Source organism: Lepidochelys kempii, chromosome 2 (assembly GCF_965140265.1).
Source record: "Lepidochelys kempii isolate rLepKem1 chromosome 2, rLepKem1.hap2, whole genome shotgun sequence".
Lineage (NCBI taxonomy): Eukaryota > Metazoa > Chordata > Testudines > Cheloniidae > Lepidochelys > Lepidochelys kempii.
The window spans coordinates 148315665-148437560 of record NC_133257.1 but is presented as its reverse complement, the minus strand read 5'-3'; the positions used below and the strand labels follow the sequence as shown (position 1 = coordinate 148437560).

General features: G+C 43.4%; 2 protein-coding genes across 3 annotated transcripts; both read right to left on the bottom strand.

Moving 5' to 3' along the window:
- Positions 1-5608: 5608 nt before the first annotated feature.
- SLC6A19 (solute carrier family 6 member 19) lies at positions 5609-88292 on the bottom strand. Its single transcript, XM_073332433.1, has 12 exons — positions 88002-88292; positions 62477-62617; positions 56405-56542; positions 43651-43832; positions 42667-42777; positions 41237-41349; positions 31908-32036; positions 26233-26389; positions 24360-24564; positions 24044-24203; positions 9382-9544; positions 5609-6162 (listed from the first exon to the last, which is right to left on the bottom strand). The coding sequence occupies exons 1-12, from the start codon at positions 88201-88203 to the stop codon at positions 5953-5955; spliced, it is 1911 nt and encodes a 636-aa protein (XP_073188534.1). The 5' UTR covers positions 88204-88292; the 3' UTR covers positions 5609-5952.
- On the bottom strand, positions 36495-38198 carry LOC140907148 (uncharacterized). 2 transcript variants are annotated; one of them, XM_073332435.1, is made up of 3 exons: positions 38119-38193; positions 37614-38022; positions 36495-37025 (listed from the first exon to the last, which is right to left on the bottom strand). In XM_073332435.1, the coding sequence occupies exons 1-3, from the start codon at positions 38167-38169 to the stop codon at positions 36511-36513; spliced, it is 975 nt and encodes a 324-aa protein (XP_073188536.1). In that variant the 5' UTR covers positions 38170-38193; the 3' UTR covers positions 36495-36510. The 2 variants fall into 2 exon arrangements, with proteins under 2 accessions (XP_073188536.1, XP_073188535.1); XM_073332434.1 differs by having other exon boundaries at positions 37614-38198.
- Positions 88293-121896: the final 33604 nt, after the last annotated feature.

The window sequence follows — 121896 nt, the reverse complement described above, 5'->3', positions numbered from 1 at the left end:
ACTTGCTGGAGGATTCTCTGCTCCTTGAAGTCTTTAAACTACGATTTGAGGACTTCAATAGCACAGGTGTGAGGTTTTTTTTGTAGGAGTGGTGGGTGAAATTCTGTGGCCTGCGTTGTGCAGGATGTCAGACTAGATGATCATAATGGTCCCTTCTGACCTAAATATCTATGAATCTATGAATCTATGTTCACAATGGTCTCTTCTGGCTGTGGAATATATGAAACGACAGAGGGGGTCCTCTCTATTCAGGAATGCCAACTGAAAAAAAATCTGTTTTCCTTTAAATAAGAAAATTAACCCCCACATTTTAATGTCTATCTTACAAGTCCCTTTACTGTCTATCTTACAAATGAGGACTTGTGAGGATTTAGTAATTCAAGTACCTACATTTCTCCATACACTAACTCACTGCCTTAAAGCATAGCTATACTTTTTTGCAACGGGCTATCTTTGTTATGTTGGAAAGTCAGGATGGATTGGCTAAGACTTGATCTTTTCTTTAAAAAAATGTGCAAAGTGATACATGTGGACAAAGGGGATAGCTGGATAAAAGAGGCTTACAGTGAGGGCCTTAAATGCTCTGGTGCTTAATACTTTAATGATTACTGTAGATGGCACCTCCATCAATAAATGGTGCAGTATCTGTAAGGTGGATAGAAAGCTGGCTAGATCATTGGGCTCAACGGGTAATGATCAACAGCTCGATGTCTAGTTGGCAGCCAGTATCAACTGGAGTGCCCCAAGGGTCGGTCCTGGGGCTGGTTTTGTTCAATCTTTTCATTAACTATCTGGAGGATGGCATGGATTGCACCCTCGGAAAGTTTGCACATGACACTAAACTGGGAGGAGTGTTAGATATGCTGGAAGGTAGGGATAGGATACAGAGGGACCTAGACAAAAGACAAGATTGAGGCAAAACAAATCTGATGAGGTTCAACAAGGACAAGTGCAGAGTCCTGCACTTAGGAAGGAAGAATCCCATGCACTGTGACAGACTAGGGACCGAGCAGCTAGGCAGCAGTTTTGCAGAAAAGGACCTAGGGGTTACAGTGGACAAGAAGCTGGATATGAATCGACAGTGTGCCCTTGTAGCCAAGAAGGCTAACGGCATTTTGGGCTGTAAAAGTAGAAGCATTGCCAGCAGATGGAGGGCCATGATCGTTCCCCTCTATTTGGCATTGGTGAGGCCTCATCTGGAGTACTGTGTCCAGTTTTGGGCACCACAATACAAGACGGATGTGGAAAAATTGGAAAGAGTCCAGCAGAGGGCAATAAAAACGATTAGGGGGCTGGAGCACATGACTTATGAGGAGAGGCTGAGGGAACTGGGATTGTTTAGTCTGCGGAAGAGAAGAATGAGGGGGGATTTGATAGCTGCTTTCAACTACCCGAAAGGGCTTTCCAAAAAGGATGGCTCTAGACTGTTCTCAGTGTTACCAGATGACAGAACGAGGAGTAATGGTCTCAAGTTGCAGTGTGGGAGGTTTAGGTTGGATATTAGGAAAACCTTTTTCAGTAAGAGGGTGGTGAAGCACTGGAATGGGTTACCTAGGGAGGTGGTGGAATCTTCTTCCTTAGAGGTTTTTAAGGTCAGGCTTGACAAAGCCCTGGCTGGGATGATTTAGTTGGGGATTGGTCCTGCTTTGAGCAGGGGGTTGGACTAGATGACCTCCTGATAGTCTATGATTCTATGATCAATATCTTAGTGTTAAGTCTTGTATAGTTATGTTGTTGTATTTGACCTGGGGTGGTAGGGTAGGTAGAGGTTAGCAGGAAGCTGCGTCCTGACTCTGTGTGCTGGAGTTAATGCTTGCTGTGTCCCAATACATCCCTGTGAGTCTATCAGTGAGTATTACAACTCGTAGCAGTAATTTCAAAATGGCAAAAGGACTTTTGCCTGAGAAGTAGTTTATGGTCACGCAGATGAGATTGGAATCTGTGAGTAGCTGACAGACTGAGCTGTTGCTCTCTGTGAATGAGTTGGTAGATGAGAAAGCAGTACAATACCTAGTAGTGGTTTTGGATAGTGATTCCAAAGCCTTTTACTAGCAGCTTGCCTGTGCGGATTGTGGTTCCTATAGACAGTTATGCAAGCATTTACACAACTGCTATGAGGGGGGATTGGCCTTTTTGAAATAGGAGAAAGAATGGCAAGTAGACTGTCTTCTGAGAGTGGCCAATGCTAGGTGCTTCAGAGGGAATGAACAGAACAGGTAATCATCAAGTGATCCATCCCCTGTTGCCCATTCCCAGAAGGACACCTGTGGAAAAGGATTTGCAAGCTGTCTGAATATACATTCGCAATTCACCATAAACCTAGAAAGCAAAATGTGGTTGTGGATGCTCTCAGCTAGGTAAGGAGCAGTGAGACTAAATTCACCCTGGTCTTCATCTAGCAAGAACAGTCTAAGGACCCTAAGTTATGTTCAGTGCACCAACAGATCTATCAAAGGAGACCCAGGCTGGGCAGGTCCAGCACAGTACCAGGAATGATTATCCTGTGATCTGGCTACCAAATTGCTGGTGCATGAAGGTAAAAGGATTGTCTCTTCCAGCCAGTTTACAGAAAACAGTACTAGAGTGCCTTCATGATCATGAAATGGCAGGCCATCTGGGGTATAACTGAGCAGTGTATTTTTGGCAGATTTTTTTAGACTGGGCATGGCTGCAGATGTTAAAGACTTGGTACTTTCCTGTCTTGCCTGTCCAGAAAGGAAAGCTGCAGCAAGGAGAGGCAGGACTCCCTTAGGGGAAATGCCCCAACCTACTAAGCACAGGGAGTTCACACACACTGACCACTACCAGAAACACCAGGTGGCAATTGATAGCTGCTGGTAATGTATGTGATGGCACAGTCACTGAAAGATAGAAGGAATGATACAGTTACAAATACATTAATGAAACATGTAACATAGCAGTTTGGCCCTCCAACTTTTATCTATAGTGATCAGGGGAAGGCATTTGAATCACAATTACTACAGGAGGTTTTCCAACAATGCCAGGTAACTATGTGAGGACCAGCATTGCCCACCTGCAAGTAATGGGGAAGTGGAGAGGGTAAACTGCACCATTGGTTCCATGCTTTGAGTCCAACAAAACTGGGATCCAAAGACATGTTTTCATAGAATCTCAGGGTTGGAAGGGACCTCAGGAGGTCATCTAGTCCAACCCCCTGCTCAAAGCAGGACCAATACCCAATTTTTGCCCCAGATCCCTAAATGGCCCCCTCAAAGATTGAGCTCACAACCCTGGGTTTAGCAGGCCAATGCTCAAACCACTGAGCTATCCCTCCCCCACAAACTTGTTTTGTCGTCTTTGTCTAGAAAACTAGATAGCACTCAGCTAGCTATTACTCTCCCTATGAGATTATTCTTGGACTCTGCAAACCATGCTTCCCTGTAACAATGTTCAGGCAACAGGGCCTTGCTTGTTCCTGCACCTACACGTGTGTGACGCGGCAGATTGTTATATCAGTGATCTAAGAACAGCATTCCAGAAGGTAGCAGTGGAACAGATGAGCCAGAGGTGAGCATGCCCACAAAAGATGTCAGGAAAGAGGAACATTACATTCCCATCCCGGAAGGCGAGAAGATGTGGTTACACAACTGGAAAAGGCAGTCTGGAAAAAATCCCAGACTTACTCCTTTTTAGAGGGGCTCGTATACAGTAATTCAGAAACTAAACAACTTATTCTTGCTGATAGAAAAAGGAAGAGGTAGCCTTGCTGCAGAGGCTGATTAAGGTTTCCTGCCCTGGGCCAAAGCAAGTGGGGAGAGCCTCCCCACCCCTTCTGACTTTGGTCCCACCCCCCATTCCACCCCTTCCACCTGTGGCCCCGCCCACAACACCATCCCTTTCTGGCCCTTCTCCCGTGGCCCCATCCTGTTCCACCCACAGTCCAGCCCCATTCCTCCGCCCTCCGCCCACTGTAGCCCTGCAACCCTTTTGCTCCTTTCTGCCATCCCGCACTGCAGCCCCAAGACGGGAGAAGCTCTGTCCTTCTGCCATGACCCCGGGGCCACAGCAGGAAGTGAGAGCTCCTGCAGTCCTGGGGCCACAGCCGGGGTCAGGGCGCTGGGGCTTCCCCTGCCACCTGGAACTTCTGAAGGGAACCAGGGTTGGGGCGCTGGCAGTTCTCTTGCTCCACCCACCAGTCCAGCACTTGTGCCGGGGACCAGGGTCAGGGCACTGGAGCTTCTCCAGCCCCACCTGCCTGCCCAGCACTTCTGCCAGAGACTGGGGTTGGGACACTGGGGCTTCTCCCACCCCACCTGGCACTTCTGCCAGGGACCAGGGTTGGGGATCTGTGGTTTCCTCTGCCCTGCCCCACCCATGGCTTCTGCCAGGGCTCCAGGCTTCCACTGCCCCATGGCAGATTTCTTCTGGGAGCCCATTTTTCTGGGGCCCCCAATTGACTGGTACTTCTGGGCATGGGCCTCATGGGCCCATTGGCAGATTTGCCACTGCCTTTCTATAGTCCACTGAAACCTGATGAACAGATTTATTGAAAGAAAAGGGAGAGTAAACACTGAGGATGCTCCTCAACTGTCCCAGAGGGATGCAGAACAGGATTTGAAGGTACCCTAGCAGATTTTTGTTCCTTAGAGTGGGAGACAAGTTTGCAGGCAGAATTGCCAGAGTATTTTCGGGACCTCAGCACACCGCAGTCTTCAATGCACAGTCTGGCCACAACAGCTATGCCTAACCTGGAGGATGTAAACCCTCCAACTTGCTAATAATCTAAATCCAACTATGAACAATAGCTCCATTGTTAAATATGGGACTTGAGCAGGCAGACTTACACCGAAGCTTGTGTGGATGGCAGACTACCTGGATTCCTAGGAGTTACTGTTTTAAATCCTTATTTTACTGGAGGGGATAAGTTGTAATGATTAGTGTAGACAGCACCTCCACCAATAGATGGTGCTATAACTTTATCTTAGTATTAAGTTGTGGTCTTGTTTGTTGTAGCTGGCCTGGTAGAGAGTTAACAGGAAGTTCAGTGCTGTTTGTGTGTGCTGAAGTTAGTACTTGCGTGGTCCAATAAATTCTATGATTCTATAAGCAAGTATTACAATACTGTATTAAAGTGAAGTGAAGGGGTGAAGATCTTATCCCAGCTTGCCCTAGGGTTGCCAACTGTCTAATCACACAAACCCAAACACCCTCACCCTGCCCCTTCCCTGAGGCCATGCCCACTCAATCCCTCCTCCCTACATCGCTTACTATCCCCCAAGGAGGGAGCATGCCTTAGCCCCACTGCACCGCCGGACTTTCAGTGCCTGTAATCTCCCAGTTTGGCTTCAGTAGCCTCCGGGAGATTCCAGGAGACTCCCGGCAAAACCAGGAGGATTGGCAGCTCTAACTTGTCCCCTGTCAGCTCCCTCTGCCATCAAGGACATTGTGGACAAGAGGTGTGTCTGAGACCACTCCTCCTTCCACTGTTTGTTAAATAGGAGCTAAAGAAGGTAGATTGTGCCATTCCCTGAGCTGCTGCTGCTACTCTCCTATATTGTCAGCAGGGGAAAGAACTATCTGCTGGCAATTAGAAAGTAAAGGGGAAGTTAGTGAACTATCCAGAGGGTATAAATAAATCAAGATATGATTTTCATACTTAGAAATGTTTTAATATTTAAATATTTAAAACTTTCACTTGAGGAAAGTATTTGTGATTCTGTGCAACACAATGATATCTGTGGTTAAAAACAATTGAGTGTGCAAGGCAGAGGTCAGCATAAAATTAGTGTTCACATTAGTTCTCCTGCCTGAACAGTCAGACACTGAAATCAGTTACTGTAGGATTCACTTAGTTTCATTGTTCCCCTAGGAACCTCACATCATTGCCCCTTTATGACAATGGAACTAACTATGGATTTCATTTACATTTTTTGGTTTGTTTTTCCTTCCCTCACTAACTAGGTTTTTTTTCCATCTCTTTGAAATATGTTCTCATGCACGATTCTTCAGGTCTCCATTCACAGAGGGCTCAGAAACTGAGATGACAAGGCCCTGATGTCCATCTTGTTCTTGACAGCAATTTCTGATGCCTTTGTAGATGGCGAGGACAGGGATGACCAAACAAGGCACTCCAGCCAAGATTACAATGATGGCATACACCCAGTCAGGATATCCAACTTTCTCTGATTTGGGGAACTGATCCTGTGAGAATAAACAATCAACTTTCAAGGACTTGTGGTGGGCAAAATATATAAGAACATTCAACTCAGGAATATAGTCCTGGAAGGGACTCTCTTTGGTTACTGAGTCCAGTCCCCTGATAATACAAGCAACCCTGTTATATCCCGTTCATAAATGTATCAAGATTCATCCTAAAACTAGTTAGGTTGTTTGCCCCTCTAACCCCATTAATAGATATAATAAACAGTAATACAGAGAAAACCCAGAACCATAACATTAATTCCTCCATAACATTATTTTAACTCTGAAAGGATAAGGGAGTATTTGTAGTTTATGCATTAAAAGATATAAAACAAGATTTTTTAAAAATAGCTTTTATAATTTGAGTTCCACAATAATACCATTTAGCATTTAACATCTTAAAAGCACTGATGAGGTTCAACAAGGACAAGTGCAGAGTCCTGCACTTAGGAAGGAAGAATCCCATGCACTGCTACAGACTAGGGACCGAGCGGCTAGGCAAGCAGTTCTGCAGAAAAGGACCTAGGGGTTACAGTGGACAAGAAGCTGGATATGAGTTGACAGTGTGCCTTTGTTGCCAAGAAGGCTAATGGCATTTTGGGCTGTATAAGTAGAGGCATTGCCAGCAGATGGAGGGCCATGATCGTTCCCCTCTATTTGGCATTGGTGAGGCCTCATCTGGAGTACTGTGTCCAGTTTTCGGCACTACACTACAAGAAGGATGTGGAAAAATTGGATAGAGTCCAGCAGAGGGCAACAAAAATTATTAGGGGGCTGGAGCACATGACTTATGAGGAGAGGCTGAGGGAACTGGGATTGTTTAGTCTGCGGAAGAGAAGAATGAGGGGGGAATTGATAGCTGCTTTCAACTACCCGAAAGGGCTTTCCAAAAAGGAAGGATCTAGACTGTTCTCAGTGGTACCAGATGACAGAACAAGGCATAATGGTCTCAGGTTGCAGTGGGGGAGGTTTAGGTTGGATATTAGGAAAACCTTTTTCAGTAGGAGGGTGGTGAAGCACTGGAATGGGTTACCTAGGGAGGTGGTGGAATCTTCTTCCTTAGAGGTTTTTAAGGTCAGGCTTGACAAAGCCCTGGCTGGGATGATTTAGTTGGGGATTGGTCCTGCTTTGAGCAGGGGGTTGGACTAGATGACCTCCTGAGGTCCCTTCCAACCTTGATATTCTATGATTCTATGGTACACACATTGACTAAGTAGTCCTCACAACATCACTGTAAGATAAGTACAGTAAGTTTTTGTTTCAGATAATTAAAATGAGAAAAAGGAGAGGTTGAGTGATTTGTCCAAATTCACAGATTAAGTCATTGTGGCATAGCTGGGGCTAGACCACAGGAGTTCTCTGGTGGTGTCACCTGGTCTATGCTCTAGACTACAGTGACTTCTTTGTTACTGCAAATTCTATCAACCTATTTTTTTTCTGCAGTAGATGGGGCTAGATTTTCTGAGCCTAGAGGGTTTTGTGTATGTTCTGAGTCTACCTTGTCAGGTTTCAGAAGTTTCATACCTGAGGGTGGCAGCTCTGAGAGGTGGCTCAGTTGGTTAGGAAGAAACAAGGAGCTCAGGGGTGGAGTTGAAGACCTGCCAAAGTATCTCCCCAAAAAGTGGCTTTTGTGCAAGCCTTCCCTCTTTCAGCTCCCTGACACCCCCAAATGTCTTCTGTAGCACTGCAAGCTCATGAGTCCCATGATACTAAGTATTTGTCTTAAAGCCTCAATTCCTGGATTCATGTGATTAAGTGAGAATTTCCATTTTCTTCTTTTCTTTTTTAAAAGTAAATTTCTAGCCATAGAAAAGCTTGAAAATTTGTATCAAATCCACACTGAAGGCTTAAAAATCAAAAGATAAATAAAAAGAACCCCAAACTTCCCATTTTTAAAAAATCAAAAGTTTTTGGGACTAACTCATGAATTTTGAATGATGGGGAGTTTGCAATAAAATTTTTGCCCAGACTTTCCTCTGACGTCCCCTCCCAAAGTGGCTTCTCCTTTAGGAGATCACAAATAAGAGACTCTTTGGATAGGGCTCAAGGTAGACAAACCCCACCTGTGGCAGCAGAACTACTGGCTGCAATGTCATTCAGTCTTCCTATAGGGCCAGGAGGCTGTGTCCTGTCCCTGAATATTTTAGTGCTCTTTGCAGATGCAAGGAAGAGGAGGCTGTGGCCCCTCTTGGCAGAACCCTTGAAAACAAGATGGAGGGTAGCATTTGGTGCCCCTGGGGAAAGCAGGAAAAGAGGTGATGGAGCTTCCCCAGAAGTCTGCTGAGGTAAGAGGTGAGACCTGTGTCCCAGGGGCTAACTGTAGGGGTTTGGGGAGCTGGCATACACTGTGAAAGAGGGTAAAAGAGATGGAAAGACCCTGGGCATGATTCACTTAGGGCGGGGAGGGAGGTAGAGTTTCAGGGCATTATCAAGTTGTGAAAAATCTTAAGTGGGGAGTTGGACCAGTATCTTTATCCTCTTCTTGGCCTGAGGGTGGTGAGGCTTCTGACCAGGGCCAGATGGTACAGCTCAGCGGTGCAAGGCTGGGGAGCTGTGAGGAATTGGCTGAGGCCTCCCTATTGTTAGTTCATGAGTGGCTGGAAAAAGCATTCATGGAACTCAGCTGTGTGTGTCCTTGCCTGTGGCTGTCTGTGTAAGTGCAGTACCTGGAGAGGTTTGCAACTTGTCATAATATCACAGTGGGAGAGGGAGCCCAGGTTAGTAAGCCAGTTAGAAAGCTCAGCGGTACCCCAATTCCAGGTTGCACCCTGGGAAAACCGATCACAACCTCACTGCAGCTCTTATGGATTTTCATGAATATAAATGGCTTCAGAATCTGACCCACTTGTCTTTTGTTAACAGTGACAGCTCTCTACATTTCAAACTGTTATGCAATCCCTACTTTATAAATGATTAAGTTCACAGGGTCCTGCCTTGATCCTGTCTCACAGTAGGACTCTCGTTTCCTTCTCTTGAGTAAAATTACTAAGACATCATCATCTAGCAATTCCCATTCATTTGTGGCTGAATTTAGAATAGCAAGTTCATTTGTCTAACATTTAATTTTTTATATTCCATTTTATGCACTGTAGCAGAGTATTCATGAGAACACTGTTGAATGGGCAACATGGGGAAGATGGATGTAATTAGTACACACACAGAAAGAAGGAGGCATACATAAAAAAATTGAAGATATGTGTTTTGACCTTATGTACTTACATAATTAGGATCCCAAACGATATAGAGCAGTTCTTGGTTGACTTTCACCACAAAGTAAAAGAAGAAGATAACTATCATAATGAGAGGACTGACAACTCTCCATGTGACCTGCCAGAAAATGTTGGGTTTGTGTCCAATCATGAACTCTATATCCTTGTTAAACCTAAAAGCAAAGGTAGCAAGTTCAGGAAATTCACTCCACAGTAGTGGTTTAACAAAGCACATTCAGAGACTGTCCAATCATATGCACAAATGACAAAGTAAAATGCCCTAATTGTACTTTTCAGAACTTTCCAATGCCACAGTAAAATATAAATGGTAAAAACAAGATTTAGAAATATTTTTCTAATTGAGCCAAATATCAATATAATTATCCTATAAGTTTGAATCAAATTTCCCAAAAGCAAGCCAGGAAAAATACTCTTAAAAACATGCATTATTTCAATAATTGTGTGACTGCTTCTGATTTCACACTGCTTATAATTATCAAGAAAAGCAAAAAGATCAAAGCTATCAACTTATGGCATGGTATCTTCAAAAAGTAAGAACAGGTGTGAATTGGATGACTGAGTGTAAGTTGAGTTTCCCTCTGATGTAAAGTAAAACTTCTCAAGGTTTTTCTGTTTGCACCTCAGAACTGTTTCTTTTAAAAAGTGTAACATCATTTATTACTGAAAGGAGAGAAGGCAAATTGAAGGCATTTTTAAATGTGGCTTTTATGTATAAGGTCCACTTAGATAGTCATAGCAACTGTATTTCAGAGTGTTAAGTAGAGGACTGTGACTTTTCTTAACCAGACACATGCTACTTAATTATAGCCATTTTTGAAACTGTCCTTCAGTCCTCTTTTGTGACTGTCCAGTAGATCGCTTGGGCGTGTATCTGATTGAGCTATTGAGTTGCCTTAACAGCTGTGAATGGTGCACAGAATCAGGATCACAGATGCCCACACTCAGCTTTCCCCAGAGATGCTCCACCTCCACTCCACCCCTTCCCCCAAGGCCCCACCCTTGCTCTGCCTCTTCCCGCCCCCACTCTGCCCCCTCCTCAAAGCTCTGCCCCTGTCCCGCCTCTTCCTGCCCCCATTCCACCCCCTCCCCAAACATACCCTGCCCTCATTCTTCTTCCTCCTGATCAGCAGCAGGCGGGAGGCACTAGGGGGAGGGGAGGAGCTGATCGTCAAGGCCCATGGAACAGATGATCGGTGGGGAGGCTGGTGGGTGCTGAGCACCCACTATTTTTTCTGTGGATGCTCCAGCCTCAGAGTCGGTGCCTATGATCAGGCTGAAAATAAACTATCATATATATTTTATTTTTTCCTTTTATGTGAGTGGGACAGAGCCCCAGCTGCCATTGTAAAGCTGCTAAAAACATGTGGTACCAAGGCTGGGGGCATGCCTAAATGGGAGAACAGACACTTCCCGGGTTATGCAAAACCCGACTTACGCAAATCTGCACTTACAGAAAAAGTTCCATAAGCTAGAAATAGGAAGTGGGTTGTTTTGGGTTTTTTTGCGTGACAGTCGGGAATACATTTCGACTCATGCAAAATTCAACTTACTCATGGCGTTCCAGAATGGAATGATTGCATAAGTCGGGAAGCATCTGTAAAGTTTTCTATTTGCAGACACTTTCCGTTTTGATGAGATATATTATTTTTTCTCTTAAAATCCATAATAATATTTGAGGCATTCTGGGACTCCTTAAGCCTCTGTGCTGAATACTTACAGCACACATTGAGTTCAATTGGATTTTTGTGGGTGATTAGCACTTCTGAAAATCCAGCTCAGTGGGTCTCAGTTTAGCAGTCAAAATCAGAAGCCACTTTTGAAAATTTTGGCCTTTACCTCTCTATGACCCAGTTTCCAAATCTGAAAAACAGGGAATAAGGGATGAAAGGACCCTGACACAAAGTTGCTGGAAGGATTGCACAGTCTGTTACCCACAAGAGTAGAAGCTTCCATATCACATTAAGCTTGTGCTGTTTGTTTTTAATATTTAGAACTGTCCAGATCAGTACAATGTCACCTAAGCACTGCACAGCAGGCACTGGCAGATTCTGAAAAACATGCAGGAATAAACCGTACACTGTTCAGGAATGGCTACTGTGTAGAAATCTTTTTTAAAAACTTAAAGATTCTACTACTGTCTTTCCCAGTTAGGAACATAGGAATTGCCACACTGGGTCAGACCTGAGGTCCATCTAGTCCAGTATCATGTCTCCAGCTGTAGCCAGCACTTTATGCCTCAGAGGATGGTGTAAGAACCCTATAGGAGGTAGATGTGGGATAAACTGCCCCAACATTAGGTCTCATCCTGATTTTTAGTAGTTAGAGATTGGCTTATGCCCTAAAGCATGACATTTTTATGTCCTTTCCAAAAATTTTATCATTAACTATAATTTTGCTTATTCTTGTTACTCATGTAAATGTCCAATCCCTTTTTGAATATTGCTAAATTCTTAGCCTGAATAACTTCCTGTGGAAATGAATTCCACAGTTTAATTACACATCATTTGAAAAGTATTTCCTTTAATCAGTTTTTAATTTGTCACCTTTAACTGCATCAAATGTTCCTTTGTTCATGTGTTGTGAGAAAGGGAGAATAGAAGCTCTTGATCTCACTTCTCTATAACATTCATTATTTCATATACTTTATCATGTCCCCACATGCTACTCCTAAATCCTTATCTCCTTTCTATTTTCCTCACTAGGAGTTAACTTCCACTTTTTAAAGGATGCCTTTTTGCCACACGCTGCTTCTTTTACTTTGTTGTTTAGCCACAGTGGCACTTTTTTGGTTCTCTTATTATGTTTTTAAATTTGGGTATACATTTAAGTTAAGCCTCTATTATGGTGTCTTTAAAAAGTTTCCATGCCACTTGCAGGGATTTCAGTTTTGGCACTGTACCTTTTGATTAATGTTTCACTAACCTACTCATTTTTGTGTAGTTCCCCTTTCTGAAATTAAATGCTACAGTGCTGGGCTGCTGTGGTGTTTTTTTTATTTTAATAGCCTCTCTAATCTCCCTGAGCATTTCACAGTTACTATCACCATCCTGTTCTGGTGGTCAGTAATATATCCCTACTGTTATATTCTTATTATTAGAGCATGGAATTACTATCCATAGAGATTCTCTGGTACAGTTTGGTTCATTTAAGATTTTTACTTCATTTAATTTTACGCTTTCTTTCACATATAGCGCCACTCCCCCACCAGCACAGTATTTTGTACCCTGGTATTACTGTATCCCATTGATTATCATCATTCCACCAAGTTTCTGTGATGCCTATTATATCAATATCCTCATTTAATATGAGACACTCTAGTTCACCCATCTTATTATTTAGACTTCTACCCCTGGTATATAAGCACTTTAAAAACTTGTCACTTTTTAGCTGTCTGAAATTACATAATGTAATTGAATGGGACTATTTTTTTTCATTTGACTCTTCCTCATCAGATCCTACCTGTATTTTATCATCTTCCAGCCTCTCCTCCTTATTAGGACATAGAGAATCTCCATGAATAGATTCTCCCCTAAGGTATATCTCTGTTCAAACTACGTGTTCCTCTGCACCTGTCGGTTTTTCCCCAGCCCATAGTTTAAAAACTGCTCTATAACCTTTTTAATTTTAAGTACCAGCAATCTGGTTCCATTTTGGTTTAGGTGGAGTCCCTCCTTCCTGTATAGGCTCCTCTTTCTCAAAATTTTCCCCAGTTCCTAATAAATCTAAACTCCTCCTCCCTACACCATCCTCTCATCCACGCATTGAGACTCTGCAGTTCTGCCTGCCTACCTGGCCCTGCGCATGGAACTGGAAGCATTTCAGAGAATGCTACCATGGAGTTTTGGACTTCAGTCTCTTACCTAGCAGCCTAAATTTGGCCTCTAGGACCTCTCTCATATCCTTCCCTATATCACTGGTACCTACATGTACCACGGCCACTAGCTCCTCCCCAGCACTACACATAAGTCTATCTAGATGTCTCAGGAGAGCCGCAAACTTTGCACCAGGCAGGCAAGATACCATGTGGTTCTCCCGGTCATTGCAAACCCACCTATCTATGTTTCTAATGATTGAATCGCCCATTGCTAATACCTGTCTCTTCCTAATAACTGGAGTTCCCTCTCCCAGAGAGGTATCCTCACTGTGAGAGGATACCACATCATCATCTGGAAGGAGGGTCCCAACTATGGGATTGTTTCCTTCTGCTACGGTTGGATGTTCTCCTTCCCTGAGACTTTCATCCTCCTCAACAGCACAGAAGCTGTCAGACTCGGGGTGAGACCATTCTACTGTGTCCCAGAAAGTCTCAACTATGTACCACTCTGTCTCCTTTAGCTACTCCAGTTCAGCCACTCTGGTCTCCAAAGCCCGTACATGGTCTCTGAAGGCCAGGAGCTCCTTGCACTGAATGCACATATACACCACCTGCCCATAGCATACATGCTGCATTGGGTGCAATAAACTGATAGCCCCACTATGTTGCTGGACTTCTGCCTGCATTATCTTTTTACTCCTGAAATTAAATCCTTTGTTGAGGTTTTGTTTTTATCAGGCGTTTTTTTTGGCTTTAAGTTTAAAGAATGAATCTAGCCCCCCTCACACGCTCCCTCTCGCAATTCCCTTGCAAAATTCCCCTGTTAGCCACTCCTGTTAACTCTCTCTAGTTCCTCACAAGTCCCCTCTGGGCATCACTCACCTAAATAACTTTGTATCATGTGCAAATGTTGCTACTTCGTTATTCATTCCCTTTTCAGATAATTAATACATATATTAAACAACACTGGACCTAGTACTAAACCTCAAGGCACCTTTGCTATGAAGAAAATTGAGCATTTAATCCTTCTCTTTGTTTTCTCTCCTAGTCAGTTCTTGATCCATGAAAATACTTTGCTTCAGACGCCATGACTCTTTAGCTTCTTAGTGGCTTTTGTGCTAGACCTTGTCAAAGGCCTTTTTGTAAGTCTAAAATTATGTCAACCAGTTCTCATAGATTCATAGATTCCAAACCCAGAATGAACCATTGTAGTCATCTAGTCTGACCTCCTGCATAATGCAGACCATAGAACTTCCCTGAATTCATTCCTGTTTGAACTAGAGTATATCTTTTAGAAAAATTTCCAATCTTGATTTTAAAAACTGCCAGTGATAGAGAATCCACTACAATCATAGAACTGTAGAAGATTAGGGTTGGAAGAGACCTCCGGAGGTCATCCAGTCCAACCCCCTGCTCAAAGCAGGACTAACCCCAACTAAATCATCCCAGCCAGGGCTTTGTCAAGTCAGGCCTTAAAAACCTCTAAGGATGGAGATTCCATCACCTCCTAGGTAACCCATTCCAGTGCTTCACCACTCTCCTAGTGAAATAAGTTTTCCTAATATCCAACCTAGACCTCCCCCACTGCAACTTGAGACCATTGCTTCTTGTTCTGCCATCTGCCACCACTGAGAACAGCCTAGCTCCATCCTCTTTGGAACCCCCCTTTAGATAGTTGAAGGCTGCTATCAAGTCCCCCCTCACTCTTCTCTTCTGCAGACTAAATAAGCCCAGTTCCCTCAGCCTCTCCTCATAAGTCATGTTCCCCAGCCCTCTAATAATTTTCATTGCCCTCCACTGGACTCTCTCCAATTTGTCCACATTCTTTCTGTAGCGGGGGGGCCCAAAACTGGACGCAATACTCTAGATGTGGCCTCACCAGTGCCGAATAGAGGGGAATAATCACTTCCCTCGATCTGCTGGCAATGCTCCTACTAATGCAGGCCAATATGTTGTTAGCCTTCTTGGCAACAAGGGCGCACTCTTGACTCTTGCTAGCTGCAATTCCAGTTGTGTTTTGGCCTTTCTGATTACACCCCTGCATGCTGGAGCAATATTTTTATACTTCTCTCTAGTCATCTGTCCAAGTTTCCACTTCTTGGAAACTTCCTTGTTGTGTTTAAGCTCACCGAAGATTTCTCTGTTAAGCCAAACTGGTCGCCTGCCATATTTGCTATTCTTTCTGGACATTGAGATGGTTTGTTCCTGTGCCCTCAATAAGGCTTCTTTAATATACAGCCAGCTCTCCTGGACTCCTTTTCCCCTCATATTAGCCTCGCATGGGATCCTGCCCATCAGTTCCCTCAGGGAGTCAAAGTCTGCTTTTCTAAAGAACAGGGTCCATATTCTGTTACTCTCCTTTCTTCCTTTTTTTCAGGATCCTGAACTTGACCATCTCATGGTCACCGCTGCCCAGGCTGCCACCCACTTTTACTTCCCCTACCAATTCTTCCCTATTTGTGATCAGAGGTCAAGAGGAGCATGGCCCCTATTTGGTTCCTCCAGCACTTGCACCAGGAAGTTGTCCCCAACACTCTCCAAAAACTTCCTGGATTGTCTGTGCACTGCTGTATTGCTCTCCCAGCAGATGTCAGGATGATTGAAGTCCTCCATGAGAACCAGGGCCTGTGATCTGGAAACTTCTGTTAGTTGTCTGAAGAAAGCCTTGTCTACCTCATCCTCCTGGTCTGGTGGTCAAAAGCAGACACCCACCACGACATCACCTTCGTTGCTCTCAACAAACTCTAAACTTAACTCAAAGACACTCAACAGGCTTTTCTCCAGTTTCATACTGGAGCTCTGACCAATCATGCTGCTTGTTGCACATACAATACAACAATTCTGGGTAAATTCTTCCAGTGGTCAGTTACTCTAACAATCTATGCTTATTTTCAGTCTAAATGTGTCTAACTTCAACTATCAGTCATTATCTATTATCAGATTTCTATTCCCCATGTAAGTATTTTTAGACAGTGATCAAGACCTTTTTACTACTACTTTACTGGCACATTCAAATATTTCTAAGAGAATAGCAAGACACAACTTACCTTTGCAGAAACTGTGCTGGTTAGATGTGTTTATATCACAATCTTCCAAAAATTGTTGTTGTTCTGTTTCAACCAATTTGACTAATAAGCCTTACATATGTACCTGGCTATATTTCCTCAGATCATCCCCAGAGCCTTTAAAACATGAGTGGCTAACAGGGGAATTTTTCAAGGGAATTGCGAGAGGGAGCGTGTGAGGGGGGCTAGATTCATTCTTTAAAACATAATTACAGCATTTACTACCCTCAAATATTCTATAACAGTGGTTCTTTTTAATGAGAGTGCATATTTTTGTTAGAGGCTCAGCCACTTCATATTTAAGCTTCTTCAGAAGAAGATGTGTGTCCCTATGAGTGCTCCACTGTAGATGTATCTGCGCCTCTGTACCGCTAATCAGAGATTTTAGGTAGCAGTGTCCATTCAGCCTGCACAGGTGCTCTCCCTCCCTCGTGGTTTGCCTGAAGACTATCTAATGCTGTGCGGGCAAACTACCCCCCATTCCTTCTCTACCGCAAAGCCCCATATTGGGAACTCTGAAGTAGAGGGGAGGAGGGTAGGTTGTGGAGCACCCATAGGGACACACATCTCGAAGAACCATCGTTTCTGCACAGGATGAGTAACGTCCACTTCTTCTTCGAGTAGTGTCCCTCTGGGTGCTCCACTGTAGGCGACTTTGCAGCAGTATCCCCAATGAAGGGCTGAGACTTCGAGTGGAGTCTGTTATTAAAGAGAGTAGTGCAGAGCCAAAGATGGCATCAGAGGCTGAGTCTCCAGTGATCACATAGTGCTCTGCAAAAGTATGGGTTGAGGCCCAAGTTGCAGCTCTGCAAGTTTCCGTTATGGGGAGATCCTTAAGGAATGAGACCGAGGTAGAAACTGGCCTCGTGGAGTGCGTGCAGAGTCCGGATGAAGGCAAGAGGTTGAGCCCCTGGTACAGTGAGTAATGCAACCAGAGACCCATTTGGATAATCTTTGAGCCGATATTGCAGAACCTTTGGATCTTTCTGTAGCCAATGATTTTAGTTTCTTATCCATTTATTGTGTGATGTTAAGATTAGTCAATATGTTTTATTACATATATTCATTGTATGTTAATTAGAGTTAATTTGTAGGATTATAAAAGTATATGATTGATCAGTATTTATCAGAACCAAGCTAAGTTCCCTCTAAGCTGTGTGACCGCACAGCAGCCTATTAAGTGCCACGCAGGCACGCAGGGCTGCGCTGGGGAGAGATGCCCCCCCATAGCACCATACTCACTGCAGTGCCCCTCCCCAAGCCTCGACAGTACCAGGTACATAATGGCACCAGGCTCACACTCAGCAGGGGCCCTGCGGCCTGGCCCGGCACTCCACTTCACTAGGCTCCTCTCTGGACCCTTCCCCATGCTCCTATGGGCCCGCCGGCCCAGGGCTCCTCTCTCTGACCCCGCCCTCCATCATGGGGTGGGAGGGTGGAAAGGAGCCCATCATTCCTCTGGGCCACTGGTGAGGGATGGTCTACGGTGGACCATCATTGGCAGCCCGGACTGTGGATGGACCTGCTGCGGCCAAGGGGGAGAGGCTCCCCAACCCCGGCCCTAACCCAGCGCTCCTCTTGGACCTGCCACAGATGAGGGGAGTGGCCCTCCAGCCCAGCCCCCTGGAGCTGCTGAGGACAGGGAAGAGGTGCCAAAACCAAGCCTAGCCCAGGAGCTGCCGGGGCAGCCTGCACCCCACCCCCTCACCCCAGCTTGCACCCCCCAGGAGGAGGCTCTCACCCCCTTCTGCACCTCAACCCTCTGCCTCAGTCCTGAGCCCCTCATCCTTGGCCCACCCCACACCCCCAGCCAGAGTCATTAGCCCCCTGCACCCCAACCCTCTGCCCCAGCCCTGAGCCCCCTCCCACACTCCGAACCCCTCGGCCCCACCCCATCACATGAATTTTGTTATGTGCACCAGTATGGAGGTGATGTGTCACCTCCATATTTGTGCACATAACAAAATTCTTTCAGCACATGTATGGGAAAAATTAGAGGAACACTGGAACCAAGTATTAGATGTGAGTAAGACAACCTGTAGGCTGAGGCCTGCAAGACTTTAGCTTAGCTATTTTAGGCCTTGGAGACAAGAAACCATGACTTAAATCAGTGACTGAGAAATAACCCTAAGATTATGGGAAAAGAGGAACTAAGTGGTAATATTGCACAAAATTATCCAGAAGATTAATATTAGATCATAAAAATACTGTAAAGGCCCATCTGTCTCAGATGTGTGTCTTAATCACAGGATACAGGTTGTGCATCAGTACTAGCGAGAATAAAGGCAAATTACACAGCCTATAGAAAAGTCGGGTTCCTTAAGTTTCCAATAAGACCAATAAGAGAAAAGAAGGTTGACACTTTTATGGACATGCACAGAATGCAGGTATAGACAGAATCACATTATAAAAAGGGGATGCCCAGAATGGGAAATAACCCTAAGATTATGGGAAAAGAGGAACTAAGTGGTAATATTGCACAAAATTATCCAGAAGATTAATATTAGATCATAAAAATACTGTAAAGGCCCATCTGTCTCAGATGTGTGTCTTAATCACAGGATACAGGTTGTGCATCAGTACTAGCGAGAATAAAGGCAAATTACACAGCCTATAGAAAAGTCGGGTTCCTTAAGTTTCCAATAAGACCAATAAGAGAAAAGAAGGTTGACACTTTTATGGACATGCACAGAATGCAGGTATAGACAGAATCACATTATAAAAAGGGGATGCCCAGAATGGGAAAATTGAGCTCCCTATGGGAGATTCCAGCAGGAATCATTCCTCTACTGATGATCGAGCCTTGAGGGACCCATCAGACCCTAACACTATTGTTAAGGATGTGAGTATAATTATATTTGTAATTTTTGCATAGGTCTGTATAAAATTTCTATATGCTTGGTAATCATAACTTTAATTGTAACTTTAATAAAACTTGTAAAATAGACTAGACTTTGTACTGGTGAATGTATGTGTGGTCACACTACCCTTAGTCTTTATGTGTTCCTAGGGACCCTAACTCTGAAGCAAGTAGCAGAGGTGACTTTCATAGAATCAAATCATAGAATATCAGGTTTGGAAGGGACCTCAGGAGGTCATCTAGTCCAACACCCTGCTCAAAGCAGGACCAATCCTCAATTTTTGCCCCAGATTCCTAAATGGCCCCCTCAAGGATTGAACTCACAACCCTGGGTTTAGCAGGCCAATGCTCAAACCACTGAGCTATCTCTCCCCACACTCTGTTAAGCCTGAAACTGTATCCTCCAGAGCTGAACCTACGGTGGTGTAATACCACATTACAAAATGCACTTTGAATAAAATAAAAGGCTACATTTCCACGAACGAAAGAGTTTAGGAGACTTCCTATAGTCCTTAGTCCTGTCCAAGTAGAATGCTAGCATTTTTCTAACATCTAGCATAGGCAGAATCGCTTCCCTGTTATCATGATGTGGTTTTGGGAAAAAACAGGAAGATGGATTTGTTGATTCATATGAAAAGCAGAAGCTACTTTTTAGGGAGAAACTTGTGATGCAGCCTCAATGTTACTTTGTCTTTAAAAAAGAGTGTGAATGGCAGGTGTGCCATCAGGGCTGCTATTTCTCCTATGTGCCTAGCTGAGGTGATGGGAACCAGAAATGCTGTCTTCATAGAATCATAAAATATCAGGGTTAGAAGAGACCTCAGGAGGTCATCTAGTCCAACCCCCTGCTCAAAGCAGGACCAATCCCCAATTTTTGCCCCAGATCCCAAATGGCCCCCTCAAGGATTGAACTCACAACCCTGGGTTTAGCAGGCCAATGCTCAAACCACTGAGCTATCCCTCCCCCCCATGGACAGGTATGAAAGAGAGTAAGTCATTATGGGCTCAAAGGGAGGCTAGTTAAGGCTCTGAGAACTAGATTAAGATTCAAGGTTTGAGTGAAAAGAAAAAGAGGACTTGTGGCACCTTAGAGACTAACAAATTTATCTGAGCATAAGCTTTCGTGAGCTACAGCTCACTTCATCAGATGCATTCGGCTTGAGTGGGTGGTCTCACATGCAGGAACAGGTTTCCAATACTCTTATAGGAATCTATGTGTCAGTGGGTGAGCGAACACTGAGTATCCATCTACTTGACAGTGGAAGGCCATTATGAGTGCTAGATGTACTTTAAGGGAGCTGAGAGAGAGTTCTGATTTTTTGAGGTCTAAAACACAGTCTAAAATCAGAGGGAGGGAGAATGACACCAAATTTGGAATTGTTTCCATTTTTGCAGGTAAGTATGCTGAGTGGTCGATTTTGGCTGTGTAGAAACACCTTGTCAGACCATTCTACCACTAAGTATTGGAACCAAGAAGGAGTCAAGCCTAGAGATGAAAGATCCACAAGTTGGGGTAAAGGATGAGTCTGTAGTTTTAAGAAAGTCATTTTGAGAATGGGCCAAAGACAGACCAGAGGACATACTGCCATCTGTGCCAGGTAAGGGAACCAACCTTACCTTGGCCAGGAGGGGGCAATCAAAATAACCCTTGTCATTGTATTGTCAACAGGATCTTGGATAGTAAAGGAAATGGGGGAAAGGAGTATAAAAGGTCCCTGACCCATGAGAGAATGAGAGCATCTCCCAGAGACTGTTTCCACAGGCCTCTCTTGGAGCAATAGTGAGGACATTTCTTGTTCCAGTAAGTAGTGAAGAGCTCTATAGTCAGGGTTCCCCAAAAGGCAAATATGTCGTGAAACACCTCTGAGTTCAGTTCCCATTCGTGGTTTTGTGAAAAGTTCTGACTGAGACTGTTGGCTGTCATGTTCTGTATCTCTGGTAGGTAGATGGCTTAGATGAGCATGTTGTGATGGTTGCACCAATTCCAAAGTTTGAGTGCTTCTGTACAGAGGGAGTGAGATCTGAAGCCTCCCTGACGATTTATGTAAAACATATTGTCCATCATGATCTTTGTGAGAGAAAGTGTGCACAGGCGTTCCTGGTAGCTCTTAATGCTCCCAGCCTATTAGGGAGGCATCCTTCATCAGAGTTGGTGATGGTTGTACAAACGGGACACCTGTTCGGACATTGGATGGGTCTTTCTACTAGTCCAGGGAGAGCTTTACAGTGTAGGGCAATTATAGGGGTTTGCTTAGTTTGTCCTTGTTTGGGGAATAGAAGGATCTGAGCCACATCTGTAGACACCTCATGAACAACCGAGCGTGTGGCATGACGAAAGTGCATGCTGCCATATGACCAAGCATCTGTAGACAATTCCTGGCTGATGTTTGTGGACTGGCCTGGACTATCTCAATGAGACTTGTGAGGGTGGTGAACCTGTATAGCAGGAGGAATGCCCTCACTTATACTGCGTCAAATTCAGCACCAATAAACTCCAGTTGCTGTACTTGGGTGAGTGCTGATTTCTGGGTGTTGAGCTGTGGGCCCAGTTGTAAAAATGTGCACATGGTCGTCTGAGTGGCTTGTGTGGCCTCCTTAAATGAGGGAGTCCTTAGGAGGCAGTCATCAAGGTATGTTCACAGGTGTGCTGCTATGATGGACAGAACCTTGGAGAATACCCTGGGTGCAGATGAGAAGCCGAATGGGAGCACCCTGTATTAATAATGGTTCTGGCCAAAGGTGAACTGTAGGAACTTCCTGTGCGACAGTTTGTATTGAGATGTGGAAGTAAGCATCTTACAGGTCCAAGGCTAAAAAACAATCTCCTTGCTCTAGAGCTGAAATAATTGCTACTAGCATGACCATCTTGAACTTCTGCGCCTTCACATATCTGTTTAATGCCCTTAGATCTAGAATGGGCCTCCAACCTCACTTCGTCTTGGGGATCAGGAAATAACAGGAGTAAAACCCCTTGCCTCTGAGTTGCATCAGAACTGATTCTCTGGCCCCTAAGCATAACAGATTATCTCTTTTCTGGCAAAGTAAGTTCTCATAAGAAGAGTCCCTAAAAAGGGACAGGGAAGGAGGGTGGCTATGGGGGAGGGGTGTGAATTGAATGGCATAACCCTTCAAAATAATTTTCAAGACCCATCTGTCGGAGGTGATATTTTGCCAACTTTTGAGAAAGATGGTCAGGTGACTTCCGAAGGGCCATGACAAGTGCATAGATGGCAGTTGATTTTGCAAGGAACAGCTGTTTGAGACCGTGACAAACCTGTCAAAAGTGCTTAGGGAAGGAGGGTTGTGAGGTCACAGACTGGGGGGCTAATTGCTTCCATTTTTGTATCCTGGATCTTTTACATTGTGGCTCGTAAGAGTGCTGTGATGATAGGTACTGAGGTGGTCGTGAACTGTGCTGTGATTGAGAGCCATATTTTCTCTTTTGTCCAGCAGTATAGATTCCCAGGGATCATAACGTGGCCTGGGAATCCTTCAGAGTATGAAGAGAGGTGTCAGTCTTATAAGCGAAGAGCTTGGGGCCTTTGAACGGGAGATCCTCAACCATTGGCTGTACTTTCTGGGGCAACCTGGAAAGCTGTAATCAAGATGCCCATCTCATTACCCCTGCTGCGGAGACTGAGTGGGCTGTTGTATCTGCTGCGTCCAATGCCATCTGTAGTGCAGTTCTGGCTACTAACTGGACCTCTTTGAAAATGGCCTGAAACTCTTCTTTTTGCATCTCTGGTAGACGTTCAATAAACGCATGGAGTTTTCCATAATTAATAAATTCATATTTTTTCTTTTTTGTTTTTTTTTCTAACTGAGAAAAACAGAAAGTCTAGACTACTATATGCCACTATGAGGGTGATCCCTCCAGCAAGGGGGGCGGGGGGGAGACGACCTCATAAAAAGTTCTTTTTTTAAAAATCCCAACAGGGTAAACAGAAACTCTAACTATTAAAGACAACAAAAAGACTAAAAATAACTACTACTTAAACTAATGATGCAGAGAAGGAAGAGATAACTTCTCGCTCCATTTGAGGCCAAAGGTAGTTGAGAAGGAACTGGGGGCGATTCACATGCACAGCACTCAATAGTGTCAAGGCAAACAATGAGAGCGCATGTGCGGGCCGAACAGACACTGCTACCTAAAATCTCTGATTAGAGGCTTGGGGCATAGATACACCCACAGTGAAGCACCCATAGGGACACTACTCAAAGAAGAAGTCTTGAATATGTAGCTAGGCCTGGTGACTTACTGCTTTATAAATTATCAATTTGCTCCAGGACCATCATCTTCTGACACCTCAATCGCTGCTATCATCTCATCATTATTACCAGAAAGAATTAACTAAATCAGAAAGTTAAGAAGTAAAGATGTTTAAGTGTATTTACAATGAATCAATACTTTAAAATACAGGTATATTTCCACTGACAGTTTAGCATAACCGTAGGCACCACACTTAAGATTCATATGAACTAATTATTGCATATTTGCATTACACTGTCTAATACTCATTTAAAAAAACTAGGAATTCATATGCAGAATACTCTACTCTTGAACACTTGCTAAGTATATTATTCTCTTGCAACCCTTCTGAAAATAATTTGGTTTTATTTTAGGTGTGTAGTCAGGTATCATTTATGGTTTACTATTACCTGTTGGCAGAAAAGCTGCATAGCTTTAATCTACAGTACAAATCAAGAACACTAAATCTTAACAGATATTTTTCTCTGTTCATTGAGAGAGTTTTTTTTAAAATTGTAAGACAAAGGCTAAATTATGTTTGTGTCATTCCTGTGAATTCCATTAGAGAGCAGACATGCACTGGGGTATAGTAAGATGGCAACTATGGTCTTCATTCAGTCCTGCATAGTTTCTACAATACTTAAGTCTATGTTTATTTCATACCTGTCTATCCCATAAATGTAGACGACTGAAAACATCTCACAAAAAGCAATTATCAGCAAGGGAATTGATCCAGCAAAACTGTCAAATAGTGCCAGCCAGTAGTTACCAGAATTCAGCACAAAAATAAAAGCAAGCAAATAAGACCCGGCACAAATCAAACCTGAAAATAAAGAACAAAGTCAAATATTTTAGACATAGACTAAAGCATAAAAACTAATAAGAAATGTGAGACTGTTCACTTCTAACTAATTTTAAGACAAGACAATTCCAAATTTCTTTAAAGATGAGAGATACTGAAGAACCATACAATACCTACCTGTAACAAGTTCCTTAGGCCATTTTTTGGGTATGACATTAAGATCTTGCAAAGGTACAAGAACACCTTCCATGTTTCCAAACATAGATGACAAGCCTAAGCAGAACAGCATGATAAAGAAGAGAATGGACCACAAAGGTGAGACAGGCATTTTGGTGATAGCTTCAGTGAAGACTATAAAAGCCAAGCCAGTTCCTTCAACTCCCTGTAGAGAAATAACAGCAGACTCAAAACGTAGGAGCACTGACACTATTTAGCATTTAAAAATACTTCCATGTATACCATAGATGGTAATGCATTATACTGTACTATAGTTATACATTTCTATTTGTTTTCATAAATCAACCCTAATTCTGCATTATGTTTACTGTTACATGTATAAAGTATATTACTGAGATAACTTTTCTGGAATGGACAATAACAAAATAAAATCAAACCATGTAACCAATTTTTCCCTATAGTTTTCTCCTTATCTCCCACAATTGTGCCATGAATAGAATGCTCATTGAAACCACTGGGAGTTCCGGTTGAAAAGGACTGTGCAGATGGAGGCATTATATCAGATTATAAGAAGCCCAACGAGCCAATTTAGATGGAGTCAGTTTTTCACAGAATAACATCAATCCTAAATAGAGCATCACTATAACTAGAAGTGCAGTTTACACATTGCAATTCAGTAAGACAGTTTGAGTTATGCTCTGAAACCACTCCTATTTCATGGGCAATAAACCCAAATACAAACTTTTAAAAATATCCACAGTTTTTAATATATGTTAAATGCTATTTAGTTTGCAAAGTCAAGCATTCAAAAGCTTGAAAATACCAGATTTACAAATGCCAGAGCAATCTTTATTTCCCCAATTTGTGCATCCATCCTGTGCACTGAATAAGGAAAATATAGTATTTGAAAATCCTGTGGAAAATATAGTATGTGATCATGTAATTAAAGACAGTATCCTAATTCATATAAACAAAGGGTCTAAATTAAGATGTCCAGGAAACTGTAAATCTGACAATCCCTAACTTTTGATTGCTTGTCTTCACAACCTAAATAGTTACCTCAATGTAGGGTTTTTTCATATGTATTTTCCTAACTTTTCTAAAAGATAAAGGTAAAAATAAAATTCTGTTATATACAACTGTAACAAACCCTTCCCACCAACCAACCATCAGCAGGGTTTGAAACCTAACCCTTTAGCATGGCAGCACTAGCTGCAGGTAACTGAACTTCAGGGTTAGCTGGCAGCAGGTATGGTTGTTGTCCCAGAGTGGGGCTGGATGGGTCCAGGGGTGGCTGGGATTGGTTGGAGTGGGGAACTTGGCCCAATTCTTTCTCCTCACCTTGGGAGCTGAGGGAAATCCTGCCCCACATTGTGCCCCAGAGGGAGACATGGGCCATGTTTTGGGTCCAGGCTGGGAAACCAGCCTTTCTTTCTTTTCTCCCACTATAGCTGCTCTGGCAGCTCCTAGGCTTTTCCAGAGTAGTGTTGTCTCCCACCACTTTAACCGTACACTGAGCCTGGGCTTTGAATATTTGTGGGTTTTTTTATTATTCTGGGTGGCTGCCAAAAATTTCTTGAGGAATGAAAGTGAGAGGAGGGAAATGTCAATGTTTAACAGTTTATAGCTCAGCAAAAGCTGAATGGATTTTCATGTGCCAAAGAAAAAGCACTTCCCTAGTCCAGAGGCATTCCTTCTACCAAATATCAAAAGCATGCTGTAAATGGAGTAGATCTGAAAGCATCTCATAGAAAAGGTTGCAACAGGTTCCTTTATAATGGTTCATCCATTGCATTTCCTTTATAATGGAAAGCGTTAAGAAACTTAAATATAAGGGCTGTTACCAGCTCACTCTGTAGTAGTGTCAACTTACATCAGTTAAGAAACTTTCGAGGTTACAGGTCTCAAACTTAAGGCCTACAAAAGTCATTGTATCAGTCATGTTACACCACTTCTGCATCTGTTCAAAGTTTTCCTGGGTTACATTACCTTCTGGCAAATCGAAAGCATTTGTCAGGGTAAGAATATTTCTGTAAAAGTAAAATATAAATAATTGGAAATTAATGTCTGTATATAAGCAAACTAAGATTTCACCTTCTCACCGTCATCATCAAATACATTATCATTAATTCCATGTCTCATAGTCATAAAGAAGACACAATAAAGAAAGGTGTTGTATTTGTCTAGTTGTCTGTGTACAGGACTGAGTGCTAGGAAGTCCACTGAGTTTTGCAGGTACAAATTCTAATGTGGGGGCCCCTACTATGTGTCACTATGACAATGCCAGCCTGACCCCCAGTGACTGAGTAGGGGGGGATGGGCAGAGAGGACAGCTGGCCCCTCTGCTCTCAGAGCCCTAGCTGGCTAGAGGGCAGGGAAGAAATTCCACTCCTGGCCTCCTGCTACCAGCTCTTCTTTCACTGGAGAAGGGGAATGCTGTTCCAGAGCAGCTCTGCCCATCTGGATACAGGGGATTGGCCATAGGCCACCTGACTGGCTCTGGGGTGAACTGGCTGACAGAGTGCAAAGAAAAGCCCTCATAGGTCAAAAAGAGAGCACATGCTGCTACTGGGAGGGGCAGGCCTCACTAAATGCAGCCTGAACCCAGGGCTAGGAAACTCATCCAGGAAACATGGTGTATGCAACCCACATCCAACACTGAATCATCCATTGTATTCCATGCCTCAGTTCAGGAGACATTATGGAAAAAATTCTGCTGGCTTTGTACGAACCAATGAATGAGATTTTTAATGAACTGAAGGACACAGACATCATCAGAGAAAGTTACAGCACTTGGGCAACCCCCATCATCCTGGTCATGAAAGCATGGGAAAATCCAATTGTGTGTGGACTATTGGAAACTCAACCAATTTACACATAAAGATGCACATCCCCTTCCTCAGCGAAGCTGCTCTTCATTCTGCCTCCCTCATGATATAGCTAGCAGATGTTGGCAGAACAGATGGCACTAGAGGACCAGCAGAAGATAGCATTTATCACACCCATGACATTTTGTGAATTTTCATACATGCCATTCAGGCTTTGCAATGAGATGGAAATGTTCCAGTGACTGGTAGAGCATTGCCTAGGAAACAAGTATTTCCAGATTGTCCTTTTGTACCTGGATGACATCATTGTGTAGTCAAAGGTTTATGAAAGTTACATGAAATATCTAGATGTTGCATTTACTAAATTAACTCAATATGGGCTGAAGATTATATCTTCGAAGTACCACTGTTGAGAAAGTGGCATACCTCAACCATAGTGAGACAGCAGATAGGATCTTCTCTGATTCAGAAAAGATCCGAGTTATTAATGGTGTGGACAACCATTTTTTATACATGCCTAGAGTTTGTTATATACTACAAAAGACGTTCATAAAGGACTTTGCCAAAGCTGGGTGCATCCCTTCATACCCCATTATGAGGATTAAAGGGCAGGGTTGCCAATAGGAGTCCCATGGATTGGACTGAGGAATGTAAGGAGGCCTTTGAGTGCTTGAAGTTTGCCCTGGTAGGAACACCAGTATTAGCCTACCTGGAACACATCCATATTTTCAAACTTTATACAGATACCAGTAACAAAGGACTGGGCACTGGCCTCTCCCAGGACCAGGATATACAGGAGATGGCAATTGCATATGCCAGCTGAGGAATGAATGTATCAGAGCAGAATGACAAATGCTACAGCTCTTCCAAGCTAGAATTCCTGCCCCTGGACAAAGCCATAACTAAGAAGGGCTACTAGGCAGCTGTTCCCATCACTTTATATACAGATAACCTCATGGCATACATCAACTCTGCCAATCTGAGAACACTAGAGGAATGCTGGACCTCAAGGCTGCCTATCTATACCTTCATGCAAATACAGCTGCTCTATTTAGGTTTCAAATAATATTTGAGTCAGAAATGCTGCAAAGTATAAAGATTTGGGGAGGGATAGTTCAGTGGTTTGAGCATTGGCCTGCTAAACCCAGGGTTGTGAGTTCAGTTCTTGAGGGGGCCATTTAGGGATCTGGGGCAAAAATGGGGATTGGTCTTGCTTTGAGCATGGGGTTGGACTAGATGACCTCCCGAGGTCCCTTCCAACTCCATGATTTAGAGATGATGAAAGTGCTAGAAATCTTTCAGCATAACAGTGCTCTCTGGCACTGAGTGCAAAAAGCTATCCTGGAAGCCACCCAACAGCTGGAAGCTGAGGCAGTGGATCAATTTATAGGAGCTGAGGGGAAGACTGGTATACAGCACTTGGGATCCCAGGACAAAAGAAGAAATTGCCCAGACTGCACTGCGTCCACCAAGGGCTGAGATGGTTCTCCAAGCCTGCCACAATGTTTCCGGCCACTTAAAAGCTAAAAAGACAGTGATGGCTGTCTGCAGGTGGTTTTGCTGTGTGGACCTGACCCAAGAATGTGCAGGAGTGGTATGAGGATTGTAAGATCTGTACCTATAAGAGGAAACCAATACCAGGGAAAAGGACCTTCTTTAACCCAACAGAGATCAACTCATGTTTACAGTTGTTAGCATTAAAACCACTTGAAGGTGGAATCAAGCCAAAGTGAGTCATAGAATCATAGAATCATAGAATATCAGGGTTGGAAGGGACCCCAGAAGGTCATCTAGTCCAACCCCCTGCTCGAAGCAGGACCAATTCCCAGTTAAATCATCCCAGCCAGGGCTTTGTCAAGCCTGACCTTAAAAACCTCTAAGGAAGGAGATTCTACCACCTCCCTAGGTAACGCATTCCAGTGTTTCACCACCCTCTTAGTGAAAAAGTTTTTCCTAATATCCAATCTAAACCTCCCCCACTGCAACTTGAGACCATTACTCCTCGTTCTGTCATCTGCTACCATTGAGAACAGTCTAGAGCCATCCTCTTTGGAACCCCCTTTCAGGTAGTTGAAAGCAGCTATCAAATCCCCCCTCATTCTTCTCTTCTGCAGGCTAAACAATCCCAGCTCCCTCAGCCTCTCCTCATAAGTCATCCTACATCCTGATCATTGTAAATAACTAAATAAAATTTCCAGCTGACAGTGCTTCAAGGACATCACTGTCAGGTCAGCCTGAAACCTGGGGTAGGAAACCAACCTAGGAAGCTGTCAGGTGCACAGCTGCAGTCAGGCTGGAAGACGCAACCCAGATTCAGTGAAGAAGCCCTGACCAGCACGATGATCATGTGAACAGACATATTGATCACCATCCTCTTTGTAAGGTCCCTTAACGTGTTGAAGACTGTTTTCAGGTATCCTCTCAGTCTTCTTTTCTCGAGCCTAAATATGCTCAGTTTTTTTTGACCTTTCCTCATACGTCAGGTTTTCTAAACCTTTATCATTTTTGTTGCTCTCCTCCAATTTGTCCACATCTTTCCTAAACTGTGGTGCCCAGAACTGTATACAGTGCTCCAGCTGAGGCCTCACCAGTATTAAGTAGAGTGAGACAATTACCTCCAATGTCTTACACACAACATTCCTGTTAATATACTTCAAAATGATACTTCACAATTGCATCACACTATTGATTCTCATTCAATCTGTGATTTACTATAACCCCCAGATCCTTTTCATATGTGTGACTTCTTATAGGAGTACATTAATAGTCCTTTTTTTACTAATTGATAAAATCTGGTACGTATCTGACAGTGGTATTTATTTCTTAGTTGATTCTCAGCTTCCCAAAGGTTATGCAAGTGAACCAAGAGTTTTGGGCCTAGTGAGAATCAAATAGATTTTCCCACCACAAGCCATGTACTAAATTTGAATTTGAGGATAGCTTAGCAAACTGGGATGGCCCCACCACATTAACAATTCCACAAAAAGTGGTAAATCCAGCCCATATGGATTGTATAGGTTTCTCATTCTACAGATCCAATCCACATATCTGAGGAGGGTAGATGCATAGCTCTGCACTTTGAGCTGTTTATTTTTGAGGATGTGCCCCAAAGCGCACACACAATTGTTTGCTCCCACAAAGTACTCATATAGGTATGTGCATATTCAAATCTGCACACAGACATCTGGAGACCTGGTGCTGAAAATCTGCCCCTAAATTATGATAAAGAAAAATTATCTAAATCCTGTTCAAATAAACCAAAGTAAAATTACTCACCTGTTCCCACCTGGGTCATGTATAAGTGTATAATAGGGTATACCAGCCATTCTTGTATTTATTATGCAGACATTTTGGGTCAAATAAGGATTTTAATTACTCTTTTTAAAATATTTATTGGTAATAGTGAATACAAATATATTCAAAATTATATTAACTTTTACAATTAAAGAAATTATATTCATAAATAGATATCAGCGGAACTGGTTCCGCAAAATAGTTGGGACATATTCATTGCTGGTGTGAGCTTTAATTAATTTTTGTCTAAATCTTCCATGGAAAAGTTCAAATTTTCTTTCAAAAAATCAAAAACTGAAATTCTACAATTCAGAAATTATGCCAGGGCCTCGTGAGAGTTGAAGTTATGGTTTCTCATGCTACCATTCACCTTTATAGCCTGGGTTCTATGGATGGATTATATCTCCTGTGATGCAGCATGGTCTCACCTCACAGTGAGGGGAAATGGCTGCATCATGGGAGTCCCCAGTTTTGGTGCATCGTGGGAGATATGTTTATACAGGAGAATGGGGACCTGAGGAAACCAAACTACAACTCTCATGACAAACCATAGCAGGATAACTGAATCAGTAGGGGGTAGAGAGAGCTCAGTGGATTGAGTATTGGCCTGCTAAACCTAGGGTTGTGAGTTCAATCTTTGAGGGAGCCACTTAAGGACCTGGGGAAACCCTGATATTCTATGAAATAGTTTGGATTCTGGCTAACTTATTTTTGGTTTTCAGGAATGAAAATTCAGTGGAAAACAATTCCTTTTCACATACACACACAAAAAAAATGGTTTAGTGGATAACCCAATTTTCTGCAAAAATATTTTCACTGAAATATTTGACCAGTCCTGAATTCAGTGGTTTATGCCTGATTATGCTAATGGTAAATTGTCTCATTACATGTAAAACTATAGTTATTTCAGTATTCATGGTGGGTATTTTGCCAATTTGATCTACCTCTGTGCCAATGGAAATTGCCTCCTTAATAGCTATTTCTGAAAGAACTATATTGACAAAATTATCTCACAAAATGGAATATCAATGACTGGATGGTTTTAACTCTCTAAAACATCACTGTTCAGAACTTTCAAAGGTTAGGGTGGCTATAGGTGGAAAAGGAGGACTGGTCAAACAACTGCCACACATTATGGTACCATCATTTTGGTTTATTTACTTTTCCTTTACAATGAAATAAACACATCTTACAAAATCAGATGATCAAAAGTTATTGATCTTGGACATGATCATGATTTTTGTTTAAGTTACAGTCAACAATATGGGACCAGAGCCTGTAACTGGTCCATAGGGCTCCTTGTGCAAGCAAGTGCTATTCACATGAATAACAGAATAATTCTAACTGAACTAATGGTGTGGAAAGGCAGGCTGCTTCCACTCATGTTAAACAAAAGTCTGTGTAATTAGGTTTTATTACAATTTACCTGTTGAAACAGTCATCATATCTCTCTGTTGCCCTGAACCCAATGATGGAGTATATGACAGTTGCTGCATAAATGGATGTGAAACCATTGATTATAGAGATAATCACAGCATCTTTCTCACAGTTGTTGCTGTAAATCAAAAGACAGAAACATCAGTGAATTTTCCCAATATATATATAATATTAAAAATTGATTATTGGGATTATCACAGGACCAGGACACTAATTTATATGTATATAAAAAGTTTTATGAGAGTTTAGAAACAAATCTGTTAACTAGGTTGAGATAAACTTAATTAAAAACTGTATCCTCAAGAACTTTAACATTGCTCAGTCATTCTTGTCTTTAATTAGATTGAAGGAATAACACAGCTACATCAAACTTTCAATACAGTTAAAATTAATCAATCATGTGCAAAGGTTATACTTGAAGAAATGTGTAATTAAGCTAAATTATCAATGTGTCAGAGGATAAATTAGAATAAGAACATAAGAACGGCCATACTGGGTCAGACCAAAAGTCGACCTAGACCAGTATCTTGTCTTCTGATAGCGGCCAAAGCCAGTTGCCCCAAAGGGAAAGAACAAAACAGATAATCATCAAGTGATCCATCTTGTCACCTGTTCCCAGCTTCTGACAAACAGAAGTTAGGGACACCATCCTGGCTAACAGCCATCAATGGACCTATCCTCCATGAACTTATTTAGTTCTTTTTTGAACCCTGTTGTAGTCTTGGCCTTCATAACATCCTCTGGCAAAGAGTTCCACAGGTTGTCTCTGCATTGTGTGAAGAAATACTTCCTCTTGTTTGTTTTAAACCTGTTGCCCATTAATTTAATTTAGTGACTCCTAGTTCTTGTGTTATGTGAATGTAAGAATATAGAATGTAAGAGTATTGCTCTCATTCGCATGCTTGCAAGATGGTTTTGTTGGGGGAAGGGGAAAGGATATGAATAATGTGACTTTTCCTAATCACTGTGACAGAGTGTCAGCCCTAGTGACCAGTTTATATTTTACCCCTTACAAATCATGAACTCTTGCATAGCTTATATTTGTTTTAAGGTTATCTATACAATAAAAAAAGGCTAGAAACTTTTTTAAAAAAAATTATCCTTGACTTGTATCTATCCCCCAAAATCATGGGGACTCTGCAGCTAGAGGCCCTGAGGGCCCCAAATGCCAGTTATCTGTGTGTGTAAATGAAAGCTATCTCTGGCACAAAGAGCACACCTACATTTTTGAGGTGTATTTCACCTCTATTTGAAAACTTCACCTCGGATAAGAGATACTCACAACGATCATGAAACAATGAGAAATTCTGTGCATTCACATCCAGAATAGTGTGCTCAAATAAGTCACGATGCATCACATACACTGTAACAGATATTGCAACCTCATGCAATATCTTTGGGGACCATATTGTATTAAGTTTATATATCACCGTGGGCCACAGATTATATGAAACTCCAAGGAAGAGGGTTATCACAGCTACTCCATGAACCAAAGTAGTGGGGAGTGATTAAAGTGAATCGCTTTGTAAACACTTCCAGAGAGGTATCACTCCCTGAGAGGTTTGCATATTCTGGTTCATACTGGGTTTCCCAGAGACCAAGAGACAAAGAAAGGGATTTTTTATATAAAAAGGCTGGGTTTAAACTGACTCAGGGACTTCTTTCTCATCCAGCAAACAAACACCTGATAAATTTAGTGTGCTTAAATCTGTTTATTGTTATGTTTTCTCTGTATGATTTTACTTCAAGAATAAATGTTCTTGCTGAGAAAAAGCTGTGAAGTAACCTGTAACTGCTGGCAGTACACAGTTCATAGCCCTTGGAGAGAAAGCAACATACAGGCCCTGGTTGTTAGGAAGGCTGGCTTATGTCTACACTACGAAATTAGGTCGAATTTATAGAAGTCGTTTTTTTAGAAATCGGTTTTATATATTCGAGTGTGTGTGTCCCCACAGAAAATGCTCTAAGTGCATTAAGTGCATTAACTCGGCGGAGCGCTTCCACAGTACCGAGGCAAGCGTCGACTTCCGGAGCGTTGCACTGTGGGTAGCTATCCCACAGTTCCCCCAGTCTCCGCTGCCCATTGGAATTCTGGGTTGAGATCCCAATGCCTGATGGGGCTAAAACATTGTCGCGGGTGGTTCTGGGTACATATCGTCAGGCCCCCGTTCCCTCCCTCCCCCCGTGAAAGCAAGGGCAGACAATCATTTCGCGCCTTTTTTCCTGAGTTACCTGTGCAGACGCCATACCACGGCAAGCATGGAGCCCGCTCAGGTAATCGTCACCCTATGTCTCCTGGGTGCTGGCAGACGCGGTACGGCATTGCTACACAGTAGCAGCAACCCCTTGCCTTGTGGCAGCAGACGGTACAGTACGACTGGTAGCCGTCATCGTCATGTCTGAGGTGCTCCTGGTCACCTCTGTGAGGTCGATCAGGAGCGCCTGGGCAGACATGGGCACAGGGACTAAATTTGGAGTGACTTGAGCAGGTCATTCTATTTAGTCCTGCAGTCAGTCCTATTGAACCGTCTTATGGTGAGCGGGCAGGCGATACGGACTGCTAGCAGTCGTACTGTACCATCTTCTGCCGAGCAGCCATGAGATGTGGATGGCATGCAGTCCTTCTGCACCGTCTGCTGCCAGCCAAAGATGTAAAAGATAGATGGAGTGGGTCAGAACAAGAAATAGACCAGATTTGTTTTGTACTCATTTGCCTCCTCCCCTGTCTAGATCACACTGCAGTCACTCACAGAGAAGGTGCAGCGAGGTAAATCTAGCCATGTATCAATCAGAGGCCAGGCTAACCTCCTTGTTCCAATAACAACGATAACTTAGGTGCACCATTTCTTATTGGAACCCTCCGTGCAGTCCTGCCTGAAATACTCCTTGATGTACAGGCACACCCTTTGTTGATTTTAGCTCCCTGAAGCCAACCCTGTAAGCCGTGTCGTCAGTCGCCCCTCCCTCCGTCAGAGCAACGGCAGACAATCGTTCCGCGCCTTTTTTGTGTGTGGACGCCATACCAAGGCAAGCATGGAGGCCGCTGAGCTCATTTTGGCAATTAGGAGCACATTAACCACCACACGCATTATCCAGCAGTATATGCAGCACCAGAACATGGCAACGCGATACCGGGCGAGGAGGCGACGTCAGCGCGGTCCCGTGAGTGATCAGGACATGGACACAGATTTCTCTGAAAGCATGGGCCCTGACAATGCATGCATCATGGTGCTAATGGGGCAGGTTCATGCTGTGGAACGCCGATTCTGGGCTCGGGAAACAAGCACAGACTGGTGGGACCGCATAGTGTTGCAGGTCTGGGACGATTCCCAGTGGCTGCGAAACTTTCGCATGCGTAGGGGCACTTTCATGGAACTTTGTGACTTGCTTTCCCCTGCCCTGAAGCGCATGAATACCAAGATGAGAGCAGCCCTCACAGTTGAGAAGCGAGTGGTGATAGCCCTGTGGAAGCTTGCAACGCCAGACAGCTACCGGTCAGTTGGGAATCAATTTGGAGTGGGCAAATCTACTGTGGGGGCTGCTGTGATGCAAGTAGCTCACGCAATCAAAGATCTGCTGATATCAAGGGTAGTGACCCTGGGAAATGTGCAGGTCATAGTGGATGGCTTTGCTGCAATGGGATTCCCTAACTGTGGTGGGGCTATAGACGGAACCCATATCCCTATCTTGGCACCGGAGCACCAAGCCGCCGAGTACATAAACCGCAAGGGGTACTTTTCGATAGTGCTGCAAGCTCTGGTGGATCACAAGGGACGTTTCACCAACATCAACGTGGGATGGCCGGGAAAGGTGCATGATGCTCGCATCTTCAGGAACTCTGGTCTGTTTCAAAAGCTGCAGGAAGGGACTTTATTCCCAGACCAGAAAATAACTGTTGGGGATGTTGAAATGCCTATATGTATCCTTGGGGACCCAGCCTACCCCTTAATGCCATGGCTCATGAAGCCGTACACAGGCAGCCTGGACAGTAGTCAGGAGCTGTTCAACTACAGGCTGAGCAAGTGCAGAATGGTGGTAGAATGTGCATTTGGACATTTAAAGGCGCGCTGGCGCAGTTTACTGACTCGCTTAGACCTCAGCGAAACCAATATTCCCACTGTTATTACTGCTTGCTGTGTGCTCCACAATATCTGTGAGAGTAAGGGGGAGACGTTTATGGCGGGGTGGGAGGCTGAGGCAAATCGCCTAGCTGCTGGTTACTTGTAGCCAGACACCAGGGCGGTTAGAAGAGCACAGGAGGGCGCGGTACGCATCAGAGAAGCTTTGAAAACCAGTTTCATGACTGGCCAGGCTACGGTGTGAAAGTTCTGTTTGTTTCTCCTTGATGAAACCCCCCGCCCCTTGGTTCACTCTACTTCCCTGTAAGCTAACCACCCTCCCCTCCTCCCTTTAATCATTGCTTGCAGAGGCAATAAAGTCATTGCTGCTTCACAGTCATGCATTCGTTATTCATTCGTCACACAAATAGGGAGATGACTACCAAGGTATCCCAGGAGGGGTGGTGGAGGAGGGAAGGAAAATGCCACACAGCACTTTAAGCACAGCACTTTAAAAGTTTACAACTTTAAAATTTATTGAATGACAGCCTTCTTTTTTTGGGGCAATCCTCTGTGGTGGAGTGGCTGGTTGGCCGGAGGCCCCCCCCACCGCGTTCTTGGGCGTCTGGGTGTGGAGGCTATGGAACTTGGGGAGGAGGGCGGTTGGTTACAGAGGGGCAGCAGTGGCAGTCTGTGCTCCAGCTGCCTTTGCTGCAGCTCAACCATACACTGGAGCATACTGGTTTGGTCCTGCAGCAGCCTCAGCATTGAATCCTGCCTCCTCTCATCACGCTGCCGCCACATTTGAGCTTCAGCCCTGTCTTCAGCCCGCCACTTACTCTCTTCAGCCCTCCACCTCTCCTCCCGGTCATTTTGTGCTTTCCTGCACTCTGACATTATTTGCCTCCACGCATTCGTCTGTGCTCTGTCAGTGTGGGAGGACAGCATGAGCTCGGAGAACATTTCATCGCGAGTGCGTTTTTTTTTCTTTCTAAGCTTCACTAGCCTCTGGGAAGGAGAAGATCCTGTGATCATTGAAACACATGCAGCTGGTGGAGAAAAAAAAAGGGACAGCGGTATTTAAAAAGACACATTTTATAAAACAGTCGCTACACTCTTTCAGGGTAAACCTTGCTGTTAACATTACATACATAGCACATGTGCTTTCGTTACAAGGTCGCATTTTGCCTCCTCCCACCGCGTGACTACCCCCTCAACCTTCCCCCCTCCCTGTGGCAAACAGCAGGGAACATTTCTGTTTAGCCACAGGCAAACAGCCCAGCAGGAATGGGCTCCTCTGAGTGTCCCCTGAAGAAAAGCACTCTATTTCAACCAGGTGACCATGAATTATATCTCACTCTCCTGAGGATAACACAGAGAGATAAAGAACGGATTTTGGTTGAATGCCAGCAAACATACACTGCGATGCTTTGTTCTACAGTGATTCCCGAGTACGTGTTACTGGCTTGGAGTGGTAAAGTGTCCTACCATGAAGGATGAAATAAGGCTGCCCTCCCCAGAAACCTTTTGCAAAGGCTTTAGGACTACATCTAGGAGAACCGCAAATGCCAGGGCAAAGTAATCCTTTCACATGCTTGCTTTTAAACCATGTATAGCATTTTAAAAGGTACACTCACCAGAGGTCCCTTCTCCGCCTGCTGGGTCCAGGAGGCAGCCTTGGGTGGGTTCGGGGGGTACTGGCTCCAGGTCTAGGGTGAGAAACAGTTCCTGGCTGTCGGGAAAACCGGTTTCTCCGCTTGCTTGCTGTGAGCTATCTACAACCTCCTCCTCATCATCATCTTCTTCGTCCCCAAAACCTACTTCCATATTGCCTCCATCTCCATTGAAGGAGTCAAACAGCACGGCTGGGGTAGTGGTGGCTGAACCCCCTAAAATGGCATGCAGCTCATCATAGAAGCGGCATGTTTGGGGCTCTGACCCAGAGCAGCTGTTCGCCTCTCTGGTTTTCTGGTAGGCTTGCCTCAGCTCCTTCAGTTTCACACGGCACTGCTTCGGGTCCCTGTTATGGCCTCTGTCCTTCATGCCCTGGGAGATTTTGACAAAGGTTTTGGCATTTCGAAAACTGGAACGGAGTTCTGATAGCACGGATTCCTCTCCCCAAACAGCGATCAGATCCCGTACCTCCCGTTCGGTCCATGCTGGAGCTCTTTTGCGATTCTGGGACTCCATCATGGTCACCTGTGCTGATGAGCTCTGCATGGTCACCTGCAGCTTGCCACGCTGGCCAAACAAGAAATGAGATTCAAAAGTTCGCGGTTCTTTTCCTGTCTACCTGGCCAGTGCATCTGAGTTGAGAGTGCTGTCCAGAGTGGTCAGAATGGAGCACTCTGGGATAGCTCCCGGAGGCCAATACCATCGAATTGTGTCCACAGTACCCCAAATTCGAGCCGGCAACGTCGATTTAAGCGCTAATCCGCTTGTCAGGGGTGGAGTAAGGAAATCGATTTTAAGAGCCCTTTAAGTCGAAATAAAGGGCTTCATTGTGTGGACGGGTGCAGGTTTAAATCGATTTAACGCTGCTAAATTCGACCTAAAGTCCTAGTGTAGACCAGGGCTTACTGAGGATATCACAGGGAGCTGAGCCACCTTAAAACTTTCTGATCAGAAGAGAGTGGGACGAGGATCCCTGCCTAGAGACACGTGACTGCTAGAGACCTGAGAACCTGACTAGGCACTCCTGGTGTGGACCATGGAGAGGAGTGGATACAGATGCAGTACCCTGAAACCGTGACACACATTACATACATTCATAGAGTTTAAGGCCAGAAAGGACTATTAAGTTATCTAGTGTAAACTTCTATGTCTCACCTGCCACTAAATTTCATCAGGTTTCAGAGCTGTAGCTCACGAAAGCTTATGCTCAAATAAATTGGTTAGTCTCTAAGGTGCCACTAGTACTCCTTTTCTTTTTTGTAAATTTCATCAGTTACCCCTGTATTAAACCCATAACATTTTGTATAATGAGAATCCAATAGCAAATGGGCACAACTGATATTTGGTTACAGAGTGCCTGTAACTTTCTGGTTAATATAACTCAATCCCCAACTCCATCCATTTGTCATAATTTCTATTGACTTGATAATATATTTTATCTCTCAGTGTATGTAATGTATTTCTTGAGACCAAATCCTGCAATCTTTAGTTTGTCGATTCAGACAAAAAGCTCATTAAAGAACTTAAAGGGAGTTTTGCTTCAATAAAGTGAAGGAAGAAATACATTATCTGGACACTGAAAAATCAAAGGACTACATTGTCAACTATGTATCAGAGGGGTAGCCGTGTTAGTCTTTATTCACAAAAACAACAGGGAGTCCAGCGGCACCTTAAAGACTAACAGATTTATTTGGCCATAAGCTTTTGTGGGTAGAAAACCCACTTCTTCAGTTGCGTGGAGTGAAAATTGAAGATACAGGCATAAATATATATAGACACATGAAGAGAAGGAAGTTACCTTACAAGTGGAGAACCAGTGCTGAAGGCCAATTCAGTCAACATGGATGTGGTCCACTCCCAATAATTGATGAGGAGGTGTAGATCATTGATGATGTGCTGGAGAGGTTTTAGCGGAAGGCTGTACATGATGGCCAGTGGGGTTCTGTTATTTTCCTTGTTGGGCCTGTCCTGTAATAAGTGACTTCTGGGTACCCATCTCACTCTGTCAATCTGTTTCCTCACTTCCCCAGGTGGATATTGTAGTTACTTACTACAGGACAGGCCCAACAAGGAAAATACACCACTGGCCATCACGTACAGCCCCCGGCTAAAACCTCTCCAATGCATCATTAATGATCTACAGCCTATTGTGGAAAACGATCCCCCACTCTCACAGGCCTTGGGAGGCAAGCCAATCCTCACTTACAGACAGCCCCCCAACCTGAAGCAAAAACTCACCAGCAACTACACACCACACCACAGAAACACTAACCCAGGAACCAATCCCTGTAACAAACCCCATTGCCTTCTCTGTCCCCATATCTACTCTAGTGACACCATCATAGGGCCCAGACACACCATCAGGGGCTCATTCACCTGAACAGCTACTAGTGTGATATATGCCTTCATGTGCCAACAATGCCCCTCTGCCATGTACATTTGGCCAACCTGGACAGTCTCTGCTTAAAAGGATAAATGGACACAAATCAGACATCAGGAATGATAACATACAAAAGCCAGTAGGAGAACACTTCAATCTCCCTGGACATTCAATAACAGATTTAAAAGTAGCCATTTTTCAACCACAAAACTTCAAAAACAGACTTCAAAGAGAAACTGCAGAGCTACAATTCATTTGCCATTAATTTGGGCTTGAATAGGGACTGGGAGTGGCTGGCTCACTATAAAAGCAATTTTCCTTTTCTTGGTATTGACTCCTCCTCATCAATTATTGGGAGTGAACCACATTCACCCTGACTGAATGGCCTTCAACAGTGGTTCTCCACTTGTAAGGTAACTCCCTTCTCTTCATGTGCCAACATATATTTTTGCCTGTATCTGCAATTTTCACTCCATGCATCTGAGGAAGTGGGTTTTTTACCCACGATAGCTTATGCCCACAGAAATCTGTTAGTCTTTAAGGTGCCACCGGACTCCTCATTGTTATTGTCCGCTATGTGTGGAGAAAACTCGGGTATAGTATATGAATTGCCATGAACTGCCCAAAGATGGAATTTCTTTAGAATTTAGGGAGCAGGGATTACCCAGCTGCAGACTTGACTTGGATTCTTCTCCTTACATTTACAGAGTTGTTGAGCCCTACAGAGGCTCTGGCTATCTATGCAAGAGCCTTGTGACTGTGCACTGCTTCTGGACCCCATGGCATGGTGCGTTCTGAACAAACCAAGTTTCCACCGACTGGCCTATTTTGCCATTTCCTCCCCTGCTTTACAGCTTTGCTCTGAAGGGGGAGGGAGGGAAAGGGGGAGGAAACATTCAGTATGTAGTGACTCACATCATACAGGTTTATGCTGAATTCATTAGTATTATAGTGCATTGGTGTGCTCTGCTAGGATACGAGAAAAGAACAAGGGCTTCCAAAGGATGAAGAGAAAAGAGGATTGAAGTTGTACTCTTTTATCCCTCCAAAGAAGATGTGCTGGGTCTGAGTCTTCTCAACTGTTGGAGCTGAGAACCATCCAGCCCTAAATAATTATGCAATTAAAGGGCAGAATCTAACTGCAACACTTTATATCAAGTAATGAAATACTGATATCAAATTGTACTTTTTGTGCTTGCTACTTACTGAATTGAATTGTAACTAGAGAAGGAGATGAGGCCTCCGAAGGCAAGGGAGAAAGAGTAGAATACCTGGGCTCCAGCATCCAGCCATGTGACTGGGTTAGCCAATTCGGTAACCTGAAGTATCAGACAAAAGGCTTCATGAATGTATAATATGACATCTTATGATGTATAAATATTACAGCTTATACTGAATATCAGAAAGTCATAATAGTGACTGGAACAAGATCATTGGAGAGATGGTACATAGTTAATTCTCACTCTTAAAACATGGACAGCAAACAAAATGAGTGCTTTTATAAACTACTTTTCTTTGTGTTTCCTGTGTGTTAAAATTAAATATAAGTAAAATTAAATAAACAAATATATACAAAGACAAGATTATGCAAATAATTGTCTCCCTGTAGGTGACAGTAGATTTCTTATCTCTTTTCTCCAAAAAGTGTTTAAGTTGTACCACTTAATACTGATTGATCAGTAGATAAACCCTGATATCTGGGCTTCCCATGGCAGCTGAACACTTATTTTAGTGAGAAACTGCTCTGAAAATAAACCATTTTAATACAGATATCTGGACAGAAAATTCCAAGATAGGATTATAATCCCATCCTAATTCCACCATTTATGTTTGAAACTCAGGCCGAGTGCTTTCTACTGGTAGAGTATGGAAGCGTTCTAGAAGCAGAATGTAGTAGGAGGTGAGAAAATAGTTCACATTGTTCTGGAATGATCCGTCTGGCCCATTCAGGAGTTCAGCAACATAATTTAAGGGTAGCATATATTCTTTCATGTCTGAAAGAATAATCAGCATGATATGGTGATAGGTTTGAGACCGTAATCACCACTACAACAGAAGACCCAAATGGCTAGCATGCAATTATTAACAATTTCCTAATGTGTTCCTCTAATGAAGTCGTTCCAAAACTTGGTTCATGGCTTGTTCAGGGTAAGCCCGTGGTGGGCCACAAGATGCTTTGTTTGGCTGGGAAAGGGAGCTGCCAGTGGGAGTTGCAAGCAGCCATACCTGTAGACACTCAGGTAAACTCATAGAATACCAGGCTTGGAAGGAACCTCAGGAGGTCACCTAGTCCAACCCCCTGCTCAAAGCAGGATCAATCCCCAATTCTTGCCCCAGATCCCAAATGGCCCTCTCAAGGATTGAACTCACAACCCTGGGCTATCGCTCCCCCCAGCTTCTCACAGCCCGCCAGCAGCTTACCATGAACAAGCCACGAATCAAGTTTGGGAACCACTGCTTCTAATGCAAAGAAGGGCTCTACCATCCAACTCAAGCCTTAAGGAAATGGCTTTTAGGATGCCTGAAGGATAGTCAGAATACATATTGATGGAAGGGGTTTATTTTCTACTTGTCATTAATGATACAGATATCTACTTAATGGCCTCATTCACAGACAAAAGAATCCAATCACTTACATTGGGAGTGAAGAGATATACAATTCCACTGACTGACCCTTTCAATGTCAAGCCACGGATCAGGAAAATGGTAAGCACAACATAAGGAAGAGTTGATGTTACATACACTGCCTGGAGGAGGAACATATAAATATTTTAAAATATGAGATAAATACTGTTTCGTGAAAAATAGCATAGAAAGAAGGAAATGAGAGGAGAAAACAATGAAATGTGAAACAACAGATAAACAACAGAAAAAAAGTGTCAAATTTGTCATGATTAACATACTGTTGGAACTCTTATGTTTGAGAAATGCAGTACACGTATATTTTGAATTATTAATATATATATTTTGAGTCAGTGCTCAATTTAAGACAGGTTGTAACTCTTCAGCATCGAAATCAGGTCATTCTGTCATGACTGCTAACTATGGGGGAAAAAAATCTACAACCTGATGTCTGATTATTACTGTTGATAATTAGGGGCTATTACAAAAATTTGGGAGCTGCTGAATGCTCAACATTTTTAAAAATCAGGATACTTATTTAAGTGCTTAACTGTGCACTTAGGAGCCTAAATTTAGGTACTCATTTTTTAAAACCTTGGATTTGGTATTCAGATAGTAAGTATTGAGGGATGAGCACAAACCCAAATAAGGACATACACATATGATTTGAGAATGGTCATAGCAGAAAGAACATTGGATCTTGGATCCTTCATTAAAGACATCTTAAAGGTAAATAAGTACAGAATGAGAGAAAGGCTTGTTGAGATCAGGGAGCTGGATCCTACTGAATCCACACATAAATTGAATCCCCATCCATCCTACTTCCCTGTTCAAAAGGATTGCTGAGATATATTTTTTTAATTGACATTGGCAATAGTATTACTTTTGCTTATGAAATATGTAGCTTTTATAATGTGACTAGTTTCACATGTCCTCCTGTTAAATAGGGAATCACAATAGAATTTGTATATCTCACTCTCATATAAAACAAAATGTACCTTTCCTGTTGTTTCAATGCCTCTGATTGTGCACACGTACAGTACTCCCCAGGCACATGTTAAACACAGTAAAAGCCACCACTGTATGGTGCCTGAATCATCAATGGAAGTGGAAATATTTAAAGTTTCTCTATACCAAAAATAATCTACAGGAGAACTCTTGGCACACTCTTCTACATAACCTGTAACCATAAAAAAGATGGTCATTCAGTAAATTTATTACAGATATGTAAAATAATTATACACTGATGATCTAATTCTATCCTAAATTACACAACTGTAATCCCACTGAAATTTGGTTGGTAAGTCTCAGAACCTCTTAGAACCTGGTTCCATGGGAAACTAATAGATTCTTACAGAAGGCCAGCCTAATGGCAATTCTCACAGAGATTTTGTTGTTTTATTAAACCTGTTGTTTTATTAAGTCTGTGAAGCTGAATAGGAGAAAGACTCTTGTATATGACAGGTTTCAGAGTAACAGCTGTGTTAGTCTGTATTCGCAAAAAGAAAAGGAGTACTTGTGGCACCTTAGAGACTAACCAATTTATTAGAGCATAAGCTTTCGTGAGCTACAGCTCACTTCTTCAGATGCATATCGTGGAAACTGCAGCAGGCTTTATATATACACAGAGAATATGAACCAATACCTCCTCCCACCCCACTGTCCTGCTGGTAATAGCTTATCTAAAGTGATCATCAGGTGGGCCATTTCCAGCACAAATCCAGGTTTTCTCACCCTCCACCCCGCCACACAAATTCACTCTCCTGCTGGTGATAGCCCATCCAAAGTGACAACTCTTTACACAATGTGCATGACAATCAAGTTGGGCTATTTCCTGCACAAATCCAGGTTTTCTCACATCCCCCCCACCCCCATACACACACAAATTCACTCTCCTGCTGGTAATAGCTCATCCAAACTGACCACTCTTCAAGTTTAAATCCAAGTTAAACCAGAACATCTGGGGGGGGGGGTAGGAAAAAACAAGAGGAAACAGGCTACCTTGCATAATGACTTAGCCACTCCCAGTCTCTATTTAAGCCTAAATTAATAGTATCCAATTTGCAAATGAATTCCAATTCAGCAGTTTCTCGCTGGAGTCTGGATTTGAAGTTTTTTTGTTTTAAGATAGCGACCTTCATGTCTGTGATTGCGTGACCGGAGAGATTGAAGTGTTCTCCGACTGGTTTATGAATGTTATAATTCTTGACATGTTATAATTCTTAAATAGAGACTGGGAGTGGCTAAGTCATTATGCAAGGTAGCCTGTTTCCTCTTGTTTTTTCCTACCCCCCCCCCCAGATGTTCTGGTTTAACTTGGATTTAAACTTGAAGAGTGATCAGTTTGGATGAGCTATTACCAGCAGGAGAGTGAATTTGTGTGTGTATGGGGGTGGGGGGGATGTGAGAAAACCTGGATTTGTGCAGGAAATAGCCCAACTTGATTGTCATGCACATTGTGTAAAGAGTTGTCACTTTGGATGGGCTATCACCAGCAGGAGAGTGAATTTGTGTGGGGGGGTGGAGGGTGAGAAAACCTGGATTTGTGCTGGAAATGGCCCACCTGATGATCACTTTAGATAAGCTATTACCAGCAGGACAGTGGGGTGGGAGGAGGTATTGGTTCATATTCTCTGTGTATATATAAAGCCTGCTGCAGTTTCCACGATATGCATCTGAAGAAGTGAGCTGTAGCTCATGAAAGCTTATGCTCTAATAAATTGGTTAGTCTCTAAGGTGCCACAAGTACTCCTTTTCTTCTTGTATCTGAGTTTCCTTTCCCGCCTTTTATCGACTGGCTATGAGGCGGTTATGGTGGCTTGGGGAGAAGAAAAGGGGAGGGAAGTTATGAAAACAGGTCCGTTTCTACAGTATGTATTTTGGATTTTTTTTTCAAATAAAAGAGATGTATGCATGGGTGTTCTTCAGGGAGAGCCTCCTTCTCCAAACTCAATTTAAAAAAAAATCTTTGAGCCTTCCATTGTGTTTATCTTGCAAGAGATCTTTTCTGAGAATTCCCTTCTGGAATGTCCTTGAAGCAAGAGTCCCTATTGCCATTAATTGCCCTCTTTCTTCTCAATATAAAGGGCACAATTCTAGAGTTGGAACAATGTACAGGTGGATCTACTGATTGTTGATCTCTCTGCATGAACAGGTAAGTTTGGCTAAATGTAAATGTATACATCTAGAAACAAAGAAAATAGTGATATGATAAAGGAGTCTATCCTGGGAAGTAGTCACTCTGATAAAAATTTGAGGGTCATGGTGGATAAGCAGCTGAACGAGAGCTCCCAGTGCAACACCGTGGCCATCCTTGGATTCATACACAGGGAAATCTTGAGGAGGAGTAGGGAGGTTTGTATTTGGCACTGGTACATCAGCTGCTGGAATATTGTGTCCAGTTTTGGCGTCCACAGTTCAAGAAGGATGTTGAGAAAGGTTCAGGGAAGAGCCACGAGAATGATTAAAGGATTAGAAACCATGCTTTATAGTGACAGACTGAAGGAGCTCAATATTTAGCTTAATAAAGAGAATAAAGGGTGACATGATTGCAGTCTATAAGTATCTACTTGGGGAAAATATTTAATAATGGGTTCTTCTGTCTAGTAAATAAAGGTATAATACGATCCAATGGCTGGAAATTGAAGCTAGACAATAAGGCATACATTTTTAATGGTGAGAATAATTAATCATTGGAACAATTTAGCAATGGTTGTTGTGGATTCTCTCACACTGAACATTTTAAAATCAAGATTAGGTGTTTTTCTAAAACAGACATTCTGGGAATTATTTTGGGGAAGTTCTGTGGCCTGTGTTATACAGAGTGCTTCCTGTCACAGGGCAGCCAGCACCAGTACTCAACGTCAGGGAGACCTGACTCTAGAGAAGAAGCAATGCATTGGACTCACAGTCCAAGATATGCCAGGCTGATGACCACCAAGCTGCAATGGTGGAAAATGAACTAGGCTACAGGACAAGTTCCCAGGAGCTGAAATAGAGCCCTGCGGTTCCTGACAGAGCACTCTGGAAAGCACAGCCAGACATGATTAATTTAATAGACATCAGTAAGTTACAGGAGGTGAAAGTCACTGTGGATGGACAACACATACTGGAGCAGAAAGGCAGCGCTTCACTGAAGGATTTGAAGTAGCAGCTGAACCTGAAGTGGAAGCAAACAGCAACATCCCCACCAGGTCTAGCAACTGCTGTTGGAGGTTGAGCTAAAATGGGAGATGAAGAAAGAAGAGAAAGAGGTTGCTAGAGAAGCAACTTGGGAGTCTGGAGATGGCAAAGCAACTCAAGACCTCCCAGCTTCAGAGCTGAATAAGCTCACCAATAAACTGAAGCATAAGCATCAACAGCTACAGTTGGAGAAGGAAGCTCTTTACAATGATAGCAGGACCAAAATCAATGAGCTTCAACAAAGGACAAATGACAAGCTGAAACCACAATCAGAAACTTGGGTGGGGGAGGGATAGCTCAGTGGTTTGAGCATTGGCCTGCTAAACCCAGGGTTGTGAGTTCAATCCTTGAGGGGGCCATTTAGGAATCTGGGGCAAAAATTGCGGATTGGTCCTGCTTTGAGCAGGGCGTTGGACTAGATGACCTCCTGAGGTCCCTTCCAACCTTGATAGTCTATGATTCTATGAAACCGCAACAGCGAAACCATCTCTCTCTGGTGTGTGGGACCAGCTGCAAAGCCAGCAGAAGCAGCATGAAGTGGCTCTGCAAGCCCTCCAGGACCAGATCTGGACATTGAAGACCCAGGAGATGAAGCTGCCAAGGGACCAGAACACAGTGCAAAGCCTAGAACTGCAACAGCGGCAGAATGAGGAGGCAATTGTGAGGCAACAGGATGACATCAACACCTAACTACAGGAATCCTCCTAAGTCAAGGGCCCCCTCCTGTAAGCAAGTTAAGGAACTGAAAGGACTAAAATAGTCCAGGAGAGAGAAGAGCTGTGTGAAGAGGGCATGAATATGGACATTGAGATGGAAAACATGGTAACTGTTTACTAAGGGGCTTACGTCCCCACAGAGGAGTGGACAACAATCCAAGCATTCTGGAAGATGGTGCAGGGAGATGGATTCACAACTCAGCGAAGGACTTATAATCAGTGCCTGCCAATACAGAATTGACTATAGAAGCTGTAGTATTGGTGGTAACCTCTACAACTACCCAAGCAAACCCAACTCCTCATGGAGAAGGTTAGAAGACAACCTTAGAAAACATGGTTGCTACAGCCCACAGGGCAAAGTAGAAATCATAGAAGAATCACAGAATCATAGAAGAGTAGGGTTGGAAGATACCTCAGGAGGTGATCTATTCCAATCCCCTGCTCAAAGCAGGACCAACACCAACTAAATCATCCCACCCAGGGCTTTGTCAAGTCCGGCCATAAAAACATCTAAGAGTGGATGTCAAAAATATAAAGGGAAGGGTAAACCCCTTTAAAATCCCTCCTGGCCAGAGGAAAAATCCTCTCACCTGTAAAGGGTTAAGAAGCTAAAGGTAACCTCGCTGGCACCTGACCAAAATGACCTATGAGGAGACAAGATACTTTCAAAAGCTGGGAGAAGGGAGAGAAACAAAGGGTCTGTGTCTGTCTGTATGCTGCTTTTGCCGGGGATAGAACAGGAATGGAGTCTTAGAACTTTTAGTAAGTAATCTAGCTAGGTATGTGTTAGATTATGATTTCTTTAAATGGCTGAGAAAAGAACTGTGCTGAATAGAATGACTATTCCTGCCTGTGTACCTTTTTTGTAACTTAAGGTTTTGCCTAGAGGGATTCTTTATGTTTTGAATCTAATTACCCTGTAAGGTATCTACCATCCTGATTTTACAGAGGTGATTCCTTTACTTCTATTAAAAGTCTTCTTGTAAGAAAACTGAATGCTTTTTCATTGTTCTCAGATCCAAGGGTTTGGGTCTGTGGTCACCTATGCAAATTGGTGAGGATTTTTACCAAACCTTCCCCAGGAAGTGGGGTGCAAGGGTTGGAGGATTTTGGGGGGAAAGACGTGTCCAAACTACATTTCCCAGTAAACCCAGTTAAAGTTTGGTGGTGGCAGTGGAAATCCAGGGTCAAAGGTTAAAATTAATTTGTACCTTGGGGAAGTTTTAACCTAAGCTGGTGAAAGTAAGCTTAGGAGGTTTTCATGCAGGTCCCCACATCTATACCCTAGAGTTCAGAGTGGGGGAGGAACCTTGACAGTGGAGATTCCACCACCTCCTAGGTAACCCATTCCAGTGCCTCACTAGTGAAATAGTTTTTCCTAATATCCTATCTAGACCTCCCCCACTGCAACTTGAGACCATTACTCCTCGTTCTGCCATCTGCCACCACTGAGAACAGCCTAGCTCCATCCTCTTTGGAACCCCCGTTCAGGTAGTTGAAAGTAGCTATCAAATCCCTCCTCATTCTTCTCTTCTGCAGACTAAATAAGCCCAGTTCCCTCAGCTTCTCTTCATAAGTCATGTTCCCCAGCCCCCTAATCATTTTCGTTGCCCTCCACTGGACTCTCTCCAATATGTCCACATACTTTCTGTATTGGGGGCCCAAAACTGGACACAATACTAAAGATGTGCCCTCACCAGTGCCGAATAGGGGGGAATAATCACTTCCCTCGATCTGCTGGCAATGCTCCTACTAATGCAGCTCAATATGCCGTTAGCATTCTTGGCAACAGGGGCAGACTCTTGGCTCATATCCAGTTTCTCACCCACTGTAATCCCCAGGTCCTTTTCTGTAGAACTACCGCTTGGTCAGTCAGTCCCCAGCCTGTAGCAGTGCATGGGATTCTTCCATCCTAAGTGCAGAACTCTGCACTTGTACTTGTTGAACCTCATCAGATTTATTTTGACCCAATCCTCCAATTTGTTTAGGTGACTCTGGACCCTATCCCTACACTCCGGCATATCTACCTCTCCCCCATCTTAGTGTCATTCGCAAACTTACTGAGGGTGCAATCTATCCTGTCATCCATATCATTAAAGAAGATGTTGAACAAAACTGTCCCCAGAACCAACCCCTGGGGCACTCTGCTTGATCCTGGCTGCCAACTAGACATCAAGCAGTTGATCACTACCCATTGAGCCCAATGATCTAGCCAGCTTTCTATCCACCTTATAGTCCATTCAGGCAATCCATACTTCTTTAACTTGCTGGCAAGAATACTGTGGGAGACCATTATCAAAAGCTTTGCTAAAGTCAAGGTATATCACATCCACCACTTTTCCTATATCCACAGAGCCAGTTATCTCATCATAGAAGGCAATCAGGATGGTCAGACATGACTTGCCCTTGGTGAATCCATGTTGACTGTTCCTGATCACTTTCCTCTCCTCCAAGTGCTTCAAAATGGAATCCTTGAGGACCTTCTGCATGATTTTTCCGGGGACTGAGATGCGGCTGACCGGATTCTCCTTCTTCCCTTTTTTAAAGATGGGCGCTATATTTGCCTTTTTCCAGTCGTCCAGGACCTCCTCCAATCGCCATGAGTTTTCAAAGATAATGGCCAATGGCTTTGCAATCACATCCGCCAACTCCCTCAGCATCCTTGGATGCATTGCATACGGCCCCACAGACATGGGCATGTGCAGCTTTTCTAAATAGTCCTTAACCTGTTCTTTCACCACTGAGGGCTACTCACTTCCTCCCCATACTGTGCTGCCCAGTGCAGCAGTTTGAGAGCTGACCTTGTCTGAGAAGACCGAGGCAAAAAAAGCATTGAGTATTTCAGCTTTTTCCTCATCATCTGTCACTAGGTTGCCTCCCCCATTCAGTAAAGGTCCCACATTTTCCGTGACCTTCTTCTTGTTGCTACCATACCTACAGAAACCCTTCTTGTTACCCTTCACATCCCTTGCTAGCTGCAACTCCAGTTGTGCTTTGGCTTCTCTGATTACACCCCTGCATGCTGGAGCAATATTTTTATATGCCTTCCTAGTCATCTGTCCAAGTTTCTACTTCTTGTAAGCTTCCTTGTTGTGTTTAAACTCACCAAAGATTTCGGTGTTAAGCCAAGCTGGTCACCCACCATATTTACTGTTCTTTCTGCACATCAGGATGGTTTGTTCCTGCACCCTCAATAAGGCTTCTTTAAAATACAGCCAGCTCTCCTGAACTCCTTTCCCCCTCATATTAGCCTCCCAGGGGATCCTGCCCATCAGTTCCTTGAGGGAGTCAAAGTCTACTTTTCTGAAGTCCAGGGTCTGTATTCTGCTGCTCTCCTTTCTTCCTTTTGTCAGGATCCTGAACTCGACCATCTCATGGTCACTGCTTCCCAGGTTGCCACCCACTTCTAATGCCTCAATCAATTCTTCCATGTTTGTGAGAAGCAGGTCAAGAGGAGCATGGCCCCTAGTTGGTTCCTCCAGCACTCGCACCAGGAAGTTGTCCCCAACACTCTCCAAAAATGTCCTGCATTGTCTGTGCACTGCTTGTATTGCTCTTTCAGCAGATGTCAGGGTGATTGAAGTCCCCCATGAAAATGAGGACCTGTGATCCAGAAACTGCTGTGAATTATCCGAAGAAACCCTCATCTACCTCATCCTCCTGGTCTGACACCTACAACAACATCACCCTTGTTGCTTCTGTCCCTAAACTTACCCCAAAGACTCTCAACAGGCTTTTCTCCAGTTTTATACTGGAGCTCTGATTAATCATACTGCTCTCTTACATACAGTGCTACTCCTCCACCTTTCTTCCCCTGCCTGTCCTCCCTGAATAATTTATACCCATCCATAACAGTGCTCCAGTCATGTGAGTTGCCCAACCAAGTCTCTGTTATTCCAATCACATCATAGTTCCTTGACTGTGCCAGGACTTCCAGATCTCCCTGCTTGTTTCCCAGACTTATCATAGAATCATAGAATCATAGAATATCAGGGTTGGAAGGGACCCTGAATTGGTCCCTTCCAACCCTGATATTCTATGATTCTATGATTCTATGACCCCAGAAGGTCATCTAGTCCAACCCCCTGCTCGAAGTAGGACCAATTCCCAGTTAAATCATCCCAGCCAGGGCTTTGTCAAGCCTGACCTTAAAAACCTCTAAGGAAGGAGATTCTACCACCTCCCTAGGTAACGCATTCCAGTGTTTCACCACCCTCTTAGTGAAAAAGTTTTTTCCTAATATCCAATCTAAACCTCCCCCACTGCAACTTGAGACCATTACTCCTCGTTCTGTCATCTGCTACCATTGAGAACAGTCTAGAGCCATCCTCTTTGGAACCCCCTTTCAGGTAGTTGAAAGCAGCTATCAAATCCCCCCTCATTCTTCTCTTCTGCAGGCTAAACAATCCCAGCTCCCTCAGCCTCTCCTCATAAGTCATGTGTTCCAGACCCCTAATCATTTTTGTTGCCCTTCGCTGGACTCTCTCCAATTTATCCACATCCTTCTTGTAGTGTGGGGCCCAAAACTGGACACAGTAATCCAGATGAGGCCTCACCAATGTCGAATAGAGGGGAATGATCACGTCCCTCGATCTGCTCGCTATGCCCCTACTTATACATCCCAAAATGCCATTGGCCTTCTTGGCAACAAGGGCACACTGCTGACTCATAACCAGCTTCTCGTCCACTGTCACCCCTAGGTCCTTTTCCACAGAACTGCTGCCTAGCCATTCGGTCCCTAGTCTGTAGCTGTGCATTGGGTTCTTCCGTCCTAAGTGCAGGACCCTGCACTTATCCTTATTGAACCTCATCAGATTTCTTTTGGCCCAATCCTCCAATTTGTCTAGGTCCTTCTGTATCCTATCCCTCCCCTCCAGCGTATCTACCACTCCTCCCAGTTTAGTATCATCCGCAAATTTGCTGAGAGTGCAATCCACACCATCCTCCAGATCATTTATGAAGATATTGAACAATATTAACTTCTTGCACTTGTGTACAAGCACCTAAGATAACTACCCGATTGCCCTGATTTCTCAGTATGAATCAGGAGGCCTCCCCTGTTGCACCCTCCTCCTTGTGTTTCCTCCTGGTATGTTACTTCCTCACTTACCTCAGGGCTTAGGTCTCCATCCCCTGGCTAACCTAATTTAAAGCCCTGCTCACTAGGTTAGCAAGCCTGCTTGCAAAGATGCTCTTCCCTCTCTTCATTAGGTGGATCACATCTCTTCCTAGCAATCCTTCTTCCTGGAACAACATCCCATGGTCAAAGAATCCAAAGCCCTCTCTCTGACACCACCTGCATAACCACATATTTACTTCCATAATTTACTTCCCTACCTGGGCCTTTTCCTTCAACAGGGAGGATGGACGAAAACATGACTTGTGTCTCAAACTCCTTTACCCTTCTTCCTAGAGCCACATAGTCTGCAGTGACACACTCAAGGTCATTCTTGGCAATGTCATTGGTGTCCACGTGAAGAAGTAGGAAGGGGTAGCGGTCCGAGGGCTTGATTAGTTTCAGCAGCCACTCCATCACATTCTGAATTCTAGCTCCAGGCAAGCAGCACACTTCTCGAGTCTGGTTGGCAGATGGATTACTCCATCCCCATTAGGAGGGAGTCCCTGACCACTACCATCCATCTCCTCCTCTTGGGAGTGGTGGTCATGGAACCCCACATCCCTAGGACAATGCATCCCATGCCTTCAGGTCAATGGGGTCTCCTTCTGATCACAGCACAATTCAGTGCATTACAGGACCAAAATGTGGGTAGCGCTGAAGGAAATAAAGGAAATACACTCCTCAAGAGACTGTACCCTGTCTCAAGCCATGAAACGAAAGCAAGAGTTAGCCTATCTGATGATAAAAGCAAATGACAGGGAATGACAGTACTTGTTGTTATTGAAGGATCTGAGGGAGCTCCATGAAAAATCCTTCAACAGTCCCATGGTATCAAGACCCAAGGTAAGAGAATTGAACTCCTAGAGGGTGACAAGGCAGCCCTCAAGAGGGGATTGAGTCCCAGGAAATGTCAGACAACACAGGACAGATGGGGTGAGGCAGTGCCTCAAACACCTGAAAGGGAAAGTTACTAGGCTGGTGAGGAAGAAAGTCATCCCCAAAAAGGAGCTGAAGTATAAGAGGAAGGACTGAGACATAGATTTTGGAAACAGCAGTACAAAACCCTAATCAAAGTGGAGCTAAAAAGAAGTCTAGCTTAAAGGTAAACTGGGACCCTTCAAGGGAGGAGAGTAAAAGTGATTATCCAGTGGATAACACCACACATGAAGTGATGTGGATCCAAGAGGCTCAGAAATGGGCTCTCATAAGCTGTTTACTGAAGGCTGTAGGAAAAAAGACTAGATTGGTAATAATCAGAAACTACAAGGGAGAATTAGGCTAGATGTAAGACAACATTAACTCCAAAAGATGTACCTGGAAAATCTATCCTGGAAGGCTGTATCTGAGAAGATCAAGAAGCAGCCTGACTCAGATTTGCCAATGGTGAGAGACTAATGCTGTTAATTATCTCTGATGCAATCAGAGGACTGGCCATACGAAATGTACAACTGGTTTTGAATTATGATGTACCAGAAACTACAGAGGAGTTTGTTTGCCACACAACCAATGTAGGACTTTGGCGAACATGACTTGCAATATTGTCATACTTGGGTGATGAGAATAGAAGAATGGTTAAAGGATTTGCAGACTTCCTTGTCAATGAGAAGGACCTCCCTGGCTGGAAGAAATGATTGCTAGGTGACCTATGTCTCAGTCCTGGAGAATGTGTTTAATAAGGTCACCCTAGTTGAGCCCATTTAGACATAGGCAAATACCGAATCTTGCCTTGGGAAGGGCAATGTTCAGTTTTTAAAAGGGGGGAGGGAATACATCACAGGGTAGCTGGCCCCTATAGGGGTGGGGGTAAGGCACCCAGCTTCATCTGTGACAGGATCTGCTAAGGAGAGTGACCCACCCCAGATGTACCTGCAGATAGTTAATTGCCCAAGTAGCTGGGAAGCAGTTAATTAGGTAAGAAATACCTGGGCCTAATAAAAGCTCATGAGGGCTTAGTCAAGAAGCCAGGACAGAGGAAGCCCCTGAGGTAAGAGACTTCTCAAGGGAGCTGGTTAGGAAGCTATTCCAAGTGATGTCTACCTGGAAAGCAGAGGCCCATGGAATAGGCAAGGGACAGGAACAGCCCTGGAGAACAAACTGAGTGTGGAACCTCCTTGGAAGCTACCAGTGATTTGCTCAACAAAGGGGAAAGAGTGGCAGCCAGCTAAAAACCCAGGAAAGGCCCAAGCTTCCAACAGGAAATTCAGCCTGAGAGTACTCCATGGCTAGAAAGGCAAGATATAAGATTGATTAAACCAGAGGTGGAGAGTTCCCAGTGGAGCAGCTGACTGAAGTTTTCATTTATGTTTTCCTTTTTCTGTTACAATAAATGAGACCATCAGAAGAGGTTGCTCATTCATACTAGAAAGGCCTGCTTGGTCTTATACCCAGATGGGAAGAAACTGAGACAGAGGCTCACCTGCGACACCATGCCTGACTGCAAGGGGGTGGGGAGCACTTCCATCTCTGTAATACTTCATACACACACGGTCAGTGTTCATCAACCATTAGTCTTTCCATGTAGTGGGGCAATATTTAAGCATTTGTTGTTGGTTCAAGGCAATCTGTTCTGAGATCAACACCCAGAATTGGATCTTTTATAACTGTGTAACCTAAATATCATTCTGGTCTGGACTACCAGAATATGCAGCTCTTGTGCCACATACATTTTGTCATTAGTGGTTACTATTTTCTGAAATAGTGCAGTTGAAAAGTTGTATCTAACATGTCTCACCTCACTGAGATGTATTCATATGTCACAAAATGTTGCAGCCTCCTCTCATATTTTAGGTAAATAATTTCCAATCTGTTCTCTTCTCTGCCACAGACTGGAATGTTCAAAGCTGCCTAAAGGTTTTAGATGGTCATTTCCCATTTGAAAGCTCCTAGGCATCTTTGAAAATTTCAGACACAGTGTTAAAAGAAAACTATCAATTTCACTTGTGACAGAAATCTGAAGTTTCAAAGATGATGCTAAATTAATTTTCATATGTTTCTGAGTTTGTTTATACAGAGTGGGGCTCTTTATAACTTTAAAATTTGATTGTGCTACTGTGAGAAAAATGGGTACATTCTATCTTTACATACCATGAAGCGTACAAAAGCATTACTGAACTCTATCTTTTTTAACCTACCAAGATTTTTTTTATGGTGCCAATAATCCTCCATTTTCCTAATCTCCAAAGTGCTCCTGAATACTAGTGTTTGCACTGGATCTTGTACTTTTGCAAATACCATATATATGGGAAAATACATGTATCAACTCTCTCCTAGTGGCTCGGGTTCTAAAGAGGTTACAATGTGTCAGTTATTTCATCTAAAGGCTGGAATAATAACTCCAGAACACAGATTTCACTTAAAATGTCAAAATGTATAGTGAATACTTTTCTGCAAAACTGAAATATTAAAATATCAAAATACTCCCTGATAAAGTTATCGATACAAGGTGAGTGAGTTAATATCTTTTATTGGAGCAACTTCTATTGGTAAGAGAGACAAGCTTTCGAGCCACACACAGCTTGTCCCTCTCACCAACAGAAGTTGGTCCAATAAAAGATATTACCTCATATCTACCTTGTCTCTCTAATATCCTGGGACCGACATGTCTGCAACTACACTGCATACAACCCTGATAAAGTTGGCATGCTATGTTATTTTTATACAAAAAAGTTCTTATTGAATTAATTGCTAATGACAAAAAGTGCTTTACAAATGAAAATCCTGTTTCATAATCTGTACCAGTTTTGTTGGCATTGAGTGGGCAGTCACTCCAAGGCAATGGCTCCTGGAAAGAGTTGAAGAAATACCACATCACCCAGGCAATGATAGTGTTATAGTATAAACCCACCAGGAAGGATACAAGCATTGCTGCTATACCTAAAAAAAAAAAAAAAAAAAAGATTATAATATGCAGCTTTTAGTCGTTTTTAAAGGAATGTTAAAATATATCAACAAAAATATAAGACATTATAAAACTAAGCCACCAGACTGATCTCAGTCAATTATATGAATGCTGTGAAAATTTGTATCTTGACAATGTAAATTAATAGTTTTTTTTTAATGGATATAGATGAGCACAATTCTTGTATTCTAGACACAAAGTAACACATATTATACATACAACCTCTCCATATAAACTACATTAGGGTTACAAAGGCAACTGTATATTTGGCATTCCCTAACTTTTGAATGCTTGACTTTGTAATCTTAACATTCTTTTAACATAAACTTAGGGTTTTATAAATGTAATTTTCTAGCAAGCAAACAAAAAACAAATTCCATTATTTTTTAATCATCTTGATCCCACATGGGTAATCAGCAGGCTTGAGATATTTAGCTAGACAGCACAGTCTTCTGTCACTCAACCTAATGGAGAACTTGTAGCCGAAGTAGACTGTTATCCTCTATGCGGTCTAGCTAGTAGGGGAGAGGTGAGATACTCATTTAGGTTTACAGGTATTTGCTAGACAGCAGAAGAATGTTGAGACTTGGGTATCCTGGGTTTAATTACATGTTCTGGAGGATCATGTGCTCTAATGGTTATAAAACTTCTGTTCCTGTGTCCAAGTTCCTTCCTACCTCCCTCTGCTGTAATACCATTCCCAACCTAGTCTATTTGTTTATGTCCCTGTCTTCCCTTCTGCTCCTCACCCCCTCTGCATTTGAGTTCAAGAATATACTTCTCCTCCTTCACACTGCTGGCATCAGCAGGGAGAGCACTGAGATCACAGGAAAGAGTGAGTCTCCCTGATCTCAGTTCTGGTGATTGATGCCAGCTGAGAGGAGCGTTTCTAGGGAAAATCATGGGGACAGTGGGACTTCTTAAAATCATTTCATTATGATTTCTGAGATCAAAATTATATCTTTTTCCCAACACTCATTCTGTGAGAGAGCTGACCATTATAGCTGAAACTTTCCAAAAAAAAATTCAGTCTGATGCAGACACCTGGCATGAAAGCTACCAACTCTGCACGTAACAACAAACACTAAAAAATGACAGCAACGTATGTTGCATTTTCACCAAACACTTGTATAACCCTCTTTATACCCAAAGATAATTAAGGAGTAGATTGTGATTCAGACTATATACCCATTCAGGGGAGTAACCCCCAGCTCACACTCCCACTTGAGCCATCTGGACCTTGGGTATAGGTGAGTAGTAGTAAGCAAAGTTATTTCTGCTCTAGAGTAGGTAGGCAGTGACTAGGTGGGAAATGGACAGAGTGGTTGGAGCCTGGGTTCTGACCCCCACCTTGCTGGTAAGAGTAGCTGAGCCAATGCTGATGTGGTTAGATGTTGATAGATGTTTGGCTGCGTATATGTGTTCCCTCTGTGTGCTGCCCCAGCCCTGCGCAGACAGCTGGCATGGCAGACCTCGAGCGAACCGCCCAATGACCACAAGATATGGTAAGAGACAAAAGCAGCCAGCCAGGTTTATTGTCAACAAAGCATGGTACAGATTCTACTGAACCACTAATAAATGTATGCCCTTAACAATGGACCAGCTCAGTGAATGGTGGGACTTTCCATTCATCCCTAGGCCAGACAAAGATAGTCCCTCTGAGATACATCTTTATACCCTGATACAAACAAGTTAGTACTCTCCCTTTGACATAGTTAGTTAATGTCCCGATTTGCCTAGTAACCACCTTGTACATGTTGGTTCGATCAAAATATCTCTATTATGTATTGTCATCCTGACCTTATCTTTTAGGAGGGGTCAGTGTGTCCCTGTTATCCTTGGGGAATGTTTTTGTATCATCCTTGATATCAGGATGTGTTTGCGTGAATACTCTGTGCTTAGTACTTCTTAAGAATGTGCATTTCTGCAATATTCGCCCTGTTCTTGCTAGATTCTGTGAGCAGATCCTGCCTCATACCAGGCCTTTAATACAAGGGTTTATGTCTCAGGCTCTCTTCCTACTACAGCAGGATGGGGTAGAAATTTAATGATGGTACACAGGATAGCATTAATTTTTCTACACACCCCCTTCCCCCGCAGGAGCAAGGAGGAAACAGGAGAGAAAAAATCCCAGGTATGTCTCTGAGTCACAATACTTCCTGAAGCTACTCCCGGAGCAAGGCAGTTTATGCACCACCACTGGCTCAGGCCTAAAGATTTTGCCTGAAGACAAAAATCTAGCCCTACACATTGAAAACATAGGGCCAGATTCAGATAATCTTACTCACTTTGACTAATACCTTACTCCACAAGTGGGCTCCCTGACTTCAAACTAAAGTAAGAGAATCATTTGGCATTAAGGAAATTATACAAATTTTTAAAATAAAATCATAACTTTTAACAGGGTCTGAACTCATTACTTTTTATATAAAACAAATATTTTAAGTAACTAAACTAAACTGATTTTTGTTACTATCCATTGGAATGTCAAGATCCAGTGTGTAACGCATGCTGGGCATATGCTGCTTTAGAATACGTTCTTCCCTTGGTGAGCATGCAACTCCCATTAGCAGAAATGTATCTCTGCAGTAGTTTAGAAGGAAAATTTTGTACTCCACTTAGCTGTACTGACAGCAGAAAGAAATGAGTTTTTACAAAAATTAAAGATATGATATTGAAGTGACTTTAGTGACTGTGATGTGTCCCATACTGACAGCCCTGAGAACTAGAAACCTCTTCCTGGAGAATAGGTACAGCATGGATAACAGCAGTAGTACAAGCTTCTTCACCAATGTGCGTTATCAACATTTTTTACAATTTCTGGGCTGAATGAATAATTCTAACTCCACGAATTCAATCTTTGGCTTCTGGTGAGACTACCAGCATGGGTGCAGAATAGTCCAACTATAACAGTGTTTTTTGTGGGTCCACTAGTATCCAGGTTGACTCCACAGAATTACTAGGTCATCAGATAGCTGCCAAATAGTAATTAGTGACTAGTGATTAGAGATCACTACTGACCTGGGCTAGATTCAAACCAGTTACCTACAGATAAAAAGCTTCTCTGTATTTATTATCCAGCCTTGAAGCTGGGAATATCATTACAAAGTTATTCATTATGTAAAAAGTCACCATCTATAAAGTGTGAAGATTTACCTGTGGATTGTATCTCACTGTAAACACGCACTACTAGTGAGAAATGAGCATACTAATGCACTCATAAAAAGTAACATATGTCCCTAAATCTTCAGATTGTTGTAGAAGGTTTGCATTTATTTGCAGTCATTTTGTTCATGGCAGGTTAGCTAGACTATTTAGCCACAGTCCTGAGCAATGGGTGGTGCATAAGCTACACCAGCCAAGGAGTCACTGTGCATAACAGATACCTTTCTGGGATGTAGAAATTTGCTGCCAGTATAGCCTAACAGCAAATTATGATAGCCCTGCACTGGCTTATCTGAGAAGCAGGAGTGCAGTACTCTTGTACACCCAGATTGAAGTGCCCAGTAGCATGCACAGAGATCTTACCATCCCTTAAACTGTGCATGGTCCAAGTCACAATGTAGCCTTTTGATTTAAAAAAGTGGGGAACTCTCTGAAGACATCCAGAATATTTCTCAGTGAGAATTAGGCCCTATATTTTAATGCTCTTTGACTGCACTATTTAGAGGATGTCTCTTGCAGGAAGTTTACCAAGATATATCTGTTGAAAGCAGATTGCTTTCCTTTTCAGGGGGGGAGGGATAGCTCAGTGGTTTGAGCAGTGGCCTGCTAAATCCAGGGTTGTAAATTCAAACCTTGAGGGGGCCATTTAGGGATCTGGGGCAAAAATTGGGGATTGGTCCTGCTTTGAGCAGGGGGTTGGACTAGATGTCCTCCTGAGGTCCCTTCTAACCCTGATATTCTATGATTCATTATTTCAAACAAACAAGAAAATATTGAAGTTGCTGGAACCAATTAAGGCAGGCTAATTAGGACACCTGGAGCCATTTAAGAAGCTACCAGAATCAATTAGGACAGGCAGGCTAATCAGGCCACCTGGTTTTAAAAAGGACCTCACTTCAGTTAGTAAGGTGCGTATGAGGAGCTGGGAGCAAGAGGGCACAAGGAGCTGAGAGTGAGAAGGCATACTGCTGGAGGACTGAGGAGTACAAGCATTATCAGACACCAGGCGGAGGGTCCTGTGGTGAGGATAAAGAAGGTGTTGAGAGGAGGCCATGGGGAAGTAGCCCATGGAGTTGTAGCTGTCACAAAGGTGTTACAAGAAACACTGTAGACAGCTGCAATCCACAGGGCCCTGGGCTGGAACCCAGATTAGAGGGCAGGCCCAGGTTCCCCCCATCCCCTCAACTCCCTATTGGATGCAGAAGGAGTTGATCTGGACTGTGGGTCCCACCAGAGGGGAAGGTCCCTGGCCTGTCCCCCAACCCATTAGGTGGACCATTAGAGACTGCAGGAATTGTTCTCCTTCCTTTTTCCCATGCTGGCTAATGATGAGGTTAGCTGAGTGGATGGCAAGTTTGAGCCACTAGCAAAAGTGGCCAAACTGAGGGCTGCCGTGAATCTCTGAGTGGAGTAAATCCGCCAATCAGTGCAGGACCCACCAAGGCAGACGAGGAACTTTGTCACGGTACCTTCTTTGTGTTCTGTCAAATCTGCAGTGAAAGTGTTCTTAAAATAACAACATGTGCTGGGTCATCATCCAAGACTGCTATGACATGAAATAAAGGCAGAATGCAGGTAAAACAGAACAAGAGACAAACAATTCTCCCACAAGGAGTTCAGTCTCAAATGTAATTAACTCCTTTTTTTTTTTTTATCGAGCATCATCAGCATGGAAGCATGTCCTCTGGAATGGTGGCCGAAGAATGAAGGGGCATACGAATGTTTAGCATATCTGACATTTAAATACCTTGCAACGCCAGCTACAAAAGTGCCATGTGAATGCTTGTTCTCACTTTCAGGTGACATTGCAAATAAGAAGCGGGCAGCATGATCTCCTGCAAATTTTAACCAAACTTGTTTGTCTGAGTGATTGGCTGAAGTAGGGTTGAGTGGACTTGTAGACTCTGAAGATCTACATTGTTTTATTTTTGAATGCAGTTTTTTTTGTACATAATTCTACATCTGTAAGTTCAACTTTCATAATAAAGAGATTGCACTACAGTATTTGTATTAGGTGAATTGAAAAATACTATTTCTTTTGTTTTTTACAATGCAAATATTTGTAATAAAAAATATAAAGTGAACACTGTACACTTCATATTCTGTGTTGTAAGTGAAATCGATATATTTGAAAATGTAGAAAATATCCACAAATATTTAATAAATTTCAATTTGTGTTCTAGTGTTTAACAGTGCGATTAATCGTGATTAATTTTTTTGAGTTAATCATGTGAGTTAGCTGTGATTAATTGACAGCCATATTATTAATGTATACAATGTTGTATACCAATTACTACTTATGACTGACAGACATGGAGACTGAACTCCTCCAAATAACTCAAAATAACTACAGCACAAGTTGTTGGCACACTTAAAAAAGTTAATTCCAATTCTAGAGAGAAATTGTTCTAGCCATATTCCCCATTCTCAGAGATATTCCCTGTCACCTGTAATCTCTCTAAAACCAGGGTGCAGTTTTTAAGTGTGCCCACTGTTCCTGTGCACTGGGAATGGGACATCAAATAGTTATCAGATGGTAACAGCTTTGGATCACTACTAACCTGGGCTGCATTCAGGTGGACAATGTAGAAGTTAGTCTCTGAACTCATAATTCATCCCCTGAGACCCATAATTCATCCCCTCATTCTGCTCCAAAGTAAAACAATAAAGCCTCAATGGCAAAATTAATAATGTGGGCTTTTGTGCATTCTGTTTGGTTTAGTTGTAAGCTTCCTGAGACTTACCTACTCCCTTCAGGGTAGGATGGATAGAACTCCAGACTCCCACACTGCCTTTTCTCAGTCTTTGACCAATGGCAAACTCAAGATGAAGCAGTGGGATACCTTCCAGGACAAGCAAAATGAGAAAAGGGATCATAAAGGCTCCTGAAATAAAAATAAAAATATTTCATACATGTGAAATACAATACTGAAGCAGGAATTTCAGTTTTACACAGGAATGATGAAGCTATATGGAAATTATAGCAGAAGGAAAACAAGATGTAAAAATCTTTGTAGAGAACACTTTTCTCTGAACAGTGTTTTTGACTAATCTTATTTTTGATAATAACTGGTACCATGAGACCAACCAATCTGGCCTGGCTGCCAGTCCTGTCCAACATCACCCCTTTTGACATCAGGCAACAAGTCACCTTGTGGAATTTGCTCCTTAATGTGCAAAACATGCCATATCTACCCCTATTTAAAGATGTGCTTAATCGACTCATCCACTGTTTTAGCTCCAGGAATCCCTGTAAGACATTTCTTCTAAAGAAATTTGATGTCACCTCCAGAAGGCATACTAAGTGACAAAGAAGAAGCATCAAAAATAGCCAATGCCTGTCTTGTGACAGGACCAACAGTCCATCTCCCTGTGTGTAAAACTCAATCACTTCAATGTACAGTGATCAGATGTGCTGCAAATGACGGTAACTTGAGTCTTTAAGACTCTCCCCTTTGCCACTGTGGTCAGTTAGAAGATGTAGGCCATATACTTGCAGGCTCCACCTATTGGCAAGCGCGGCCTGGTTCCCTCAAGGACTTGCAGAGTGCCCTTTCCTCAGCTATTGAATGGTTAAGACATTTAGACTAACACACTTGACTTAAATATCCATGTGCATAACAATTTGATATCCAGATTGTTCAAAGGAAGAACTTTATTGAATCTATGACTTCAACCAAGTGAGACTTATTTCTTCCTACAGTAACAAACAGGCCGAAACTGTGCACCCAATAACGAAACTCAGAAGGGGCACTCCCTTGCATTGTATGGGAATTGTGGTTAGCTGCTTCTGTGGAACTGTCACCCTCTTTCTGGCACCGTGTAGAAGATTCTCTTTGGGGTTGGGATTAATGCATGGGCATGAGTGGTAGGGACTGGTTGGGATGCAGGTGGATATTGGCAGGACGGGGCAGTCCTGTATTGCGTGCAGGCAATTTGGGGCAGTGGCGAGGGATATATCTTCCTCCTAAATGCCTACATGTGAAAGGTAACCCAACTTTTTTAAGGTGGGGAGAAGGGGGGAACAATCTCAGTGAATGCCATTCCTCAGGTCCAGCACTGAGGCTCATGGCCTCAGTGTAGATGGCCTTGGCTCCTGCAGAAACCAGTGAATCTGCAGAGTTTCAAGGTCTCAAGACCCTACAGTTCTTTCTGGAGGAAGTTAATTCCATCTGCCAAATGGACCCAATTCCTGGGGGACACTATGAGGAAGATTAGCCCCTTTACAGGTTTTACCACAGGATAACATGATTTAAACATAGGCAAGAGAGGCAATATCTTTTATTGGACCAAATTCTGTTGGTGAGAGAGACAAGCTTTCAAGCCACACAGAGCTCTTCTTCAGGTCTGGGAAAGATACTCCCAGCATCACAGCAAAATGCACTAAAGAAGAGCACTCTGTGGCTTGGAAGCTTGTCTCTCTCATCAAAAGAAGTTGGTCCAATCAAATATATTACCTCACCCAACTTGTCTTTCCTGGGACCGAAACAGGTACAACTACACTGCATGATTTAAGCATAATCACTATCCCAATATTTATAATATAGATTCTAGATTGGAAATAAAAAAGACAAATGGTAGATAAAAATGTGTAAATACAAATTGATATGTGCTCAGAGTTATGGGTGAAACTCTGACCATATTACTCAAAAAACACTGATAAGGGGACTCCATTATAAATCCCTTAATATCAAAGGTCGGACTATAGTATAAATTCTTGTGCCCATGTATCACCTACATTCTTTCATTTTAGACAGTTTTTTCTTCAGAAGTGAAGACTTTCACTGTAGCACCTTCACTTTATGGCAAGAAATGTTAGAAACAACAAGAAGGGGTTCTACAAATATGTCAGACAAAAAAAGAATGATCAGGGATGGTGTGAGGAAGGTGAGCTGGTAGTAGAAGATGATAAGAAGGCAGTGTTGCTCAAGGCCTACTTTGCTTCAGTCTTCATACAGAAAATAACATGTGACTGGATGACAAGCGAAGTCATCATAGACAATAAAGGGGAAGGGATGCAGATCAGGATAAATAAAGAATATGTCAGAGATCTTCTGGCTAATCAGAATGAATTAAAGTCAGCTGGGCCTGTGGCTATTCACCCCCAAGGTGCTGAAGGAATTAGCTGAAGAAATCTCTGAGCCACTGACAATAATATTTGTATACTCATGGAGGACAGGTGAGATTCTGGAAGACTGGGAAAGGGTTAATGTAGTGCCCATCTTAAAAAGGGGGAAAAGGAGGAGTCAGGGAATTATAGAACAATCAGCTTGATACCTGGAAAACTACTAGAGCAATGTATGAAACATTCAGTTTGCAAATACCTGGAAGATGAAGGGGTGATCACTAGCAGCCAGAATGGATTTACCAAGAACAAATCATGACAAACCAGCTTGATTTCCTTCTTTGAGAAGGTAACTCATTTGGTGGATAGGGAGAATGTGGACATAATATACCTGAATGTTAGCAAGACTTTTGACATAGTCTCCACGTGAAATTCTCATAAGTAAGGTGGAGAAATGTGGTCTCAATAGAACTACCATTAAGTGGATACATAATTGGTTAAACAACTTCAAACAAAGAGTAATTATTAATGGAATTATGCCAGATTGGATGGAGGTCTCAAATAGAGTTCCACAGGAATCTGTTCTGGGTCTGGTGTTATTTAATATCTTTAGTAATAATCTGAGTGTAGGAATAGACACAAAGCTAGGGAGGGGTTGCAAACACTGTGGCGGATAGAACTAAAATTCAAAGGGATCTTGATAAATTGGAAAAAAAGGGTATAGACAACAAAATGAAGTTCAACAAAGACAATTGAGGAAAGAAAAACCAAATGCACAAACACAGAATGGGGGATAACTTGGACAGTTTAGACACAACAAATCCTACATCTTGTCAGGGGGTTAGTGTAGGTGACCCGTGTGGTCCCTTCTAACCCGATGATTCAATGATTCTAAGTTTTGTTGGTCCAAATATTTTGTTATATAACTAGAATTGTATGTCCCAACCAGAGCACTCAGAAAATGAGCTAAACCATTATACTTTGCACATACATAATACTTGGCTCATATATAAAACTATGCTCCAAGAGATCTTTTGAAGTTCATTCCCAATGTCAGATTATTAATAAAGAGCTCCTTCAAGTTTCTGTGTAAAGGAAAACTATACCAATCCCTCTAATAAGGTTTCCTGATGCTTTCCATTATATTTTTTTCTGTAGGAAGAACTTTAATCCCTCCATGGTTTACAGAAGGAACTTGAAATTTGGCATGGAGAAAGTCCTGTGGGTAGAGGGGTGCCTTTCAGTCTTCCCATAAAAATTCATTCATATTTGGCCAAATTATAACGTATCAAGAATCACTATATGCTGTCTGTGTTTTGCTAGAGGTTTGCTGCTAAATCTTTTAACAGCCTAACTATTCCATATGGCTCTCAGCTTCTCACTTCAACACGCCAGACAACTAAATCTCCAAAAAGAACACAAGCAAAAATGTCTCTTTGGCCTAAGAGAAATTGCTCTAGAGTGGAAACTAGGCCAGTATTTGTTTAAATCTTGCTTCTTCTACCAACTGATAATAGGCATTGACAAATTGGAAATGGTTCAGAAAAAAAGTGCAAGAATGATTCAAGGTCTGGAAAAACCAGTTTTACAATGAGACACTTAGAGTTCAATCTACTCATTTTATCCAAGAGAAGATTAAGAGGTGATTTGATCACAGTATCTACTTGGGGTAGAGATTTCTGATAGTAGAGGGTTCTTTATCTAGCAGTTAAAAAGTATAAGAAGATCCAATGGCTGGAAGTTGAAGGCTGATTAATTCTAACAGAAAATAAGGTACACATTTTAACAAGAAGACTAATTAATTTACCAAAGTATGTGATGGATTCTCAATCATGTGGATTCTTTAAATCAAGATTTGATATCTTTCTAAAACATATGCCATAGCTCAACCAGAAGTTATTGGGTTATGCAGGAACTACTGGGTAAAATTCTATGAACTGTGTCATGTGTTAGCAGTCAGACTAGAATATAATGGTTCCTTCTGACCTTAAAAATATATTAATCTATGTTTTATGCCCATGGTTTGTTAGTCAGCAAAGCGACCTGAGATAAAGGTGTTAAATATGTGGTTTTAAACAGAATGATAAGAAGTAGTTATGTATATAATACACACTACAGTTCAGTCATATATTGGAAGGAAAAAGGGTTTCAAAAAATGGAGGTTTTCTGTAACTGGAGGTTCTTTGAGCTGTGTGGTAACCTATCTATAGTTCACATATGGATACACATGTGCTTCATGCGCCTGAGACTGAAGAATTTGCAAGTAGTGTCCATTGGTCCACACCTGCATCTGGCACTCCTCATGCTCAGTACCAAGGGTGTAAGGGGAGGTGTGGATTAACTACCTCTCCACTTCCTTCTCCATCATGAATCCAGACATGAGCTGAAGGAGAGAGGAAGGAGGGTTGGTAGTGGGATAGAGATAGGTGCCACATATCTCAAAGAGCCTCCAACTACAGGTAAATAACCTTGATTGTTTCTTCAAGTGCTGGCCCCTACATGTATTCCACATGTGGGTGACTGGTAAGCAGTATTCAAACAGGAGTGGAGTGTGAAGTTGCAGGCAGTATAAATATCTGAATAGTGCTGTCATGGAGTCTTTTCTGCTGTGACTGAGGATAGCTTAAATGGCCTCCGAACATGAATGTTACAGATCTGATGCCCATCCAAAAACCAGACCATGAGATGAAAAGGCCACAGGTTGAAATATCCAATCTTGCCATTCTCCTGAGTTACAAAATCCAGGAATGGTTAGATGCTGATGGGAGGATGGATTGACATTCATAGGACATCCAGAAAAAAACGGTTACTCGCCTCTAGTAACTGTTGTTCTTTGAGGTGTGTTGCTCATATCCACTCCAATTAGGTGTCAACCACTGGGTCCTCTGACTCCACCACCTCCTTGGCCTGCAGACCCATGTTGCACGCCACCTTGCAAAGGTGGGCACGGCTGTCTATGGGGGGAGGTCCAGAGACAGAAGTGCCCACAACAGCCTCATCTGGGGAGGAGGACGAGGAGGCTAAAGGGGGAACAGGGTCCTCCTGTCCCTCCTGCTCATCAGGTACTTCTCATCCTGTCTTGCTGGCTGGACCAGGTAGACCAGGGTCCTGCTCAGGAACTGGAGTTGGAGTTGGTTCCATGCAGGGGCAGGGGCACAGTGCCTCCTCGGCACCTCTAGGGGTGGGGCAACTGGCGGAAGCCTCTGGCACCCACAGTTCAGAGGTGGCCAATCGGGAGCCTTTAGACTGGGCACCCTGCACCTGGTGGTATGCAGACAGGGTCCAAAATGGCCACTGTGCTGGTCCCTGCCACTGAGCGGGCCACGGCCCTGCTCCTACCTCACAGCATCCATGGCCTGACCAGAGTCAGCCCCGCTCTGAGTATCTAGATCCCTTCTCCAAGTCCGAAGACTGGGATTGGGACTGCAAAGGCCAGGATGGTGCAAGTGGAGCTGACCCGTCGAGCGGTGCTGCACTAGGGAGTGGTGTCTTGATGCCGGAGAGCAGTGCTGCGAGGCTGGAGAGCGGTGCCATGAGGCTGGAGCAGTACCTATGATCTGGAGCTGCACAGGGTTGCTGAGCAGTGTTGTGACCAGTGCCGGAACCGGGACCTGCTGTGTGATGGAGATCGACGAGTGCATCAGTGTCACAAGCAGGAGCACTGGAATGACTTGGAGTGGCACCACGAGTCTGAGTGGCACCGCAAGTCCGAGTGGTGCCGAGATTCTATCAGCAGTACCGTGATTCTATCAGCTGTGCCAAGGGATAGAGCATCATTGGTTTGCCTTGAGACGGTGCCATACAATGTGGTACTGGAGGCTTGGTGCAAAGAGTGGGTGATCTCGGCACTGTCATGGTGATGAGGTCCCTCGCAGCCTCAAAGGTGTCCGGGGTGGATGGCAGCTCCACCTCCTTGATTACCTGGGCTGGGGAGTCCAATGGCACCAGACTTGATGGTCCCTCTTGCAGGGCCAAAGTTGACAGTGCCGTCTCCTCAGACTTCGGTGCTGGGTGCTCCTCATGAGGACATGCCCCATTGGCCAGCTCCAGAGGGGTGGACCTCTGGGATGGAGAGCTGCTCCTCCCTTGCTTCTGGTGCCATTTCTGCACCTGGGAGTGGGAGCAGTGCTGGGTTGATCCCACCAGTTTCAGTGCTGGGGAGACTTGGTGCCACGGGTCTCCGCCAGAGTCCATCCACGGTGCTGCTTCCACCACTGTTGCTGGGGCACTATACCCCGATGAACTTGGTGCCGGGTCTTGCCGTGCCAGCAGAGGCTGAGGTCTAAGTGCTGATACCAGTCAGTTCTGTGTTCTTGGGGAACTAGGGTGCAGTATCTAGACTGTCTGACTCATGAAAGAACACCCCCCACCAAGCCTCTGCTAGAACCAAAACCAATCAGAGAAAAGACTTGCAGAGAGCAGTGAAGGGTGGTGGGAGACACACCTAGATCCCTCCTGACAAGGGTGACAAGACTAAGGCATTTCCATTAGCATACAGAATGAAGAACAGAGGCAACTCCCCTAGCTTCATCTGCATCAAAGATGGAACAGGGAGACATCTCCATTAGCATACAGAATGGAGAACAGAGATTCCAAGGCAAGAACTGCACTGAACTCTGGGACAAGAAAAGCAGGGAAGCACTGCATCCTGAGGGATCTCTGCTCCAGATGTTAATGAACCTACACCTGCACACACCCAGCTCAGCAGTTATCAGACCAATGCTAGTAATAAATTCTTGATTGATATCCAAAATACTGAAGCAGCCTAATTGCATTGTGAGCTTCCTGGAAAAAACATGACCCATAACCAAGAGTGATCAGCTCCTTTTGTCTAGCCTTAAGAAAACCCCTGAGTCATCAGTTTACCCATAAACAAATCTAGTGTTCTCCCTTGAACCATTGTTGTTTCCCTACAAAAAACCTTACCCACACTCCAGTAAGTGTTCTGATGCATAGATCCAAACTCTACATCTGTTCCACTAGGATTTCATCTTCTCCTGACTGATCATGCTGGGGGCTCTGCCTGTCTCCAGCACACAGGACATTGAGCTACCACCATCACCTGGGAACCCCGACCAGTTCAAGCTTCATGGAAGTAATGAGATCCCTCTCTCTCCCTCTTTTCTTTTCTACCTTAGAAAAGAAACTTTCTAACCTTGACTTGTTTGATCAAATATAGTTTTCTATATATGACTTTTGTAACCTTTAATAATGTAACTGTTATGTTTGTTTAGGCTCTCCTTGTGTGGTTATAATAAATAACTTTTATGGTTAAGCTGGTTGCTTCCCTCTCTTTCTCTTTCTCTCTCTCTCTGAACTTTACTCTTTTGTGTTTTTAGCTTCCCCATTTACTCTGCAGCAACGCTTCTCTTACCTAAGTTGAAGATCTCTGTAGCGCCCAAAAATACTGTGGGGTTTGCTCATCAAGTGGGTTACTACCAGTACAATTGTGACATGAAAGTGGGGATGGGGACCTGCGTAACCTGTGACATACGAGGGTGGCAGCTTGAAAGTGCTCCTCAACCCAGACTACTGAGTCCAGAGGCATATAATGGTGACAGTTTGAAAGTGCTGCTTGACCCAGTCCACTCAGACTTGCTCTGTTATAATGTGTGTGTTTGTATCCTTTCTGGGGCTGGAGGAACCCAGCCCTGGGGAACCTAGGTCCTACAGAATAGCTCCATTGGGAGGGGACTTGCAAAAGGGAGGAGTAGAGCTCCATATGAAAACATAAGTGACACAAGCAGTACATTGATAGAATTACAGTCATCCCCCCTGAGAAGAGTAACCCCAGTAAATGAGCATACCCCAAAGTAATGGGCAAATCTGGTAACAGTGCCGCCTCCATAAGGAGCTGCTTGAGGCAAAAGTCTAGCTCCTTTTTGGTTCTGGGGCAAAACCCCTTACAAATCCTGCACCGATCAGCTTGGTGAGCCTCCCACAGATACTATATACAAGCATTGGAGGGGGTTACCCATTGGCATAGGCTTGCTGCAAGACTTGCTGGGCTTGAACCCCTGCGACTTGGGCATGTAAGCCCTCCCAAGAAAAAGCAATCACAACAGAGGGTAGACCCCCCCAGCCCAACTGCTAACTACTAATACTAACTAACAATTAAACTAACTAATACGTATAGAGAACAACAAACAAATGAAGCTAGGGAAACATGGTAGAACTTGCTGAGCAAGACACCACAGTTCCAACGACCATCACTGGTGGTAAGAAGGAACTGCGGAGGCACCACGTCGGCAGGGTCATATATGGAGCACCATGAAGGCGCCACTTCAAGGGCCTCCACAGCCAACTTGACAGGTGCTGCTAGGGGAAAAACTTTCCGATGACTATGTACGTGGTGCGCACACACCTAATTGGAATCGATATGAGCAATCTCTAGAAGAAGAACAAGAATTATGTGAGCTAATTGGGTGCAATGAGAATAACTTGTGTTTTGTCATGACAAATCTTTTGTAGAATCTCTGGTAGCAGTGGGATGAGAGTAAAGGTGTTTCTCAGGTGGTCTGTCCAGAATAGCAGAAGGAGTCCCAACCTAGTGCTGCTCTGTAGCAGTATAGATCAAACTTCTTGTTCGTCTGGCTGGAGAGCAAGGCCCAGAAGTCATTCCCCACTGAATAAAGATTTTGCTTCAGTGTATCTGCCACTTGTGGTATGTGGAGAAATGCCTGCTGAGATTGTCTGCAGAGAGTTTTGCACACTTGGGAAGTACATTGCTGGGAGTGTGATGTAGTTCTGGGTTTACCAGTTCCATAAATTGACCACTTCTATTCAGAGAATTGCTCCTTCTTGTTTGTTTACATAGAACATGGTGGTCATGTTCTCGAGTGTTATCTGGACATGTTGGGATTGTATGAGTGGGAGGAATGCCTTGCAGGCCAGTCGAACTGCCCTTAATTCTAGGAAATTGATGTGTATCCTGGCCTCCCAAGGAGACTACACACCTTGTTCCATGTGACTGCCTTGTGGGCTCCTCAGCCTATGAGAGATACATCTGTGATTATGGTCACATTGGGTGTGGGTATAGTGAAAGGGATTCCAGCTCTTAGGACACACATAGGGACCAACACTCTAAGAAGAAACCCACATACTGTATCCCAATTGTATAGATATTACATTATTTAGAAAGATAATAGGATTACAAATGGAATTCTTTTGTGTAATAGTTCTTAAATGCAAAGTTGTAAATCTTCTAAACTAAATGTATAGACACTGGTTTAAAAAATGGAATATAAAGTTTTCTGTATCAGTGTTTAAGAATAAATAACTCTAAATATATTTAGCTACATGAATATTAATATAATTATATTTTAAAAGCAACATAGTAATTGGCCATTTCCAGTTCTGGTGATAATGGCTTTTCTTTGTTGAAATGGGATTCAGTCTTGAAGTCCTAATTCAGGCAAAACCCTGTTCCTGTTTCTCTCCTTCCCTCTCTCTGCAACTGTTCTGGGGAATTTTGTAGTTGGGAGTATGGGGACTATGCTGCGCATAGCTTCTGTGTGGGAGGTAAAAAGGAAATAATTTAAACCCTCACCTTTTTATAGATGTGCACAGCAGCCAAATAACCTGGTTATTTATTTATTTATTTATTTATATGTGCGTGTGTATATATATATATATCCATGATAAGTAGATTGGATTTGTACTTTGAAATCTTTACAACATAAAGTCCTTAATGAGGAACTGGACTTTAATGCCTGTTTTAGTATTATAATTCAACACTGTAACATTTGGTTTTGATGATATCTCGATTATTATTCCTTTTCATTAAGTAGATTTAGAAATCTAATTTAATTGAATAATTTTATTTTTAATGTAAAATAGAAAGCATTGTATTGCCTTCACTTAATTTCCAATAAACATCATATGCAAAATGTAGTCTAAAATGTTTTTATACACAGTATCTTCTTGGGGTGTTTGCTTGAACTGTGGTTGAGCTTCAATGGTTCCAAAATCACAGTCAATCTGATAACAGTGGCACAACAATCAACAAGTTCTGTACCACAGAGTAGCAAGGTTTGCTGTAGATTTATAGTAATTGTATACTTAGGATATTTTACTAGGGTTGTCAGCTTAAACATTACATCCTGTTTTTCACAATGCTCTGTCATGGATGAAACACAAATGTTTAACACAGTCAATTAAATGGCATATTTCCCAATAAAGATTAACCATAAACAAGGTCTAATGTCAGAAATGTCTATCAAATGAAAGTAAATATCATTCTAATTATGCTAGCTGAACTGCCAGTGTAAATTTCCTGACCATTACACTGTGCTCATATTGACGTTGTGTATATTTGGTAGTCCCATATGTTAGAATTTTTAATAGTTTTTAAGAAGGATACAACATGTTAAACAATATCATTCAACTGTACACAGTAAATATTCCACTTTCAAAAAAGAAACTACAAACAAGGCCAATGAAAAAGAAAAACAGTTACCACTAATTTCTGTTTTAGTGTTTGGCCCTTAAAAAGGCTCAGATATAGCATTGTGTGTAGGAGAGAGAAACCCTCAAACAAGTCTAAATTTAAGTTTTATCCTAGTCAAATATCTGGAAGATAAAAGTTCTCTGTCAGCTTCAAATATTGATTATTATTTCAAGTCAATATAATGAGTTTAGGTTTTAAGAGTCCCTGTTTCATCACAGTCCAAAAATCATACTCTACTTCATTCCAGTCCCTTTATATTGCTCAGGTAGCACAAAACAAACAGAGTCTGTCAAAACTCCTAGCTAGGCATAGCCCTAGTTTGAGAGAATCCCTTGCCAGAATAAAGCAGGTACAGTTGCCATCTACACTTCCATCCCCATATCCTCTAATGACATGTTGAGACATGTTGAGGGTGAAGAGGGGTGAGCAGAAGCAGCATCCAGAGAGCAATATGTTCTGGCAATACCCAGCTGCTATATGGTCCCATAGGAACTACAGATAACAGGTGCATATTAGAACAGCCTATGTTCTGCTATGTCTGGGACAGCGAATCAGAGAACCATAACTGGTTCTAGCAGAGCTGAATGTCGGAAAAACGTAATCCCACATTTTTTGAACCATGTATAACTCAGAGTGGAGAATAAATATAATTTATTGATAGGATTTTTAAAAGTGCTCAACATTAACTCAAAGATAAATCTTGACTTATGAAAATCCCACTTTATATGTATAATTATATAAACAAAAAAATGTTTAGCTGTTAAAGATGCAAAGTTAAGCACTCAAACGTTAGGAAATGTTAAACAAATAATTAAGATTACCCGTGCAACCTTGATTCTGCCTCTTTGTGTGTATGAATTATGATACCATTTTAAATAATGTGATATTTTTCATGGGATTCCTGCCTCATTCAGTGAATTGAGTGGATTGCATGGTTAGCTATACAATTTTTTTAACCTCATTGTTCAATGTGTAACCCCTATTTATCACACCCCAACCAAACCCTGCACTGAATACAGAATTATTCATTTTTCTCATGTCTTTTTGGTACTTTACTTCTCCACAAACACTATAAGAACGAAAGAATTGCTATACTGGGACAGACCAATATTCCATCTAGCCCTGTATCCTGTCTTCTGACTTTGGCCAATGTCAGATACGTCAGAGAGAATAAACAGAATGGGGCAATCATCCAGTCCCTGCTTCTGTCAGTTGCAGGTTTAGGAACATTCAGAGCATGGGTTTGTGTTCCTGACACTCTTAGCTAAGAGCCATTGATGGACCTATCCTCCATCAACTTATCTAATTCTTTTTTGAACCAAGTTATACTTTTGGCCTGGCAATGAGTTCCACAGATTGATTGTGTGTTGGGTGAAGTAGTACTTTCTTTTGTTTTAAACCTGCTGCCTTTTATCAGGTGACCCCTAGTGTTAGGTGAAGGGGTAAATAACACTTCCTTATTCACTTTCTCCACACCATTCATCATTTATAGACCTCTATCTATCACCCCTTAGTTTTATCTTTTCTGATTCACAGTCCCAGTTTTCTTAATCTTGCCTCATATGGAAGCTGTTCCATACCCCTAATCATTTGTACTTTTTCAAATTCTAAAGTATCTTTTTTGAGATGAGGTGACCAGGACTGCACGAGGGTGTGCCACGGATTTATACAGTGGCATTATGATATTTTCTATCTTATTATCTATTATCTAACATTCTGTTAGCTTTTTTGACTGCTGCTGTGTGGTGTTTAGATGCTGCTTGTAATTATTAGAACTGGGAGTACTGGCTGTTGGGAGTCTGAAAGGACAGGAAACAGGAAAGGGGAGGATGTTGAGGAGGCTGAGTGAGAGCTACCAAGGGTTCAGCAGCAGCTTGGTAAAGAGGTTTCCACTTGAAAAATAAAGTCCTGTTGAAGTTTGTTAGTACCTTGCCTGGTTGCTACAACATTTTGGCGACAAGGATGGATCTTCTGCCTCTGAACCTACCTGCACCCTTTCTGCAAAGCCAGGTGAGCCTCCAATTGCTTTTACTACCTGGATCCATATGTTTGAGACTTATCTGCTTGCAATCAGTGCTACAGAGATTTCTGAAGTAAGAAAGCATACTCTGCTAATCCACTGCCTTGGAGCAGAAGGGCAGTGTATAATTTACACTTTTCCCCTTGCAGATGATAAATATGAGACTGCACTCACTGCATTAAAGAACTTTTTTGTGCCAAAAGTGAATTAGTAGCTGATTGCGACAGATTTTGCCAGCATGAGCAGAAAACAGGAGAGACTAAATGCAGTATATTGCTTCCCTGAGGAGTCTGATTGTAACTTGTGACTTTGGGAATATGGCAGATAAGGTGATTAGAGACCAGCTCATTGAGAAAACAACCATGCTTCATGTAAGAGAACGCTTACTTCTAGGACCACAGCTTACACTAGAAAAAGCAATAACCATTGTTACTCAGTTTGAGTCAGCTACAGCTGAAGCCAAAATAATGAGCATGGATACAAGCAGCAGAGTCCAGGCTGTGACTCCTTTGCAGAAAAGTTCACTATTGCTGCAGACAAACGATTACAAGAGGGAAACTAATGGAAAACTACCAAATCAGCAAATTCAAAATACAGTAAAAGCATGCTTTCACTGTGGATCCCCACAACACCTTGCAAGCTACACAGGATGCCCGGCAAAAGTAATTCAGTGCGATCATTGCAAGAAGATTGGTCATTTTGCTAAAGTATATCACAGCAGCCAGTTCAATCAACAGGTGCATGCAGTTACAATACCAGATGCTACTGTGCTGACCGTGGACAAAATCACTACTGCAATTGTCCCCAACGCGGTGCCCGCGGGTGCTATGGTGCCCACCGGGGCATTTATGTGGGCCTGCCTACTGACAAGGGAGCGCTTCCACCGGACAACCTGCTGCCGAGGAGCACGGCCGCCGGACAACCAACTGCCGAAATGCTGCCCAGAAGCGGCAATGCCAAGAAGCATTGCCACCAAAATGCCGTTGCTTCTCAGCGGCATTTCGGCAGCGACCCTTCTCAATGACTCCACTTCTCGGCGGCATTTTGGTGGCTGGTCATCCAGCGCCCACCACACTCTTCTGGGAACATGAATATGCTATTGCAACAGAAAGGCTGGGGACCATTGCACTACTGCACATATTCCAGAACAAATGAAGTAAATGTTTCCACCATACCCTCAGGCAAATCACACTCTATTAAGCTAATGTTGGACACTGTCTCAGCAGTACCTATACTACCTGATTCCATTTATTTGCATTACTTTAAAGACGTGCCTCTTACTGAACCCAAACTTCACTTGGTGTGCTATTTGAAAAACCATATTCCAGTACATGGCTGCCTGCCAGCAATAGTTACTTTTGGTGATTGCTGTGTAACTGAAGAGTTCTACATTGTCCACAAAGGCACTCCTGTCCTTGGCAGAGATTTATTGGCTGCTTTAAATCTCAGGGTAGTTCATGGATGAATTGATCTTCCTCAGTAAAGCACTCTTGTGATACACACACCAGTTTCAGCTGGGACCCAACACCAGGTTGAGGAGAAACTCGACTGTACTTATGGGTTTCTGCATAAAGTTAAAATGTGGAATAATGTGATGCCTGTATGACAGAAGTTACAGCGCTTACCATTTTCAGTCAGGGAAGCTGTTTCAAAGGAACGTAGAAAACTTGTTCAAAAGGACATTATTGAAGAGATCGACTCCTCAGAATGGGTTTCACCTATAGTAGTGATGCAGAAGAAGGGTGAAGGCATTCGCCTTTGTGTGGACTTAAGGACAAATAAAGCTATTGTGATTGACAGCCATCCTCTTCCTCACATAGAAGAAGTACTTGCAGAACTCCATGGAGCAAAGATGTTTTCTACTATTGATTTGCAGAGCGCATATTACCAGGTTATGTTGCATGAAGATAGCAGAGACCTCACAGCATTTATTACACATGAGGGACTATTTTGTTTTAAACGTGGTCCATACAGTCTCGCATCTGCCCCAAGTGCCTTCCAAAAAATGATGTCATTGATTCTGAAGAATCAATATGGAGTTCCATGCTATCTGGATGATATTATCGTGTTTGGAAATACTTCTGAGGAGCATGACAATAACCTGCAGTCTGTACTAAACTGCATCATCAAAGCAGGCCTCAAACTCAATAGGTCCAAATGCAAATTTAGACAAACTGAACTCTCCTTTCTGGGGCTTACAATTTCACAGGCTGGACTAAAACCTGATCCAGATCATATCCTGGCAATTTCAAATGCTCCTTCTCCAACAGATTTGCAAGCCTTACATTCCTTCTTGGGTCTTACCTCCTGGTATGCAAAATTCATTCCCAATTATGCTTCTGTCATTGAACTGTTATGAGAATTACTACAGAGAAGTTCAATCTTAGTGTGGACAATGGATGCACAAGCTAGTTTCAAAACAGTGAAAGACTTGATTGTACATAGTCCAGTACTTGCACTATTCAGTCATGCTTCCCAAAATTGTAACTACTGATGCTTCTGATTATGGACTTGGGGCTGTCCTCACACAACTTCATGAGGACACCACAGAAAGGACTGTTGCATTTGCTTCAAGGACACTAAGTAATGCTGAGAAAAAATATTCTACAGTCAAAAAAGAAGCACTTGCTTGTGTCTGGGCTACTGAAAAATGGAAAACTTACCTGTGGGGCCTCACGTTCAAGTTGCGCAGACCACAGCCCTTTGATGACATTGCTCACCACGAAAGGACTTGGAAGAGTAGGATATTGTATTGCTAGATGGTCTGCAAGACTTTTCTTTTTCAATTATGGACTGGAATATAAGCCTGGAAACCAAAATGTGGTAGCTGATTGCCTTTCTCACCTGCCTTTGCCTTCACCAGATGGTCCACCGGAGGATGAAGATGTAGTAGTTGCGCTTATTAAAGCACTCTTACTGCAGTTACAAAAGAACAATTTTAAGCTGCTTGTTCAGCGTGTCCAATTCAACAAAAACTACCGGAATTTCTGACAAAGAGATGGCCCAGTAACCTTAAAAACATTTACCCAGTTTTGCTGCCTTATTTTAGAGTTTGGGATGAACTTTCTTTGCTTGATGGCTGTGTGCTACTAGGTACACACCAGCTACTTGTGCCAGAATAATTACAGTCAAAACTCATACACCTGGCACACGATACTCATCAAGCAATTGTCAGAACCAAGCAACTATGGGATCTGTATTGGTGGCCAGGGATGGACTCTCAAAATGAAGCACTCATAAAATCCTGTGTCACTTGCCAAATGCATGAAAAGACAGCACTGACATGTACCCCTCATTACAGTCTGCTCCTCTTCCTGAATCTGCATGGGAAAAAGTGTCAATTGACATTGTAGGACCCTTTGATACTGCTCCAAGTGACTGCTGTTATGCCATCACTTTAATAGACTATTTCAGTAAATGGCCTGAGGTAGCGTTTACATTGCAAATCTCTTCTGCTACAGTAATTAAGTTCCTCTCTTCACTTTTTAATAGGGAAGGTAGCCCCAAAAAACTAGTTTCAGATAATGGTAGTCAATTTACTTCCCTAGAGTTTGAAACTTTTCTAGCAGAGAGGAAAATTTTACACAGAAGGTCATCCCTATATTACCCTCAAGCCAATGGGGAAATTGAACAGTTTAAGATAAGTTTGAAAGAGAGTTTGCAAATGGCTAAACTGGACGGGCGATTGTGGATAACCTTCACTACTGACTTCTTGAAAGCAAACCGGGCTACACAACATGCCACAATACAAATATCACCAGCAGAGTTACTGCAGGGAAACATATGAATACTATACTGAACATTGCTGGATTGTTAAAGGCATGACCTAATGTCCCAACCGAGGATGATGTGAGAAAAACAGTTAAACAGAACCAAGCAAAGTATAAGGCTTTCACAGACAAGTGGCTGGGTGCTAAGGAACCAAAGTTTGAGTATAGTTCCTTCGTTAGAATATGAAAACCTGGAATTTTACGCAAAGGGGACCATAAATTCACAGCTCCTCTTAAAATCATAGAGAAGAAGGGACCTTACACCTATAGACCTTCTGATCGGCGGGTATGGAATGCTTCTTATCTTGCACCTGCCTATGCACCAAGAGGAGATTATGCCAACACCCAGTCTTCATTGGATGACTTCACTGTAGTATCAACACAACAAGACATTGCACTGGAACCGGGGGCTTGAGAGACAGCCTGTCAGACCCAAATGACCACCTGTCTGGACTAGAGACTGTGTTATGTAGTATCTACAGTGTTTTCGTATAATATTTCTGCCAACAGTATAGTGTCTTTATTTCATATTTGTTCCTGTGGTTAGAACAACAATGTTTGTTTTAATTGGGAGAGTTTCTTAAGAGAGGAGGGAATGTGGTGTTTAGATGCTGCTTGTAATTATTAGAACTGGGAGCACTGTCTCTTGGAAGTCTGAAAGGACAGGAAACAGGAAGGAGTGGGGAGAAGCTGAGGAGGCTGAGTGAGAGCTACCGAGGGTGTAGCAGCAGTTGGTAAAGAGGTTTCCACTTGAAAAATAAAGTCCTGTTGAAGTTTGTTAGTACCTTGCCTGTTTGCTACAACATGCTGCACATTGAGTGGATGTTTTCAGAGAACTCTGCACGGTGACTTCCTTTCTTGAGTGGTAACAGCTAGCTAACAGATAAACTCACCCCAAGGATCACATACTCTCTCCTCCTTCACCTTGAGAATTGCTTTGCATATTCCCTTGTTTGCCACTCCTGTTTGCTAGCTCCTCTGGTCACTTAGGAACTGGCTTTCTAAATCAGTGTTTTCCCTGAGTTAGCCTCTCTTCCTTGTCAACGGATCCTAAAGTGGTTAAGGATCAAGGGATAGCAGACTAGAGCCTTGTTAGTAAGCTCTCAGCCTTGCCTAGCAGGCTGCTTAGCTCAGCACATAGCCCCCAGAACCTACCACACTATAATCTTCAATCAAACAAGCACATGTTAAGCAAACTAACAAACAGACAAACTCAGATAAGGATCACATCGTCTCTCCTCCACCACCTGGAGAACTCCCTCACAAAACTACTCTGTTTGCTGGTCCTGTTAATGAATTTATCTTCACAACACCCCACTGGGGCAGAATGTTGATATTATCTCCATTTTACAGATAAGAAAAAGAGGCACAGAGATTAAGATCAAAATTGCCATGTGCCCACTAATTTTGGATGACCAAATTGAGACACCTTGAGCAGATTTTTAACAGCATTTATGTAGCTTGATTTCAATGAGAGTTAGGCACATTGGGATTTTCAAAAGTGACTATCTTTATCTTTAGATGCCTAAATACCTTTAAAAAATCTGCACTAAATGAGTTAGGAGTCCTGTGGGAAAAAATATGTGATCATGTAACTGAAGACGAGCTGCACCCCTCTGCTGAATTAAAGCAGCAAAGAATTTCCTAACTCTTGACCTTGTAACCTTAACTTCTTTTAATGCATTGTTTTCTTTTTAATTTAATTTCCTATGATTTTTGAAAAGCCTAATGAAAAAATATATTCCATCACACTGAATCATATTGTCCCCATAGGTTATAAAGAGGTTTGGCACCTTTAGAGCTACAGATTTCTATTACTTGAGCTAATGGAGCAATTGATTGCAATAATAAGCTAAAGGAGTAATTGTGGCACCTTAGAGACTAACCAATTTATTTGAGCATAAGCTTTTGTGAGCTACAGTGAGCTGTAGCTCACGAAAGCTTATGCTCAAATAAATTGGTTAGTCTGTAAGGTGCCACAAGTACTCCTTTTCTTTTTGCGAATACAGACTAACAGGGCTGCTACTCTGAAACCAATAATAAGCTGTTATCCTTTATGTCCCCACACTTCAAGAAGGATGTGGATAAATTGGAGAGAGTCCAGCGAAGGGCAATAAAAATGATTAGGGGACTGGAACACATGACTTATGAAGAGAGGCTGAGGGAACTGGGATTGTTTAGTCTGCAGAAGAGAAGAATGAGGGGGGATTTGATAGCTGCTTTCAACTACCTGAAAGGGGGTTCCAAAGAGGATGGATCTAGACTGTTCTCAATGGTAGCAGATGACAGAACGAGGAGTAATGGTCTCAAGTTGCAGTGGGGGAGGTTTAGATTGGATATTAGGAAAAACTTTTTCACTAAGAGGGTGGTGAAACACTGGAATGCGTTACCTAGGGAGGTGGTAGAATCTCCTTCCTTAGAGGTTTTTAAGGTCAGGCTTGACAAAGCCCTGGCTGGGATGATTTAACTGGGAATTGGTCCTGCTTCGAGCAGGGGGTTGGACTAGATGACCTTCTGGGGTCCCTTCCAACCCTGATATTCTATGATTCTATGTGGATCAGCCACTAGAGGGAGATGAAAGACCCATTTTACCAGTGCGTGTCACAGGTTTTTGCTGACAGCAGAGAAATATTGAAGCTTGGGAATTCTAGGTTTGATTCTAGGTTATGGAGAGGAGTCTGCTCCAATGGACACAGATCCTTCTTTCCCTATTTCTCAGTCCCCTTCTGTCCCTATCTCCTAGCATGTACTTGACACTGTGTATCTGTGTCCCTATCTCTCCACCCTCAAGATCATCTGCCCCATTTCTCCCTTGAAGCCTGTTTCTGCTTCCCTCTTCTCTTTCTTGTCTGGACACCAGTGGAGGAAGCATTGAGACCCTAGGAGAGACAATTTCCATTCTCTCAGTTCTGGTGCCAGGAGGAGCAATTGCAGGCAAATTCCTGCACAGCCTCTGCAGTCATGGGCTGTAACATGCGTTGCTCTGTGGGAATGGATTATGCTTAATCTGATGACAGCTAGGAGCTATGTGGGGATGGAGAATGCTCAGGGGGGCTGGAATCTTTGGAGAATGTTTCCAGGCTCTAAAAAACTTCTTTTGAGCCTGTCAGCATGAGATTTTTTTTAAAAAACTCAGAACGCAGTCAAATTTATGTGAATTTTCCCAGGGACAGCATTCCTGATTTTAAACATATACACACATACAAATGGCATTCAGGGTTGTATTAAATAGTAACTTAATAGGTAAGACAAAAGAGGTAACTGCCCCCCTCTACTCAGCACTGGTGAAGCCTAAACTGGAGTACTAAGAAAGATGTGGACAAATTGGAGAGAATCCAGAGGAGAGCAACAAAAATTATAAAAGATTTAGAAAACCTCCCTGTGAAGAGAAGTTGAAAAAATTGGGCAGTTTTAGTCTAGGGCAGTAGTTCTCAACCAGAGGTCCGGGGTCCCCTGGGGGGTCATGAACAGGTTTCAGGGAGTCCTCCAAGCAGGACCGGCATTAAACTCACTGGAGCACAAGGCAGAAAGTCAAAGCCCCGCTGTGCAAAGCTGAAGCCCGGGACCCTGAGCCCTGCCACTTGGGGCTGAAGCTGAAGCCTGAGCAACTTAGCTTTGCAGGGCCCACTGTGGAATGGGGCTCCAGGCAACTGCCCTGCTTGCTACCCTCTAATGCCGGACCTGACTTTTATATGCAGAAAATCAGTTGTGGTGGCACAGTTGGGCCATGGAGTTTTTATAGCACATTAAGGGGGGCCTCGGAAAGAAAAAGGTTGAGAACCCATGGTCTATGGCATTGGTTTTCAAACTGTGGGCAGGCCTCCCGGGGAAGGGAGTGCAATGACATCAGAAGATTAGTGAGCAGCAAGGAGTCAGCTGCATCCTGTGGGCCCTGCCTGGTGATGATGTTAGGAAGCTGCTGCTATTGCCTAACTGGAAATTTTACACTGGTTTGTGTGTTGGGGGGCAGGGGAGGGCGCTTAAATTCAGATTAGGCAGGCAGCATGCACACTGCACAGGCATCACATTTGGTGGGAGGGATAGGGGTCGCTGTAGCTGTAGCCTCAGGCTGTCAGAAAGCAGCAGTGCAGAGGAGGTGGAGCATCCCATCCAGCTGCAAGTGCTTTTACTCCACTTAGCAACAGGTGGAGGCAGCTGAGCAGCTGGTACCTACTCCTGACAGGTGTGCACATGGAGGAAGTAAGTGAATAAGAGATGCCCCTGTCTCCCACCTCTCACAGGCACCCAGCACCAACCCCATACCTTCCTCAGGTACCCTCTACTCCCTGCATCCTCCCAGACACCCACAAACCACTATCCCCTGCCTCCTGCTCTCCCAGGTATTGCCACTTTAGCTGGCTGGGCTATGTCTCTTCGGTTTCCCATATTGGTGGGGCAGGAGGGGTACACATGGAATATAAATCTTTGCCAGGGGTGGGGAGGCACACAGCAAAAAAAAGTTTCAGAATCTCTGGTTTAGAGAAGAGAAGGCTGAGGGGACCCATGATAAATCTTCAAATACGTACAAAGTTGTTATAAAGAGGCTGGTCATCAGTTGTTCACCAAATGTATAGAACAGCGGTAATTTGCTTAGTTTGCAGCAAAGATTATTTACATTATATTAGGAAAACCTTCCATCTGTAAGGACAGTTAAGCTCCAGAACAGGTTACCTGCAGATGTTGTAATAAACCTCAGACATGTCTCTTTCTGCATGGAAGAGCATTGTAAGTATGAAACTGCTTAGTAGAAAAAAAATCTCTTTCTCAGACAAAAGCATAAAGGATCTAATAGTTGAAAATTGAAGGCTGACAAATTCTAGTTGAATATGGAGTGCACATTTTAACAGAAAGGAATTTGTTTACCAAGGTATGTGCTGGATTCTCAATCATGTGGACTCTTTAAATCAAGAGTGTATGTTTTTCTACAAGATATAAGCTCTAGCTCAACCAGAAATTATTGCATGAATTACTGGGTAAAATTTTATGGCCTAGTTTTTGCTGTGGCTGCTTTTTCGATTTCTTAATTATAGAGTGATCATCATAGTTTCTAGTAACCAAATACATGTCTTAAAACTAGCATAAAATATAATTAAAAATAGGGTCTGCTCTTACTATGCAACTATTTGGCTGATTATATTTAGATTTTTTTCTAATCTTCTTTTTACCTACTCTTCAACTTCTGCTATCCCCATGATAGGCTTCTATAAAACATTAGATTTTGTGCAAGAATCTGAAAACAAAAAAAATCAGAACTCATTCTGCTCTCCTCTGGTCTGTTGTTCCACTGCCCAAGATTCTGCATGTAACATGCTTTGCAGCTGGATCCTGAACTTTCCACCATTGGCACAGATAGTTTCTGTGCTCAGTTCTTGGCCTCTAATCCAGCTGCTTTGTGCTGTTTAGACACCACAGAGCAACCAGAAATCTGTTTTAAAGGGACAGAGAGACAAACTGGATGAGGTAATATCTTTTACTGAACCAATTACTGTTGGTGAGAGAGACAAGCTTTCAAGTGACACACAGCTCTTCTTCAGAGGCAGCTCAGGAATTCCCTTGACAGAGCAGAATACTCAGCTGGCATAAAACTAGCACAGATTGTTCTATGCCACGCACTCTCCCCACCCAAAGCAAGTAAGGAGGGTCAGATCCAAACAGAGGGTGAGGCAGAGCACATAATTCTCCTCCCGATCCTCAGCAGCACAAGAGTCCTAGAGCAGCTGTTAGGCTGGCCTAAATTATGCTGGGCTCATGCTTCCCTCTCCACTCCTCTCAGCAATACTGAACATACACTTGGTTAAATCAAGGATTGAACACTCTGAGTTTTCTGTGAGGTTCATGAAGGAAGAGGTAGTCTTGCAGGTAGCCTGTTTACAGGCTGCTATAGACCTTAAAGAGCAGGGCCCGGACCTTGAATTGGATCCAGTTCTGAATATACTCCAATCTGAGCACAAAGCGCTTTGCACATACACCAAGTGTGCCTGTTCTCATCCTGGTATCATCACATGTCTATTCTGGGCTCTCCACCCTGGTCTTGGCTGTGTGCCTGTGCCAAGCCCTTCTCATGCCTGATCTAGACCCACTCTGTGAGGCCTATTGTCTATCCCAGCAAATAACTAGTTTGGCCTGACTGGGACTCTTGAGCTGGCCTCTCTGGTGCCATTTTCAATGTGGCAAATAGTCCCTCCCATGTCATTCCAGTCTAACACAGTCATACGTGGCTTCATATCCCAGATACAACGCAGCCCATCCAAATTGTCATAGGGTGGGACTTGGATAGATATGTAGACGGCATTGGATGTACATCCATGGGTTGCTGAACTTCCTCAAAATTGCACACACTACTCATACTACCACACTGTGGCCCCAGATGCCAAACAAAAGATGGGTTGAAAGTACTAATGTACATAGGATGGAAAACTCCAGAGAAAAGGATTTGAACTCATAGTCTTAGCATATAACAAGCAGTATTAACACCTCTAATCCACTGTATGGTTCAGAGAGTAGTGCTCACCAAGGAGTTTCTGAGGAAACAATAACTCTCACAGATGTAAACTGTCTGTAAGCAAAGGTGCTAAAGCTATTAGCATGCAATAATTTTTGAAATAGTTCTAGACTGGTTCTTGGTAACATTCAATAGCTAATGTCAGGGGTAGTCCATGCTATAAATGGGTCAGACCCTTAGATTTTCTATAGCTTTGCCTCTAAAATGTTATAACCATCTCATTTTAGGGAAGGCTGTGTCTCAGGAATCCCTTAACCAAACGATCCCACTTTTGCACCACAAACTCTATTCCAGTCCTTGTTGCGGCATACCAAATTGCAAGACAACCTCCATATGCACATGCATTTTAGAATTATTTGAATATTAAAAGCAGCTCCTGATGGAGGCATGGGGGGTGGGGAAGGCATTATCTGAAGAATTCCTGGATCAAAGGACTACAAACTTGAACCATACTGTGACCTGGCCCTTATGAGGCATAACAATTTTCAGAACGTATCAGTATGCATAATATTAGACCACTTTGAAATACTAACACTTTTATCCAGAAATTTTGTTTTTACAGCAAAATTTTTAAAGGAAGCCCATTTACACAGTTCCTGCCTCTCTGGAGCAGAACACAAGAAGAGTGTTAACATACATTTTCAGAAAGCTACTGAGGGCAGGTCTTAATCTTCCAGTACACGGGTGTGGCTCAAGTTCAATGGCCACAGTAGGTCACCTTGAACCAACCAGTAACTCTGATAGCATGCTGTCTGCAAACACTCTGGTTTACTACAGGGTCTCAGTCCAGATGCTCTGGCATAGTGCCAAAGTGTGATATACACTGTAGATCCAATCTTTTCCCTGAAAAACTTTTAAAATATTTTTTTTCTTAAAAGGACTCTGGGTGCCAGCTACTAACTGAAATCAAAGCCAGCTAGGTATTATTGGTGTGGGGAAAATCAGTGCCATAGTCTGAGGCCCAGGTTTGTGCAAAAAATTGATGATTGTAAAAAATTGATGTTAGTGATAGTGATACTGCATTCAGGCCTGTATATTTGTCTGAGATGGAATTTGAGGTTTTGTTTACCCATTTTACTTTTGATATTCTTATATCCTTTCTGACGTGTGAACAAAGAATAAAGACAGGGTGTGTTGCTTCTGCCTAGCCAAATGCAGTTTTTAGTATAATGAGAAAAAATGAGGATTAGAGTCAAAGTGTTGCTGGATATGGTGGGAGTTTGATATATGAATGTACAACTCCTTTTCCAAGATAAGGTCAAGCAACCAGTTGGGAGGGGCAAGGGGGATGGGAGGGAAAAACATTAAAAAACAAGAAAAAGCTGGCCTTGGCCAGGACACAAACTCACTCCCTACTCCTCCAATGGGGTACAAAAGAGGTGGTACCAAAGCTCCCAGACTCACGACCACCCAAAACAGAATATGATTATAAATTTTAAGGGGTGGTGCCAAGGATGTGCACTGCAGGTATAATTGAGCCTGCTAAGAAAGAGGAGGGGAAACGGGAGAAAGCTCTGCAGGTGTACAGAGCTGTGGATTATGCTTGCTTGGTAACCCCAATAAACATCATATTGCCTGCACTTTGGTCTCTGGTCTTCTGCTTTCTGTCTGCATAACAAGAACCAAGGGAGGGCAAGTGGGAGCCCTAACAATTGAAATAATATTTTCTGGGGGCGGTATCTCAGGAATCTCTTGTTCAAATGACCTCACATTTGGACCACTATCCTGAAACCAAGGAGATATAGTAAATTACAAGGCAATCTGAGTATGCATGTGGATTTTGGAGCACTTAGAAAACTTGGCTGTTAAACAGTAAACTATTCTCAACTTTAACTCTAGAGGTGCTACACCCCACTATCATAATTTGTATTTATTCTGACATCATAGATATACCATGTATCAGTCCAAAGCTAATCAAAACCTCTAAGCTGTAAACCCCTGGAAATGTGTTATATACCTTCAACAGTAGTTTTCCCTCAGCCACTCTCAGAATCATGCCCTTGAAGTGCAGTTTGTTAGATCAGTTTCTGTGTTCAAAAATACATACTACATATGAAAATATATTTAATATATTTAAAAATTAATGTGAAATTAAACTATATTTATAGCATTTAGTAACAATGAAATCTGTCTGTCCCCTTACTAGATAACTTATCTTAAGACACTGCCTCAAAATATCTGAGTACATAATGGCATCACTTTTATTTGAAAACCACCTCCATCAAGCAAGTGATTTTTATCAGACTATTGAGTGTTTGCTTAATACAGGTTACTGTGTATATGTTACTGCAATATATGTGTTAAGTAAGAAATTGCATTTATATTATTTCTAATATACCATGCATTTTAATATGAAAAACAGAACATTTTTGTACTGTTACCTATAAGCAATATATCTGATCAAGATATATACCAAAATATATACCAAAATAGATATACTTAGAAAGCTAATTAAAAACTTACCTCCTCCATGGCTCTGGCAGAGATAAGGAAATCGCCATACATTTCCTAATCCCACACAAAACCCTATACAGGTTAGCATGTACTGAGCCTTGTTATCCCATTTTGGTCTCGTATCAGCCTCTTCTTTCTCAGTGGTTTCAAGTTCTGTGTGGGAAGGTATCCTATTGTCCAGGCCTGGGTTGGGCAGCTGAAGCTTCACCATTCTGGCTGAAATTACTGCCCTAGAAAAGATTTAAGGGAACAAGTAGCTGGTTATAGGTCTGAATAAAATGGGAGCATTTAATGCTGGCTTCAGCTATATATAGTGAACCTTTGGCACTAAACTTGAAAGTTCAGACGAGTGACAAAGAGAAGCGTCAGCAAATCATTTCATTAACCAAGTCAGCTCTGATACTTATTAATGCCTTATCTGCCAAGGCTCCATTGAACACTTTGTTCTGTTAGTACAAAACATCATTACCAGTTACTGCCATTCAAGGGGTAATCTGCCCTAAAAATTCTAATCACCTAACAGATTGTGAAATACTCCTTGCCACTCCTCCTATGCAAAGTCAGTTGTAATACACATTTAGCACTATCAGCTATAGAGTAAAACTATTCCAGTAAATTCAGAACTAATAAGTGGGTTCCAGACTTCTTCCAGAAAAATAAATTTTATGAAAGTCTGTGTCATGCATAAGTTCCCATAGAACACTTATAAAACCTTAGTTGTACCTCTAAATCCCAGTAAGGAGGATTTTTACTGATACATTTACCTCTTATTTGGCTGGATAATATCACTGAACAATGTGACCAGAAAGGAAGGAGAGGCACAGTGATTTTAAAACCCATAGCCTTCAGTTTCATAAGTGTTTACATCTAATCATCACAAGATAAAGTCTCAAGAAAGGAGATGCCTTTTTATTAATAGGCTTAAAGTCATAATGATTAGCCTTATTTATGATTCTATAGCAGATTGTTCAATGTTAAAAAAGAAACACTTGTCAACAAGTATGACAGTTGCCACCGTTTTTTCTTATTCTCTTTAAGAGTGAAACTGTGGTATCCCAGTTACTATTGTGGGTAACTGTTTTCAAATGCTATGTTTCTAATGACAAACACTATTGTATACTAATATAAAGTTAACACACTGTACATATATGTTAAGTAAAATTTGCATTTTATTTTGTACTAAGGTCCACAGATTCATTATGATAGCTTTTCAGGCTATCAGTCAATTGTGAGAAGGAAGTGATATGGCCCAGCCCCTAAGAACCCAGCTTGTTCTCATTCAGCTTCCCATTTCCTCCTTGTCCTTGGAGGGACGATGTTACTTGTTCTCCCCTAACCCCTGGGCTTCGGGAGCTGCAGCACTTTAAGCAGGGCTCTTTTGCGCAGCAGCGCTTTAAAGGACCCTGCTTAAAGTGCTGCCGTGGCAGCGCTTTAAGGTCTCTGCCCCTTTTGCAACCTCCCTCGGCGGCAGCCCTGCCAGTAGGGACCCGGCAAGGCCGCCAACAGGGAGGCGCAAAAAGAGCAGCCATGTTAAAGCAGGGTCCTTTAAAGCGCTGCCACAGCAGCGCTTTAAAGTCAGCTGTACAGGCCGCTACAGGCGGCCACTTTTTTACTGGTGTGCTGTACCAGCCCATACCGCCTTCCTTTCACCCCTGCCCCATGCTCAAAGCAGGACCAACCCCAATTAAATTATCCCAGCCAGGGCTTTGTCAAGCGGGGCATTAAAAAACTCTAAGCATGGAGATTCCACTACCTCTCTAAGTAACCCATTCCAGGGCTTCACAACCCTCCTAGTGAAATCATTTTTCTTAATATCCAACCTAGACCTCCCCCACTGCAACTTGAGACCATTGCTCCTTGTTCTGTCATCTGCTACCACCGAGAACAGCCTAGCTCCATCCTCTTTGGAACGATTAACATCTTAATCACCTTTTACAAAACCTTTTAAAATCCTGCTGTGCTTCTGGTTCAAAATGATCCCACCGCTCTGTCACCATGTCAAGGTTCCTTCCCCACTCTGAACTCTAGGGTACAGATGTGGAGACCTGCATGAAAGACCCCCTTATTCTTATCAGCTTATTCTTACCAGCTTAAGTTAAAAACTTCCCCAAGGTACAAACTTTGTCTTGTCCTTGAACTGTATGCTGCTACCACCAAGCGATTTAAACAAAGAAGTGGAAAGAGACCACTTGGAGACGTCTTCCCACAAAATATCCCCCCAAGCCCTACACCCCCTTTCCTGGAGAAGGCTTGATAATATCCTCACCAATTGGTACAGGTGAACACAGACCAAAACTCTTGGATCTTAAGGGTAATGAAAAATCAATCAGGTTATTAGAAGAAGAATTGTATTTAAAGAAAAGGTAAAAGAATCACCTCTGTAAAATCAGGATGGTAAATACTTTACAGGTAATCAGATTCAAAACATAGAGAATCCCTCTTGGCAAAACATTAAGTTACAAAAAGACAGAAAAACAGGAATACACATTCCTTCCAGCACAGTGAATTTTACAAGCCAAAAAACAAAAGGAAATCTAACGCATTTTCTAGCTAGATTACTTAGTAACTTTACAGGAGTGGGAAGGCTTGCATCCTTGATCTGTTCCCAGCAAAGGTATCATACAGACAGACAGACAAAAGCCTTTTTCTCCCCCCTCATTGGTTATTTTAGGTCAGGTGCCAGCGAGGTTACCTTAGCTTCTTAACCCTTTACAGGTGAAAGGATTTTGCCTCTGGCCAGGAGGGATTTTATAGCACTGTATACAGAAAGGTGGTTACTCTTCCCTTTATATTTATGACATCCCCCGTCACTCTTTCTTTTGCAGACTAAATAAGCCCAGTTCCCTCGGCCTCTCTTCATAAGTCATTTGTCCAGCCCCCTAATAATTTTCGTTGCCCTCCGCTGGACTCTCTCCAATTTGTCCACATCCTTTCTGTAGCAGGGGGCCCAAAACTGGACGCAGTACTCAAGATGTGGCCTCACCAGTGATGAATAGAGTGGAATAATACTTCCCTCAATCTGCTGGCAATAGTCCTACTAATGCAGCCCAATATGCCATTAGCCTTCTTGGCAACAAGGGCACACTGTTGATTCTTATCCAGCTTCTCATCCACTGTAATCCACAGGTCCTTTTATACAGAACGGCCACTGAGCTAGTCAGTCCCCAGCCTGTAGCAGTGCATGGGATTCTTCTGTCCTAAGTGCATTTGTCCTTGCTGAACCTCATCAGATTTCTTTTGGCCCAATCCTCCAGTTTATCTAGGTCACTCTGGACCCTATCCCTACTCTCCAGCATTTCTACCTCTCCCCACAGCTTAGTGTCATCCGCAAATTTACTGAGGGATATGTCTACACTATGAAATTAGGTTGATCTTATAGAAGTCGATTTTTAGAAATCGATTTTATACAGTCGATTGCCTATATCCACACTAAGTGCATTAAGTCGGCGGAGTGTGTCCTCACTACCATGGCTAGCATCAACTTAGGGAGTGATACACAGTGGGTAGCTATCCCACAGGTCCCACAATCTCCATCGCTCATTGGAATTCTGGGTTAAGCTCCCAATGCCTGATGGGGCAAAAACATTGTCATGGGTGGTTTTGGGTACATGTCATTAATCGCCCCTCCCTCAGTGAAAGTAATGTCAGAAAATAGTTTCACGCCTTTTTTCCATGCAGATGCCATACCACAGCAAGCATGGAGCCCACTCAGCTCAGCTCACCATCACTGCTGCAGTTGTGTCCTGGGTGCTACTGTCCGCAGACGGTGCAGTAGGGCTGCTAACTGTCATCATCCACTGCTTCTGCTGCAACTCTGCTCTCCTGCAGATGCCATACCACGGCAAGCATGGAGCCTGCTCAGCTTACCATCACCGCTGCTGTTGTGAGCATTGTAAACACCTCACGTATTATCCTGGAGTATATGCAGAACTGGGCTAAGAGGAGGATTTTGATGAGGACATGGACACAGACGTTCCTGAAAGCACGGGCTGTGGCAATTGGAACATCATGGCAGCAGTGGGGCTGGTTGAGACAGTGAAACACCGATTCTGGGCCCGGCAAACAAGCACAGACTGGTGGGACCGCATAGTGTTGCAGGTATGGGACGATTCCCAGTGGCTGTGAAACTTTTGCATGCGTAAGGCCACTTTCCTGGAACTCTGTGAGTTGTTTTCTCCCCCCTGAAGCACAGGAATACCAAGATGAGAGCTGCCCTGACAGTTGAGAAGTGAGTGGCAACAGCCATGTGGAAGCTTGAAATGCCTGACTGCTACAGGTCAGTCAGGAATCAATTTGGAGTGGGCAAGTCTACTATGCGGGCTGCTGTGATCCAAGTAGCCAATGCAATCATTGACATTCTGTTAGCAAGGGTAGTGACTCTGGGAAATGTGCAGGTGATACTGGATGGCTTTGCTGCAATGGGGTTCCCTAACTGTGGTGGGGAGATAGACGAAATGCATATCCCCATCTTGGCACTGGACCACCTTGCCAACCAGTACATAAACCATAAGGGGTACTTCTCAATGGTGCTGCAAACACTGGTGGATCACAAGGGACATTTCACCAACATCAGTGTGGGATGGCCTGGAAAGGTGAATGACGCTCGCATATTTAGGAACTCCACGCTGTTCAAGCTGCTGCAAGAAGGGACTTACTTCCCAGACCAGAAAATTACCACTGGGGATGTTGAAATGCCAATAGTTATCCTCGGGGACCCAGCCTACCCCTTGCTCCCCTGGCTCATGAAGCCTTACACAGGCACCCTGGACAGTAGTAAGGAGCAGTTCAACTATAGGCTTAGCAAGTGCAGAATGGTGGTAGAATGTGCCTTTGGACATTTAAAAGCTCACTGGCGCTGTTTGCTGACTAGGTCAGACCTCAGTGCAACCAACATTCCCATTGTTATTGCTGCTTGCTGTGTGCTCCATAATATCTGTGAGAGTAAGGGGGAGACAATGATCTCATTCTCCCTCTTGTTCACAATTCTTCTCTTTAATCTCAAGAACCAGGTCTTTTTTGTCTCATCAGTCTACCACTGACATGGGGCTGATTTTTCTTGGGCCTAGCATGTGCAAAGGGTGGATACAAAGACCCTTCCCCTGACTACCACCAGGGCCAGCCTTAGGGAAAATGGCACCCTGAGTGAACTTGCATTTTGGTGCTCCTGGCCCCCGTGGGTATGGTGTCCCCCCATTGCTCCTGGTCCCCAGGGGCTCCCCGGCACCTCTCCCTCCCTTCACCCCAAAGGCCTGCTCCCCCTCCTGTGACCTTGTGACACAAACTGTGACCGTATAGATAATTGTTGCAACCACTGTTACATATTTGCAGCAAATATTGTACAAGGGTTGTCAAGTGAGATGTCTATGACAAGGTTATGATTTGCTGGTTATGATTATGCTATCTGTATGCATGTATCATTTTTGCATTTAAAGTTACAAATATTGGCTCTGTACTGTCTGTAGTTCAAATTTGTGTTCTGGGTGACACCCCCAGACAATTTGGCATCAGCACTGCCTAGCCTGCTTGATGGCCCACTAAGGCCCATCAGTGATACAACTGACCCATTGAGAAAAGGCAGATACACCTTGTGATTCAGCAAAGCATGCAGGGACATGCGTATGGACAGAACCCTAAGGCTTTCAAGTCATGGCTGGGCAGCTTGTATCTGAGACAAAGGAAGCACAAGCCACATGGCAGAGGATATAAAAGGCCCTGGGAACCCCTCCATTTTGTCGTCAATCCTGCTTCTTACTTCTGGAGGAAATTTGCTACAAACTGAAGCTCTGAACAAAGGACTGAATGACCCATCTCAGCTGTGGATGCACTCCAGAGACTTGATTTGAACCTGCAGTTTATTCCATTACTGCTACAAGCCTGAACTAAGAACTTTGCCATTACTGTATGTAATTGATTCCATTTAACCAATTTTAGCTCTCATCTATATTTCTTTCTTTTTATGAATAAATCTTTAGATTTTTAGATGCTAAAGGACTGGCAGCAGCATGCTTTGTGGGTAAGATCTAACTGGTATATTGACCTGGGTCTGGGACTTGGTCCTTTGGGATAGGGAGAACATTTTTTCTTTTACTGCAGTATTGTTTTTCATAACCATTCATCCCCATAACGAGTGGTGATACTGGGAAACTGGAGTGTCTTGTATGACTTATGATTAGCCAGTGGGGTAAAACCAAAGTCCTCTCTGTCTGGTTGGTTTGGTGTGCCTTAAAAGTGGAGAAACCCCAGCCTTGGGCTGTAACTGCCCTGCTCTAAGCAATTTGTCCTGAATAGGTACTCTCAGTTGTGTCCCACCAAAGTCAGCATCATTACAGCCCCTAATCCCTGCACCCCCTTCACTCCTAACCCCTGCATTCCCCTCCTGCACCCACATGGGGAAACTGACCTGGATGCACAAAGAAGCTGTCATTGCTGCTCGCTCCCACCCCCACAACTGCTGGTCCTCTGCCCCACACACCTCTAGGGGTCTGTGAGGGGGGAGTGAGGAGCAACATCTGGGCTCCCTGCATCCAGGTCAGCCCTGGTGTGTGTGTTGTGGGGGGAGGGGGAAGGGTGGGAAACTGTGTGTGTGTGTGTGTGTGTGTGTGTGTGTGTGTGTGTGTGTGTGTGTAAAACAGCTAACAAAAGCCAAAGCTGGCCAAAACACCAGCTATGTGCTGCTTCCCACTAAAAGGGAACCATCACACTATCTCATAGTCCCACAGTATTCTTGTCAGCAAGTTAAAGAAGTATGGGCTGGATGAATGCACTATAAGGTGGGTAGAAAGTTGGCTAGATTGTCGGGCTCAACGGGTAGTGATCAATGGCTCCATGTCTAGTTGGCAGCCGGTGTCAAGTGGAGTGCCCCAGGGGTCGGTCCTGGGGCCGGTTTTGTTCAATATCTTCATAAATGATCTGGAGGATGGTGTGGATTGCACTCTCAGCAAATTTGCGGATGATACTAAACTGGGAGGAGTGGTAGATACGCTGGAGGGCAGGGATAGGATACAGAGGGACCTAGACAAATTGGAGGATTGGGCCAAAAGAAATCTGATGAGGTTCAATAAGGATAAGTGCAGGGTCCTGCACTTAGGACGGAAGAACACAATGCACAGCTACAGACTAGGGACCGAATGGCTAGGCAGCAGTTCTGCGGAAAAGGACCTAGGGGTGACAGTGGACGAGAAGCTGGATATGAGTCAGCAGTGTGCCTTTGTTGCCAAGAAGGCCAATGGCATTTTGGGATGTATAAGTAGGGGCATAGCGAGCAGATCGAGGGACGTGATTGTCCCCCTCTATTCGACATTGGTGAGGCCTCATCTGGAGTACTGTGTCCAGTTTTGGGCCCCACACTACAAGAAGGATGTGGATAAATTGGAGAGAGTCCAGTGAAGGGCAACAAAAATGATTAGGGGTCTGGAACACATGACTTATGAGGAGAGGCTGAGGGAACTGGGATTGTTTAGTCTGCAGAAGAGAAGAATGAGGGGGGATTTGATAGCTGCTTTCAACTACCTGAGAGGTAGTTCCAGAGAGGATGGTTCTAGACTATTCTCAGTGGTGGAAGAGGACAGGACAAGGAGTAATGGTCTCAAGTTGCAGTGGGGGAGGTTTAGGTTGGATATTAGGAAAACCTTTTCACTAAGAGGGTGGTGAAACACTGGAATGCGTTACCTAGGGAGGTGGTAGAATCTCCTTCCTTAGAAGTTTTTAAGGTCAGGCTTGACAAAGCCCTGGCTGGGATGATTTAATTGGGGATGGGTCCTGCTTTTGAGCAGGGGGTTGGACTAGATGACCTCCTGAGGTCCCTTCCAACCCTGATATTCTATGATTCTATGATTCTATGATTCATCCTTCACATATCTCATATGAGCTACCAAGGCTTGAATTAAATTTTTGTATGAAATTGGGGTAAATATAAAAACTGTTTAAAATGTTTTAAAAAATAAAAAATATGAAAAACTTTAATACAGTATTAACAGTATCATTATTCATACTAGTCTTGCTAGTCCTTCCCCACAGGCAGAGAGGCACAGAGATTAGGATCAGGACCAGCTGTGCCAACCCTCCAATTTGGGCCAGACCCAAATCCCTCCCCAGACCGGGGTGCTGGTGGTAGGATGGGGCAGGAGGAACTGGGGGAGGTCCAGTTTCCCCCAGGAGCACTGGTGAGGGAATGGGGCAAAGGGACTCCAGTTGATCCATGGGGCCAGGGCCAGGGCCAAGGCCAACTGGGCTTACCTGGAGCAAGGAGCACCCACTGGTTGGAGTGCCTGTACACTGGGTGCCAGTGCCGCCTCCTGCCCAGCGTGGTCCGGGACTCCCACATTAGAATAATGGCAGAGCTGGGGCGAGGGCTGGGGTGAGCTGGTGGCCAACTGTCTGAGAGGAGCCAGTGGGAGTTGGGAGGGGCCAGGGGGAAGGCAGCCCTGGGCCTGCCAGCCAAGAGGAGTGGGGAGAGGGGCTGGGCCAGGTGGAGGGGAACCAGCGCCGTGGCCACTTGGCAGCAGCGCACAAGTGGAGCACTGGACCTGGCCAGCGCATAGCCCCTTCTTTGGCGGGCCGTCCTAGGCAGCCACCCCAGCCACCCACCCCAGAGGCCGGCCCTAACTACCACACACACTGTACCAATGGCCAGGGACAACTGCAGTCCCTGCACTCATGAGAAAACAGGCACTGATAACTCTCTGAGCCCTTGGAGTAGAAATTGTCCCTGAGGTATGTGGAGGAAGTAGCTCATGCCCTTTGTACCAGCTCATTGGCAGGAAGGCGATACTGGCAGTAGATGACTGTGCCTAATCAGGTAAGGAATTTGTGTGAAACCAAGAAGAAACAGCTGAAATGTCTGTACACCAATGCAAGTAACCTTGGTAACAAAATGGAGGAACTAGAACTACTGGTATAAACTGTTCTGAAAGGACAGACGGATTCTATGAACTATCAGAGGAGTGAAGCTCTGAAACAGCCTTCCAAGGGGAGCAGTGGGGGCAAAATCTTAATTGGCTTCAAGACTGAGCTTGATGAGTTTACGGAGGGGATGGTATGATGAGTTGGCTTATAATGCCATGTAGCCAAGCTGTACTGCTAGCAGCAAATATCCTATGTCTGGTTTTGGAACTCTAGATGGGGTGGCTTCTGAGCTACTGCAGAGAATTCTTTCCAAAGTGTCTGGCTGGTGGTTCTTGTCCACGTGCTCAGGGTCCCGCTGACCACCATATTTGGCATTGGGAATGAATTTTCACCTGGGTCAGATTGACAGAGACCCTGGGAGTTTTTCACTTTCCTCTGCAGCATGGGACAAAGGTCACCTGCAGGTTTCAACTAGAATAAATGGTGGATTCTCTGTAACTTGGAGTCTTTAAATCATGATTTGAGGACTTTAGTGCAGGGCTGGTGTAACCACTAGGTGAACTATGTGGCCGCCTAGGGGGCCAAGATTTGGGGGGCACCAAAAAGCAGCGCCCCAAATTTTTTTTTTACACTATTGCTGGAAAACGAATAAAGAAAAGAGAAACATCATTGAACTTGCATTTTAATCATTGTGCAGTATTCATTTTTGAAAGTTTATAATAAGCAATGCTCCAGGGGAGGGGAGAGGGAGGAAGGGCGCAAGGTGGAAGTTTTGCCTAGGGCGCAAAATATCCTTGCACCGGCCCTGCTTCAGAGACTTAGCCCCGGGTTATGGGTCTATTACAGGCGTGTGTGGGTGAAGTTTTATTGCCTGCAATGTGAAAGAGGTCAGACTAAATGATCATGATCGTCCCTTCTGCCCTTAATGTCGGAGGTTGGGGGGAAGAGGAGCAGGTTGCACCATCCCAAGGAGGAGATTAGGAAGTGATTCTGTATTCTGAGGAACAATCCACCCCCATGTTTCTTCTGGGCAAAACATCTTTCTATTTGTGCAGCATCCCCAATGTGGTACCTGAGTTTGAAAACTTCTCTCTCCAGCCTGCTCCACTTACTCTTATATCTACCCACAACTTCTTTTCATGTACTCTGTCCTCTCTGTATTTCCTCCATATCTTCACTGTTTCCTACATAGTTCCCTGCTCCTCCATAGCCACATCATGAAGCAGGACTTTCTCTTCCCATCTCTGTCCATCTCACTAATTCTGTTTCTTTCATCTTTTTACACTGTCTGCTTCTTTGTTCCCCTTCCCACCATGTATATTTTCCCCAATACATTTGTCTCTCTAGTCATTAAACTTTTCTTTCCCTTCCCACCATGACCTTCACCCTCTCTACTTCACAAATCTTACCTCTGTCCCCTCCCTTCCTTACCCTACAAAACCTTATCTGTTTTATCTTCTTCCTCTGTCCCCAACCACCCTACCATATGTCCTTTCCATACACACTCTGCCAAAGTTCCCCCATTAAGAACTGGTGTAAAGTGCACTAAGCAAGTTATTTGCAGTACTACATATTCCTGGGTGCCATCGAGTGGCACATTTCATATTAGTTATTTATATACAAACAGTGTACTCTTTTAACATGTCTCTTTCCATAATGGAGAGGGAGTAATTTTAATTAACTATATAGCCTTTAAAATTATTAGGCAACTAACTACTTTTCCATTTCATATTGTTTTATTTTATATTTGCCCTCAGGAGGCTTCTATATGGCTAAATTTTGTGGCTTTGACTCTTCTAACTCATGAAGGTCATTAGTAGGTGAACTCCCCAAAAAGTCGTCATTTTCCCAGGGCTTCCTCCACAAAGGGGTCTTAAGTAGTAAAGCCCTCTGTAGCATTCATCACCATATAAGTTTTGACATGTTTCCACACACCCTTCTTGATTTATGTCTCATCCTCTGGTCTCATTTTTGGATGTGTACACTTTAATTTCAGAATGGCCACTGCACCAATTTTATTTATTTTTATTGAGTGCACTAGGACAGTTTTGTGTGTGTATTTTCACATTTAGAACCATTTTAAAGTTAGAGGACAAAGAATTTTTTCAGGTGGAAATAGGCTGTTTACACATTTTAAATAAAGTTTAGTAAACAGAGGAATAAACTGTTAAAACATAAATGTGTTAAAACAAATATATTAACAGGCCTTTCTAGAGAAAAATATTTTTATGCTTTTTTTAAATAAAGGCATTAAATATTAGTAACAGAATATGTATTTTTAGAGAAAACTAAAGTAGGGTTGGGTGGTTGGGTTAAACAAGCACAAAGTGAAAGAAGCTGTAGAAGAACTAAGAAAAGCAAACGACTTTCAGCTTGTTACAGAAAGAGAGAGAAAATAAATTCAGAGAGGCTGCAGAGAAAGTTTAAAACTAACAGGAAAGGACAAAAGCCTGTGTCAGTGACCAAGTAATAGAGAGAAGAGAAAAGCTGCCACTAGCCAAATGCCAGTAATTCCAGGCAGGGCTGGTGTCATAACCACACAGCTTAGGGTAGCCTAGAATTCCTCCTTACCTGTAAGGGGTTAAGAAGCTCAAATAACCTGCTTGGCACCTGACCAAAAGGACCAATGGGGAAAGAAGATACTTTCGACTGGGGTGGGTGGGGAGGCTTTGTTTGTGCTCTTTGTTTGTGTGTTCTCTGGGGAAGCAGAGAAGCATCAGGTCAGAAAACTCCTTCTCCTAAAATCATCCTAAAATGAGTCTCAATACTGCAAAAAGAGTAAGTAAATAAGGCAAGGCGAGTTAGATTATCTTTTGTTTTTAGCTTGTGAATTTTCCCGGTGCTAAGAGGGAGGTCTATCCTTGTTTTTTGTAACTTTAAAGTTTTGCCTAGAGGGGAATCCTCTGTGTTTTGAATCTGATTACCCTGTAAAGTTACCTTCCATCCTGATTTTACAGAGGTGCTGCTTTTACTTTTTTTCTTTATAATAAAGTTCTGTTTTTTAAGAATCTGGTTTACCTATTTGGTTGGTATATTATTCCCAAGCCTCCCCAGGAAAGGGGGTGAAGGTGTTTGGGGGGATATTTTAGGGAACAGGAACTCCAAGTGGTCCTTTTCCTGAATCTTTGTCTAACTTACTTGGTGGTGGCAGCCAGTATCCATCCAAGAACAAGGAAGGAGTTGTGCCTTGGGGAAGTTTTTAACCTAAACTGGTAGAAATAAGCTTAGGGGGTCTTTCATGCTGGTCCCCACATCTGTATCCTAGAGTTCAGCGTGGGGAGGGAACCCTGACAGCTGGCCTTAGGGAAAATGGCACCTTGGGCAAACTTTCTTTGTCACCCTTTAATTACTACTCCCTGAGTTGCGGGCAGACACTGAACAGGCAGAACGGAACTGCAGGTGTCATGCTGCTGGGAGGGTGGAGAGGGGATGCATGACAGTGCCTAGTTCTTGCCTCACAGCCCCCTTTATCCCTTCCCCCGAGGTGGGCACAGCCCTTCTGCAGCTTGCGTTGCCCACCTGTAAGGCCGGCCCTGATTCCAGGAAAGTCAAGTTTGGCTCAGCCAAGAAGCACTTCTGATTGGACTTGTCACAAAACTGCATTTTCCTGAACCAATCATAATATGCCAAGGGGTATGGCCACTGGACTGTTTAAAAACATCTCTTTAAACAAATACATGGAAAGACAAGCACTGCACATAAACACAAGTATTTGAAGAAATACTCCAGCCTTTTAAAAATAGTGTTATCTTGCTTTTTAAAGTATTGCCTAAAGCAGTGGTTCTCAAACTTTTTTACTGGTGACCCCTTTTCACATAGCAAGCCTTTGAGTGCGAACCCCCTTTTAAATTAAAAACATTTCAATGTCTTTAATACCATTATAAACACTGGAGGCAAAGCGGGGTTGGGGTGGAGGTTGACAGCTCGCGATCCTCCCCCCCCCATAATAACCTCATGACCCCCTGAGGGGTCCTGACCCCCAGTTTGACAACCCATGGCCTAAAGGAAAACTGCTCTACAAACATATTGCTTATAAACTCTTCAAAAAAAGCTTAAGATTTATTTTTTATTTTTATTTTTTTAAAACACACTTTATACAAAATATACACACTGGCTAACTTAAATTAAAAGCTAGCTCTTGTAAAAAAAGTTGTTTTACCAGAGATAAGAAACCTATCATGTTATTTCTCCCCTACACCTCTTTTTCTTCCCTAACTTTTAAAAAAACTAAATGCTACTAAATCAAATAAAGTTTTAATAAATACACTAGCCTATTAAAAATAGTGTTAGCTTTCTTTTTCAAGTTTTGCCTAAAGGAAAACTGCTCTGAAAAGTTCTTATGTATAAACTGTGAAGAAAGCTTTAGATTTATACACTTTATACAAAACTTAAAAGAAAAACTAGATTACATAAAACAATTAACATTTTTTCACCAGACATAAGGCAGCCATTTCTCCCTCCTCTTTCCTAACTTTTTTTTTTAATCTAAATTCTGGTACATGAAATAAAGTTTTAGCAAATAAACTTGCCTCACAGCTCCCTTTATCCCCTCCTCCCAGGTGGGGACAGCCCTTCTGCAGCTTACGTAGCCCAGCTGTAAGGCCAGCCCTGATTTTAACATTTTAACATGAGAAAACAGAATTGGTCACTTTTGACTGAGATGAAAAACCCAGTAACATAACAAAAAGACCTGTCTTTACAATCTAAGGGATGTTTTGAAGAGATTCAATTAAACATTTTCATTTAAGATAGAATTCTCTATTATAAATAACACACATTTACAGATGTGTTTCATTAACAAATTAGAATTTAAAAAGACCAAAGCTGTGTGTCAGCATGAAGATTAAGTAACTGTTGTAAGGAGAAAGATGAGCATATTGCATATTTTTATTAGAAATAAAGCTATGGTTTTAAACACGACACTAATAAATCAGTATTTTGCAATAACGAGGCACCCCTTTATCATATAACTATACTTTTGTAACTGCATGAAGAAGGGAGATAAAAATTGGACCCTTTCACCTTTGTTATCTGAAGAAACCTATCCCACACACTATTTACAAGAAAATATTTTTAAATCAAAATTAAATAAAATGACAATTGAAATAAAGTGATTAAAAGATATACTATTATACATTTTTAAAATAATTTAAGCATGTTTTTACAGCTTAAAGAAATGCCAAGAGCAGGAACTTGGTAAATTTACTTTAAAAATTATCAGTCCTGTGATACTATTTAAATAACATTTTTTTAAAAAAATTGGCTAAATGTCTTGCATATTAAGAAAAACCCTGTAAAATATTTTGTAATTTGTGAAGAAATAAGTTTCTGGGAAATATAACATCTCCAATGTATGTTATAATTTTAAAAGTTACAAGTCATAGCTTTCTAAAGGATAAAGAGAGAAAAATAAGTATATGTCAATATACAAAACACATTCATAATAAAAATAAAAATTATCCAATTTTGGATTTTTAATTGCTTAAAAGACAAAGATACAAATAAGGGCTTAATATATTAAATACTCATTTACAAGCAGTTTTACAATAAAAAATAAAAGTTTAAAAGGAAACTCTACTCTTTTGTAATTGCATGAAGGACTGTTCCTATCTGAAGAAACAAATCCCCTTCTGCTTTTTTCAAAAAATTGTTAAATTTTTCAACAAAAGAATTTATTAGAAATAAAACTGTGGTTTTAAACATCACACTTAGAAGGCAGCATTTTGTAATGAAGAGGCTCTCTTTCGTTTCAAATCAATTAGGGACTTCTAGTAATTTTTTTCATTTACACATGTGCTTTTTCTGAGAAAAATGGAAAGATTTTTATGCTGTGATATGCTTTTGCTCAATAAATTGTTTTTAGCAAAGGACTAATTAAATAAAATGAGAATTAAAATAAAGTTAGAAAATGAATTATGCACCGCTTTTTTAAATCAAATATGTGTTAACATGTTTTAAAATGGGGTTATTATCAGCATATGCCCAATGTGCCCTGCCGTTTGAGGGCATCATCATTAGCCAGGTGGAGAGCTGTTAGCCCATCATAGAAACAAGTAAGTGGGCACTCGTCGAGGATATGTAACAGTCTGAAGCTGACCACAGCTGCATCATGGGTCATTAGAAAAACCCCATTTAAAGAGATTGGCTGCACAGTTACCCTGTCCTGTTTAAAACTGGTTCAGAGATGACCACAGATGACTTAGCAGGTCAAAACATGGTGGACAGATTGTTGGGTCAATGATCAGAAAGTGATTAACGACTGTCATAGAGCTGACCATTCATTGCTCCAAGCAGTTTCCATCATGTCCTGTGGTACAATAAATTACCTTAAAGGGTGTCTAAAAGAAGAGGTCTGTGTATAAAGGCAGGTTGCTGTTCTTACAGATCTTGGCCAGCAGCATGACAGAGGCCTTCCATGATGAACATGGCTTGGTGCTATGTTACTAAATATTGGTAGCCATGGCAATGGAGTTGCCCATAAAATCCCAGTAACAATACACATAGATATGTTAATTATGGGGTTATTAAAGACATTGCAATAACAGGCTATTTTAAACTAAAAGAAAAAAAACACACACACAAGTTTTCTGGGACCCTCATATAGATTAATTTTTAACATTTTTGAGAGGTTTAGTTCCCCTTTTAGCACTATAAGTTATGAGAGAGAGAAAACTGAATGCAGAGTTGAAAAAACGTTGTTGATGTACCCCTATGTAAAATGTCTGACTCTGTATGGGACAATGAAATCGTAAGACAAAGTACTATTGTGTGTATGACATGTGTTTTATACAAGTGGAGTGTTTAAAATAAAAAAAATCAATTTCTAAATAGGACGAATTTTGAATTTTCACAAGACTTACTAGAAGGATTCACAAATTTTGGTAAGATGCTTAATCTTATACAGAATTATGATTTATTTTTAAAATAAATGTTTTTAAAGATTTTTTTTGGTAATTTAGATCAAGATAGCAGTCAAATGCAACAGATAGTTGATAGTATTGGCTGTTTTGTATTGTTTCGATGAGTTTGCAACTTTGAAATAACTATTTTAAAATTAATGCTTTTCTTTTTTAATGGAGTTAGAGCAAGATGATATGCAAATTCAAAACTGATGTATTTCCTGTAATACTCAAAGCTGTAAGTGTTATTGCTATTGTTTAATATTATGCTATTGCACAAATCAAAACTAACCAGAACTTTGCATGTATTAAGACTGAGGAGGAGATTAGCAAAGAAACTTTAAAAAGCCAGAATACTTTTGAGAAAAAGGAGATACTCACAAAATTTGCCCGGTCAAGAAAGGGAAATAGACCCATTTAATACAGAACTTCAAGAAATGGCCATAGACACCCACTTCTGAAGGAGCAGAATATTCCATTCCTGATGCACCTGAGGCATTTCCTCAGGTGTATTTGAAATGCGGGAGACATTGCATAAGACCCCAAAGAGTACTTAACACTTATGAGTATTTTCAAGAATTACATTTTGCTAATTTGGACAGAACGACAGACTTCACTCAGGCAATCATTCACAACACTATTCAAAATTTGTTAAATGATTTTAATCCCCAAATGGGCCTGAAGTTTTTGTACAGCTTCGCGTAGATGCTCTGGGGCTAAACCACCCTCTCTTTACGATAGGTGGTGCATGACTCTTGCATTTGGTGGTGGGGCGCCCCTGCTCTGCCCTGAGGCCCTACCCCCACTCACCCTCCTCGTCCCAAGATCCCGCCTGCACTCCACACCTGCTTCACTAGGAGGCCCCACCCACGCTTGATCTCTTCCCCCAAAACTCTGCCCCTGCTCAACTCTTCCTGCCCCCACTCCACCCCCTCCCCAAGGCCCACCAGCCCGCCACTCACGCCTCTCTGGGGGAAGAGGGACAGAGGCATGAGCAGCAGGTGGGGGTGCCCTCAGAGGAAAAAGTGGAGCAGGGGCAGAAAGAGGTAGAGCAGGAGCGAGGCCTCGGGGTGGAGCGTGGACTGGCCATGGTCCAGGCACCAGTGGTCCCCCCACTTCTAGGGAGCTTCCAGCGGCAGTGCTCCAAAGGCGGTGGGCTGGTATGCCTCCACATCTGGCATTTCTTGCCCCATTTGGGAAGGCTTAGCTTCCCCAAGCCTCTTATATCTACCACCCATGCTCCTTACTCAAAGGAGACATTGGGAAGAGTTAAACACTGCAGATTATTTAAATGATGCTGCCAGAATTTTGCATTATAGTTCAGAGATTGTGGGCTCTGGGATGTCAAGGCAGGTTGTCACAATTATTAGACACAGGGAAGGGAGGAGGAGGAGTTGCTACTCCCTTAAAAGTGGCAAAGAGTCCTGTGGCACCCTATAGACTAACAGACGTCTGTTAGTCTATAAGGTGCCACAGGACTCTTTGCTGCTTTTACAGATCCAAACTAACATGGCTACCCCTCTGATACTCCCTTAAAGACTATTACGTACTGTAAAATTATTTTTTTTAAAAAAGGAAGCAATTAAATTGATTTAAATGACCAGGGTAACAACCTGTGTTTTGCTGGTAGCATCCTGAACCTCTTAAAGTGAAAAACCCACACATGCCAAACTATTAAAGGGAGCCAAGCATCTCCACTAGGAGTTGTGATTTTCAGAACAAAAGATAGTCAGGTTCACCAGTATCAGCTCTTCTGGAGAGCATTTAGGCACGACTATTAAAGTAATGTATCATGACAGAGGGAATTGGCACTTTTTTTACAACAGTGGACAGGGCACCAAAATCATGTGTGTTTTTCTACATGACAAACATTATTACAGTATCCTAAATATCAAAGCCTTCATCGGAGCACAATATTTGTCCTGCCATGACATGTACAGCTACAAACACCAGCATGCCTGTAAAGACCACTGCTATACATGTATTAGCACAGAATGCCTTGAGTGTATGGGAAAATATGAAATGTCCTAGCTGTAAACTATTTTGCAGATCCAAGGCTGTATAGAAGGACATAGAACTCAGGCAGCAGACAGTAGAGTTCACTGTAAAACCAGAAGTCTTTGCAATAAGTGTGGTTTCTACAATCATCATCGGCGTAAAAGCAAGAAGTGCCCCAAGTGTTATCAGAAGACAGGCATCCCAGATTTTCACAAGTATATATGTGTAATATTTACTCTCTAGAAGAGGAGGATTATGTTTTTTATGACTTTGAATGCATGCAAGAAAGAGAGTACATGTGCTAAATTATATATATGCCATGCATTGAGATAAAGAAACCAGCTGGGAATTTAATAGGAAAGAACATGTCAGCAAGTTTGTTCGAACTTTGTAAACAAGTGATTCACTTTTATTGCTCATAATGCTAAAGGTTACGACAGTTATTTCATCCTTAGGCAATTGATTTTAAAAATTGTCATCAGTACTGTGACGCAGGATGGAAAACTAATGCTCATGACAGTGGGGGACTTAGAAATCAGATTTACAGATTCTTTAAATTTTCTGCCCATGAAACTCAGCAAGTTATCAAAGGCACTGGGTTTTGAAGATGTCAAGGGGTATTTTCCGACCCCCCTTTTTAAAAATAGAGAAAGAAATAAAAAAACCCACATCATTGAAAACCATAAATATGTGGGCCCTATGCCTGAACAGAACACATGACACTGGGGAAAAAAGGAATTTCTGAACTGGTACCACTATAATCACAAGAATGAATTTGATCTTCAGAAAAAAACTGCACTATTACCACCAGAAAGATGTTGAAATTTTGTGAGAGCCTTGTGACTGGTTCAGAAAAGAAGTCATGAAAATGATCAAGAAGCAGGTTGTTAAAAATCCAGGGCAGGATAGGGAGAAGGTGACTAGGTATATGGACTCCTTTCCTTTCAATATACTACATTAACGTCAATATACATGGCCATGTACCAGTTTAATTTTTTAAAACCACAAACCAAAGCACTTTTGCCATAAGATAATTACCATAAGAGCAATACAGCAGTGCACAATCAAGGAAGTTTTTGGAGAGTGTTGGGGACAACTTCCTCATGCAAGTGCTGAAGGAACCAACTTGGGGCCATGCTCCTCTTGAGCTCACAAAAAGGGAAGAATAGGTAGGGGAAGTAGAAGTGGGTGGCAAGCTGGGCAGCAGTGATCATGAGATGGTCGAGTTCAGGATCCTAACAAAAGAAAGAAAGAAGAGCAGCAGAATATGGACCCTGGACTTCAGAAAAGCAGACTTAGCAGTTCCCCCTCCGGGAACCGATAGGCAGCATCCCCTGGCAGGCTAATATGGGGGGACGCTAAAGGAGTTCAGGAGAACTGACTATATTTTAAAAAAGCCTTATTGAGAGCACAGGAACAAATCATCCTGATGTGCAGAAAGAACAGCAAATATGGCAGGTGACCAGCTTGGCTTAACAGATAAATCTTTAGTGAGCTTAAACACAACAAGGAAGCATACAAGAAGTAAAAACTTGGACAGATGATTAGGGAGGAGTATAAAAATATTGCTCGAGTATGCAGGGGTGTTAATCAGGAAGGCCAAAACAACAACTGGAGTTGTAGTTAGCAAGAATCATAGAATCATAGAATATCAGGGTTGGAAGGGACCTCAGGAGGTCATCTAGTCCAACCCCCTGCTCAAAAGCAGGACCCATCCCCAACTAAATCATCCCAGCCAAGGCTTTGTCAAGCCTGACCTTAAAAACTTCTAAGGAAGGAGATTCTACCACCTCCCTAGGTAACGCATTCCAGTGTTTCACCACCCTCCTAGTGAAAAAGTTTTTCCTAATATCCAACCTAAACCTCCCCCACTGCAACTTGAGACCATTACTCCTTGTCCTGTCCTCTTCCACCACAGAGAATAGTCTAGAACCATCCTCTCTGGAACTACCTCTCAGGTAGTTGAAAGCAGCTATCAAATCCCCCCTCATTCTTCTCTTCTGCAGACTAAACAATCCCAGTTCCCTCAGCCTCTCCTCATAAGTCATGTGTTCCAGACCCCTAATCATTTTTCAGAGGAACAGCCGTGTTAGTCTGTATTCGCAAAAAGAAAAGGAGTACTTGTGGCACCTTAGAGACTAACCAATTTATTTGAGCATGAGCTTTCGTGAGCTACAGCTCACTTCATCAGATGTTTACCGTGGAAACTGCAGCAGACTTTATATACACACAGAAATCATGAAACAATACCTCCTCCCACCCCACTGTCCTGCTGGTAATAGCTTATCTAAAGTGATCAACAGGTGGGCCATTTCCAGCACAAATCCAGGTTTTCTCACCCTCCACCCCCCCACACAAATTCACTCTCCTGCTGGTGCTAGCCCATCCAAAGTGACAACTCTTTACATAATCAAGTCGGGCTATTTCCTGCATAGATCAAGGTTTTCTCACATCCCCCCCACCCCCATACACACACAAACTCACTCTCCTGCTGGTAATAGCTCATCTAAACTGACCATTCTCCAGGTTTAAATCCAAGTTAAACCAGAACATCTGGGGGGGGGGGGGGGTAGGAAAAAACAAGAGGAAACAGGCTACCTTGCATAATGACTTAGCCACTCCCAGTCTCTATTTAAGCCTAAATTAATAGTATCCAATTTGCAAATGAATTCCAATTCAGCAGTTTCTCGCTGGAGTCTGGATTTGAAGTTTTTTTGTTTTAAGATAGCGACCTTCATGTCTGTGATTGCGTGACCAGAGAGATTGAAGTGTTCTCCGACTGGTTTATGAATGTTATAATTCTTGACATCTGATTTGTGTCCATTTATTCTTTTACGTAGAGACTGTCCAGTTTGACCAATGTACATGGCAGAGGGGCATTGCTGGCACATGATGGCATAGATCACATTGGTGGATGTGCAGGTGAACGAGCCTCTGATAGTGTGGCTGATGTTATTAGGCCCTGTGATGGTGTCCCCTGAATAGATATGTGGGCACAATTGGCAACGGGCTTTGTTGCAAGGATAAGTTCCTGGGTTAGTGGTTCTGTTGTGTGGTATGTGGTTGTTGGTGAGTATTTGCTTCAGGTTGCGGGGCTGTCTGTAGGCAAGGACTGGCCTGTCTCCCAAGACTTGTGAGAGTGTTGGGTCATCCTTTAGGATAGGTTGTAGATCCTTAATAATGCGTTGGAGGGGTTTTAGTTGGGGGCTGAAGGTGACGGCTAGTGGCGTTCTGTTATTTTCTTTGTTAGGCCTGTCCTGTAGCAGGTAACTTCTGGGAACTCTTCTGGCTCTATCAATCTGTTTCTTTACTTCTGCAGGTGGGTATTGTAGTTGTAAGAAAGCTTGACAGAGATCTTGTAGGTGTTTGTCTCTGTCTGAGGGGTTGGAGCAAATGCGGTTGTATCGCAGAGCTTGGCTGTAGACGATGGATCGTGTGGTGTGGTCAGGGTGAAAGCTGGAGGCATGCAGGTAGGAATAGCGGTCAGTAGGTTTACGGTATAGGGTGGTGTTTATGTGGCCATTGTTTATTAGCACTGTAGTGTCCAGGAAGTGGATCTCTTGTGTGGACTGGACCAGGCTGAGGTTGGTGGTGGGATGGAAATTGTTGAAATCATGGTGGAATTCCTCAAGGGCTTCTTTTCCATGGGTCCAGATGATGAAGATGTCATCAATATAGCGCAAGTAGAGTAGGGGCTTTAGGGGACGAGAGCTGAGGAAGCGTTGTTCTAAATCAGCCATAAAAATGTTGGCATACTGTGGGGCCATGCGGGTACCCATAGCAGTGCCGCTGATCTGAAGGTATACATTGTCCCCAAATGTGAAATAGTTATGGGTAAGGACAAAGTCACAAAGTTCAGCCACCAGGTTAGCCGTGACATTATCGGGGATAGTGTTCTTGACGGCTTGTAGTCCATCTTTGTGTGGAATGTTGGTGTAGAGGGCTTCTACATCCATAGTAGCCAGGATGGTGTTATCAGGAAGATCACCGATGGATTGAAGTTTCCTCAGGAAGTCAGTGGTGTCTCGAAGGTAGCTGGGAGTGCTGGTAGCGTAGGGCCTGAGGAGGGAGTCTACATAGCCAGACAATCCTGCTGTCAGGGTGCCAATGCCTGAGATGATGGGGCGCCCAGGATTTCCAGGTTTATGGATCTTGGGTAGTAGATAGAATATCCCAGGTCGGGGTTCCAGGGGTGTGTCTGTGTGGATTTGATCTTGTGCTTTTTCAGGAAGTTTCTTGAGCAAATGCTGTAGTTGCTTTTGGTAACTCTCAGTGGGATCATAGGGTAATGGCTTGTAGAAACTCGTGTTGGAGAGCTGCCGAGCAGCCTCTTGTTCATATTCCGACCTATTCCTATCCTATCCTATCCTATCCTGGACACTCCTATCCTATCCTATCCTATCCTATCCTGGACACTACAGTGCTAATAAACAATGGCCACATAAACACCACCCTATACCGTAAACCTACTGACCGCTATTCCTACCTGCATGCCTCCAGCTTTCACCCTGACCACACCACACGATCCATCGTCTACAGCCAAGCTCTGCGATACAACCGCATTTGCTCCAACCCCTCAGACAGAGACAAACACCTACAAGATCTCTGTCAAGCTTTCTTACAACTACAATACCCACCTGCAGAAGTAAAGAAACAGATTGATAGAGCCAGAAGAGTTCCCAGAAGTTACCTGCTACAGGACAGGCCTAACAAAGAAAATAACAGAACGCCACTAGCCGTCACCTTCAGCCCCCAACTAAAACCCCTCCAACGCATTATTAAGGATCTACAACCTATCCTAAAGGATGACCCAACACTCTCACAAGTCTTGGGAGACAGGCCAGTCCTTGCCTACAGACAGCCCCGCAACCTGAAGCAAATACTCACCAACAACCACATACCACACAACAGAACCACTAACCCAGGAACTTATCCTTGCAACAAAGCCCGTTGCCAATTGTGCCCACATATCTATTCAGGGGACACCATCACAGGGCCTAATAACATCAGCCACACTATCAGAGGCTCGTTCACCTGCACATCCACCAATGTGATCTATGCCATCATGTGCCAGCAATGCCCCTCTGCCATGTACGTTGGTCAAACTGGACAGTCTCTACGTAAAAGAATAAATGGACACAAATCAGATGTCAAGAATTATAACATTCATAAACCAGTCGGAGAACACTTCAATCTCTCTGGTCACGCAATCACAGACATGAAGGTCGCTATCTTAAAACAAAAAAACTTCAAATCCAGACTCCAGCGAGAAACTGCTGAATTGGAATTCATTTGCAAATTGGATACTATTAATTTAGGCTTAAATAGAGACTGGGAGTGGCTAAGTCATTATGCAAGGTAGCCTGTTTCCTCTTGTTTTTTCCTACCCCCCCCCCCCAGATGTTCTGGTTTAACTTGGATTTAAACCTGGAGAATGGTCAGTTTAGATGAGCTATTACCAGCAGGAGAGTGAGTTTGTGTGTGTATGGGGGTGGGGGGGATGTGAGAAAACCTTGATCTATGCAGGAAATAGCCCGACTTGATTATGTAAAGAGTTGTCACTTTGGATGGGCTAGCACCAGCAGGAGAGTGAATTTGTGTGGGGGGGTGGAGGGTGAGAAAACCTGGATTTGTGCTGGAAATGGCCCACCTGTTGATCACTTTAGATAAGCTATTACCAGCAGGACAGTGGGGTGGGAGGAGGTATTGTTTCATGATTTCTGTGTGTATATAAAGTCTGCTGCAGTTTCCACGGTAAACATCTGATGAAGTGAGCTGTAGCTCACGAAAGCTCATGCTCAAATAAATTGGTTAGTCTCTAAGGTGCCACAAGTACTCCTTTTCTTTTTGCTAATCATTTTTGTTGCCCTTCGCTGGACTCTCTCCAATTTATCCATATCCTTCTTGTAGTGTTGGGCCCAAAACTGGACACAGTACTCCAGATGAGGCCTCACCAATGTCGAATAGAGGGGGACGATCACGTCCCTCGATCTGCTGGCAATGCTCCTACTTATACATCCCAAAATGCCATTGGCCTTCTTGGCAACAAGGGCACACTGCTGACTCATATCCAGCTTCTCGTCCACTGTTACCCCTAGGTCCTTTTCCGCAGAACTGCTGCCTAGCCATTCGGTCCCTAGTCTATAGCTGTGCATTGGGTTCTTCCGTCCTAAGTGCAGGACCCTGCACTTATCCTTATTGAACCTCATCAGATTTCTTTTGGCCCAATCCTCCAATTTGTCTAGGTCCCTCTGTATCCTATCCCTGCCCTCCAGCGTATCTACCACTCCTCCCAGTTTAGTGTTTAATTTGCTGAGAGTGCAATCCACACCATCCTCCAGATCATTTATGAAGATATTGGGATGTGAAGGGTAACAAGAAGGGTTTCTACATCTATGTTAGCAACAAGAAGAAGGTCAGGGAAAGTGTGGGACCCTTAGTGAATGGAGGAGGCAACCTAGTGACAGATGATGTGGAAAAAGCTGAAGTACCCAAAGCTTGTTTTGCCTCAGTCTTCACAGACAAGGTCAGCTCTCAAGCTGCTGCACTGGGCAGCACAGTTTGGGGAGGAAGTGAATAGCCCTCAGTGGTGAAAGAACAGGTTAAAGACTATTTAGAAAAGCTGGACATACACAAGTCCATAAGGCTGTATGCAATGCATCTGAGGGTGCTGAGGAAGTTGGCTGTTGTGATTGCAGAGCCAGTGGCCATTATCTTTGAAAACCCATGGCGATCGGGGGAGGTCCCAGTCCTGGAATCTCCATCCTTAGAGGTTTTTAAGGCCTGGCTTGACAAAGCCCTGCCTGGGATGATTTAATTGGGGTACCCCTGCTTTGAGCAGGGGGTTGGACTAGCTGACCTTCTGAGATGTCTTCCAACCCTAATCTTCTATGATTCTATGAAACTACCTGTATGAAAGTAAAAGGAGTCATGCTCAAATTAGACAAATTAGAGGATTGGGCCAAAAGAAATCTGATGAGGTTCAACCAGGACAAGTGTAGAGTCCTGAATTTAGGAAGGAAGAATCCCTTGAACCAATCAATGTTCCCTCTAATTTTTGACATGTCGTGTGTGCAAAAAATTTCTTCTGTGCAAATTTTTGTGTGTGCAGTGTTTCGCTGTGTGCATGGGGTTTAGGATCTGCGTGTGCATGCACATGTGCACAGCTTAGAGGGAACAGTGTCATGCACTGCTACAGACTAGGGACCGAGTGGCTAGGCAGCAGTTCTGCAGAAAAGGACCTAGGGGATACAGTGGACGAGAAGCTGTATCAGGGGAGAGGGATAGCTCAGTGGTCTGAGCATTGGCCTGCTAAACTCAGGGTTGTGAGTTCAATCCTTGAGGGGGCTATTTAGAGATGGGGCAAAAATTGGAGATTGGACCTGCTTTGAGCAGGGGGTTGGACTAGATGAACTCCTGAGGTCCCTTCCAACCCTGATATTCTATGATTCTATGATTAAGCTGAATATGAGTCAACAGCGTGCCCTTGTTGCCAAGAAGGCTAACAGCCTTTTGGGCTGTATCTGTAGGAGCATTGCCAGCAGACCGAGAGACATGATTGTTCCCCTCTATTCGGCTGTGGTGAGGCCTCATCTGGAGTACTATGTCCAGTTTTGGGCCTCACGCTACAAGAAGGATGTGGAAAAATTGGAAAGAGCCCAGTGGAGGGTACCAAAAATCATTAGGGGACTGAAGCACATGACTTATGAGGAGAAGTTGGGGGAACTTGGATTATTTAGTCTGCAGAAGAGAAGAATGACGGGGATTTGATAGCTGCTTTCAACTACCTGAAAGAGGGTTCCAAAGAGGATGGATCTAAACTGTTCTCAGTGGTACCAGATGATAGAACAAGGCGTAATGGTCTGAAGTTGCAGTAGGAGAGGTCTAGGTTGGATATTAGAACACACTATATCACTAGGAGGGTGGTGAAAGACTGGAATGGGTTACCTAGGAAGGTGGTGGAATCTCCTTTCTTAGAGGTTTTTAAGGTCAGGCTTGACAAAGCCCTGGTTGGGATAATTTAGTTGCGGTATTAGGTCCTGCTTTGAGCAGGGGGTTGGACTAGATGACCTCCTGAGGTCCCTTCCAACCCTGATATTCTATGATTCAACTTATGGAAGAGTGAGAAATTTTTAATTTTGAGATTTTAAAATTTTTAATTTTGAGATTTTGTCTCATCCACAACTAGTATTTGAACCCAAAAGATGAGGACCCAAAAGCATTTGTGGTACAGCAGCGTAGGGTCATGAGGGTGAAGAAGTATTGGCTGATGGAGACAAGAACTCTGACTTTTTTTATATATATAAAGAGATTTAGCAAAAAAGAAGCTTTTAAAACCTTGCCATACAGGTACTGATTATTATGCAGAACCATATCCCGCTTGTTCATCCCTTTTCCGGTTTGCTTTGTGGCCTTTTAAATTCAGAAAAATCTATTTTTTATAAAACAATTGTTAGAAAATAGTAATAGACTTATTGTGCATGACAGAAAATGTTGTGCAATGTTTTATTTGTTGGCAACTGTTGTATAAAGAGTTGTTACATAAATTTCCATGTATCACATTTTTGGAAGGTTTATCAGATATTTTTGATTATGAAGCTTACTGCCTAATCATAAAATGACTGTGGTGATTATAAATGACTTGATAGAATCTGCTTCCAAAAGTGGTGAAATTGAGAAAGCCTTTACAAAATATGTATACCACAGGAACCTAAGTACATTGTGCAAAATGTGTTTTGCCAGGGGAAAAAGAGCTGTACAATTAATTTAAATAAAAAGTACTGAGTTTTCTTTAAAAACCTGTGTGATAAACAGCAAACTGCTACCCTTGCAGTTTGTACCCTAATAAGACAATTGTTTTTGGAGGTTTTTGTGGATGGCTACCAAAAAAAACACCCCAAAAAACCCTATTGGTACCAGTTGATGGATTCAAACGCATCAACATCCAAATCCTACTGGCTGATAACAGGGCTTCCCCCCCTCCCTCGCCCTGAGTGGAGCTGTGTATAATTTTTTTAAAAATCCCATAAAAGTCGTAATTTTTACCAAGCCCACCATTTTAAGAAAGGTTGTCCCCCAGACAAGTATTTCTAGTCATGTGCAGAGAAACCTGGCTCTTTTAAAACTGCTTATTAAAGCCACACCACATCAGAGAAAGGCTATTTTGTGCGCTACCTCTAATGACCATATCAGTGGCCATCTCAGAAATAATGCTCAACACTTCAAAAGGAAATGACACACCAACAAGTACTAAAAAGAAAGCAAAGGTTTATTAAAAAAACTAAGCAATTTTTTTAAAGGTTGCTTATAGAACAGTCTAGGCCCTTTGTTTATCTTGGCTCTGCCCCCTACTGTCAGGACTTTTAAATAACTGATAATGGAATATGTTGAGGAAAAAAAATGTATCTGGTTCCAAGTCATCAACTAGAACAAATGGGAGGGACCGCTAGTGGCAAAGACAGTATCCAAACCACAACACCTCACCAACTGGATTCTGAGATGAGAGACATTCCACTAAGATCTTATTTATTAAAAGATTAAGCTTTATTACAGGGTCCTGCAAAGATACCTGGTATTTGCCAAGCAAGATTAAGCAGAAAAGATTGAAATAAGTTTCTTCTTCCTCAAGTAAAGGCAAAAATCAGCCTCCTGATGTTGAGTGTGTGTGTGTGTGTGTGCAAGGGGGGGGGGGTTCAATCAGACTTTGGAAGGGGGAAAACACTGAAATGCTGTTACATAAACAGCCCTTTACATACCAGGGTGTGAAGATTGTGGAATTTAACATGCTTGATTTAGTTAGGGGGTTTACCAGCACTCATTCTCTCACTAACAAGAGGCAGCTTAAAGGGAGGGCTGTTTTTATGAAAGCCATGGCAAACCTGAATGTGCATACTTCCCTTGTGGGTTATGGCAGCAACAGAGAGAATATAGAATGGCTAAACAGAAGTGTAGAACCTACCAAGGGCAGATAAACACAGATCACACCTTTCAGAAACATTTAAAAGGCCCAACTGACTGCTTGAAGAGAAGACCATGCGTGTTTTATTTGTTTTTAAGGGGGTTTACAATACATCTTTAAACTCAAAACAAGAAAGACAGGTCTGGACATGTTGAAATGTGTTTGGGGCATGTCCGGACATGCCTGACTTTTTTCTTTTACAAGCAGCACCACAGTGATGAGCTGCCAAAATCTTAACAACCGGTTCCCTCCTCACCCCACGAGGGGGTCGTGGCCTGCTCCCGCCCCCCGGGACTCCTGCCCCATCCAACCCCCCGTGTTCCTTGATGCCTCCCCCAGACCCCTGCTCCATCCACCCGCCTCCCCTGACTGCCCCCAGAACCAGGCAGGAGGGTCTTGTGGGCCACCGTAGTGGATGCCCACCACGCCCCGCCCCTAAGAGCCAGAGGGACCTGCCAGGGGGCGAGGTGGGGAGTCCCGGCGGTGCTTACCTGGGGCGGCTCCCAGGAAACATCCGGCAGGTCCCTCTGGCTCCTAGGGGTGGGGGAGCGTAGCTGGGGGGGAGTAGGGGGAGCAGCCACTCCCCCCACTGATCACATCAAAAGTGGTGCCTTAGGCCCCGACTCTCTGGGTGCTCTGGTGCTGGAGCACCCACCGGGAAAATTTGGTGGGTGCAGAGCACCCACCGGCAGCTCCCCGCCCCACACCCTGCCCCAGCTCACCTCTGCTCTGCCTCCGCCTCCTCCCCCGTACGTGACGCCTTGCTCCGTTTCTCCGCCCCCCTCCTTCCCCCGGCTTCCTGCGAATCAGCTGTGCATGCGGGAAGCCTGGGAGGACTGAGAAGCAAGCGGCAGCTTCGCGCTCAGGCCCAGGGAGGCGGAGGTGAGCTGGGGCAGGGAGCGGTTCCCCTTCGCGCCCCCCACACCAGCTCACCTCTGCTCCGCCTCCCTGGGCCTGAGCGCGAAGCCACCGCCTGCTTCTCAGCCCTCCCCGGCTTCCCACATAAACAGCTGATTCATGGGAAGCCGTGGGGGGGGGGGGGGGCGGAGAAGCAGAGCGGGGCGGCGCATTCAGGGGAGGAGGCGGAGCGGAGGTGAGCTGGGGCCCGGCAAGGAGCTGCTGGTGGGTGCTCTGCACCGACCAAATTTTCCCCGTGGGTGCTCCAGCCCCAGAGCACCCACGGAGGTGGCGCCTAAGGTGCCACTTTTGGCCAGTTGTTAAATTTAGAAGCCCTTTTAGAACTGTCTAAAGGGCTTCTAAATTTAAGAACCAGTTCCAGCGAACCACTGCAAACCGGCTCCAGCTCACCACTGCAGCACCACCATGTGTTCATTTTCTGGTAAATCATCTGTATACAATTTTAAAATCTAATAAACCCCTTACTATGTTTCTTTAAAACAATATTATACAACGATATCCATAGGTTACCACAAGGAGGTCTTGTAGCTGTCTCTGGTGAAACAGAGTTACTCTCTGGGGGAAATTCATAGGAGTCAAAAAACTCTTCTGGCCCATGTTTTGGTAGGTAGCAGGCAGCCAGTGTTCCCCAGATAAGTTGTGTGTGGGGCCGTTAACAATAAGCCCCAGGGGTCTTCTGAACACAGAACCCCTTTGTGAGGCAGGAAAAACATCTAAAAATGAAACATCCTTTGATAAAATGTGTTAACTGTACAGTGTTCAGAATCCCATATAGTCAAAACTTCAGTGCTTAACCTTGAGTACATTATCTACAATCCCATACACTATCATTTTGACTGTAAAGGGCAGTGCCATGGCAAACAAATCTCTCTTCTCAGATTTCCAGTTTTAATCAGAGAACAATGATTGGCACATTCTTGGTCCAGGGTTAGGTTGAAGGCATACAGCATATAAGCCTGGGCAGCTTCACCACAATCAATTAAGAGCGCTCAGTCTTTTATATATTTCCCAGTTGCCTGTATGAGCTTCATGTACTCCCTCACACAGTTCCCAGTCTCAAAATTTACTAACAGAAGTTTAACAGCCTCTGGTTCTGTGCATCTTGGAGGCCACTACAATGCCCGTGGGACCCACCACCCTCACCAATGCTCACACGTAGGTCTCTACATGGGGCGAGGTGGGTACCAGGAGGCAACGGACACTGTGCTTCCTGGTCAGGGTGGAAAATGGGCCCCAGGCACCAGAGATGGAACAAGAGGAGGTGGTGGGGGAAGATGATAAGGCAGTGGAGCTGCAGCCACCTGGGCATACCTTCTGGGGTCCAAGAGATGGGCACCCCCAGAGCTGATGGAAGGAATGGCAGGGAGAGGAGGTACCACAGCTGATGGCAGGACCATTGCGGGAGGAGCAGTCCCCGCCAGGGGAGGTTTTGCATTCCAGGTGGGGCTCTTGCCCTTCTTCTTCCGCTGGCCTTCTTGCCAGCTGAGGGAGCAGACCCGAGGGTGGTGGGGGCAGAATTCATGGCTGTAGAGGAGTCCCTACCTATGCCCACCATGACCAGTGCCCCAGTGGAGGCAGTAGCAATGGATCTGGCAGTGGTAGTTGTGGGGGTGCGTGGGGGAGCAAGCTGGGAGACAACAGTATCATTTGGGGGCCCCTCCAGAGGTCTCCCCTACCATCCAGGAAAAAGGAATGGGAGCAGGAGTGAACACTGGAGTGGGGGAGGAGAAGGGAGCATGGCTAATCACTCCTTCCTGCTTTGCTGCAGGCAGAGGAGGAGGGTGCCAACAGGGAGGAGCCATCAGGGTGCCAACAAGGCAAGGGGAGAAGGGCACAATCAGTAGCATGGGGCAGGTATGCCAGCTCCTCTGGCTGCACTACGTTGGAAAGGGATTACATCAACATGGGGGGGGTAGTGAATGTGGGATCAACAAAAAAAGGGGGGGTCATGAGTGCACAAGGTGAGCAAGATGGGGCAGGGGAAGGGGTTAAGCAACAATGGATGCGAGGGAAGGAGCAGGCTAAGTAAGGACAGGCTTGGGGCATAGAGTATTAATACATACATACATACCCAGGAACTAGGGCAGGGCAGGCAACTAAGCAAACTTCCAAGGGCCAGCACAGGGCAGGCAAACTAACAGAACTTGCAAGGGGACTAGGCAGGGCAGGGCAGCGAGGGGAATAGACAAAGTGGTCAGTGGCAGACAGGCAGGTAGGCAAAGCAGACAGCAAAGGGGAAGGAGGTAAACTACTGTGGGAGGGCTGACGGGAAAACAAAAGGTAGGAGGACCCCACCAGCCTAACACAGCTGGAAGAAAGGCAAGTCCAAGGGGAAAGGGTAGGGCATATGCACTCACAAGCAAAGTCCTGGCCTGCTGCTGCAAACAGAGTCCCAGATGGTGGAAAGATGAAAAACAAGCAGCTGGGCCAAGGACTGGAAGCAGTCCCAGAATGCAGTGGTGCATAATGGAGGGGTTGGGGGAATGGATGGACTATGGTGAGGGCTCCACACTGCACCCCCTCCCCCTGGAGCAAAAACAACCAATATCACTTGAGCAGAGATGATACAGGTTTCAGAGTAGCAGCCATGTTAGTCTGTATCCGCAAAAAGAAAAGAAGTACTTGTGGCACCTTAGAGACTAACAAATTTACTAGAGCATAAGCTTTCGTGAGCTACAGCTCACTTCATCGGATACATATAGTGGAAAATATAGTGGGGAGATTTTATATACACAGAGAACATGAAACAATGGGTGTTACCATACAGACTGTAACAAGAGTGACCAGGAAAGAGTGACCAGCAGGAGAGCGAGGGTCGGGGGGGAACCTTTTGTAGTGATAATCAAGGTGGGCCATTTCCAGCACTTTAGAAGAACAGTAGGAGAGGAAATAAACAAGGAGAAATAGTTTTACTTTGTGTAATGACCCATCCACTCCCAGTCTCTATTCAAGCCTAAGTTAATTGTATCCATTTTGCAAATTAATTCCAATTCAGCAGTCTCTCGTTGGAGTCTGTTTTTGAAGATTTTTTGTTGAAGAATTGCCACTTTTAGGTCTGTAAGTGACCAAAGAGATTGAAGTGTTCTCCGACTGGTTTTTGAATGTTACAGTCCTTGACGTCTGATTTGTGTCCATTTATTCTTTTACGTAGAGACTGTCCAGTTTGGCCAATGTACATGGCAGAGGGGCATTGCTGGCACATGATGGCATATATCACATTGGTAGATGCGCAAGTGAATGAGCCTCTGATAGTGTGGCTGATGTGATTAGGCCCTATGATGGTGTCCCCTGAATAGATATGTGGACACAGTTGGCAATGGGCTTTGTTTCAAGGACAGGTTCCTGGGTTAGTGTTTTTGTTGTGTGGTGTGTGGTTGCTGGTGAGTATTTGCTTCAGGCCGGGGGCTGTCTGTAAGCAAGGACTGGCCTGTCTCCCAAGATCTGTGAGAGTGATGGGTCATCCTTCAGGATACGTTGTAGATCCTTGATGATGAGTTGGAGAGGTTTTAGTTGGGGGCTGAAGGTGATGACTAGTGGCGTTCTGTTATTTTCTTTGTTGGGCCTGTCCTGTAGTAGGTAACTTCTGGGTACTCTTCTGGCTCTGTCAATCTGTTTCTTCACTTCAGCAGGTGGGTATCGTAGTTGTAAGAGCATTTGATAGAGATCTTGTAAGTGTTTGTCTCTGTGTGAGGGGTTGGAGCAAATGCGGTTGTATCGTAGAGCTGGGCTGCAGACAATGGATTGTGTGGTGTGGTTTGGATGAAAGCTGGAGGCATGTATGTAAGTATAGCGGTCAGTAGGTTTCCGGTATAGGGTGGTGTTTATGTGACCATCACTTATTAGCACCGTAGTGTCCAGGAAGTGGATCTCTTGTGTGGACTGGTCCAGGCTGAGGTTGATGGTGGGATGGAAATTGTTGAAATCATGGTGGAATTCCTCAAGGGCTTCTTTTCTGTGGGTCCAGATGATGAAGATGTCATCAATGTAGCGCAAGGAGAGTAGGGGCATTAGGGGACGAGAGCTGAGGAAGCATTGTTCTAAATCAGCCATAAAAATGTTGGCATACTGTGGGGCCATGCAAGTACCCTTAGCAGTGCCACTGATTTGAAGGTATACATTGTCCCCAAATGTGAAATAGTTATGGGTGAGGACAAAGTCACAAAGTTCAGCCACCAGGTTTGCCATCAGATGATACAGTTACTCAGTCCAGCAACAACAGTACCCTCTCCACAGAGTCATCCAGCAGTAGCTCTTCCTCAAGGACAGCAGCAGTCAGCCAATGGAGACCCTTGTGATGGTGGTGGGGCCACTCACCCCCCACTGTGAGGAAGGCCAGCAGGAGGCATCTGACCAAAGGGGCTGCTAGGAAACAATCTCTGAGACAGCATGTTGATGACTGCTACTCCAGTTAGTTATCCTGGAGCACACCTGACTACGGAAACTGCACCCAGTTGATAGATTGGGATTGGCTGGAGAGAGTTAAAAGGCTAATTAATTACAAAAAGCACAGGAAGAAAGTGTGGAAGAAGGTTAGGATAGCAGTAGGTTTGTAGATGTAGAGCCATGAGAAATCTCACCCTTCCTTAGCTCAGGAACTGAGAGCTGCATGATACTTTTGATACGATGCTGTGTAAACTGTAAAGTTCGTAGGAAAGAATGCTATAAATAAACTGCACAAGATGGTGAGCTATTTGTGGGCTAGAAAGTAGGCAAGAGGGAGTCTGACCTGTTATTCTTCTCCTTAAATTCCCCCAAATTCACTATCTTTATCTCAAGAGTCAGTACAACTCTGACGTTCAGACTCTGGTGTGTCCTCGGTTGTGATCATGCTATGTTGTTTCTTCATCCTCCTGATAACCCAGGGCTAACTGAGTGAATGGCAGACTTGAGCCACAAAAGTGGCTGTTAGAGAGCTTATTCCTTCATTCTCCCACTTCCCTGGTCCTTCTCGCATGAACAGAGAGCAACAGTACCCGAAGTCCAAAGGTGCAAAGAATTTGATGTTTATTGGGGTGAACTTCTAGCAAGCTTAAATCCAAGTTCCTTTTTCCTTATTTTCAAATCCCAACTTACTTCCTGTTTTCCCCTAATTTATATAGTAATATTCTTAGCTATACCTTAACCAGTCATTCTACTGAAATTTACCTAACCAATCCTAACATATTGTAACATGATTCGCTAACCAGTTATATCCCACCACCTTAATTAGTTTACACCCAGCAAAATTAATTATACAGCAGACAGAAACAATCACAGAACCAGACAGACCATGCAAATAAACAATAGC

Bases quoted from the DNA above. Each gene is read 5' to 3' on its own strand.
- SLC6A19 (XM_073332433.1), bottom strand. From the start codon at position 88,203: ATGGTGAAGCTTCAGCTGCCCAACCCAGGCCTGGACAATAGGATACCT. The intron at 56,543-62,476 runs GTAAGTCTCAGG...TTTTTTTTTTAG, and splicing joins TCCTACCCTGAAGGGAGTAG to GTATAGCAGCAATGCTTGTA. The intron at 26,390-31,907 runs GTAAATTGTAAT...TTACTTTTACAG, and splicing joins TATGATGACTGTTTCAACAG to AAATATTCTTACCCTGACAA.
- LOC140907148 (XM_073332434.1), bottom strand. From the start codon at position 38,196: ATGCAGAGCTCATCAGCACAGGTGACCATGATGGAGTCCCAGAATCGC. The intron at 37,026-37,613 runs GTGAGTGTACCT...TTTCTCCACCAG, and splicing joins AGGCGGAGAAGGGACCTCTG to CTGCATGTGTTTCAATGATC.